This window comes from Neoarius graeffei, chromosome 1 (genome assembly GCF_027579695.1).
Source record: "Neoarius graeffei isolate fNeoGra1 chromosome 1, fNeoGra1.pri, whole genome shotgun sequence".
NCBI lineage: Eukaryota > Metazoa > Chordata > Actinopteri > Siluriformes > Ariidae > Neoarius > Neoarius graeffei.
Window position 1 is genome coordinate 14,605,519 of NC_083569.1, and position 144,179 is coordinate 14,749,697.

The 144,179-nt window shown below is 44.5% G+C and overlaps 3 protein-coding genes across 5 annotated transcripts; 2 read left to right on the top strand and 1 right to left on the bottom strand.

The window, feature by feature from the left end:
- The first annotated feature begins 15,691 nt into the window (after positions 1 to 15,691).
- copb2 (COPI coat complex subunit beta 2) lies at positions 15,692 to 89,004 on the top strand. Of its 2 annotated transcripts, none has more exons than XM_060929840.1 (22): positions 15,692 to 15,807; positions 24,837 to 24,974; positions 25,126 to 25,212; positions 25,326 to 25,452; positions 25,540 to 25,688; positions 25,892 to 26,038; positions 26,142 to 26,241; positions 26,361 to 26,503; positions 26,606 to 26,805; positions 27,002 to 27,112; positions 29,825 to 29,913; positions 30,089 to 30,195; positions 30,322 to 30,465; positions 30,849 to 30,979; positions 31,120 to 31,327; positions 31,427 to 31,537; positions 35,586 to 35,800; positions 79,741 to 79,833; positions 80,135 to 80,318; positions 80,826 to 80,900; positions 87,352 to 87,480; positions 88,585 to 89,004. In XM_060929840.1, exons 1-22 carry the CDS (start codon positions 15,805 to 15,807, stop codon positions 88,678 to 88,680), a joined length of 2,787 nt encoding a protein of 928 aa, XP_060785823.1. In that variant the 5' UTR covers positions 15,692 to 15,804; the 3' UTR covers positions 88,681 to 89,004. The 2 variants fall into 2 exon arrangements, with proteins under 2 accessions (XP_060785823.1, XP_060785814.1); XM_060929831.1 differs by having other exon boundaries at positions 15,693 to 15,807; positions 87,349 to 87,480.
- Positions 89,005 to 89,084: 80 nt separating this feature from the next.
- On the top strand, positions 89,085 to 96,657 carry si:ch211-119o8.6 (uncharacterized protein LOC556659 homolog). 2 transcript variants are annotated; one of them, XM_060929853.1, is made up of 3 exons: positions 89,085 to 92,071; positions 94,641 to 94,660; positions 94,767 to 96,657. In XM_060929853.1, exons 1-3 carry the CDS (start codon positions 91,808 to 91,810, stop codon positions 96,286 to 96,288), a joined length of 1,806 nt encoding a protein of 601 aa, XP_060785836.1. In that variant the 5' UTR covers positions 89,085 to 91,807; the 3' UTR covers positions 96,289 to 96,657. The 2 variants fall into 2 exon arrangements, with proteins under 2 accessions (XP_060785836.1, XP_060785846.1); XM_060929863.1 differs by having other exon boundaries at positions 91,981 to 94,493.
- Positions 96,658 to 102,446: 5,789 nt separating this feature from the next.
- rem2 (RAS (RAD and GEM)-like GTP binding 2) lies at positions 102,447 to 119,913 on the bottom strand (the record flags this gene model as incomplete). The annotated part of the gene is made up of 4 exons (XM_060917809.1): positions 102,447 to 102,752; positions 110,576 to 110,753; positions 115,407 to 115,480; positions 119,733 to 119,913. Coding segments are annotated over 4 exons (717 nt in total), but the record flags the coding sequence as incomplete, so codon positions are not given.
- Between the last annotated feature and the right edge of the window lie 24,266 nt (positions 119,914 to 144,179).

The following is a 144,179-nucleotide window of genomic DNA, read 5'->3' on the forward strand; positions in this document are numbered from 1 at the left end:
TTAACGAGATTGATCACTTAATATCAATAATTAACTGATTGCACCCACACACCCAGCTAGCAAGAGAACCATGAGTGAAGTGATTTACTGCTTGCGTTAGTCTACAACTCAAATCAGAGAGACAGGTTACACAGTGACGGTAGGCTTGACTCAATGCTATCCCAGAAATCCTTCCTGTAATATGCAAATTTGGCTGTCCAATCAGAGGCGGCCAAATTTGCATATTACAGGAAGGATTTCTGGGATAGCATTGAGTCAAGCCTACCGTCACTGTGTAACCTGTCTCTCTGATTAGAGTTGTAGACTAACTCAAGCAGTAAATCAATTCACTTCTCTTACTAGCTCTGCTTTGCAATAAAAAAAAAAAACACCATTGGTACAAAGCAAGCCCATTCACTTTTTTATGCTGATCAGAGAATTACAATGGTTTCACATGTGATAAAAATGTGCGATTCGCGATTAAATATTTTAATCGCTTGACAGCACTAATTATTATTATTATTACTAGAGACACTACATGCTGAATTCAGAAACAAGGTAAATAATAACAAACGTGAACGTGAGCTGTAGATATTTATGCTCAAATCCACTCAAAGTAGGGGGCAGGGCACCATCACACTGTGTCAAGACAAGAACTTTCCTGAGAAATAACGCAAACATCTGCATCATGCGGGATTTGCGGGCGGGAGCAGGACAAAATATGGCAGGTGCGGGCGGGAGCGGGACTGAAAATCATAATTTTTTGTGGGTGCGGGCGGGAGCGGGACTGAAAATCATAATTCTTTGCGGGAGCGGGACTGCACAATGCAGGCGCGGGCGCGAATGGGACTGAAAAATCCGACCCGCGCAGACCTCTAATGTATGCTTCTCTGTCACATCCAAGAACAATAATCGCAATATTCGAGCATTATTCCAGGCAGATATCACCACTATCCCCCTCTGTGGTTCAGTACTCAACTGGTCTTGTTGGTGACCTGAACTGGAGCAGTGTGTGAAACCTCCCATACAGATACTTCCTTACAAACAAAGTAAGGGAGGTGTCTTTCAAACTGATTCATAGATACTATCCTGCTAAGCATTATCTGCTTAAGTTTAAGAGAGACATGTGTGTGGACTGTTCATTGTGTGAGATGGACCCGGAAACAATAATGTACCTGTTCTGGCAATGTCCCTTTACCATCATATTCTGGACAGAAATAACCAGAATTACAGCCAAGCTTGACTCTGATTTTTCTCTGTGTTGGAAATATGTACTGTTTGGTTTCCATAACAACAAAAGCAAAAAACAGTTATATATAATAAATTTACTGATCATTTTAGGAAAATACCATGTTCATAAAGCCAAGTTTAGTCATTCAAAACCTTCATTTATCGCATTTGAAAAGGAAACTGAACAGTATATCAAAATCATCTCTGACTCTAAAAACAAGAAAGCTGCTAAAACTTTTCATTTGTGCCCATTATTCAATGTTTTTATTTGAAAACATTATTTGTGCATATTCATTTGTGCAGGAAAATGGGAGCTTCGAGAGTGAGGTGAGAAAGAGAGTGCAGGCAGGGTGGAGCAGTTGGAGAAGGATTTCGGGAGTCATTTGTGATAGGAAAGTCCCAGCAAAAGTGAAAGGTAAGATGTATAAGACAGTAGTGAGACCAGCTATGATGTATGGATTGGAGACCATACCCTTAACGAAGAGACAGGAGGCAAAGTTGGAGGTGGTGGAGTTTAGGATGTTAAGGTTTGCGATGGGAGTGTCAAGGTTGGACAGGAAAAGGAACGAGCACATCAGAGGGACAGCACATGTGGAGAGCTTGGGAATTAAGTTTAAGTTTATTAGCATTTATATAGCGCACATAATTGTACAATATATATACACACTATGGCACTTAACAAAATGTAAAAAGTAACAGAATAAAACTAGATATAATTTTAAATCATAAAATAATGATAAATATAAAATTTAAAGTAAAATTAAAATGTAGACTAGAAATAAATTTAACAAATTAAGAATAATAAAATGAAAATAAATAAAAATAAATAGAAATTAAGGGGTAATTTAACAACTTAAGATCTTAAAAAATCCACTGGCCAGTGCTTAATTTGTGAAAAGGGAGGTCCCGGAATGCCAAATATTTTCAAATACATTTTCGTGAGAGCCATATATAAAAAGTGACGCTGAATACAACTAAAATGCATTTTTACGTATGACCAACAATTTGAGTGTAATATATTCTTTTTCATAATGAAGAGGCTCTTGACATGCCGTCTTCCTCCTGCCCCCCGCTGAATATTTTGACGCAAACGTAGCTTGGCGTGTTTCAAAGTGCTGCTTTATTTCATTGTTTATTTCAAGTGCCACTTTATTTCATCAGAGGGACCCTCTGATGAAGACGGAAGTTACACCGTCGAAACATGTCAGGTAAAGGAAAAAAACTTTTACATGTCTGAAAAAAGAAAACTAATGATTTGATTTAATAAGAAGACATAATGAATGTAGCAAATCCTCTGTCCATTCCTGTTGAAATGTACAGTAGCCTACCAGTCACCTTTTTTCTCTTTTCACCATGTTCTTTGTCAAAAGGCTTTGCTTTGCGGACAGCTAACTGACTTTTTCATTAAATGGAGGTGTACTTCTTGATCTCAATGTGAGCTGATTAATCTGCGAGCCAGATGCAGTCACCAAAAGAGCCACATCTGGCTCCCGAGCCATTGCAGACCCCTGCGTTAAGGCAACAACTGGATCAACAATTAACAAATCAAACACAGGTTACAATATATTGATGGCCATAATAAAACACAGCAGAGTAAAGACTTAATCTTGCTTGTGTATCTGACTGAGATTATAAAGAAAGTAAATAAATAAAACTGTCCTGGCACTTGCACCCACAACACAGCCCCATAGACCGTAGAACGCATTTGAACAATAGACCTACTACGTGTCGACCGACCCGGCAGTGGCCCCGCTTGGCAAAAAAAAAAAAATAATAATAATATCAGACATTATGATCTTAGAAAATGCTTTAGTGACGAACAGTTACAGACAGTAATATGTCGTGATATGTTATAAAATATGATTTTTTATTAGGCTATATATTAAATTATATATTAAATTTATCTTCTAAAATAACAGACTGTACTCATATCACAACCGGTTTGTTTCACCATTGGAGATCAGATCACACAAGACATGAGTTAAATGACTCATTTTAAGGATTTAAGTAGGGTATTTGAAAGCATAGCCTAGGATTTCAAGCATATTTCAAGTTTAAAAGCAGTGCCAGCAAACATAAGTGCCAGCAAACATAAGTGCAATCAATTCAAGTAATAGTTAAGAAATAAAGGGTTTACAAAACAAGTTGGAGAATTCATTTTAAGGATTCAAGTTTTACTATATTCCAAGGATTCAAGTAGCAGCCATAAGTGCAATCAATTCAAGTAATGGGTAAGTAATAACGGGTTTTTAAAAAGTGACGCGAACCATTTTTTCTTTTTCAAGTAACACGGTTAATTCTTTTCTTAAGTAATAACGAGTTGACATGTAACGTTTTTTTTTCAGGGCAGCGACACCCTTCACATAGTCAAGGATTTGTTATGTAACTGGGATTGTTCGCAGGTGGTCTCAGGATGCACCGGTGCTTTGCCAGCCCATTGTAGCTCTCTCGGGTTGCTCCATCACGGGTGGGATCCTGTGCTGCCTGTGTAAAATGTCTGTAGAGGGCAGGGTAACGTTTAGGATCCAGCTGTCCTGGGACTTTGAAAAATTTTAGTAAGCTTTCTTGTTTTTTTTGCCATTTTTTCCACTGCGCAAGCTAACGGCTACAAAAAACCCAGTGTTCTATTGAGCGGAAGTATACACCCCATGTCCTCCCCCTCCCCTTTCGCATAGATTTTGTGGATGTCATAGGAGAGAAATCAACAACAGATATCAAAATCAAAACCGAACACTAAACAAATTTTTATTTACTTACTTATTTAATTTATTGTTTGATTTTTTTTCCCTTTGTGATGGTCACGGAGGTGATCTGATCCATTTAAATAGCTGCCGGAACACCGAATGAAATGAAAATAGCTGCCGGATCCGACGACGGAGGTTCCGGATCTTGTTCCGTTATGTTCTGGCTCAAATTAAGCCCTGCCACTGGCCACATTTGTATGAACATGACCGGGACTGTTTATGATTTGAATTTTAACTCAACATATTATGGAAAGCCCTGGAGAAAAGATGAATTTTCAATTTGCTGCGAAACTCCTCATAAGAGTCAATTGATTTTAAGGATACTGGGAGGTTATTCCATAGTCTAGGACCACAAGCACTAAAGGACCTGTCAGCAAAGGTCTTCCGTGTAGTTTTAGGAATGGTAAGAAGAAGACCTTGACCTGATACTCAAATTGATCTCGTAAATTCCCTGACACTAAGTAAGTCACTAAGGTACTTCGGGGTGAGGTTATGGAGGCACTTGAAAACTAAGAGAGTGATCTTGAACTCAATCCTGAAGGCAATTGGTAACCAGTGTAGGTCATATAGTGCACGAGTGGCACTGTCAGACCGTTTCCTTCTGAGGACAAGTTTGGCAGCACGGTTCTGGATAAGCTGAAGTTTTCGTAAAAGACCAGTTGAAATTCCAGACAGCAGGGAGTTACAGTAGTCTAAGTATTGGAGAACTAAAGTAGTAGCAGGTTGTTTAGCATTTTCCAAAGACAGATACTGCCTTATTGAAGATAACCTATGGAGATTGAGAGATGCTATTTTACATTTGGCTAGGACTAGTTCTTTAAATTTTAGTTGCTCATCGAGGACTACACCCAAGTATTTGATGCATTTAGAATGAAACACTAATGCTTGGTTTATTCGTATGCTCTCCAAACTGCACTTTTGTAATTGGGTGAAGCTGCCGAAGTAGATGAATTCAGTTTTGACATCATTCATCTTAAGCTTATTATGGTTCATCCATTCCTTTATGTCCGTAAGGATGAGTTGTGTTTTTTGTGAATTTTCTGTTTCCTTATCAGATGTTGGCGAAAAGGAAGTATATATATGCAGTGATCATCAGCGTAGCCCATGATTTGTGTATTTCTAGGAATGACAGATGCTAATGTGCTTGCATAGGCTGTGTACAGAACTGGTCCCGCAACACTACCCTGAGGGACAGAGCACGGAAGATCTCGAGGGTTGGAGTAGGTGTTGTTAATTTTCACCCTCATTTGGCACCTGTTAAGATATGACCTGAACCATTTAAGTGCTTGACCCAAGACACCAAAATTTGTTTGAAGGACATCCAATAGGATATCATGATCCACAGTGTCAAATGCTGCAGACAGGTGTTAGGGTTTTGCTGGGATTCGAACCTGGTTCGTTGGTGTGATGATCCAGCAAACCCCCACTAGGCCACCAGGGGAATGACTCAAATGCAGAGGCGTGAGGCGGAAGTAGAAAAAGTAACAAAAGGTTTATTTATACTATGTACACTATATACAATCCAGGGCAAAACAAAAAAACAAAAACAAAGAGTATAATTCAAAAAGAAAAAGGCAAAAATGCAAAAGCTCAGAAGATCCACAAAACACAGTACAAAGGAAACTGGAGATAAACATAACAGCACAAAGACTCCGTGACAAGAGGACTGAACTCAGGGGTATAAATACACAAACTAATTAAGGACACAGGTGAAGATAATTAGGACTAACAGGCAATTAACAAAAAAAAAACACAAAACACAGGAACAGTGGCGGCCTCTAGAGGCCAAAATAAATATGACACGAAAAGGAAATAACAGCGGCCTCTAGAGGCCAAAACAGTCCAAGTCCTAACAGGACCCCCCCCTCTAGGAGCGTCTCCTGACGTTCCCAGGGCGATCCGGATGGGCCGAATGGAAGTCCCGACACAGTTCTTTATCCAGGACATCCCGAGCAGGAACCCAGCAGCGCTCCTCAGGACCATAGCCCTCCCAGTCCACCAGATATTGCAACCCGCCGTGGACCCGGCGGGAGTCAAGCAGGCGATGCACAGTGAACACAGTCTGCCCCTGGAAGATGCGGGGGGTGGGGGGTTCCTAGGGGCAGGGGCATACGTAGACGTCAGTACAGGCCGCAACAGGGAAACATGGAAAGTGGGGTTGATCCTCAGAGTCTGGGGCAACTGGAGCCAGTAGGAGACAGGGTTCACCCTGCGCACCACCTTGAAGGGGCCAATGTAGCGAGGAGCAAGCTTGCGGTTCTCCACCCGCAGCGGAAGGTCCTTAGTGGACAGCCAAACCCGCTGCCCAGGGCGGAAAGTGTGTGCAGGTCTTCTGTGGCGGTTGGCCTGAGTCTGGTTGGTTCTGGAGGTCTGTATGAGGGTCTTCCTGACCTTGCTCCAGGTCTTGCGACACCGTCTCACATATTGGTTGACCGAGGGCACCCCCGCGTCCTCCTCCTGGTCCGGGAACAGAGGTGGCTGGAACCCGAATTGGCACTGGAATGGCGACAGCTTGGTGGCCGATGACTGCAGGGTGTTGTGGGCGTACTCTGCCCATGGCAGCCAGGTGCTCCACGATGTCGGGTTATCCATAGCCAGGCCACGCAGGGTGGTTTCCAGGTCCTGGTTGAGCCTCTCCGTCTGACCATTGGACTGTGGGTGAAATCCAGAGGAGAGGCTGGCAGTGGCTCCGATGACCTTGCAGAACCCGTGCCACACTTGGGAGGAGAACTGGGGCCCTCGGTCTGAGACGATGTCCTGTGGAAGACCAAAGACTCGGAAGACATGATTAAATATAAGTTTCGCTGTTTCAAGAGCAGAGGGGAGTTTGCACAGAGGTATGAAGCGGCAGGCCTTGGAGAATCTGTCAACAATGACCAAAATGACCATGTTACCTTGTGACTCAGGGAGACCCATGATGAAGTCGACTGCCACGTGGGACCAGGGACGCCGGGGAATGGTCAGAGGATGCAGGAGACCCTGGGGACGCTGTCGTGGGTTCTTGGTTCTGGTGCAAACCTCACAGGACAGGACAAATGACCTTACTTCCTGCTCCATGTTAGGCCACCAGAAGCGTCTTTTCAGGAAGTCCAGGGTCCTCCGAGCTCCCGGGTGGGCGGTGAGAGGGGAAGAGTGACCCCACTGGAGAACCTTGGCCCGGGCTTGATGTGGGACGTACAAGAGGCCCGGTGGCCCCGTCCCAGGACCGGGGTCCTGGCGTTGGGCTCGTCGAACAGCCTCCTCAATACCCCAGCGGACAGGGGCCACAATCCGAGACACCGGGATAATAGGCCCGACTTCATTCTCCCTGTTAGTGGCAGAGAACAGCCTGGACAGTGCGTCAGGTTTGGTGTTCTTGGAACCGGGACGGTACGAGAGGGTGAAGTCAAACCGACTGAAAAACAGGGCCCACCTAGCCTGTCAAGGGTTCAGTCTCTTGGCTTGCTGGAGGTACTCCAGGTTCTTGTGGTCAGTCCAAACCAGGAATGGATGTTGCGCTCCCTCCAGCCAGTGCCTCCACTCCTCAAGGGCCAGTTTGACCGCTAGCAGTTCTTGATCCCCCACATCGTACCGGGACTCCGCAGGACTCAGGCGGTGGGAGAAGTAAGCGCAGGGGTGCAGCTTTCCTTCCGAACGTTGAGAGAGTACCGCGCCGACACCACTGTCCGAGGCGTCCACCTCCACGATGAATGGTTGGGAGGTGTCCGGGAGGACCAGAATGGGTGCCGTGCAGAAGCGGGCCTTGAGGTCTTTGAACGCCTTTTCTGCCTGAGGAGACCAGCCATAAGATCCACCTGTCCCTTTGGTGAGGTCTGACATGGGTGCTGCCACAGAACTGAAGTTCCTGATGAACTTGCGGTAGAAGTTAGCAAATCCTAAGAACCGCTGAACCTCCTTAACGGACTTGGGAGTAGGCCAGTCCCAGACGGCCAGGGTCTTGGCAGGGTCCATTTGGAGTTGGCCTGTCCGTACAATAAATCCCAGAAAGGAGACCTCGGGAACATGAAATTCGCATTTCTGGGCCTTGGCGAACAGATTGTTCTGCAGCAGCCTCTGGAGAACCTGGCGGACATGGTGGCGGTGCTCCTGCACGGTCTTGGAAAAGATAAGGATGTCATCGAGGTAGACAAAGACGTACAGGTTAATCATGTCCCTTAAGACGTCGTTGATTAGGGCCTGAAAAACAGCTGGTGCGTTGGTGAGTCCGAAGGGCATCACCTGGTATTCGTAGTGCCCAGACGGGGTGTTAAAGGCAGTCTTCCACTCGTCTCCCTGTCGGATACGGATGAGGTGGTATGCGTTCCGTAGGTCCAACTTGGTGAAGACGGTGGCGCCTTGGAGCAGATCGAAAGCAGTGGACATCAGCGGAAGGGGATATCGGTTGCGCACAGTGATCTTGTTCAGGCCCCTGTAGTCAATACATGGTCGAAGCCCCCCATCCTTCTTGCCGACAAAGAAGAAGCCGGCACCAGCAGGTGAGGTGGAGGGTCGAATGAACCCAGAGACCAGGGCGTCTTTGAGGTATTCCTCCATGGCCTTGCGTTCTGGCTGAGAGAGGGAAAACAGTCTGCCACGAGGAGGGGTAGTCCCAGGGAGCAAGTCGATGGCACAGTCGTAGGCCCGGTGCGGAGGAAGAATGGCGGCCCTGCTCTTGCTGAATACCTCCTTGAGATCCCAGTACTCTGTGGGAACTTGAGATAACTCGGTGAGATCAGGGGGCTCGGCAGGAGACACAGGAGAGCTAGAGAGCAGACAAGAGGCATGGCATGCAGGGCCCCATTCCACAACCTGGCTTGTTACCCAATCTATGCGAGGGTTGTGGCGAGTAAGCCAAGGAAGGCCTAGAATAACTGGGAACTCAGGTGAAGGAATTAGGTGCAGGGATATTTCTTCCTTGTGACCTTGAGACTGGAGGAAGACTGGAGAAGTAACTTGAGTGACTCTACCATCACCTAACGCTTGGCCATCGAGGGCAGACACAGACAGAGGGACTTCAAGAGGTGCAGTAGGTATATTGATGCTTTGGGAGAAGTGAATATCCATAAAGTTCCCAGCCGCCCCTGAGTCTATCAAAGCTTGACAAGAGTGGACAGACTCACCCCAGGAGATGGAGACCGGGATGTAGATTCCTTGGCCAGGGAGTCCGGGAGAGAGGGTAGGCCCCGTCACAACCCTCCCTCGGCTGGACGGGGCGGTCCTTTTCCCAAGAGTTCGGGACATGATGCTCGGAAGTGACCAGGCTTGCCACAGTAGATGCAGCACTTGTCCCTCCTTCTGCGCTCCCTCTCAGATGCGGAGAGGCGAGTACGACCCACTTGCATGGGTTCTGGACAGTCACTGAAGGAGGTAGACGGTCTCCAGGTAGAGGTAGGGAGGCTGGGGGGGCTCAAGGCTTGGTGGCGTTCTCTCATCCTGTTGTCCAGACGAATAGCATGTGAGATGAGGGTTTCGAGGTCACTTGGGCATCCAATAGAGGCCAGACCGTCCTTGATGGGGTCAGACAGACCATGGTGGAAGGCTGACACCAGGGCAGTCTCGTTCCATCCACTTACTGCTGCGAGTGTTCGGAACGAGATGGCGTAATCTGCGACGCTTCCTCCTTGCCGGATGGACATGAGCTTTCGGGCTGCGTCGGTACTGATGTCTGCCTGATCGAAGACCCGAAGCATCTCTTCAGAAAACAGCTGGAAATCAAAGCACTCAGGTCCCTGTCTTTGCCAGATAGCAGTAGCCCAGGCTCGCGCCTTACCAGCTAATAAGGTGATCACAAAGGCAATCTTGCGGCGATCCGTAGTGTAGGTGGTAGGCTGAAGCTCAAAGGTGAGTTGACACTGGGTAAGGAACTCTCGGCACTCACTGTGCTTGCAGTCATACCTCTGTGGTGCAGGAAGGCTGGGTTCGCGAGGTGAAGAAGGCAGCATGGCAGAAGGCACTGGAGCAGGAGTGGGAGCTGGATCAGGAGCAGGAACTGGATCAGGAGCAGGAGATGCAGGCAGAGATGTCAGCTGTGCCAGGGTTTTCCCAATTTGCTGAAGCAGTTCCTCGTGGCGAGCAAGGGCCTCACGTTGGCTGGTGAGCGTACGTCCATGAGCGTCCATGGTCGCTCCGAAGCGTGTCAAAGCTGCCATAATTCCCTGAAGGTTGGCCGGGTAGACAGTTGAAGCAGCCTCTGCTGAGTCGGTCATGACGGAGTCTTTCTGTTAGGGTTTTGCTGGGATTCGAACCTGGTTCGTTGGTGTGATGATCCAGCAAACCCCCACTAGGCCACCAGGGGAATGACTCAAATGCAGAGGCGTGAGGCGGAAGTAGAAAAAGTAACAAAAGGTTTATTTATACTATGTACACTATATACAATCCAGGGCAAAACAAAAAAACAAAAACAAAGAGTATAATTCAAAAAGAAAAAGGCAAAAATGCAAAAGCTCAGAAGATCCACAAAACACAGTACAAAGGAAACTGGAGATAAACATAACAGCACAAAGACTCCGTGACAAGAGGACTGAACTCAGGGGTATAAATACACAAACTAATTAAGGACACAGGTGAAGATAATTAGGACTAACAGGCAATTAACAAAAAAAAACGCAAAACACAGGAACAGTGGCGGCCTCTAGAGGCCAAAATAAATATGACACGAAAAGGAAATAACAGCGGCCTCTAGAGGCCAAAACAGTCCAAGTCCTAACAACAGGTCAAGACTGATAAGTGTCGTGACCTGCTGCTGTTCCATAGCCCACAGAAAGTCATTGGTAACCTTGACTAGGGCCGTTTCCATACTAAAATGTTTTCTGTAAGCACTTTGATAGTCAGGTATGAGTTTATTGTCATTGGCATATGGTACAAATTGACCTAGAGCACACTTTTCAGCTATCTTTGAAACAAAGGATAGGTTGCTGACTGGTCTGTAACTGCTTTTAACTAATGCCATGCCCAACTTCTTGAGAAGAGGTTTCACAATAGCAACTTTCCATTCCTCATAAATTCCACAGACAAAGGAACTGTTAATGATTTTTGTTATAGCGAGTGTAAAAATGTGATATTGTTTAAGAATAGCAGTTGGAATAGGATCTGATGAGCAAGTGCTAGGTTTTGAAGACTTAATAAGGTTGGTGACAGTTACTTCATCAACCTGTGTAAATGCAGAGAATTGTACTCGGTGGGATGCTCCGGCTGATAGTTGGAATGCTCAGCTAAATCACTACGAATTTTATCAATTTTGTTGATGAAAAAATTAGCAAAATCCTCCGCAAGGCCTAGATCTGTGGTTGACTCTGGCAGAGGATTTTCACATTGAAGGTCGAGTATTTGTGAGATCTCTCTGTAGAGTTTAGCAGAGTCTCTTCTGAAGCTGCTGATTTTCTCATTAATATAAGATGCCCTTTTTCTAGTACTAGACTTTCTAAAAGCAACTTTACTTCTTTTGAAATTAATATAGTCTTCTAGATCTTTTGAAGACCTCCATTTTCTTTCTAATTTTCTCAGTTCACGCTTTAATTTCTTAAGATCTACATCAAACCAGGGAGTATGATCCCTGGCAGATATGCGTTTAGTGATGACAGGAGCATGACGCTCGAGTACAGCAGTGAGTTGTGTGTTGTAATTTTCCATGAAACTATCACCTATTGTTAACTCCATAAGCTTCTGACAAGTTTCAGTAAGATCAGCTAAGAAGGCCTGATGGTCAATATTTTTGATCTTGCGATAATTGATGGTCTTGCGGATAACTTTAGGTCTCTGCACCGACAGCTGCACTTCGACAAAGGCATGATCACTGATGAAGTGAGTGTAGGAAGGTTTGCTGAGGATATGACCTGACCCTGATGCAGATATGATGAGGTCGAGAATATTGCCAGACTCATGTGTGGGTTGGGTGACATGTTGTATGAGGTTATTCGCTGATAGGATGTCATTGAAGCGCTTAGTGTCATTATCTTCCTCATCATTTACATGGATGTTGAAGTCACCCAAAATGATTGCATTGGGATAGTCGGTGATAACATTATTGATGAACTCAGCAAATTCTGTAGTGAAAGTTGAACAAGGAACCAGATGACTGGGTGAGAATGGAGGTCTATATATACTAATAAAATACAGAGCATCATTGCCTACCATGACTCTGAACTCGCCACTCTCAAAAGAACCAAACTTTTGACTTCATCAGTTTGACTCTGTATTGTTTTAAAAACCACAGTCCCAGACCTCCTCCAGGTCTGTCCATCCTAGGAATAGAAATGAAGTCATAAGTCGATCCTCTAAGCTGGGAGAGAATATGACCATCATTTTCCCTGAGCCATGTTTCACTAACAAAACACATGTCACATTGACTACGAGTAACATGATCAATAAATTCAAGACACTTGTTTCTGATGGAGCAAGTGTTGACTACTGCAAGCTTTATGTTCGATGTCTGTGAGAGTATGGTGTCACTTCTCTCTAATTGTCGAAGATTTTTGTTGCATGTAACATACTGAACTTTAGTCAAGCTTCATCGTTGTGTAACCAGTACTGGAATTGAAGATTCACAGTCTTCATTAACAGACCGATGTTGATGAGATACAGTAGTTGGAGCCTCAGACTCTTCATTCTCTATTAGCGATAAATGTCGAGGAAACCAGAGATTGTTTTTAAAGAGACCCTTTCTCACAGTACGCACAAGATGATGATTACCTAAGCGTCCTATATTTCTTAAGGTCTCTGATGTGTACTTGAGATATGGAGCAGTAATATTGCCATTTACAGTAGTATTTCCATTAAGAGAGAATTCAATTTGTGAATTCCTTACCCAGGGAGCTTCCATTTTGGATAGTCTCATCCAACAAAACCATGGCAGTAGTGGCGGATGAGGTAGCCTGTGTATGGCTTGTAACAGCAGAGTCCTCATGTACTCCTGATTTAAGATTAGACAAGAAGCTTTTTCACACTGGAGACTGTTGATAGTTTTCATGATCAAAATAATGTTGATAATCCTGTGGTGGATGTGTATTTGATGGCATCACCCGCTGGTGATAATGATGATGATGATGAAGGCGAGTGCTGCTGACGCCGCCGCTGTTCAAAGGGGAAGAAGGGGGATCCCCACTAGTGGGGCCACTGTTTGAAGCTGGTGATGCTCCGACAGACCTCTGCTGCGCTTCCAGCATCAGCATGGAGGCATTGCCGGTAAGCACAGCTTTAACAAATGGCTCAGCCAGGTCCAGCGCCGATTTGCCGTCGATGTTGCGGATGTTGGCGTTGGCGCCGTGCTGGAGCAGAAATATACACACGTCGAGCTATTCCAGTTCCACAGTGCTCTCCCTGAAGCTGATTATTTTCTCAAGCTTCTAAAATCTAAAATCTCCGATGCTCCTCTGTGAATTAAGCTAAGAGAGATGAGACTGAGACGGTATGGGCACATCCTGAGAAGAGATGCAGAGCATGTTAGAAGGAGAATGTTGAGGATGGAGCTGCCAGGCACACGAAAACGAGGAAAGCCAAAGAGGAGATACATGGATGTGGTGAGAGAGGACATGAAAGTGACAGCTGTAGTAGAGATAGGGTGACCAGATTTCCCTAGTCTGAAACCGGGACACTTTTGCGTGCGACCATGCTCGCGCACGCACACCTTTTTTTTTACGTAAACGTGACACTCAGAGAGGTGCTCTTATCATTTTGTTGAAGCTCACATTTATCAACTTCTCACATAAAATAAAACAAACAGGAATTTTGTTATCTAGTAGCATAGTGGTATACAGATCAGTTAAATTATGGTCAGACAACAGATTTTGTAATGGCTGAGAATAGGCCAGGCTATGTTCATAGGCCAAATTTAAACTGATTTATTTCACCTATTTGTGAGAACACCAAGAAGAATGCATATGCACATGTAGGCTATATCTCTAAAATTGTATGCACTATAGCATGAACTTAAGTAGATATGTGACCTCAACATAGCCTAGGTCAGAATCAACCTTACTAACCATTCCCCACAACTGAATGAATAAAGCAAGATGTGTACAAAAGTGGACACTTTAATGGAAGGTGCAACAAGCTGTTCAACACAGCAATATGGCCAAACTGTCAGAATGGTATGTTAAACAGAAACAAAGAAGAGACAAGTGATTTGAGAATATATACTACGGAAGCCGAGAGAGGCCCTTCATATACGGTAATCCTTTTTTTATTCACCTTGTTATCCCGAGATAATGACATAATTAATTTGAGATCTCGAGAAAACAAAACCGTTATTCCGAGATCTCCAGAAAACAAAACCGTTATTCCGAGATCTCGAGTAAACAGCTAAGAAATGGTTCATTCAGGTGCACCAAGAGACTTGTGATATGCTGACTTTGGGGCTATTTCTCATTCTGTATAGACGCAACTTTGGTCATTAGAATTTCTGGAATTATTGATCACCTAATAAGGCAATATTTTGATCAGGGGTTGACACAGGGAGAGATTGCATTAAGTCTTTTAATAAGGGATAATTTCAAAATTAGTCCGCGGCACCTCCGCAGAAGACTGGCCCGGCTTCGTCTCTACCGACGGAGATACAGTGATCCAGCTGAGATCATGAAATAATTGTTTTGTTTTCTCAAGATCTCGGAATAACGGTTTTGTTTTCTCGAGATCTCGAATTAGTTGTGTTGTTTTCTCGAGATCCTGAATTAATTATGTCGTTATCTCGGGATAACAAGGTGAATAAAAAAAGATTATATGAAGGGTCTCTCGCAGCTTCCGTAAATATACACTCAAACAAAACAGCACTAAAGGAGGAGAGGGGCAACAGCCCGAGGAAAGCCCCCACAGGAGCGCACAGCATTTGCAACATAGGCTACCCAACTCAGTACAAGAACAAAGCACTTACAGTGTGTGCAGTAGGCTTCGTGCGCATTGTTCTGCACCTCTCGGAGGAAGGGGTAGGTGCCCTGTAAATCTTTGGAAAAGGTACATTTTCTTTTCGGCATAATTGCTGCGGCACTACTGCTGTTAGACAAAGAACATTCATGCCAGTTAATGTTTATTGTTGCATGGCAACACGTTCTGTTGTCTGGAATAATGTGGCTAAATAAACACCCATGCCACAGGGCCAGGGGGCAGTAACCAGGAAAGTTTGCGATTCCTGTCAATTCATCAAAATAGTAAATGCAGACATTTCTCCGCTAATGATTCCCACGCTGCTCAGTTGCAAACGTCGCGAGTGGCGAAAACCAGGACATATCCGTGTCCCGACAGACTTTTGTCGGGACTCGGGACACACAACCCCAAATCGGGACTGTCCCAGTAAAACCGGGACGTCTGGTCACCCTAAGTAGAGAAGGATGCGGAGGACAGGGAGCAATGGAGACAAAAGATCTGCTATGGTGACCCCTAAACAGGAGCAGCCAAAAGAAGATGATTCAGTGTTTTTATTTGAAAACTCCCCCTGGCTTTTGGTTTGTTGTTTGTGTTTGTATTAATAACTGTATTTATATTTTGTTGCTGTTATTTTCAATAAAGATTTTTTTAAAAAATGTGTTTTTGCTTCATCCAATGGTCAACCAAACCAAGTCATGTATTAAGGCCTGTTGTGCTTTTTTTACATTAAAAAAACGTAAAATTACATTAACTGAATCACATCATGTGTTTTTCATGTAAAGCCGTCACACGTTTGGTCAGGTGACTCGTTTCAAATAAACTTCTGTCAAAAAACAGCGACACGCTGCTCCAAAACACAAATACGCACTACCCACAATGCTTTGCGTGGCTACGTCATATCACTTCCGACAACACGTTTCAGGAAGTTCCACGTCAGATTTGCCGTGTAGAAGAGACTTTCAGCGGCGGTGTCAGTATTGCAAATTTATTATAAGGGAAAAGCGCAGCAAGAGCAGACATGGTGAGTGTAATAGCGCTGGTGGTGTTTCAACAAAATTAAATATGTATTAGTGGAGTTAGCAGGATAGCACAACACAGCACAGCTACCTAGAAACATTTCATCCGTGCTAAACTGGAGGCCTTACTGCCACATAGACGAAATGCTAATGCTAACGCTAATGTTGTGGCTTAGGGCTTTTTCGCCAAATTGTGTGGCTCTTGCGTTTTTAAAAAAGTGACATATTACACATCCACAGATTGTTAGGTATAAATCATTATGAACGGTTTGCAGTCTGTAAATAAATCTTGCTTGTTAGCTAGCTCGCTGTCTAATATAACTGATCTCCAGTATCCATGTAATTAAATGTTAAGGTGTAACAGAAAAGTGCGTTATTTCTTTAACACCTATACTGTTACTGTTAGTTCGGTGGTGGTGTTCTTTTTGTTCACAAGCTCTGTTTATTTATGTTATTATACATGGCTCACTAGTCAGCGTATTAACACTTAATAACGACCATTCAAAGCATTGATTTGGGTTGGAATTAGGAATGAAACATCTGTAGGATGTGCTGTTCTAGGAAAATAATCAACGACGCAGTAAGGGTGGGAGACCATATGACACTTTACGCTTTTTCTACTATGTAGCAAGGTGTGTGTGTGTGTGTTTGCTCACCAGCTGTCAGCAAAATATTAAATATTTTAAGCTGCAAAAGGCAAAAAAATTTCAAAGAATTGTTAGAGAATTCTTTCAGAAAAAAAATTCAGTGCAGAAGATTGAGCTTTCAAATCTGCTGCTTCTAATTAATTGATGGTTTTTTTTTCAATGTTAGAAAATATCAATCTCCCTGTGAGATCCCAGTGACATGATTTCCGATGTTGGTAGTATCATTGTATTGTATCGGCCAGCTGTATGATGGGATGCAGAAACAACACTGAAGTTTTTCTTTAGGAGAAAGGGGGGCATTCGTCAGGATGCTTTTATTTATTTATTTATTTATGTGGTTTAAATAATCTAACTTTTATTAACAGTAATAGAACAAACACGCACTATTACAAATTAACTGGCATCAAATCCAATAATAAAAGTGCAACAGTTTCCAGCAAGTCAACAAGTAGAACCAATTCCCTTCAGATTTGGGGCAATAAGCCCCCAGCAGAAGAGTCCACCTTTCTGTTTACTTTTACTGGGTACGGTTATCACGGATTCCATGCATTTTCAGTGTTGTGGGGCCTAATTGTACACCCTTTGCCCTAAGTGTACATCTCTTAATGTTTTATTCCTTTTCAGAAATTTGTCAACAATTACAATGTTTTTTTTTTCTTTTAAATTAATTAAATAATGATATATATTTTTAAATAGTTCACACACAAGTATATCTTATACTACATTACAGGTATTTAGCAGACACTCTTATCTAGAGCAACATACCCAGAGCAGCCTGGGGACCAGTTGGGGGTTTGGTGCCTTGCTCAAGGGCACTTCAGCCATTCCTGTTGGTCCAGGGAATCAAACCAGTGACCTTTTGGTCCCAAAGCTGCATCTCTAACCATTCAACAACCGCTGGTGTAACCCGGGACATATATCCGTAAAGACAGTTTTATGTTGCCCGGACTTGGAGCTTCTAGCCATTAGCCTGCGGCCATATTATCTGCCGAGGGAGTTCAGTCACGTGATCACCATCTGTGTTTACATCTCTCCGAAGGCAGATGCAGCCGCTGCATGTGAGAGGATTCACTCTGTCACAGCAAGGCTGCAGACACAGCACCCTAAGGCATTTATCATCAGTTCTGGGGACTTTAATCGTGCTACTTTGCAGGGCTCTACATTAACTTTTGAAACCACTTGTCCTGTCAGGCAAGTTGAAAGGAAATTTACTTGTCCGAATGTGAAGTTGACTTGTCCAAAGAAAAATTTGAGAAAAAAAAAACACAAATAAACAAACTATTTGTAATAAACTAATTTCACCAGAATTACTTTAACACAAAAATCTATTCACTGCAGAAAAAAATTGGACTCCATCAATCATTAATTTATTTATGAGAAATTGAAAACCAGAAAATTAAAATTATATATATTTTCAATTGTATATATTTTCAAGAAAAAAACTATTAATACTAGTACTGTGTGCAGGCAGTCTCTCCTGAAGACTAAATTAAACAATAATTATAAACTAATAAAATAAATGGCTCAGGCTTCATAGAAGAAAAAAACAATTTGAACAGAATCTCACAGTATGATGCTGAAGCTGCCTAAACAATGAAAAATAAAATACCATTTTGGCAAAAATGTTGGCATCCATTAATTTCTTGTATTAAGTAAAAAATAATGTAAAGTGCACACAGTCCTTCGCTGTAAACATAACACCCTTTCAGTAACAGAATTTAAGCCTATATAAACACTGACTCGCACATGCTGCTTCTCTTGAGCGTATACACAGAAGTAAGGCGGAAGGTAGTTTGTCGACGTCACCTCAAGACGACGCCAATGATTGGTCAAATTTGTGGGAAAGTTGCAGTGATTGGATACAATTGCAACACTGCCCTGAATTCACAGGGATTGGTTGAATTTGCATTGATGTTGCAAATTGCAAAATCCTGGATGGTCTGGTAAACGACCGTTTACTTTTCAGCTCAAATACATGAAGCGGTATTGGCCGGTTTCGCAAGCGGAATATTGCGCATGCGCACATTGCTCTTTCCGAAGAGGAAATATCCGGCGATTCATCAAAACAATATGTCGAGTGAGATGCTTTGGGAATCATGTGAATAAACTGATAAATTTGATATGTAACCCGAATATCGGCGTATTTTAGCACTCGTCCGATCGGACAAGTAACTGAGATGAACTTGTCCGACAAAAAGAATCACTTGTCCCAGACAAGCGGACAACCGTTAATGTTGAGCCCTGCTTTGGACTCTACTTTGGCTGCTTTTTACCAGGCTGTGGATTGTCCAACAAGGAACAACAGGACAGTTGACTTGCTGTATGCTAATGTGAAGGATGCATACAGAGTCACACCTCTCCCCCCACTAGGGAAGTCTGACCATAACCTGGTTCTTCTACAGCTGAAGTACACCCCCCTGGTCCAAAGGCAGCTTGCAACAACTAGCTCCATCAGGAGGTGGTCCCCTGAAATGGAAGATGCCCTCAGAGACTGCTATGACATCATGGACTGGGATGTGTTGCTTAGCCCATACTGTGAGGACATAGAGGGGCTGACACACTGTCTGACAGATTACCTCAACTTCTGTGCAGACGTGGTCTCCCCCGCTAAGAGTGTACGGTGTTACCCTAATAACAAGCCATGGGTAACACAGGAAGTCAAAGCTGTCCTCAACAGGAAGAAGGCTGCCTTCAGGAGTAGGGATAGGGAGGTGATGAAAGCAGCACAGCAGGAGGTGAAACGCTGCATGAGGGAAGCTAAGGACAGCTACAGGAGAAAGGTGGAGCAGAAGCTGAAGGAGAACAGCATGAGGGAGGTCTGGGAAGGTGTGAAAACCATCACAGGCCACAATACAAAGACCAGAGTCGTTGAGGGGACAGTGGAGAGGGCGAACGAGTTGAATCAGTGCGTTTACATGCACATAGAGAGAATCGAATTTCTGCCGTTGCTCAACTGAAATCGAAGTTCAAAATGCCATGTATACACCTTAATTCGGCTGAAATTGAACCGAACTTGATTTCTCGGAATCGAGCTACACGACCTAGATTATGCGATTTCTGCCGAGCTACTTAGTGCATGTATACCCTATTGAGCTACGTATTCGAGCTACTTACTTCAGCACTGCCCCTTCCGGAAGTGACGAGTGACGAGACCACAAGCGGGAAACACAACAGCCTCGGTCGGCATGACAACGAATCATGACAACGGCATGAATCTTTTCTTTTTGTGGCATTGTTTGCACTGTTAAAATTTAGCTCACTTACTGTATCACCAAATACATCTGTACAGCTGTTGCATAGCTGTGAATTATGTACATAAACAAGTCATTGTATTTGTGTGTGTGTGTGTGTGTGTGTGTGTGTCCAACATCTGAAGAATGTCAATAAAAACAAAACAATTGAACTTTTTGTGTGTTTATTAAGACACAAGTTAAATTGTAAGCAAAAAAAAAATATATTTTTGTAAGCAAAAAATGGACTTTAGAAAAATATTATTGTGCCAAATAAGTTGTCTTACAAAACAGTGGTCTGCGCCGGACAGTTTGTAGCCATACAGTCTGTTAGAGCAAGCCGAACAGCTTGAACACGGAACTTCCAGTGTTGCCAGATTGGGGGGTTTTAAGTGCATTTTAGCAGATTTGAACATGTTTTGGGCTGGAATACGTTAGCAGTATCTGGCAACACTATAGCTCTTCTTCATGACGACAACCGGAAGTGTACCAACACAATGGGGCGTGTAGCGCCACGTGTGGCTCGGGTGCACAATGCACCTTGCACAATAGCCCGATTTCACTTGTGCATGTAGGATTGGATTTCTCTGGCACCCCTGCTGGGACCCTTTGCTCGATTACCGACAGTAGCTCGATTTGGACGTGCATGTAAACGTACTGAAAGACTTCTTCAATCGGTTCAACCAGCCCACGTCCCCCCCCCCCTCCCTCACTGCAGCCATCTCTCCTCCTTCCCTCAACACACCTCCCCCCAGTCATCACAGCAGCCCCCTCCTCCCCCACCTCAACACAGACTCCTCTGTGCATTACTGCAGACCAGGTCAGAGGTCAACTGAGGAAGCTTCACCCCAGGAAAGCAGCAAGCCCGGACAAGGTGTGTCCACGACTACTGAAGACCTGCGCTGCTGAATTCCAACCCTCTGGAAGACATCATGTATCGTTCCAGTTCCCAAAAAGAATCGGCCCAGCGAGCTGCACGACTTCCGACCGGTGGTGCTCACTTCACATCTGATGAAGACATTGGAGCGGCTCTTCCTCAGCCTCCTCAGACCCCAGGTACAACATACCCAGGACTGTCTGCAGTTTGCATACCGGGCAGGTGTTGGTGTGGAAGACGCCATGCTCTACCTGCTACACCGAGCTTACTCGCATCTGGATAAGGGAAATGGCACAGTGAGTATTCTCTTCTTGGACTTCTTGAGTGCCTTCAACACCATCCAGCCCCTACTGCTTCAGGACAAACTGAACAGGATGCGAGTGGACCCTTGCCTGGTCACCTGAATCTCCAGCTACCTCACTGACAGGCCGCAGTATGTCAGGCTGAAGGGCATCACGTCTGACACTGTAATTAGCAGCACTGGAGCACCCCAGGGCACGGTGCTGGCCCCTCTTCTCTTCACCCTGTACACCGCGGACTTCTGCTACAACTTGGAGCTGTGTCACATTCAGAAGTTTGCCGATGACACGGCCATCGTTGGGTGTATCAGTGACAACAGAGAGGAGGAGTATAGGAGCCTGGTGAGGGACTTTGCTGTGTGGTGCAACAGGAACCATCTGCAGCTCAACACCTCGAAGACCAAGGAGCTGGTCATTGACTTTGGTTAGGTCCAGACCAAGGTCATGACCAGTTCTGATTGAGGGAGTCGAGGTGGAGGCTGTGGATTCCTACAAATACCTTGGGCTGTGGCTGGACAGCAAGCTGGATTGGATTTGTAACACCAATCACTTATACAGGAAGGGACAGAGCAGGCTATACTTCCTTAGGAGGCTGCGATCCTTTAACATCTGCAGGAAACTCCTGTGGATGTTCTATCAGTCTGTGGTCGCCAGTGTCCTGTTTTACACTGTGGTGTGCTGGGGGGGCAGCACATCCAAGAAGGACATATCCAGGCTGGACAAATTGATCAGGCAGGCCAGCTCTGTGGTCGGCATGAAGCTGGACTCTGGTGACGGTGGCAGAGAATAGGTCTATGGACAAACTATTGAACATCATGGACGATGCCAGTCACCCTCTGCACACTGTCATCAGCAACCAAAGGAGCCTGTTCAGTGACGGAATGCTCCTTCCCAAGTGCAGGACGAACAGACTCAAAAACTCCTTTGTCCCTCATGCCATCAGACTGTACAACTCCTCTCTGGGGGGGAGGAGGGGTAACAGGAGGACGGGAAGGAGCAGTAGCCTAGCCTAGCCTAACAATAAGCAATACCGCACAATGTGCACACACACACTTACCCTAACCCCACTTCTCCCCCTCCCCCTTCCTCTCTTCCCCATATCTTTTATATTTGTATATGTAAATACTTAATTTATTTTAATTTATCTAGAAGTTTTTCTCTATTTCTTGTCTCTGTTTATCTGTAATGATGCTGCTGGAATCTTAATTTCCCTGAGGGAACCCTCCCAAAGGGATCAATAAAGTTTTATCCAATCTAATCTAATTAGGCCATGGCTTCCCCATTTATAAATAAGCCTAGTAGTGGTAACAAAAATATAGTTTTATACTTATTTATAGTTAAAGGGGAACTGAAGTAATTTTTAAACTTGCTTTATTTCTTAACGTTTATTCAATTATGTTTTCTGTTTTAGTAACCTTATATCATGACTCGTATTGGCAACTAATTACAATTAAATATTATACTTATCAGCCTATTCGGTTTTTAGCCATTTGAATTTAGTTCATTTGGTCCATGGCAGGCGTCACTTATCCACGCGATCTTCACGAGACTTGTGCGAGACTTTGAAACGTGAAGTGTCAGCCAGGTGTCAGTGCCGCCATTTTGAAAACTACTTTCCAAAACAAAATATTGCACAAAACGATTTTAAATGAAGATTACTGCCTGCTTTTTTTTTTTTTCAAACTTTCCTGATTGCTATTGAAACAAACAAAACTTCCGGCTTGATTACATCAGCATTCGAAAAAGGGCACGCGTGTCTTTTGACACCGTTGGCAGATGTTGGTCACTTTGATTTCCGCTGTATGTTTTACTTCCGTCCTAGGATGTCTTGACGAATCTCGTTTACGGCCACTGCTTTGACATATGGACTGAGATATCTCATCTCATTATCTCTAGCCGCTTTATCCTTCTACAGGGTCGCAGGCAAGCTGGAGCCTATCCCAGCTGACTACGGGCGAAAGGCGGGGTACACCCTGGACAAGTCGCCAGGTCATCACAGGGCTGACACATAGACACAGACAACCATTCACACTCACATTCACACCTACGGTCAATTTAGAGTCACCAGTTAACCTAACCTGCATGTCTTTGGACTGTAGGGGAAACCGGAGCACCCGGAGGAAACCTCCCCGTGTCCGCGTGGAACATGCAAACTCCACACAGAAAGGTCCTCGCCGGCCCCAGGACTCGAACCCAGGACCTTCTTGCTGTGAGGCGACAGCGCTAACCACTACACCACCGTGCCGCCCGGACTGAGATATTACATAGCATATTTCACTAATAACTTGCTATAGCAGTGACAAAGTAGCTATCAAAAATGCATTCCTATATTTAATAAAACGAGAGAAGTAGAATTTTGATAATAAATTTGGCTTCAGTTCTCCTTTAATACATGGTGTCTGTGAAACAAGTGCCTGTTATCGCTTACTTTACAGTGGATCTAAAGTCACTCCCTCATCAGCCTCACTTTATTTCTCTCTGTTGAAGTTAACAAGACAAACAGTGCTCCTTAGAATAGATGTTACTGAGAACCTGAAAAGTGTGGTGAAAGACTTAACGTTACAGCTTGACCTTTGATTGGTACAAAGCCGACACTGGAGGCTCTTGTTAATAATCCTTTTATGTGGAGCATATGTTCTACAAGTCTCTGTGGAAGCTGTTGCTATAAGCAGAGAGAGCATATTACAGAGCATACTAACTACTGTTACAGTAAATTAATCAGCACCTTGAAGCATTCAGCAGTGCTGGAATAAATGTACTGAATGGTTATGACCCTTCAAATAAACTAATGTGTCAGTAGGCGTACATGTTTTACATGACCAAACGGTAAACATAAATGTAATGCAACTACACTGTTACAAATATTTGGCTTGTCGCTTTAGCATCAGTTTTAAAAGTGAGATGGCTCAGCATTGTTGAGCTCTCGATTCTGTTTGGTCAGAAGGTGTCGCTTAATTTTCTATAACAGCAGCTCTGACAGTAGTTCTGAGTCGAAGGCTGATCACAGGTTTATATTAATGTGCTTGTTCTAATACCATCCACAGGGTTTTGTATAACTGAAGCTGATCATGGAATTAAAAATACTTTTTTTTTCTTTAAACAAAGGAAAATGTGTGTGTAGAAATGGTTTAAGGTGGGTGGAGCACAGAAGCATGGCAGGCCAGAACTGAGTTCTCACAAAACTCTTTATTTGCACTTTTCAGTGTCTTATTTCGCTCGCCCCCCCACACACACACGCGCGCGCACAAAAAAAACAAAACAAGTGTCCAGGTTGGGGAGAGCTCCCTTCCTCTGCTGTCCCTCTCCTCTTATAGGGCGCGGTCACTGGGGAAGACACAAACACAGATTAATTCCCGTCAGGTGCAGTGATTCTTCCACTTACCTTCCCTGACTCCGCTCTCCATTCACAGACTGACGCTTGACCATGCCCCCGCTGCCACAGTGTGTAATTGATGATATAGAGAAGATTTCTGTAAGGAAATGTTTAACATTTATGGAAGGAGTCTGCAGTGTCAGCACTGTGAATGTCAGGAAGCTTTCTGCCTTTTTTTATTTTTTTGTGTGTCTTATTAACTTCGAGACAAGAAAAAGAGAGGCTGGTGAGGGAATCACTGCATGCTGCTGTTTATATGCTGCATGAGGCAAGCTGCTATAATCAACACTAATCAACTTCACAGTGATAACAGAAACACTGCTTAGCATTGGCCTGCATCACATCACTCCAATGTTGATTATTTTCCTCCAGCAGCACACCACCTGAGTGTTTCATTCCTCACTTCATCAACCAGGTTTTTAGCCAACTCCGATTTAACCTTGAGTGCAATTATATCTTAAATAGAAGTCGGGTCTTGAGTCCACACACCTAGTTATCGTGATATAAATATTTTCAGTCGCAGTCACACAGCATATTATATCCAGAAAAGCACATCTATGGGGTCATTTACAATGATACAGTGGTCATTTCTGTTTTATTTCCTGTAGCCTCTCAGGCTGGACATCAAGCGCAAGCTCACAGCTCGGTCAGACCGTGTCAAAAGCGTAGATCTCCATCCCACTGAGCCGTGGATGCTGGCCAGTCTCTACAATGGCAGTGTGTGCGTCTGGAACCACGAAACGCAAGTGAGTGGGGGGGCTGGCTGCCTCATGAATTCAGCTGCTCAACATTGTAGTATTTCCATTGTTTTCTTCTTGTTACTCAATTCCAGAATAGAGTAGATCAGCCAGTTAGATGCTCTTGCTCATCGAATATTATTCATTTCTATGATTGTAGACGTTGGTGAAGACGTTTGAAGTGTGTGACCTGCCAGTGCGAGCTGCAAAGTTTGTCGCGAGGAAGAACTGGGTCATAACTGGAGCAGTAAGTATATTATTTAAAATATTTAGGATTTTTTTTTTTCAGGCTAAGTGCTTTTCCATCCAGTTTGGTTCAGCCTTGAGCTGTGTAAATGTTTTCCATCTGCTCTCTTCTAGGATGATATGCAGATTCGTGTTTTCAACTACAACACATTAGAGCGAGTGCACATGTTTGAGGCCCATTCGGATTACATCCGCTGCATCGCTGTGCATCCTACTCAGCCCTACATCCTTACTAGCAGTGGTATGTATTTATGAATGTAGCAACAACCTTTCTGTAAACCTTAGTGTATGGATATGATGTAACTGTTCAGTGTGTGTATGTGTTCAGATGATATGCTCATTAAGCTGTGGGACTGGGAGAAGAAGTGGTCGTGCAGTCAGGTGTTTGAAGGTCACACCCACTATGTCATGCAGATTGTCATCAACCCCAAAGACAACAACCAGTTTGCAAGTGCATCACTGGACAGAACCATCAAGGTGATTTTTATTTTTTATTTATTATTTTTTTTTTTTTTGTACTTAAGAACTGCTGCTGTATATTTTTATTATGATGTTATTTTTTGCAACCCCGAGCCAAAACCTCTTCAGTAAATCAGGTGATGCAACCATTAGTTTGGGAACCCCTGGTGTATCAAAACATTAAGAAGAAAAATAAAGCTTGTTCATTCGTAATGTTTCAGGTGTGGCAGCTGGGTTCCTCATCCCCCAACTTCACTCTGGAGGGCCATGAGAAAGGCGTGAACTGCATCGATTATTACAGCGGCGGAGATAAACCATATCTCATTTCAGGAGCTGATGACAGGCTGGTGAAGATCTGGGACTACCAGGTGAGAACACGTCTCATTTTTCAGAAAGACTTTGTTCACATGTGCTTCCTTAGCTCTGTAGATAAGCTTACACCTCTCCTGGTTACGGAATTATTCCCCTCAGAACAAGACATGCGTGCAGACCCTGGAGGGACATGCCCAGAATGTATCCTGCGTTAGCTTCCACCCCGAGCTGCCAATCATCGTTACAGGTTCAGAGGATGGTAAGGTCCCAGAGGAGCCACAGTACATAGTCACGCGACACTAAACAAATCATCAATAAGATCCAACAAGAATTACTTTTATTTATGTATATATGTTGCTCCTGTTTACTCATATTTAGGCACAGTGCGCATCTGGCATTCCAGCACGTACAGACTGGAAAGTACACTGAACTATGGCATGGAGCGGGTGTGGTGTGTGTGTGGCTTGCGTGGTTCCAACAATGTCGCACTTGGTTATGATGAGGGCAGCATTATTATTAAGGTAATACACACAATATATGCATGTACTTGTAATAACATCTTATGTTGTTATTATTGTTGTTGATTTTTTTAAATTTATTTTTACCTTTCCTTTTTTCATTAGCTTGGTCGTGAGGAGCCTGCCATGTCCATGGACACAAATGGTAAGATTATTTGGGCCAAGCATTCAGAGGTACAGCAGGCTAACCTGAAGGCCATGGGAGACACGGAGATTAAAGACGGCGAAAGGCTGCCACTGGCTGTCAAAGACATGGGCAGCTGTGAGATCTACCCCCAGACTATCCAGCACAACCCTAATGGAAGGTCAGTTTGCACAAAATCATGTTGCAAATACTAATGTTAAGTCATATTGATTCTTTAAGCAGCATCAAGTTTTATTTATTTTTTAAAGACCTATTCAATGATGTTAATGCTAAGTAAATATCAACTTTATATTAAATATTCACTTCTGATATCTGTTTATGATCAATTGGCTTTCATTCTTGCATGCTATTACCAGGTTCGTGGTGGTTTGCGGAGATGGAGAGTACATCATCTACACAGCCATGGCTCTGAGGAACAAGAGCTTTGGCTCTGCTCAGGAGTTTGTTTGGGCCCATGATTCTTCTGAGTAAGTGTTCTTACTTCCATCATGTACAGATTAGCACTGATACAATAATTAGGAAGTATAACTGAATGCCTACAGGCAGATTATAATGGCTACTCCATGGAGTTAGTCCAAGTAATTATGTTTCTGATTGGCCGTCGAATGACATAACAATCATCGGGTTTACAATTTATTTACCATCTTTGGTCTCATTAATGAGAGGAAAAATGTAGTCAGGCTCACTTCAACACACCTTACGGGCTCTGGAACCAAACTCCTGGAGAGGGGTTGGGTTCTACTCTCTTCTGGAGTTGCCCTCTGTGAGAGGTGGCGAGCAGGTGTGGGTTTTCTCATAGCCCCCCCAGTTCGGTGCCAGTATGTTGGAGTTCACTCTGGTGGATGAGAGTTGTCTCCTTGAGGCTTCAGGTTGGGGCATGAGTACTAACTGTTGTCTGTGTTTATGCACTGAACACCAGTTCAGAGTATTCAGCCTTCTTGGAGGCCTTGGGTGGGGTGCTGAAAGGTACCCCTTTGGGTGACTGTCATTCTGCTTGGGGACTTTTAACACTCACATGGGCACTGACAGTGAAACATGGGAAGGTGTGATTGGGAGGAGCAGCCCACCTGATCTGAACCTGAGTGGTGCTCTGTTATTGGACTCCTGTGCTATGCATAGTCTATCCATAACAAACAACATGTTCGAGCATAAGGGTGTTTGTAAGTACACTTGGTACCAGAACACTCTCGGTCTTGGGTTGGTGATAGGATTTAAAAAAAAAAAAAATCCGTCATCAGACCTGAGGTCTTGGACACTCGGGTGAAGAGAGGAGCTGAGCTGTCAACTGATCACCACCTGGTAGTGAGTTGAATTAGATGGCAGATGAAGACACCGGATAAATCTGGCAAACTCAAGTGTATAGTGCGGGTGTGCTGGGAACGTTTAGCAATCAGATCACCTCCAGCAAAGCTTTTCCTGCGTTCCAAGAGAGGCTGGGGACGTTGAGTCCGAATGGACTCTGTGCCTCCATTCCTTGAAGCAACTGTATGGAGCTGTGGTCGCAAGGTTGTTGGTGCCAGTCATGACGGTTACCCCTGAACCCGGTGGTGGACTCCAGAGTTTAAGGGAGTCGTCAAGCTGAAGGAGGCTGCCTTTCAAACCTGGTTGGCTTGTAGAACTCCTGAAGCAGCTGACTGGTACCGATGGGCCAAGCGGAGCACAGCTGCGGATAGTTGTGGAACAAAAACCTGGATGTGGGAGGAGTTTGGTGAGGCAATGGAAAAAGACTTTGGTTCGGCCTCTAAGAGATTCTGGTAAACTGTCAGGCGACTCTGGGTAGAAGGAAAGCATTGCTTTGCTCGTGTTATTTACAGCAGGGATGGAGTGCTGTTGATCTCAAATGGGGATATAGTCAGGCGATGGAAGGAATACTTTGAGAATCTCCTGATCCCAACTGACACACCTTCCATAGAGGAGGCAGAGTTGGAGGACTCTGGGGAGGACTCACCCATAACTGGAGCTGAGGTGGCTGAGGTAGTTTAAAAAAAAAAAACTCCTCAGTGGCAGGGCTCTGGAAGTGGATGAGATTTGTCCTGAGTTCCTGAAGGCTTTGGATGTTGTTGGGCTGTCTTGGTTGACATGCTTCTTCAACATTTGTGTGAAGGTAAGGGACAGTGTATCTGGACTGGTAGACTGGGGTGGTGGTTCCCATCTTTTAAAAGGGGGACTGGAGAGTGCCCTCCAATTTTAGGGGGGGGATCATACTCTTCAGCCCTCCTGGGAAGGTTTGTGCCAGGGTACTGGAAAGGAGGATTTGCACATTAGTTGAGTTGTACATTGTTCAGGAGGGACAATGTAGTTTTCATCCTGGCCAGAGAACAAGGCTTGTGGGCATCAGGATTGTGTCGTTGCTTTTTGCAGATGATGTGATCCTTTTGGCTTCTTCAAGCTGTGAATTCCATTATGCCTTGGAACGGTTTGTAGCTGAGCATGAAGCGGCTGGGATGAGAATCGGCACCTCCAAATTAGAGGCTATAGTCCTCAGCCAGAAAAGGTTGGAATGCCCTCTCTAGGTTGCTGCTTCAAGTGAAGGAATAAGTATCTTGGGGTCTTGTTCACGAGTGAAGGGGGGGAACGGGAGATTGACAGGCATATTGGTGCAGCGTCAACAGTCATGTGGATGCTCTCCCAATCTGTCGTGGTGAAGAGAGCTGAACCATCAGGCGAAGCTGTTGATTTACGGGTCAGTCTACATCCCTGCCCTCGCCTATGGTCACAAGCTCTGGGTAATGACCGAAAGAACGAGATCATGGATACATGCGGCAGAAATGAGTTTCCTCCACAGGATGTCTGGGCTCAGCCTTAGAAATTAGGTGAGAAGCTCAGGCTTTCAGGAGGGGCTCAAAGTATAGCCACTGCTCCTTCACATTGAAGGGAACCATTTGAGGTAGTTCAGGCATTTGTCTAGAATGCCTCCTAGGGAGGTATTTCAGGCATGTCAAACTGGGAAGAGATTCCAGGGCAGACCAGGACATGCTGGAGGGATTATATTTCTTGGTTGTCCAGGGAATGCTTTGGTATTCCTCCAGAGGAGCTGGAAGAGGTGGTTGGGGAGAGGGAGGTTTGAGCATTACTGCTGAGATTGCTGCACCCACGACCTGGAAGCGGATAAGCAGTAGAAAATTGGTGGATGAGGTGGATGGATGGCGGATGGTGACGAATTTTGTTCTTTTACACAGGTATGCAATCAGAGAAAGCAACAGTGTGGTGAAAATCTTCAAGAATTTTAAAGAGAAGAAGTCCTTCAAGCCTGACTTTGGAGCAGAGGGTGATTTTATTTATTTATTTTTTTTACATTTACAAAATAAGTTTGTACTCGAATTAAGCAGTTGTGGGTTAAGGGCCTAGCTCAGGACCATGACAGTGGTTCTTTGAAAGCTCTCTGATTGATTTTATTTTATTTATTTATTTATTTATTTATTTATTTATTAATTACCATTCAGGTATCTATGGTGGCTTTCTGCTGGGTGTCAGGTCCGTAAACGGCTTGGCTTTCTATGACTGGGAGAACACGGAGCTGATTCGGCGCATTGAAATTCAACCCAAACATGTAACTCTTATTGCTTTGGTTTCCCAAATATTTTCCAGCTAGTGATGTATTGTTATATGTAGCTCATCATTCCAATGTCTGTGTCCAAACCTGACATGACCTTACTTTTCTCTTGCGTGTGTTCAGATCTTCTGGTCAGACTCTGGAGAGCTGGTGTGCATTGCCACGGAGGAGTCGTTCTTCATCTTGCGCTACCTGGCAGACAAAGTGGCCGCATCACAAGAGTCCAACGAAGGGGTTACGGAGGATGGCATTGAGGATGCTTTTGAGGTTAGTATTCAGTCAATCATATATAGTGGCATATTGTTTTCTGAATTATTCATCATTTACTTCATCGTTTACTTACTTAATTTACTTACACACTAATTGGTTACCAATCTTTCTACACTCAGACCCAAGCAGGTTAGGTTCAAAACATGTATAGCTAATGAAAATATTTGTCTTGTAACAATCTACTTGTCCGCTACAATAAAAAAAAAAAAAAGGAAAAGCCCAGACATTAAGTCTGCTTGCGCTGTGCACGAGCGCAAAGATCCATCAAGTGTATCTTCAGTGATCATATGTCAGGGTCCACTGTTATATCAGAACTGCTAACAGTGACAAATTTTGTTAGCACACTAACTTTGCTGACGTGTGTACGTGCGTGCGTACAGGTCCAGGGTGAGATACAGGAGATTGTGAAGACGGGTCTGTGGGTGGGTGACTGCTTCATCTACACCAGCTCTGTCAACAGATTAAACTACTTTGTTGGAGGAGAGATCGTCACCATTGCTCACCTGGATAGGTGCGTTTCACTAGACATTTTAATTTACTCCATCTCTTGAATGTTGGGCTTATAGCTGAATGCAAGTTGCACTTTATCAATAAAAAGTTGCACAGTTCTTTTTGTTTGCGTTTTATAAACAAAGCCTCTGATCTCCTCAGGACCATGTACCTGCTGGGCTACATCCCTAAAGATGACCGCCTGTATCTGGGAGACAAGGAGCTGAACATCGTCAGTTACTCACTGCTGGTGTCAGTGTTGGAGTACCAGACAGCTGTCATGCGGCGTGACTTCTCCATGGCTGACAAAGTACTCCCCACCATTCCAAAAGAGCAGAGGACCAGGGTGGCCCACTTCCTAGAGAAACAGGTCTCCGATGTGACTCTGATGTGATGAACTGATTCTTTACATATAAAATGTTTTGCATGTAAAAAGGTCTTATTTTTAATCAGATATTTATATTTATAGGGTTTCAAGCAGCAAGCACTGGCTGTGTCCACTGACCCAGAGCACAGGTTTGAGCTTGCACTGCAATTAGGGGAACTAAAGATTGGCTACCAGCTAGCAGTAGAAGCAGAGGTAAGATTGTGTAGCTTGAGAAATGGTTCTTCCTTAAATGTGTTCCGCTTTTCAGCAAGGCATCTTAACCCCCAACTTAGGTCAGGGTAGATGAATTAAAAAATGTTTCTGGCTATAGCATACCTGCCAACCTGTACGCATCTTGCGTAGCCGCTACGAATTTTTACCTCATTGTACGACTGTACGTTTTCACATTAAAATGTACGCATATCGTCCGAACTCGCATTTCAGTCAAGTTCTCGCTGAAGTTGATACCGCTGATCTGTGAGAGAACTCAAAGCCAGAATGGAACGCTTTGCCCAATCCCCCCGCCCCTCTTCCAGAGCGTGTGCCTCTGCCCTCTTCACCCCCTCCCCTTCCTCCTTCGTGTCTCTGACTTGAGTGCAGCGGTGCAGCCAGGTGGCTAGAGCGAGTCGGAGATTGAAACGTCGGTTAGAGACGTCGTTTTTATATTTGTAACAGAAACTGTTGTGTTTCACGTGTACTTGAGCTTCCTAGCCGTTATTTTGTGCATTTACAACACCAACAGTACAGGCTAGTTCTTCATTTAACTTCGAAGCCGTCACTCGAGGTTGCATATTCGATGCGGTAACCAACGAAACCTGATTACAATTCCTCTCACGCTCTCATTGAATCACTATGATAAGTGCCACTTTATTGATGTGCTCAACAAAACGTAGCATGTTGTATATCTTAAAGGCAGTCAGTAACTTCTGTCAGTGGTAGCCTAGAATGTTTGCAGATGATGTGAAGTCAAAAATTGGTCATCCCTCTTATGAAAAAAAGCCTGCGTGGTACTGCAGTATCAAATGCTTTTTTTTATACAGTATTACTGCAGTAAATGCAATATTTTGAATGCAGATGCAATAGTTTGCACATGAAAAAGGCATACTACAAAATACTGCAGTGTACTGTATAATGCAATATTTTTACTGTATAATGCAATATACTTCCAACATGTTAAAAAATGCAAAAGTCTAAACCTATTGCATGGGAAATTTGTGCATACCATGTTTTGTGTTGAAAGTGCCTTTTTTACATACTGTACAGTGTTTCCCATAGACCAGGTAGCAATTTGTGGTGCTCCACTGTGCCGATGAGGGAATCGTGCGCGGTGGTGTCGGGGCAGTCGGTGGAGTCGGTCATTGGGATGTATGCAAAGTGTTTACAGCGGGCGGTGTTCAAACACACAGTATTTTTCTTCAGAGTCACCTGCTGGGACTATTTTAAAGCTACAAGAAGCATTTGAGATTATTCAGTTCAATCTAAATTCTTTTAAGTTCTTTAAGAGAAGACAGCTAAAACAATTTTTACCAGAACCCTGCCTGGTTTTATTCCTTGACCCAACTTTACATTACAGGGCAGGCCATTAGTTTGCTGGGCTTGATGTTGGTGGAAAACCTCTCTCTTAAATTTATGAAAATTACTCACCAAAATTGAAGTTAAAGTTTAGTTTTTACTAGAGATGCACCGATTGCAATTTTTTGGGCCGATTCCGATTTCCCATGGAGTGTGACCTGCCGATACCAATTTTGGCCGATTCCGATTTCATTTTTTCAAACCACTACACAGCACACACACAGACTTTTTTCTTTTTATCGTTTCTTTAATAGAACATTCTGCCAGATTTTCAGTAATAAATTTTCAACACCTCGAAGGTTGAAAACAAACAAAAAGACATTGTTCTTTGTAAAATCTTTCTTCATGTTTGGTATTAACATATTAATTCCTGAAATAGGAAATTCACACACACATTTTGTCTTTTCCCATCCAATATCTGGCACAAAACAACGTCCCCCTCATATATTATTTGACTACTGCTATGGAACACACTTTCATAAGCCTATTTAGATCTGAAAACTTATGCCTTATAGAATAACCCATTTCTTCATTCAGTATCAAAATACAAAAATAATTTCCAGTTATACTTATACCATAGCCGTTCTATCATCTTTGTCAAATGTGTATTTGTAGAGTAATTTCCAATGGAATCAAGTGCAACCAAGGTTGTAAAACAAAGACATTTTTTTTTCTCTCTCTCTTTGTACAAATCTAACTAGATGTTTGGTAATAGGCTAACGTATTAATTCCTGTAATGGGAAATTCACACAACCACAAACATTTTCTTCTTTTCACATCCAATATCTGGTACAAAAAATTCACTATATTTGGATATCCAAATATAGTGAATTTTTTTTATTTTTATTTTTTTGTTAACTGTGCGTGCGCTGGAGCTCGTTAGGCGCGCAGGACTGACACTGTTCTGCGCAAGCGCAACACAATCGCACTAGAAAGCATGTTCAAGCTGCCAGTGTAGCTGCAGTCTTTTTAGTTGCGAATTACGAGTATTTCCACTTTTATCTCTGTGATACACAAGTTTTGATCGGCAGAAAATCGGCATATTTTAATTTTGACCGACCGGTCGCCGGTCATGGCTGATCACGTGAAAATCGGCCGATTCCGATCGGCAGCCGGTCAATCGGTGCATCTCTGGTTTTTACCTTAGTTTTTTGCCTTTTTGGTGGCAATCTTTCAATCATTCTTTAGTTGACATTCAAGGAATAGCAAAAAACAAGCTGGAGGTTTTTATTTTAAATATTGAACTCAACACTTACCTCTACCAATACTAAAATGAAATAAATAGTATAATGTAACAAAATAATAATAAAATACCATAATTAGATGTAAGAAACCACTTAAGGTAACACCAAGGCAACTAACAATAATGAAAAAGCATTACCCTAATTGCTGCAAAGCCTGCATGCCCTATCAGAACATTTAATTTTGCGTGGCTTCCTGAAAAAAAAAAAAACTCAAGTGCCCTATCGTAAGGGAAGTGATTGCTGAAGCGGGATAAATGGGATAATGCAATAAGGCCGGTTCCTTGCGTCAAGCTGCTACTGTATGCATCAAAATTGGTTTATAGCCTGACTCAGGGATGTCCGTTTCCTGTAAGCCAAGAAGGCTCAGATAAAGCTAATCACGAGCACGATGTAGGCTACCTTTTAAAATGAGGGGTCGGAAGGCGAATCGGGAAGGCTGCATTGTTTTTAATTAGCCTAACAGGCCGACTTGCAGGCCTGTGTACACGCCTCTCTCTCTCTCTCTCTCTCTCTCTCTCTCTGTGTGCGCACGTGAACGAGAAGAAAGAGCACTATGAATGAACGGAATGATCTCATCTCATTATCTCTAGCCACTTTATCCTTCTACAGGGTCGCAGGCAAGCTGGAGCCTATCCCAGCTGACTATGGGCGAAAGGCGGGGTACACCCTGGACAAGTCGCCAGGTCATCACAGGGCTGACACACAGACAACCATTCACACACACATTCACACCTACGGTCAATTTAGAGTCACCATTTAACCTAACCTGCATGTCTTTGGACTGTGGGGGAAACCGGAGCACCCGGAGGAAACCCACGCGGACACGGGGAGAACATGCAAACTCCGCACAGAAAGGCCCTCGCCGGCCCTGGGGCTCGAACCCAGGACCTTCTTGCTGTGAGGGTACGGCGCTAACCACTACACCACCGTGCCGCCCCTGAACGGAATGATACGCAACGGAAATTTTTTTCCCCCAAAATCGCGAGTCTGATTGTGTGGCGATAGGAATCCATTGTGTGGCGCTGTGCCACACAATGGTCTATGTATGGGAAACCCTGCTGTATTAATTTAATGTGTTATTTATTTTGAAAGAGTGGCTCTGGTTTAATTTCATTTCATTTGCACATGTATTTAATGTTTGTTGTGCTTTTCAAAGCGGAAGGAAGTTCCCAAGAGCCATCAGTAACAGTTTCCCAAAGTCTATCAATAGGAATGTTTTACAAAACTGGACTATGTTCCCAAGGTCAATCAATAAAACTGGATTGAAAGTGTGTTTTTGGTCTGCTGGTTGTGGTCTGTGGGGGCGCATGCGCGCCGGGTTGGGGTGAGGTTGACGCGGGGGGGTACTCATGAAATTGTAAAATTGTACTCATAAAATTTTTTTCAAGATTGGCAGGTATGCTATAGTCAAAAGTGGATTTTTTTTTTTTTTTTTTTAAATCTAGTCTGAACAAAAGTGGAAGCAGCTGGCAGAGCTGGCTATCAGTAAGTGCCAGTTTGGCTTGGCACAGGAGTGCCTTCATCATGCCCAGGATTATGGAGGCCTGCTGCTGTTGGCTACAGCCTCTGGCAATGCTGCGATGGTGAGCAAACTGGCTGAGGGTGCTGAACGGGACGGCAAGAACAATGTTGCCTTCATGACCTACTTCTTGCAGGGGAAGTGAGTACATTTTTCATTTCTTGAATAACTATATTGAATGGAAAATCCACTCTTCAAGTTAATCTTTCTAAACGATATTACAAATACAGCATCAGCCAATCACTGTGAAAATTAAGTGCTTCCCATGGTTATTGTAGCTTTTTCTCAACATAATTAAATAAGAAAACATTTCACCCTTTTGATACAGTGCCTAAGGTTATATACTTGAACAAAACGACAAGGAAAATTAGCTCATTTCATGTTGAATAATCATTTATTCAACAAAAATATCAGTCGAGGTAATATTCTTCTGTGGAGAAAGTAAGTACACCTTTGGCTTCAGAAGCTACTTATAGTATTGCCCCCTTTAAACAGAACTAACTTCTTGAAGGCGTTTTGCATAATTGTCCACCAGTCTCTGACATCGGCTTGCTGTAATTTTTGACCACTTTTCCTTCAGTTGCAAGATGTTTGAGGGTTTTCTTGTGTGTACTGCGTTTTTCAAATCTTCTCACAACATTTCAGTGGGATTCGAATCTGGGCTTTGACTAGGCCATTCCATAATCGTCCATTTCTTCTTTTTGAGCCATTCCTTGGTGGATTTGCTCGTGTGCCTAGGATCATTATCTTATTAAAAAGTCTACCTCTAATTCAACTTCAAATTTTGAACACATGGTCTCATATTATCTTCGAGCACTTTTTGATGTGATTCAGAATTCATAGCTGAATCAATGAATGCAAGATTCCCAGTCTCTGAGGCAACGAAGCAACTGGGATGAAATGAAGTGAGCAGACCATAGGGTTTTTGACCTATGACCTACTTGGTGGTTCAACACCGAGTCCTGCCGAATATTTTTTCCCTTCTACATTTAGAAATTTCTCCATCCCCCCCCAGAAGAATTTACTTTTGGCATATTTAAAAAATCTGATGTGTTTTGTTCAAAACAATTTGCATATCCAAAATGCACCACAACCTTCCCATACAGATCAATAACTAATAACTAACTTATTTGAATGAAGCACTACAAGCGTGCCCCCTGTCATGGTGGCATAGTTACTGTTGCTGTGGGGTCAGGTGATGGTGCAAAGCCTCTAGTAATAAGTCAATAAAGTGTCTGTCTGGCCGGCCAGCCCGCCCCTTGTCAGATTCAGTGTTGAATAAAAACGAGCCATTCCTGACTGACTGAGCAGTTCATCAACATGAGGCATTGGATATGCATCGAATTTAGACACACTATTGACCTTGCAATAGTCCACACAAAACCGGACCAACCTGTCAGTTTTGGAAACCAGAACTACTGCGCTGCTCCAGTCACTATGTGACTCCTCGATTAGTCCCACCACCACCCCTGGAGGTGTCTCGATGTGGTGTTCTAAGAGGTGAGAACGCGTCAGAAAACTCTGATTGCAATCTGGCAATCTTCATGAGTTCAACCGGTGAGAGGTGCTCTCCACAGGGGAGTGGGGTGGATCATACGGCGGATATTGGTTTTTACCTCTGGCTCCAGCTTCTCCCTCTCCGGAACTACTGTTGCCAACGCCACAAGGACTCCCTTGTTCCATAGTTTGAGTAGATAGAGGTGGTATATTTGCTGTGCCCCACCTCTCCGTTCGTCACCTTATAGTCAATGTCCCCAACCCGCTGAGTTGTCACTTGGAGAGTAATTTAGAGTTTGACGTGGGCAATAATACGAGAACTTTATCTCCCGATGTGAATTCTCTAAGGCGCACCCCCCTATTGTACAGTTGGGACTGATGATCTTGCGCTTGCTGCGAATTCTCCTTGGTTAGGTGACGGAGTTTTACACACCGTTCGAAAATGTATTGAATGTCAGAAGGCCCTTCCTCCCAATTTTCCAAGATGACGTCTAGGACACTCCAAGGCTTGCACCCATATAGTAATTCGAATGGGGAAAACCCCATGGAGGCTTGCGGGACCTCTCGTACTGCAAACGGGGGTTCAAGCCCTTTAATCCCAATTATGAGCGTGTTCATGCACAAACTTACAAGTTAAGTTCTTTAGGGTTTGGTTAAATTGCTTGACCATTCACAAACCAGTGCTCGACCACGCCCCCGCTGTCACAATAATCTAATTTATATACTTACTGTAGCTGAAGTTATGCCAGTCATTTCATCCGTCAGTCTGGCTTTGTTGTTCTCACTGACCCTGTTCATTTTGAACCTTGGATCGAGAGTTGTGGCATTGTCTAGCAGCTCCTGTGTGTTTGGGTCACTGTACTTTTCCTGAACGTATCTCAGGGTCCTTGACTTCAATGATCTTGTGAGATCTGTGTTGTCTTCCTGTACTGCCACAACTGATGTTTCAAAAAGGTGGAGAACCGGCTTCACAGAGGAGATACTCACTGATGCCCCCTCAGGAGAGCTATATGTGAAGTCTGTCAGTGGGCTAAGGGTACTGTTGATTACCTCAAGAACATCAGTATTCTGCCATGTGGGAATTGGGTGTCTAGTCTTCCAGTCAGAGGTGAACACGTGTGAAATAGCAGATAGCTGTTCAAGTACCCTCTGGACCATAGCTTGTCTTGATCCCCATCTTGTTGGGCACTCAGTTTTATGCTTGTGTTCAGGTAGTTTGAGCTCATTTTGAGCCTTACCAAGGCTCAAAAAAAAAAGGCAGTCTGTAGTAGAGCTGTGCAATATATCGTATTTTTATCACGATATCGATATTGGTGTCAAACGATATCAAAATTCATAATATCGATATGAAACGATTTTTTGTCATTTGTAAGGTAAAACAACCCTTCTGTCCCCTAAGGCACACCGTAGCCTTGTATACGTCATCCATTCTACTCCCGCGATATCTCCGCAACAGTAAAAAATCAGTTCTTCTGTTTTCATACGTGTCGCGTGATTTGATATATTGATTTCTTAATATGTTGTTTGATTTGCTTGCTAATAGTTATAATAATACAATTAACATATATTTACGTCATATTTTTGGATGTGGGACTGGGTAATGTAAAAATGGCATCTACGGAAGAAAACAAGCACAACAATATTAGCACATATCCAGCTTGCTAGCTGTGTTAGATGTGTTAAACCGTGTGGATTTAAGTGGAATAATTGCGAGTCGTCCTGTGGTCAAGGCAGCGTTTTAAGGTAAGGCAATTTGGTTATTAATGTTGCCCGCCGCGGCATGTTTACTTGGGTTCATTTGATTTTGACTTGTGCATCTGCAGCTAGCATCATGCTTTGAAGTAGGTTCTGCTAAGGACGGGTTTATTGCGCGATGTAGACGGACTCAGATGTAATTACATTGTTTTTAAAATTCCGTGCGCTTAAAACGGTGTCCCCCTGCTAATCATGTAGCCCTAATCATGTGTTGCTTTTACTTTTCCTAATGGCGAGTGAAATATCTCAGCAAATGGTATTTCAATGCTGACATGCCAAAAAGATAGCGGAGTCCACATTTGGAAGATGAAGGAAGAGAAGCCTGATGCTTGAAAATAGATCGCTTAATCCACAACGCATATCTGTATTTGAGACATAACCTGCAACTAGTGGGGATGTTTTGGAATGACTGTGCATAGGGTGTTTTTGGCCACAGAACACTAACCCACAGTAGTAGGAGGACTACTGGGTTCGTGGATTTTGTCTGTTGACTGAGCGAAGCATGGTGTTTGCCTTGTGCCATTTCACGTAGCATCTAGCCGCAGTGCCACCTACACTTTCAGGGAATGTTTACATGCCGCTGAGCTATTTTCATGTATGTTAATTCTTAAGGACTTGTCTCTATATTGTGCGTGTTCACACACGGACTGGCCATCGGGAGTAGCGGGAGTTTTCCCGGTGGTTCAGTGTGGGCCGGCGGAGAAAAAAACAAAACAGTTGCGCGCTGGCCTTTAATATGATAAGCAATGTTAACAGTTTCTTAAAGAAACAGTTAACATTGCTTATTACAGTTGCGCGCTGGCCTTTAATATGATAAGCAATGTTAACAGTTTCTTTAAGAAACAGTTAACATTGCTTATTACAGTTGCGCGCTGGCCTTTAATATGATAAGCAATGTTAACTGTTTCTTAAAGAAACTGTTAACATTGCTTATCATATTAAAGGCCAGCGCGCAACTGTTTTTTTTTTTTTTCTCCGCCGGCCCACGCTGAACCACCGGGAAAACTCCCGCTACTCCCAATGGCCAGTCCGTGTGTGTGCGTGTTTAATGTTGGTGTCTTAACAACACACAAGCTTACGTTGTAGTGTGTGAGAGAGAGATTTTATCCTTGGCTGGCTACGAGCCAGTGTGGACGTTACGCAGTAATCACTGGTAATACCAGCGCTGGCTCCATCCTCTGTGATCGGAAATGTTGAGTGAGGAGAACGTGAGCCTTGTGCAGGCGATAGGACCTATGCAAAGTACGCGCTTGCACAGTAAATAGTTTAAGTAAAAGGCGTTTCAGGGTACAACGGGAAGGGTTGACAGGTAGCCTATGAGGCCTGTACTATAAAAATGTGGCCCGGTGCCTCGGGTGTTGATGATCGGGGCTTTTAAAAAAAAGGTGTATAAATATCGTTTTAAAAATCGCGATATTGATATTTACTGAAAAAATCGTGATATTGATTTTTTCCAATATCGAGCAGCCCTAGTCTGTAGGTACTGGCTTTCATGGTGTAGTCACTTCTGTGCTCACTCTAGGACCCAAATTGTTTTAGTGAAAAGTGCTAAAGACTCACATTTTTCTTTAGCAATTTGCAATTTTGCTTAGCAAGAAATGCTAAAAGAACAATTTTCTTTTTAGCAAAGTAATTTTTTTAGCAAGATATGTTATACTTCTAAATGTTTCTTGCACTGACATAATATTGAAAAATGAATTATTGTAGTTTGTTGGTGAATCCTCTTATTTTGATCATTTCATGAACTGTATATATGTAATGAAAGTGTGTTTAATTTAACCCGCTTAATCTGGTTTACGGAGTCCATATTTTTCATTATAATTATATCGAACATCTGGTGTGATGTGCTTTGCATTCTTTGCTATCTATGCACCTTTTAGCCCTTAGTCACCCTCTGTAGTATGCTGACTGGTGTAGGTGCATTTGGTTAATTATTAAGTGATCTCATTAAATCAGTCTCATTAAATTTGAAGGTTAATAATTAAAAAGAATCAGTCTCATTTAAATCGTTTGAAGTGAATCGTTCAAATGAATCGACTCAGTGAATCATTGAATCATACCATTAATCTTAGCGCTCAATAATAATTACCAAACAGCTAAATTATGGTATATCATTAAATTATTACAATCACTTACCATTTGCATAACTGATATGCACCTTTTTGAATTCTTTGCGATTGGGGACTTCAGAAATATCCTTGCACAACAAATGAAATACACACACAGGTTGTTTAATAAATGAATTTATTATAACAAAGATAAAAATAATAATCAGTTGGAAAACTGTGAGGTAGTGTATGTGTATGTAAGAGGGTGTGTGTGGGTGTGTGTAGAGGGAGAGAGCAAGGGTGTGTGTGTATGAGGGGCTATAAAATTTGGAATGTTCTTATCTGATTGTGTTGGTATGTGTGAGTGTGGAGGAGGGCTTGATCATGTGTTTAGACAAAAGGCTAGTTCTGTATAGCTAACCAAAATGTGTTGAGCACGAGGTAAGCCCAGATTAGCTTCGTGTTGCTAAGCTAAGACAAAAGGGAAGCTCTAAAGTGTATCAGGCCTGGTCAGGCCTGTTGAGCACGTGTTTTCTCAGTAACAAAAGGATTCCACACTCATAATATTACCCAACCCCTGAACTCTTAAGATCAAAATGTGTGTTAAGAGAATTATGTTAGTAAGAGATAAAAGAAAAACATGCACAGCCTATCAACTGAAAACAAATGATAGTAAAACAAAATAAACAATTCAACACGCTGAGTGTTTTCAGTGTGACAGATAAACAGTTCATGAGTTAAAGTTCACACTACTTCATAAAACTAATTCCTAGACTAGTTTAATTATGATTATGATTAAGCTGATTATTATGACTAAGCCCAAAAATGCCAGTCTTACTCAAACATTCTTCAGGAAGATGTGGAGAGATATTCGCTGTGGGGAAGTTTCTGTAGAAGGTGGAGAGAGAGAGAACTTTCTGGTCCGACGGAGCACTCGGGTCCGACGTGATGAAAAGAGGATTCTTGGTCCGAACTTCAGCGTTCGTGAGGAAAAGTCTCTGATCAGAATTAATCTGCACAGTGCTTTTTAGAAGGAATCTGATCGCTGGATTAAAAACTGCGTTTAAACGGCAGTTGTGACGTCACTTTAATACGAATGCCGGTTGTAACTCAGGTTGAGTTTTTAAAGATCGCGCTATTCTGGATTTTTACTTTGGCCAGAGGTGAACACAGAACGCGCTGGATGATAAATCTTTGCGAAGTGAGATGTTCCCGGGTTTGCCTGCAAATGCGAGCGGTCTCTTTATTGTCTGTTGGAGTTGAAGTCCACAGAGCCAGAGATGAGGAGTTGAGCGTTTGTTCCATTATTTATCTCTTCATGGCGGACGTGGTGATAATCCCGCCCCTGGCGTGACGTATGTCAACGCAAGATAAACACTGGGAGTTGTAGTTCTTAGACCCAAAATGGCGGCGTGATACCTACACTGGCGTGCGTGTGTGTGTGTGTGTGTGTATAATTGGGATCCGTGTGTTTAGGGGGAGGGGGGTGTCTTTTATGGGTAGGATGAAGGGAGCTCAGGGAGTTAAAATCAATGGTTGTTTCTTATGAATCTCATAACCCAAATATAATGATATTCACCATTAATTTCTCAAATGAAACACTTGCAGTCAAAACTTTGAACCATGTGCGTCAAAACGCTCTGAAAACAAGGTACACTTGGTCGATATATCCTGGTTCATCTGTGAGTTCTTCCAAAGTTCTGTCAGGGTTGATATTATGTAGAAAATACGTCTTTAGAATGGTTATATCGTGTTTTTATCCCTAACTGAGAAAGCTAACAGAATATTCTAATATGTTCTCACTTTTTAGATAAGTTTTTGTCATACGTAAAGTCGGATAATTTATTTTAAACAAACCTCGCTATAATCTTGTTCACTAATGAGCGAGAATTGCCGACATTATCAGCGCAACTCGGAAATTGATCATTTTATATGTAAGGTCCGATGCTATTGGAAAACGTAATTTGCGGTCAACCAATAAGAAGCTTCGAAACTCGCGGGCGTTGGTTATAAATCAAAACATCGAAGATGGACATGAAAGGCAGGGCCTGAATTTCATTTTTCAGAATGGGGGGGAATTCCCCCCTCAGTGACTCAAATGGGGGGGATTTACACAGTTTGGGGGGGGGATTTATACAGTTTGTGGGGAACACTACTTGTGGGCTTAAATAGCTTAGGTCTTACCTTCTGCCACTACTCAGATTGAAGATCTCTACAGTATGTAACCTTTTGTCACCATCTGAGGTATCCTTTTTAGTAGACTTTTCATTTTGATATCTCCAAATTTGGATAGCATTGTCAGACAAAGGCCGGGTGGATAAATGCAAGTATTATTCCCACCAGCCGTCTAAGATATGGACTGTTCAGTTTCGGGTGGAGGGTAGAAAACCACCACAAAATGAAAGCGATCCTTTACAGCATGACATTGCTGACTGACTGTATTATGCCATCAAACACCAATAGCCTTTTTCTAGCAGTGTGAGTAAGGCTCTAGGAAGAGTTTAGAAGGTTGTGTGCCTTTTAGTTAAGCTAATTTTACAACCTCCTTAGTGTTGCTTTACACAGCTGCTTCTTCCTCATCTTCATGCACTATTCTTTAAGTGTCACTGCTTTGTTTAATTATAAAAAAAGAAAAAAAATCAGTCTGTTCTTAATAGCACTCAATGAATTTATTGACACAACAAGTCTAACTTAAAATCTTACTTAAACCAGTCTGCTGACTTTTCAGGATTCTCTTAACTATGTTTGTGTTATTTGTCTCTTCTTTTAGTGACCATCTCTTTAATCAGTGACCTTTGCTTTTTCCTTTTATAACATTTTTATATCATCTTTTTTTATCAGCTTTTATATTATTTTCTATTCTCATGTTTGATCTGATCATCCCTGTCCTCTGTTTAATGTCTACAATTAAAATAAGAAAACACTATCAAACTGTTCTTAACACTGAATGAATTTACAAACTTTGTTTCAGTCCACATATAGAACGTTAACATGACAACAGTCTTTGTTGACTTTTCAGGATTCTCTTATACCATTATAGCCCTGTCTCCTGTGTCGTATGCCATCTTTAATTTAAAAAAAATCAAATTGTTCTCAACACTGAACAATTAATCTTTGCTGAGTGCAGCATTCTTGTACATATGTAGTCTTTCCTACTCTTTCTCCTAGTGGTCATCCCTTTTGTCAGCATCAGTGTCCTTTGCTTTTCTTTGTAAATACTTTTTTCTTATAGCCATGCTCTGATCTAATCCCCTTCGCAACGTCGACGTTAACGTTAGCTGTCTCGTCCTGTGTATTCTCAACAATATCACTTACACTGCTATTACCACCATCGGATTCAGGAGTTTTCCTCTTAGCAGGGGAAACTTCTGCCACTGCACTTGTACGTTTTAGCCAGCTGTCCAGGTTTGTTTTACAGCTAAAGTCCGAGAGAGGAAGAGTGCGTGTGTGTGTGTGAACTGTGTCTGCTGTTTTTTTTTTTTTTTTCCTGAGTAGGCTACGGGGGGAGAGGGGGGTCAGTCAGTAAAAGGACGGTTCAATTCAAGTAACCTTGAGAACAGAAGGTAGTCGCGCATTCACACTGATCCATTATTAGATTGACGTTGTCAGGCAATGCAGTAATGTGTGCGGGAATCTCTCGCATTGGAATCGTTAAAGGTGTGGGAATTAAAAAATATATATATGCGCGATACCTGCAATCCCGCGCCCAAATTCAGGCCCTGAAAGGTACTGTTTATCTTGAGAAATCGCAATTGTTTGATGGATTTTGCTTAAACTTTAAATGACTTTCGCATAAAATGCGAATACAGATGATTTTCTTTTCACAAATTGGAATAAAACTTCGCAATTTGCGGACATGCGAGCGGCTAGCGTGAGCCCAGCACTTGCTATGAAATGGACAGTTAGGCTCTTATATGGTTCGGCTGGACCATAAACCTGTCATTGTTGAAAAATGATGGACTCTTCTGCCTCCAACTGTAACTGAAGCAACCCACAAGCTTTTTGCGTAGACTTCTACAGCGCATTCAATTCATGTATCTTTCATTACATTCTCTAGAAGGAAAAAAAATTTGAACCAATACATCTGTCTGTCTAAATTTTTATTTATTTTATTTTTTTTTTAGTAGTAGTAGGCTTAGTAACTAAGTACTGATGTAAGCTTACATAAGTATTAGGATTATTTTCTGTTGCTGTTACTGTGGTCGTTATTGCTGATTTTAACATTATCACATTAATTAGCTAAATAGCATAACTAAAAAAAAAAAAAGTAGCAGCTTACAGATGTAACCTGTGCCCAAAACGCTTCAAGCCTTGCCCAGTTGTTAATGGAGGCTGCTTTTACACTGTTGGGACCCATTGTCTGTGGTTATGCACATCATTCTTTCCTCTTCCAAACTCCAAGAAGAGAATCCTTTAGTCCCTAAATGTCACACTGGTCTCGCTTGTGTGATCCTCAGGGGGGAAAACAAGCAGTCTGTAGGTACTGGCTTTAATGGTGTAGTCACTTGCTATGAAATGGACAGTTAGACACTCCTATGGTTCGGCTGGACTATAGATAGTTTTCACTGACATCACGGCATTCCGGGGAACGCCCCCCAGCCGCCATCTTGCGGGGCAAACAAAACGGACCATCGCCACTCCCGGCTATGTTATCTTGGACGAATTTATGAAGTTATGTAGTCAGTTTTCTAAAATAAAGATCAATGTCGGCAAAATCAAGCAAACAGAAGTATATAGATACATTAGACGACATCTCACGACAACGGTATGCAGCCAAACTGGCCTTGATTGGGGGAATTGACCCCTACGAAGTGGACAAAGATGCATTTTCAAGTGACTATGCAGGGCTGCCAAAGCCTGAAACTGCCAAAGCCTGCTTCAAAGCCTGAAACTGACTTCATCAAACTTGAAAGGCTGTCTGATATATACAACTTTTATATATTCACAGCACGCCTTTTGGCGGATGCCGCCTGAATCGCGCAGATCCGATTTTTTTTTTTAGGGGGGGCATTGGAGTGTCTGATTATAATTTCAAAGTAAATTCTGTATTAAAATTACTAAATAAGCAAATCCGTTACAGTCCATGAAACAGGAAGTATAAGGATGAGAAAAAAAAACAGTTTAAATCGGAAAGCTGCGCACATTTGCGCAGTCCTGCACACCGCTCAGGCTGCGCAAATGTGCGCAGCTTTCCGATTTAAACTGTTTTTTTTTTCTCATCCTTATACTTCCTGTTTCATGGACTGTAACGGATTTGCTTATTTAGTAATTTTAATACAGAATTTACTTTGAAATTATAATCAGACACTCCAACGCGGCCCCCCCCCCCAAAAAAAAAAATCGGATCTGCGCGATTCAGGCGGCATCCGCCAAAAGGCGCGCTGTTTGCATCCCAAACACAAAACAAATCATACAGAATAGACCTAGAATGTTTTTCAAAAATGACCCTTGCGTGAGTGAAGTGACAAGTTTCAAATAGAAACGTGACAAACGAGCGATATTAAGTGTACATTACAATGTAAATGTACACTCAGCGGTTCCAGTTAGGCATTCTCCAGAGATTGTTCACATGATGTTTTGGTTTCCAAAAACAAACAAACACAATTGATTGTTTATTTAAACAACTTACCACTTATAAAATGATCGGCGCAGACTTTGCTGTGTTTGGGAGGCTGATAATCCTTGCAGTTGATTCTCGCAAGCCATAGATTTCTCCTTTGTATGCTGAGTTTGTTTTCTCGCCTTCGTGCTCCCGTACAGTGGGAATTCCATAAAAGCTCTGCTTGACTTCATCATTTGACCTATTACAACAGCCGTGAATACAACAGGTGTGCACCATTGCTAGCTTTAAATAGCCTGCTTGGGTTCTTTTGAAGACTTTGTACTCGCGCGTTACAATGTGTGCTCAGTCACCCGTACGGTAAGCTTGACCCGCAAGATGGCCGCCACTAGGGAATCCCCGACTATGTGACGTCATGTGAAAACTATCTATAAATCTGTCATTGTTGAAAAATGATGGACTTGCTGCAATCCTGTCTCTACTTTTGCTTGAGTGTACAGAGCAAGTAGTGCAACGTGTGAAAAATAGTTGTGGGAGGGCATTAAGTAGCACTTGTCCAAGGTGTTGATAATTTTTCTAAATCCCTCGTTTTGTACGGTGTTAATGGGGGCTATATCTTTGGTTAAGTGATCGCTTTTCTTCTCTTCTTATGTTTATGGGAGCTTGATGGGTATGGTGATGCATTGTGCAAGGGTTCCATTATTGATGTCTGTGCTGTCAGGAAACAGGCATTTTCAGTTGATGTTTTCTTGCCCTTTACACCATCATATTGCTCTTTGTGGTGACATTTAAGGTGATTGCATAAATCTGTGGTGTTACCATGCGGTGTTGCTGATATGGCAAAACTCTGCTTGCAGTGTACTTGAGATTGACCATCTTACTGGTTTACCTCTATCCATCTGTCCAAAACACCCTTTTTCTCAGCAACCACAAATCATAGCTACTTGGTAGAGGTGGACAGTAACAAAGTACATTTACTTGAGTACTGTACAACCCCGATTCCAAAAAAGTTGGGACAAAGTACAAATTGTAAATAAAAATGGAATGCAATCATGTGGAAGTTTCAAAATTCCATATTTTATTCAGAATAGAACATAGATGACACACATCAAATGTTTAAACTGAGAAAATGTATCGGACTTCCGGTTTGGACATGGCATGGTAGGCTGCGTGGCATCAGAGCTCTGATAGTCAAGTGTAAAAAAAAAAAAACCCGATAACTCGAATAACCACAGCTAGAAATCATACCGACTGTAATGTGACTGGTAAGTTGTGATGGGTAGGAAAACTCGACTTGCTCAGGCTAAAAACACGACGACAGAAGAAATGGATGATCTGCTAGCTAAACATGTAATGGAAGACGACGGCGGTCATGAAACAACACTGGAAGCGAGGCAGAAATGGGCTCGGATCTAGAAAGGAGATGAGGGATTTAAAAACAGAAATAAAAGATGCCCTTTGCTCATTTGGTGAAACGTTGAGGAGTGCTGTGAAAAAAGACTTGGATGATTTCAGACAGGATATAAACTGACAACTCGCTAAAGTCGCCACTGAACAGCAGCTACAGAGCGGCAGAATTAATGAGGCTGAGTCGCGGATTGAAAAGCTGGAACATTGGGCACAGGAGGCTAACAATGCTCTTCTCATCTCACTGAGAGAACAAAAAGCTCTTCAGGATAAGTTAACCGATTTGGAATCCAGATCAAGGAGAAATAATCTCCGTATATACGGAGTAAAAGAGGGAGAAGAGGGTGAGCCCGCAGCCAAGTTTGTTCAAGATCTGCTCGGACGTGAGCTCCACCTGCCGGAAGATTTTAAAATTCAAAGAGCGCATCGATCGCTTGCACAGAAACCTGCAGACGGAGCCCAGCCGAGACCCATTATTGTGAACTTTCTGGAATTCTCTACCAAAGAGAGAGTTCTGAGAGAGGCATGGAAAAAGAAAATACAGCTGGGAAACAAAGTCCTGTCATTCGACCACGACTACGCGACACAGGTTGTGCAAAAGAGAAAGGAGTACAACGCTGCGAAAAGAATCTTGAAGGAGAAGGGCATCCGGTTCCAGACACCATTCACCAGGATGAGGATCCACTGGGAGACGGGACCCCGAACCTACAACAGTGCGGAGGAGGTGAAGCAGAGAAGACACCGACGACCACGGCGGCGGCCGGGCTGGAGTCACAGCTCCGCACAGCAATGGAGTGGCAGTCCAATGAGGGATCCCCCTGGAAGAGCTACACAACAGCAGCTGCACGAGCCAAGGAAAAGCTGCAAGAGTTTCAAAGATTCTTTGACTAAGATAAGCGATTATACAATGAAGCAATAACCGGTAGGAATGTTCTGATAGCCTGTGTTTTTAGTTGTCAGAATAATGGTTACCCTGTTATTCATATACTAAAAGAAAAGCGACTATTGGAGGCCTGGATTACTTAAGTTTTTCTTCGTAGTTCTAACGTTGGACTCATTTAGAATGACTATTACCCTCTCTGTAGGACCTGTCATTACTAAGTTAGGCCCCTCTTTACTTGAGAGGGTTTTCCCTAGATCCACCAACGGGATCAGACTGTGTGAGGACGGAGAGATCCTCAATTGTTTGGAAGTTCATCTGTTATATTTGCTCTGTTTGTTTCATGCCAATGTTTTGGCATTGTTAGTGGGGCTATCAATGTTTTCCTTTGTCTTTATTCTTAAGTGATGCAGTGTAACAACATGAGAATAGCGTCCTTAAATGTGAATGGCTTAAACAATACAATTAAAAGAGGAAAAGTAATGGCAAAACTGAGGAAAGAAAAATTCCAGGTGATATATTTACAAGAAACGCATCTAACTCAAGAACACGAAAAATTGAGGAAATTTGGATTTAAAAATGTTTTTTTTTTTAAGCTCATTTAAGAAAGTTCCAAAGAGAGGAGTCACCACATTAATTTCCAACTCTGTCAGTTTTGAAGTCATCAAAGAAATAAACGACAAAGAGGGGAGATATGTAATAGTAAAAAGGAAACTGGATAATAATCTAGTTACTTTGGTCAATGTCTATGTGACACCTAAGTCTGATCAAACATTTTTTAAATTATTGTTTGAGATTATAGCCCAGGAAAATGAAGGAATTCTAATATGTGCAGGGGATTTCAACATGATTTTGAATGCTAAACTGGACACAACAAATAACGAGATCTAAGACTCGTCTATCGAAACTTGTCAACACCTCTCTAGCTGAATTGGGGATGTTTGATGTCTGGAGAGAACACCATCTATTAGAGAGGGATTACACACATTACTCTGCCCCACACTCAATGTACTCCAGAATAGACTATTTTTTTATGAACACAATAGACAGACATAGAGTACAGGAATATAAAATGGGGATAAGTGACTTGTCCGATCACAGTATTATCTACCTCAATATCCAAATATCTAGGATAAATAAAAATACATTATGGAGATTAAATGTGGGTATGCTGAATAACCAAAAAACACAGGAGGAGGTGAAGAAAGAAATTAAACACTGCATGGAGGACAACTTGAACAGCCCAGTGGATTCTACCATACTATGGGACACGGTTAAAGCTGTAATGAGAGGGAGGTTTATAGCAAGGGCAGCTTACCAAAAAAAGACTAGAGAGGAAGACTATAAGAAGTTGGTTAATCGACTAATATCGCTGGAACAACAACATAAAAATAATAAAGATAAACCAGCTTTACAACAAATAATCAATGTGAGATGGCAGATAGATGACAATTTAAGTCAAGAGGTTGAGAAAAAACCAAGATTCATTAAACAGACCTATTACGAATCTGGCTCTAAAGCAACTAAATATTTGGCAAGAAGACTTAAGGTCCAGCAAGCTTCTCACACAATACACAAGATTAGAGACCCCATAATGAAAAAACTACTATTCGAACCTGAAGAAATAGAAAGAGTTTTTAAAGATTACTATGAAAACTTATACACCCAACCCACAGCAAAGGGAGAGTGTGAAATGAAAGATTTCCTTGACTCTTTGGACTTGCCTGCTATTGGAGAAGAGCAAAATAGAAAATTAATTTCCAGCATCACAAAAAAAGAACTAGATGCTGCAATTAGCAGATTAAAACCAAACAAAACACTAGGTAGTGATGGATTCCCCGGCGAGTGGTATAGAGCGTGCACGTGACGTCACAAGGTCACGTGATATTTGTTTATCCGCCATTTTGGACGGCAAGGTCGCGCATAGAACTTAGACGAACCCGTTCTAATTATCAAGTGTGTGGGAGTAGATCTTTCGAGAATGGTTATATCTTGTTCAGCATTTGGTTGTACCAATAGACAGGGCCAAAAGGAGGGCCTGTCATTTTATAGATTCCCCGCAGATGTGGAGAGACGTGCAAAATGGGTGTCCGCTGTGTGAAGAGAAAACTGGAACCCCAGTTATACCAGCCGAATTTGTAGTGAACACTTCATATCAGGTAGGCGTAATCTTCTAATTCAATACTCCTAGTACATCTGTTAAGTTGATTTTCGGATTGAATGATAACTGCATACTTAGAAACTAGACAGTCTCTAATGTTTAAAATGGCTATGCCTAGCCCTACTACCCTGGCCTAGTCTATGACAATGTTTTATCTTTTTGGCTCATATATGCCTTTGAAAGGCCAATCCATAGTAGGGATGGCGAAAACTAAAAAAAAATCTTGACCGACCACCGAGCCTCATTAGCCGGTTAAAGTCGGTTAACCCATGAGTTTAAACAGGGATGCAAACGGCGGATGCGCCTTTTTCACGGCTGAATCGTGCAGATCCGATTTTTTTTTTTTTTAGGGGGGCGTTGGAGTGTCTGAATAATTTCATCAGAGTAAATTCTGTATTAAAATTACTAAATGAGCAAATGCCGTTACAGTCCATGAAAAATAGGAAGTATTAGTATGAGAAGAAGGCAGTTAATCAGAGAGCTGCACACATTTGCGCAGCTTCCGCGCAAACGTGCGCAGCTTTCTGAGATACTGTTTTTCAGACAAAAACATACATATTTACAACCCTGTCATTATCTGGAACTGAGTTTAGATTACGAACATTCTTAAGATAAAATGTCCTGCATAGTCTCTTTATGATAAACGTCTTAATGCCACTTACCCGTGAGGTTATCAAGTAGACATTCTTCTTCGGAACCTTCCAGAGGTATAGTTGAGATGGGCATCCTGCAACAAAATATTTATAAGCTTCCAGGCTCTTGTAAGCTTTGAGGGCTTTGCCAGTGTAACATGATTAACGAGAAAATTGTAAATGTCGTGGTAGGCCAGATTGGGCAAATCGCCGGCACCGCAGCTCCGAATTTCCCTGAACAAGGATTGTGGCAAGTTGTACGGATCTGCAGTCCCCAACCTGGAACACTTTTCCACGTAACGCTGCCTCACGTTACCTTCAAGATGCTGAACAAACTTAGACAAGTAATCGCGCGATGTAGATGGGGTATTTTCCGAATTTTCTTGGGGATTACTGCCTGGATCCATTACGCTCGCGCAAGGTAAACTATCCTGATGCCGTCCAATATGGCAGAGTGGGCGGAGTACACACGTGCAGGTCACGTGACTGCACATCCTCTATAGAACATTTAGGGAGGAATTAACCCCACTACTTCGGAGTTCTTTCAGTCTGACTCTGACAGAAGGCAAACTGCCCCCCTCTTGGAGAGAGGCCATAATTTCAGTTATTCCAAAGCAAGGCAAAAATAAAGAACTTTGTGAATCCTATGGACCCTTTTCACGTGACGTCACGACAAACGCAGCCGCCATTTTGGACATGTACTACCAGTAGTTTACCACAGCCAGCATTAAGGAACGGCAGCAAAAGAAGTGTTTATTTTCAGCAAGACTTCCATCATGCCACTATATTGTTGTGCACCTGGATGTAGTAACGATCAACAAACAAGGCAAGGGTTATCATTTTATCGGATCCCGACGGAGAAGATGGATAGCGGCCATTAAAAAAAATTAACAGATTGTCAGCCCTCGGCATACCAGCGCTTGTGTAGTGACCACTTTGTTGGAGGTAAGACGAATAAAATTAGCCAGAAAAGGCATTACATTGCTGTTAACATTCTGTGGCGGCGAGTGTGTAACCAAATAGGCTAAAATAACCCATTGTAACCTCTTTTTTGTTCTGTAGTAGCTATTAGCTAACGACATTAGCTAGCGTTGTGTTCCTTTGCTGTTGGTAGACTGTAGGACAGATCAGAGGCAGTGTCCTACAAACAGCGCTTAATTTGAGGGGGAGCAAGCCGGAGCGCGCTCCGGAACCTCGGGCGTTGGCTCCGGCAGCTATTTACACTGGATCCGGTGATCCGACACCTCTTTTGACTATGTAACAAAAAAAACCCCAAAATAATTAAATTTAAAAAATGCAAGTTTATTTAGTGTTAATGTCTGATTTTGATATCTGCTTTGTTGGTGATTTCTCTCATGAAACGACATCCACAAAATATCTGCAGATGAACTTAATTTGCAGTGTTATTACAAAACATGCCCAGAAGCGCAGCGCCCCGCCCCCTTTTTTCCCGCACCGGAGCCGCTCATCCTCTGCGCTCCGGGACCTCCCACTTTACAAATTAAAGCACTGCCTACAAATAAGTGTTCAAAACAATAGGAGCATGTATTTGTCTCTTAAATCCAGGCCGTTCCCTGTAATCTGTAACACTGGGTTGGAGAAAGTAATGGCAAATAGCGAGTGCACAAACCATAGAAGGTAAACTGTACACAGCGCCAGGGCAGTGTGATGGTATGTCTACTTTTAGATTGTGTTAGCTTATCAATGAGCACACTCGTCACTCGACGAGTTTCACGTCTTTACGACGGATACTTAAATGTGTGTTAGGTATTATTGTTGCAGTCTAAGCAGTCATTGTAGCAGCTAGATGAGCGAGAACCGAAAGGGTCTGTGCCATAAACCGTTATTTCTGTACGGCGTTGCTAATGTGTCGTTACTGTTATTTCTCCCTCTGCTCGCCCTGTAAATGCCCTACGTCGCTGGATAGCGAAGGTGTTTTCTGCATCTCGCTCCTTTTTCTTGTATGTTCTCCGTTTGTCGCCTTCCTCGCATTCAAACCAATTCGAGCCGAAGTCCGCTACATGTCCAAAATGGTGGTCGCGTTTACGAAGGTCACGTGACTGAAAAGGGTCTATAGACCTATTTCAATTCTAAATGTGGATTATAAGATCTTTACTTCAGTAATTTCCAAAAGATTTGAAAATTTTATGTCCGACTTGATTAGACAAGGATCAGTCAGGTTTTATTACAGGTAGGCAGACTCAGGATAACATTAGACGTATCCTCCACATAATAGATCAGATTCAAAAACAGGGCCTGAGAGCAGTACTAGTGAGCCTTGATGCAGAAAAGGCCTTTGACTGCGTCAATTGGAGGTTTCTGTATCAGGTTTTGGGAAAACTAGGGATTCATAAACAGATAATACAATGTATCCAAGGCCTCTACAATGAACCAACAGCAAGGATAAAAATTAATGGACACCTAACTGACAGATTTATTTTACAGCGAGGAACTCACCAAGGATGCTGTTTAAGCCCTACCTTGTTTGCTATATTTATTGAACCGCTGGCACAAATGATAAGGCAGAACGACAACTTAGAAGGAATCCATATAGGAAAGCAAGAGCATCGGATAGGGCTCTTCGCTGATGTTATTGTGGCCCTCCAAGACCCGGACAGGACATTTCCTAATCTTATGTCGATATTAGAAGACTATGGTAAATACTCAGGCTATAAATTAAACATAGCTAAAACACAAATTCTTACACTGAATTATTCCCCAGGTCGAGAAATTGGAGAAAAATACAAAATCAAATGGAATTCCAAAGTTATTAAATACCTGGGTGTGGTATTGGCAAAAGACCACATGAAAACATTTGAAATAAATTATAATAGCATTAACAATAATATCAAGACCGATATCGGGTGGTGGTCAGCCTTTAACATGGACTTTGAGACAAGAATTGAGGTAATAAAAATGAATGTGGTACCGAGACTGTTATACCTTTTTCCAATCCATCCCACAGTTGATTCCAGAAACACAATTCAGATACTGGGACAAACTTGTATCTAGATTTATCTGGGCCGGAAAGAGACCGAGGGTCAAGTATAAGACGCTTCAATTGCCAAAAGAGGAGGGGGGACTGTCCTTGCCTAATCTGAAGCAATATTTTTACGCAGCTCAAGTAGGGTTCCTGGTCTGTACACTGGAAAGACATAGAGGCCAAGATGGAAAGTTGCCGGATTCAGCCAATATGAGGGGACGTAGGAAACAAATTGGCTCAGCAAAGCAAGAATGAAATTATCAAACAAACACTGGTTATCTGGAACAAGATGGTAAAAGAATACAATATGGAGGGTGACATTAAATTATTAATTTGGCTTGCTCTAGATCCCAGATTCAAACCAGGAATCAGAGATACTGAATTCAGACGATGGTGGGACAGGGGCATTACAGCAATATGCACATTAGTCCACAGAGGGCTCTTTAAATGTTTTAGAGAGTTACAAAAAGAATTTGGACTAGAAAACAAAGATTTTTTTCCGATACCTGCAAATAAGAGATTATTACGATAAAAGAATCAGACCAACATTGTCCACAGAGGGCAATACAGTGATAGATATTCTGACTGAAGCCTCTAAAAAGAGGAATAGAAAAATAATTTCAAAAATTTATCAAGGTCTTCAGAAACAAAATGGGATCAACACAGGATACATTAAAGCAAAATGGGAGAAAGAACTAAACATAGAAATATCAGAAGAGGAGTGGCGCTTTATGTGGTGTGCACAGCATTCACCTACAAGTTCAAAGAAGTGGAGAATATTTGGCTGGAAAAATTTGATTCGTTTTTTCATTACACCCCTTATAAAGAGCAAATTCTCTCAATCACAAGAACAGTGCTAGAGGCAGTGCGGAAACATGCGCGCAGACCACTCCCATATATTTTGGCTATGCCCCAAAATTCAAACTTTCTGGGGTAATGTATGTATTACGGTGGGAAAAATCTTGGGATACACAATTCCTAACAATGTGAAGATACTCTATTTTTGTGTCTTTTAATGAAAATGTGGTGATTAAAAGAGACTGGTATCTATGTAAAATACTGCTGATTGCTTGTAAAAAAGCTATAACAAAATGCTGGTATAAAGCTGAATCTCTAAGCATTAAGCAATGGATGGACAAAGTAGAGGAAATGTGTTTAATGGAAAAGATGACTTTCTCAGATCTAGAGGAGCAACCTTTCATAGGAAATGGGAGAAATGGACTGCTTTTATCAAAACAATTGAGGATGCTTCACATTAACTAGTAAAGACACTGGACATTTAATATAGATTTATGGATCGAGGAGCCCCCATGTTTGTGTTTTTTTTTTTTTTTTCCCTTGACAGCCTGTCGTCAACTTGTTTTTCCACGATGGCGGCGCGTCAGGACGCAGCGGCTTACAGCTCTCCTTTCAAGTGCACATTTTTGTATTTTTTGTGTGTTATAACTGTTTGTTTCGCATCACCTACGGACTTCAACACAAGATACACCCATATGGATCTGATAGACATCGGCATTCGGCAAGAAATGATCATTAGTTTTTTTTTTTTTCTTTTTTATCAGACATCTAATTTTTGGGTTTGTTTACCTGACATGTTTCGACGTACAACTTCCGTCTTCCTCAGAGTGTCACCGGATGTTAATTGGTGACGCATCTTTTATCAGCTGCTGTTTCTAAAGGCGTGGCCTTCCTGTCTGGTTTGACAGGTCGGTCACGCCTTATACTGTCTGTTCGTCCCCTGCAAGATGTGACTCCAGGTATGGGAGAGCATGTATGCTCCCTCATCCCGGTTGATGGTCCTCGGGCTTCGCTTACGGATCTCTATGGCCTCCCTGATCCAGCGCTGATGTTTGTTATCTTCTGTGCGGATGACTCTGGCATTCCCCCAGTCCATAATGTGGTTTTCCCTTTTACAGTGATCTGTTATAGCTGACTTATAATTTTCCTGTTGTGCCTTTTCTTTTATTGTTCGGGTTTGTCTTGTAGCTGTCTCCTTTTCGCACTCTTTCTTATGTTCATGTTTTCTTGTGTTGAAACTCCTTCCTGTCTCCCCAATATAAGTTTTATTGCATAATTTACATGGAATCTCATATATGGTGTTGCATCTGTTGTCCGGATGTATTCTGTCTTTGGGATGAACCAGGATCTGACGGAGTGTTGTGTGTGGTTTGACAGGTGTGTTAACATTGTGTTTCCTCATTACTCTTTGAATGCGTTCAGTTATTCCCCTGATGTATGGTAATGTAACTACTCCCCTGTGTTCTTGTTTGTTAGTTTGTTTTTTCTCTTTCTTCTGTGTTTTGTTGTTCTTAACCTGTTCCGCCCCTTTGGATATTGCCCATTGTGGATATTGACATGCCTTCAGTGCGTGTTGTATATGTTGTTCCTCCTGTTCTTTGTCCTGTGGATCTGTAATTATTGCTGTGCGTTCATGTAATGTTCTAACTACGGATATTTTGTGCATTATGGGGTGTTCGGAAGTCCAGTTTAAATATTGGTCGGTATGTGTGGGTTTTCTGTGTACTTTTATTTTGATGTCCCCATCTTCTGTGTGTTGTATTTTTAAATCCAAAAATGCTATTGACTGCTCCGTTTCTTCTTCATGTGTGAATTTTATATTGCCGGTATTGTCTATGGTGTTGAGATGGTCGGTGAGTTGTTGAGTGTGTCCCCTCTTTACTTTTTCCAATATGTCGTCCACATACCGTTTCCAGAGTGTTGGTCTGTATTCCGCTGGTATTGTAGTGAGTGCTTTCTGCTCCAGATCCTCCATGAAAAAGCCGCACATGATGGCTGATAGTGGGTCTCCCATGGCAAAACCTTCCTTCTGTCTGTAGATTGTATTCCTGAACTGAAAGTATGTGGATGTGGCGATGAATTGAAGGAGCTGAGTGATGTCTTGTACGGTGAGGTTTGTGCGTTTCCTGAGCGTCCTGTCTGTTTTTAATTTGTCTTGTACTATCTGTATGGTGGCTTCCGTGGGTGTTCTGGTGAAAAGAGATATGACATCATGTGAAATGAAAACTTCATCTTGCTGCATTTTGATGTTTTTTAGTTCTTCTGCCAGATGTTTTGAGTTTTTGCAGTGTTGGTCTGTGAGTCCTAGTAATGGTTTAATTATTTCGGTGAGTGCTTTTGATAAGTTGTATGTGACTGAACCAATGCTATCTACTATGGGGCGTAATGGTGTTCCTGGTTTGTGTATTTTTGGTGTACCGTAAATCCTGGGGATGACATTGGCTGTGGGTACTAAATGATTGTAATCCTGCTTATCTATTTTATTTTCATCGAGTAGTGGTTTTAGTAGTGCTTTAAGTTTCTTTTTCTTGTCTTCTGTTGGGTCTTTTTTTAATATTTCAAATGCGTTGTCGCTGAGTAATTCATTCATTTTTCGTTCATATTCATCAGTGTCCATAATCACTGTTGTTCTGCCTTTATCTGCTGGGAGGATTGTGATGTCTTTATTTTTAGCTAATGTTCTCATGGCTTTGGCTTCCTGTTTTGTGATGTTACTGGGTGGTGGTTTGGCCGTTTTCAAAATACCAGCTATTGCGTTTCTTAGTGCTGCTTTTTGTCTGTGATCCTGTATTTTCTCACATGCTAATTCAGTTGCCAGAATGAATTCGTCGTGTGGTATGTTGTTCGGTGTGACAGCGTAGTTGAGTCCTTTTGCTAGTATACTGCGTTCTGCTTGTGAGAGTTTGTACCTTGATATGTTATGAATCCATTTGTCGTTGATGTGTGCGTGCTCCGGTTCTGCCTTCTTTTTCTGTGCGATGAGTTTGTCCAGTTTTCGTATTTGTCGGGTTTTTGTCTCTGTGAATTCCTGTTCGTGTATGTCTGCCAAGTGTCCGTGTATTGCCATTTCCATTTCCTTGTTTTGGGGAAACCGGCGTTTGAAAGTTTCCGTCTCTCTGTGTAGTTCGCTGTTGATATTATTTAGTTTATCCGTTGTGCACCGTATCCGTTCTTTTACCAGAGTCATCCGCACTTTCCTGATCATCTTTTCCGCGTTTCTGGTTGGAATCGGGTTCTTGATGTTCAGGCTGGCCGGTACGACTTCCTCATCCCGGCAGCGCAGATTGAATCTCAGGTGATTCCTGTAGCGTGCCCGTTTCCGTGTTAATCGCTCTAGGCGGCGAAACTCCTTGATGCTTTCGTCTCCATAACTAATTCTTAATCTTTCGATTACGTTCATTATGTCTTATATTAAATATAGTTAGTTTTTTTTTTTCTTTTTTATCAGACATCTAATTTTTGGGTTTGTTTACCTGACATGTTAACATGTCAGGTAAACAAACCCAAAAATTAGATGTCTGATAAAAAAGAAAAAAAAAATAACTATATTTAATATAAGACATAATGAACGTAATCGAAAGAAGAAATGATCATTTCAAACGACTTTCATCGCGCTTACAACATTCCGGAGGAGATAGCGAGGGCACCGGGGTCTCCGTGGATTGTTATCGGGTCTGGCAGACGAAGGAGGTGGAGACGCGAGAGGAAGCAAAAACGGGGCTGCAGAGTGGGCCTGCTGAACAAGCTCAGGAAACAGCCACTCAAACCTCCGCTACCAAGCCTCTATCTTTCCAATGCTAGATCCCTGGTACACAAAACGGACGACTTGGAATTACAGCTTGCTGGTAACCGCTACATTCGTGAATGCTGTGCAGTCATCATAACGGAGACATGGCTACAACCGCTAATCCCCGACGCTTCGGTGCAGCTAGCAGGCCGCACGCTACACAGATGGGACAGGAATAGCGACTCCGGGAAAAACAGAGGAGGGGGGCTCTGCGTTTACGTGAATGAAGGTTGGTGCAACAACAGTACAGTCTTAGACAAGCATTGTTCTCCTGACCTAGAGTTCATGTCTGTAAGATGCAGACCCTTCTTTCTGCCGAGGGAGCTAGCAGCTGTTATCATCGCTGCAGTCTACATACCACCGGACGCTAACGTCAAAACCGCTCTCTCTCTGCTCGCAAACAACATTAACAACCACCAGCGCGCACATCATTGCAGGAGACTTCAATAAGGCAAACCTCAAAATGATGTTGCCTAAATTTTACCAACATGTGAAGTGTGCAACGAGGGGAGTAAATACTCTGGACCATGTTTATTCCAACCTTAAACATGCCTACAGAGCTATTCCCCTCCCCCACCTCGGACAGTCTGACCATCTCTCCCTGTTCCTACCCCCCGCATACACCCCCCTCAGCCGGCAATCAAAGCCACAAAGATGGACAATTACCACCTGGCCTGACGACGCCCTCCCCCGACTCCAGGACTGCTTTGAACGAACACAGTGGGAAGTTTTCCATCACAAGGACCTGGCCACATACACGGATGCAGTGCTAGCTTACATCAAGCACTGCATTGACACGGTCACCGTGGTAAAGACCATTTGGGTGTTCCCGAATGAGAAACCAGGTATGACCGGCCAGGTCCGTGCACTCCTACGTGCCCGGGATGCAGCCTTCAGATCCGGCGACCGAGCGCTATACAGTAGGACTCGGGCCGACCTGAAGAAAGGCATCAGCGCAGCCAAAGCGGACCACAGGAGAAGGATTGAGGAGCAGCTGACAAGCCCCAGGCAGCTGTGGCAGGGCATTCAGGCAATAACAAACTACAGGGGCTGTGCTGTGTCAGCCGGGGACTCGGATGCGGCACTTGCGGAGGAGCTGAACAGCTTCTTCGCCCGCTTTGAAGCTCAGGCGCAGCACACAGCCAAACCACCCCCCGGACCATCTCCCCAGCTCCCACTACAGCTCACACCTCCCCCCAGCACTCCACCCCAACCCCCACTTCAACCGACAGCAATCACTGGCACTCCCCCGCTCACTCTGAAGGTCGAGCCTGAGGATGTGAGACAGGTGCTCCGGGCCGTAAACCCCAGGAAGGCAACTGGCCCGGATGACGTACCAGGGAAGGTGCTCAAGGCCTGTGCTGACCAACTTGCACAGGTCTTCACGGACATCTTCAACAGGTCACTGGAACAAGCCATCATCCCGACCTGTTTGAAGTCTGCCACCATCATCCCGGTCCCCAAAAAGTCACCCACAGCCAGCCTCAACGACTACTGCCCCGTAGCACTCACCCCCGTCATAATGAAGTGCTTTGAGAAACTGGTCCTGCACCACATAAAAACCTGTCTCCCCCCCACCCTGGACCCCCACCAGTTTGCATATAGGCCTAACAGATCGACTGAGGATGCAATAGCCACTGCTCTCCACTCTGTGCTGAGCCATCTGGAGAGACAAGGGAGCTATGTCAGAATGCTCTTCATCGACTGCAGCTCAGCTTTCAACACCATAATACCGGACATCCTGATCCCCAAGCTAACCAGCCTGGGGCTCCCATCATCCACCTGCTCCTGGATCAAAGACTTTCTAATCAACCGATCCCAACAGGTGAAACTGGGCCGCCACCTTTCATCTGCCCGCACCCTCAGCACTGGCTCACCGCAGGGCTGCGTGCTGAGTCCACTCCTGTACTCGCTCTACACATACGACTGCAGCGCAACCGACCCAGAGAACATCATCGTCAAATTCGCTGACGACACAACAGTGGTGGGGATGATAACAGGGGGGAACGAGGAGGCCTACAGCGATGAGGTCCTGAACCTGGAGAGGTGGTGTGCAACCAACAACTTAGCACTGAACATCTCTAAGACAAAGGAACTCATCCTGGACTTCCGGCGGAACAGCGCTACCCCTGCCCCCCTGTATATCAACGGCGAGTGTGTTGAGCGAGTGCAGACCTTCAAATTCCTGGGTGTCCACATCTCTGCTGACCTCTCCTGGTCAACCAACACGTCAGCCCTGGTCAAGAAGGCCCAGCAGTGGCTACACTACCTCAGAGTGCTCAAGAGGGAGCAACTGAGCACAAGCCTGCTGGTGACCTTCTACCGCTCCACCATAGAGAGTCTGCTGACCTACGCAGTGTCAGTGTGGCACTCTAGCTGCACAGTGGCTGACAGGAAGAGGCTGCAGAGGGTGACCAACACTGCACAAAGGATCATCGGCAGCCCTCTGCCTTCCTTAACTGACATCTACAACTCTAGATGTCTGAACAGAGCAAAAAACATCATCAAACAACATCACGTTGGCATCTTTCATGCGGTGGAGCCACTGGAGGGGCGCGTGGTCCGAACAGAGGGTGAACAGGCGCCCCAGCAGGTAGTAACGGAGGGCGAGGACCGCCCACTTGATTGCCAGACACTCCTTTTCAATGGTGCTGTAGCGCCCCTCACGCACTGATAGCTTCCTACTGATGTAGAGGACGGGGCGGTCCTCCCCCTCCTGGGACAAAACTGCCCCCAGCCCTCTGTCCGACGCATCAGTCTGCAACACAAAGGGGAGAGAAAAGTCAGGGGAGTGTAGAAGTGGCCCCCCACACAGTGCAGCCTTTACCTCTGAAAAAGCCCGCTGGCATTGCTCCGTCCACTGGACCGGATCTGGGGCCCCCTTTTTAGTGAGATCAGTCAGCGGGCTGGTGACGTCCGAATAATTAGGTATAAACCTACGGTAATAGCCAGCCAGCCCCAGGAATTGTCTCACCCCCTTTTTGGTCTTGGGCCTCGGGCAGGCCGCAATCGCTGCCGTCTTATTAATTTGGGGACGCACCTGCCCGCTGCCCAAGTGGAAGCCCAGATACCGTACTTCCACCCGCCCAATCGCACACTTCTTTGGGTTGGCTGTGAGCCCCGCTCGCCTCAGTGACCTAAGGACGGCCCTCAGATGTTCAAGGTGCCGCGGCCAGTCATTACTATAGATGATGATACCATCTAGATACGCGGCCGCATACATGGCGTGGGGACAGAGGACTCTATCCATCAGCCGCTGAAACGTAGCGGGTGCCCCAAACAGCCCAAATGGAAGGGTGACAAATTGGTGTAAACCAAACGGTGTGGAAAAGGCCGTTTTTTCTCGGGATAGGGGAGTCAAGGGGATCTGCCAATATTCCTTCGTCAAATCCAGTGTTGAATAAAAGCGAGCAGTGCCAAGTCGATCGAGCAACTCATCAATACGAGGCATTGGGTACGCATCGAATTTAGACACCGTGTTGACTTTTCTGTAGTCCACACAGAACCGGACCGACCCGTCGGCCTTGGGTACCAAGACCACCGGGCTGCTCCAGTCACTGTGGGACTCCTCGACGATGCCCATTTCGAGCATGGTCTCAAGTTCTTCCTGAACCACCTTTTTTTTGTGTTCGGGTAGTCTGTAAGGGCGGCTATGCACTACTACCCCCGGGGGCGTCTCTATGTGGTGCTCTATGAGGTTAGTGCGACTGGGCAGGGGCGAGAACACATCGGAAAACTCGGTCTGCAACTGGGCGACCTCCATGAGTTGGGTCGGGGAGAGGTGGTCTCCACAGGGGACTGGAGAGGTACGTGATGTCAATGCCCCTTTTTGAACCTCCGGCCCCAGCTCCGCCTTCTCCGGGACCACCGACACCAACGCCACGGGGACCTCCTCATTCCAGAGTTTAAGCAGATTGAGGTGGTAAATCTGTAGAGCCCCACCCCTGTCCGTTCGCCTTACCTCATAGTCAACGTCCCCGACTCGCCGTGTGACCTCAAAGGGTCCTTGCCACTTGGCGATCAATTTGGAGCTCGACGTGGGCAACAGTACGAGTACTTTATCTCCCGGAGTGAACTCCCTAAGGCGCGTACCCTTGTTGTACAGGCGGGCTTGCCGTTCTTGGGCCTGCCGCAAATTCTCCTGGGTTAGGTGGGTGAGCGTGTGGAGTTTTGCGCGCAGGTCCATAACATATTGAATTTCGTTCTTACTTTGTGAAGGTCCCTCCTCCCAATTTTCCCGCAGCATGTCTAGAATGCTGCGCGGCTTACGCCCATATAATAATTCGAACGGGGAGAACCCCGTGGAGGCTTGGGGAACCTCTCGCACTGAAAACAACAAGGGCTTGAGCCACTTATCCCAATTACGTGCGTCCTCACTTACAAATTTTTTAATGATATTTTTGAGGGTGCGGTTGAACCGTTCTACTAAACCATCCGTTTGTGGGTGATACACGCTGGTGTGGATCGGCTTAATCCCCAATAACCCATACAGTTCGCGCAGTGTTCGTGACATAAATGTGGTGCCTTGATCAGTTAGAATCTCTTTCGGGATTCCAACTCGGGAGATAACGCGGAAGAGCGCCTCCGCAATACTGCATGCTGAGATATTGCGCAGAGGCACTGCTTCAGGGTATCGCATTGCATAGTCCACCAGAACTAATATAAAGCAGTACCCTCATGCTGACCGATCTAATGGCCCGACAAGATCCATTCCAATCCTTTCGAACGGGGTCTCGATTAATGGTAGAGGGCGCAAAGGCGCTTTTGGAATGGCCGCTGGATTTACTAACTGGCATTTGCGGCACGCCGTACACCACCTACGAACATCGCTGCGAATCCCTGGCCAATAGAATCGGGCCATTATTCGGGCTCGTGTCTTATCCTGCCCTAAGTGTCCAGCCATGGGATTAAAGTGAGCCGCCTGGAAAACCAATTCCCGGCGGCTCTTTGGAATTAAAAGTTGTGTGACTCGCTCTTTAGTTTGAGTGTCCTGCGTCACTCGGTATAACCTATCCTTCATAATCGCAAAGTGGGGGAAGGACGGGGTGGCGTTCGGCTGGAGCGTTTGACCATCGATTACTCTCACTTGGTCAAACGCATGTCGCAGAGTCTCGTCTCGCGATTGTTCTAATGGGAAATCCGCGAGGGATTCCCCAATAGAGAGAGGAGGAGCCGGCGGCTCCTCACTCTGACGCAGAGATGACGTGGACGACTCTGTGACAGCTGCTCCCGCCAGAGCGACACCGGGACCTCCCCCTGTCAAATGGCAGGACCCACTCTTTACTAAGCGTCCCATTAAATCCCGAAATCCCGGCCAATCAGTCCCCAAAATTACAGAGTGGGTAAGGCGAGGATTAACCGCCGCCTTCACTATAAATTTTTCCCCTCGGAAAAAAATGTGGACCGACACCAAAGGGTAGCTGTGAACGTCCCCGTGCGCACACAACACCTTCACCCCCTGTGCTCCCCCCAATGCCTCGTTTTGAACCAGGCTTTGGTGAATTGAGGTCTGGTTACAAGCTCCGGCCCGATCGAGGGCGGCCTCTGGCGCGTCGGGGATCCGAACCACCGTGCCCACTTGCATCGCCGTGCACTGCTGTTGAAGGTGGCCCGGCTCCCCGCAGCGCCAGCAGACCGGCCTGGGCTTTCCCTCTCCACCGGTGTTCTGGGGCTCACTCACCTGAGGTGGGGGAGAGACAGACACAGAAGGGAGAAACGGGAGGGCACCGCGGGTGCGGCAGGCCGGCTGGGGAGGTGCCGGCCGCCGTGGTGGGGGAATGGGGCGAGGACGGGACACAGGAGGAGGGGGAGAGAGAGAAGAGAAGATGCCGTCTGCTGTCCTGCCGCTGGGACAGCCGCCAAATGGTACTCTGCCAGCTCGACTGCCTGATCCAGCGACGCCGGGCGGTGGTACTGGACCCACTCCGCGGTTCCTGCTGGCAAGCGAGCGATGAACTGTTCCAGCACCACCTGGTCGACGATTCCCTCGGCGTCGCGTATTGTCGGCCCTCAACCACCGCCACCAGGCGTCCCGCAGCTGCTGGCCAAACGCGAACGGCCGGCCCACTTCCTCCAAACGCAACGCGCGGAAGCGCTGGCGCTGCTGTTCTGGGGTGCGCCCCATGCGCTGGAGGATGGCCCGGCGGAGGTCGGCGGGGAGCTGTAGCGCGGCCAGCTGTGCCTCTCCCGTTAGCAGGGGGAGGAGGCGTGCCGCGTGCTGCTCCATTGGCCACCTCGAGGCTTCAGCGACTTGCTCAAAGAGCGTGATGAACGCCTCGGGGTCGTCCTGTGGGCCTATCTTGGTGAGGGGAGATGGGCCTGCAGTAGGCGCGCTGGTGGAGCCCGCCGACGCGAGGAGGAGCCGGAACGCCTCTCGATCTTCTTGTTGGGCCAGCACCAGGGCCTCGAAGCGTCGCTCTTGCTCCTTCCGGAGGGTGACGAGCGCCTGGTGCTGGCTTTGCTGAGCCGTGGCGAGGGCGTGGACCAGGTCGGCAAACGGGGAGGACTCCATGGGGCTGCTCGGCTGGTGCTCCACTTTCCCGGGTTTCGGCACCACTGTAATGGTTCTGACGTAGGGCGGAGCACAGAGGATGGCAGGACAGAGATCAGGTTCGTACACGGGGTTTTACTGCCACACTTTTCAGTCTAACAATATTTTACTCTCAAACAATAGAGACACACACTAGCGGCGTCTGGTTCGGGGATGAGCTCCTCTGCTCTCGCTCTCCCTCCTTAAATAGGGCGTGGTCACTGGGAAGATACAGAGAAACACAGGTTAATTACCGTCAGGTGTAGTGATTCTGCCACTTACCTTCCCTGACTCCGCCCTCCTGTCACAGACCGGCACTTGACCACGCCCCCGCTGCCACAGCCATGTTTACCACTGTGAGACATCCTCTTTTCTCTTTACAACAGTCTGTAAACGTCTGGGGACTGAGGAGACAAGTTGCTCAAGTTTAGGGATAGGAATGTTAACCCATTCTTGTCTAATGTAGGATTCTAGTTGCTCAACTGTCTTAGGTCTTTTTTGTCGTATCTTCCGTTTTATGATGCGCCAAATGTTTTCTATGGGTGAAAGATCTGGACTGCAGTCTGGCCAGTTCAGTACCCGGACCCTTCTTCTACGCAGCCATGATGCTGTAATTGATGCAGTATGTGGTTTGGCATTGTCATGTTGGAAAATGCAAGATCTTCCCTGAAAGAGACGTTGTCTGGATGGGAGCATATGTTGCTCTAGAACCTGGATATACCTTTCAGCATTGATGGCGTCTTTCCAGATGTGTAAGCTGCCCATGCCACACGCACTAATGCAACCCCATACCATCAGAGAATCAGGCTTCTGAACTGAGCGCTGATAACAACTCGGGTCGTCCTTCTCCTCTTTAGTCCGAATGGCACGGCGTCCCTGATTTCCGTAAAGAACTTCAAATTTTTATTCGTCTGACCACAGAACAGTTTTCCACTTTGCCACAGTCCATTTTAAATGAGCCTTGGCCCAGAGAAGACGTCTGCGCTTCTGGATCATGTTTAGATACGGCTTCTTCTTTGAACTATAGAGTTTGAGCTGGCGACGGCGGATGGCACGGTGAATTGTGTTCACAGATAATGTTCTCTGGAAATATTCCTGAGCCCATTTTGTGATTTCCAATACAGAAGCATGCCTGTATGTGATGCAGTGCCGTCTAAGGGCCCGAAGATCACGGGCACCCAGTATGGTTTTCCGGCCTTGACCCTTACGCACAGAGATTCTTGCAGATTCTCTGAATCTTTTGATGATATTATGCACTGTAGATGATGATATGTTCAAACTCTTTGCAATTTTACACTGTCGAACTCCTTTCTGATATTGCTCCACTATTTGTCGGCACAGAATTAGGGGTATTGATGATCCTCTTCCCATCTTTACTTCTGAGAGCCGCTGCCACTCCAAGATGCTCTTTTTATACCCAGTCATGTTAATGACCTATTGCCAATTGACCTAATGAGTTGCAATTTGGTCCTCCAGCTGTTCCTTTTTTGTACCTTTAACTTTTCCAGCCTCTTATTGCCCCGTCCCAAATTTTTTGAGATGTGTTGCTGTCATGAAATTTCAAATGAGCCAATATTTGGCATGAAATTTCAAAATGTCTTACTTTCGACATTTGATATGTTGACTATGTTCTATTGTGAATACAATATCAGTTTTTGAGATTTGTAAATTATTGCATTCCGTTTTTATTTATAATTTGTACTTTGTCCCAACTTTTTTGGAATCGGGGTTGTACTTAAGTACCCTTTTTTTTTTTTTTTTTTTGAGTATCTGTACTTTTACTTGAGTTATTTTTTATTTTTTTTGGAAACTTATGACTTCACTACATTTGAAAGGCAAATCATACTTTTTACTCCACTACATTTCTGTCAAGGTCCTTGTTACTATGAAGCAGCTTTGAAAGTGGATGTTTTTTTTCTTTTTCTTTTCTAAAACGTTATTGGGGTTTTTCCGCAGGTGACACTGAGACAGCCTATCAGTAATCACTAGGGTCACATCCATAGACTGTATAAAATCAAGTTCAGTGATTTTTCTCAGCAGTATTTGAACACGATCAGTTGATGGCGGACTGGAAGGAGGCGGTTCTTCTGGAAAATGCACACACCCATGCATATACCTAGAACCAATGTTTCAATTTTCTGAAAGGATTAAAGATTTGTTTCATTTTAAATGTTTGCCAAAAATGAACCACATCACGGCCTACAAAAACTCACCTTCCAACCTGTGGAAGCATATTGAGGTATATAAACGTTTTATTCCAAGACAAAGCTTGCAATGAAGTTGTTTTGCTTTTAGAGCTAGTGATAACATTGCAAACGTAGCTATACAGTCTGGTTAGTCAAATGACTTTCTATGGATTTGCCCACCAAGCTGCCATAGACTTGTCCACGGCTAATGTTTACACATAGCTAGTTAACTTGGACACTGTTAGTTAGCATGTAAAAATGGACTTGCGCTAACATGAATAACGTAAACATATCTGAAGTCCTTTCAGAAATGTTTTTGCATAATCTTGCCAAATAAACAGAATGTAGACTGTACCCAATATGATTTTGAGTTTGAAAAGCGTTTGCTAGCATGTCAGGTGGAGTTGCACTGGTTTAACATTGGCACATGATAATGGCACAGCATGCGTTCATTTTGTGAATTCACATTTCTGTCTTTGGTAACAGCATTAGGTTTTGTAAGCGTTGTGGCAGTAATACAACAATGCTTTGACAGAAAATGTACTTGTAATACATAAGTATTTTTAAAAGCAAGTACTTTAACTTAAGTAAAAATTTGACTGTACAAATTTCACCTGTATCGGAGTAACATTTGACCAGTGGGATCTGTACTTTGACTTGCGTAATGAAGTTGGAGACTTTGTCCACCTCTGCTACTTGGTACTAAACTTCAGCTTTATACTGTTTTCAGGTCTGTCACACATCGACTTCCTGTTTACCGACTGAATGTATTTATGAAACGCACAGGGTGGATTTTGACACTGTTTCAAGAAGCAAAATGCTATTTCAAAATGACAGTTTACCAGGATGCCATTTGAAATACCTGGGGAGAACACTGCTCTTTACTTGTTTCAGGGTTAATTGTTTGTTGAAGTCATCATTCATAATAAATGTCCTATTCCTTTGATTGCTTGCTGTGGTATGTTCCCTATGTGTGGGTGGAGCACAGAGGACGGCAGGACAGAGATCAGGTTTACAACTAGGCTTTATTGCCACACTTTTCAGTCTAACAATATCCAGTGACTAACACAGACACACACAACCGGCATCTGGTTTAGGGATGAGCTCCTTCCGCTCTCGCTCTCCCTCCTGATATAGGGCGTGGTCACTGGGAAGACACACAAACACAGGTTAATTGCTCTCAGGTGTAGTGATTCTGCCACTTACCTTCCCTGACTCCGCCCTCCTGTCACAGACCGGCGCTTGACCACGCCCCCGCTGCCACATACCCCCACCGCCCGACTCAGGCCAGGCAGCCGTCCGGCCTGCAGCCAACTCCCCCCCCCCCCCCCCCCCCCCCCCCTTTACGGGAGAGCAAGTCCGCCACGACCATCTGCGCCCCCGGCCTGTGGACCACCTTGAAATTAAAGGGTTGGAGCGCCAGATACCAACAGGTGATCCGCGCGTTGGCATCTTTCATGCGGTGGAGCCACAGGAGGGGCGCGCGGTCTGAACAGAGGGTGAAAGGGCGCCCCAGCAGGTAGTACCGGAGGGCGAGAACCGCCCACTTGATGGCCAAACACTCTTTCTCTATGGTGCTGTAGCGCCCCTCATGCACCGACAGCTTCCTGCTGATATACAGGACAGGGCGGTCCTCCCCCTCCACCTCCTGGGACAAAACCGCCCCAGCCCTCTGTCTGACGCATCGGTCTGCAACATAAAGGGGAGAGAAAAGTCAGGGGAGTGTAGAAGTGGCCCCCCACACAGTGCAGCCTTTACCTCTGAGAAAGCCCGCTGGCATTGCTTCATCCACTGGACCGGATCTGGTGCCCCCTTTTTAATGAGATCAGTCAGCGGGCTGGTGACGTCCGAATAATTAGGTATAAACCTACGATAATAGCCAGCCAGCCCCAGGAACTGTCTCACCCGCTTTTTGGTCTTGGGCCTCGGGCAGGATGCAATTGCTGCCATCTTATTAATTTGGGGACGCACCTGCCCGTTGCCCAAGTGGAAGCCCACTTTCACCCGCCCAATCGCACACTTCTTTGGGTTGGCTGTGAGCCCCGCTCGCCTCAGTGACCTAAGGACAGCCCTCAGATGTTCGAGGTGCCGCTGCCAGTCATTACTATAGACCCTTTTCAGTCACTTGACCTTCGTAAACGCGACCACCATTTTGGACATGTAGCGGACTTCAGCTCGAATTGGTTTGAATGCGAGGAAGGCGACAAACGGAGAACATAAGGTAAGGTAAGGTAACTTTATTTGTACTCAAAGGTAGATTTGGTTGCAGGCAAAAGTAGCAAAAACTTACACAGACAACAAAATACTGACCCACAGCAAACTTATACCAACAGCCCAGTACTGGACAGTGACAGCGGACAATAACAAAACAAAACAAGAACAACAAAAGCACAAACGTGACAAACAGACAAGTGCTCCAAGCAAAGATATGAAGAAGGACAAATAAACAATAAATATATAAATATGTGTAAAAATCTCAGGTGGAAAACCTTAAAATATTGGACTCATGTGCTATTCAATGTGTTAATAGCAGAGGGGATAAAACTGCATCTATACCTCTTAGTTTTGCAGGCTGGCATTAGGAACCTACGACCTGAGGGGAGAGGCTGAAATTCACCATATAGTGGGTGGGATGTATCGTTTAAGATAGACCCCGCTAGTCTCTGCAACTGCCTACTGTAGAGAGACTCCATGTTGAGCTGTGGTTCTCCAATTAACTTACCAGCCCACTTCACAATCAGATTCAGGGAATTTCTGTTTTTGAGGGGTAGGTTACTGAACCATGACACAAGGCTAAAAGACAGAATTGACTCAATAAAACATCTGTAAAACATGGATAGCAGCTTTTTATCTATGTTAAAGGATGACAACTTTCTTAGGCAATGTAGGCGCTGGTTCGCCTTTTTATAACCAGATTCACAATGTGCCACAAAGGTGAATTTACTATCAATTGTGGTCCCAAGATATTTATAATTGTCTACACATTCCACTACCTGACCTTTTATGGTAATTGGTTCTTTATCAGTGGTGTGTCTCCTAAAGTCCACATACATGTTTTTTGTTTTAGAGATGTTCAGTTGTAGAAAAGACTGATCGCACCAATCTACAAACTCCTGAACAATTGGACCATGACCCGTGTCCTTGTCCTTTAACAGACTGACAATAACTGAGTCGTCTGCATATTTCAGAATATATCGGTCCTCCCGACTACTGCGACACATATTGGTGTACAGGATAAACAATAGGGGGGACAGAACACAGCCTTGAGGCGAGCCCGTGGAGGTAGAAATCTGGTCAGATAGCACTCCATTGACCCGCACTCTTTGTGTCCTGTTAATTAAAAAGTGCAGCACCCAGCCCAAAAGGTTCCTGCTCAGTTGGAATTGCTCCAGAAGTCTTTCGATTAAAACATGGGGCTGAATAGTATTGAAGGCAGAGGAGAAATCAATAAATAATAGTTGGGCGTGTGCTCCCTTGCCTTCTAAATGCTTTAAAATCAAATTCATCAGGGATACAGTTGCATCCTCAACGCCTCTGTAGGGCCTATATGCAAACTGAAATGGGTCAAGATCGGACTGGATATTCATTAAAATAACATTTCTTACCAATTTTTCAAACGCTTTCATTACCAGTGAGGTCAAAGCAATTGGCCTAAAATCGTTTTGGGCTTTGGGACACCTAATCTTGGGAACAGGAACAATTATTGCATCTTTCCAACATTTAGGGACATGTCGATTTTTTAAGGACTTATTAAAAATGTAATTAAAAACTGTACACAATTCGTTAGAACATAGCCTAAGCACCCTACCACAGATATTGTCAGGACCACAGCTTTTGTTTGGGTTGGTAAAACGTAGGGCCTTTTCAACTGAGCCCTTATTTATTTCATAATGATGATCCTGATCTGATAAATTATGGAAAAGTTCCTGTTGTTCTTTACTAAAATCATAAGTATCAAAACGACAAAAAAATGTATTAAGGCCATTGGCAAGATCAGCTTCAGAGTCAAAATCTTCTAGAATAACAGTGTTTACATTCTTTGGGTTGCTAATACCTGCAATGGATTTCATGCTTGACCAGGCTGAACCCAAATTGTTAGCAACCATTTTATTTTCCACCATTGTTTTGTAATTGCTTTTAGCTCTCAAGATTTCAATTTTCAAGTCCTTGGTGGCTGTGTGCAGTTCCAAAGCAGTCCCATATTTGAAAGCATATTTTTTAGCCTGTATACGGGCTTTCACTGATTTTGTCACCCATGGCTTATTATTTGAATATATTTTCACTTTTTTACAGGGAATAATCATGTCTCTGCAAAAAGATATATAAGAGCACGTTACATCCGCAAGTTCATCCAGATCTTCACATGCTTCAATAAACATATCCCAATCAGTACAGTCATAGCACGCTTTTAGGCGCTGCACCGACTGTTCATTCCAGTCTTTAATTTCCTTTGTGTGGACCTTTTCCCTCTTAAGGACAGTTCTATACGTCGGCATGAGATACACAAGCTTGTGGTCTCCGCGACCCAGAGAGGCAAGTGGGACGGACTTGTATGCCTCCTTCACTGACCCGTAGCATTGGTCAAGAGTCTTTTCCCTTCTGGTGGGACAGGTTACATATTGATGAAAGTTCGGAATAGTCTTCTTAAGAGAGACATGGTTAAAATCGCCCAATATAAAGGACGGGGATTCGGGGGATATTGATTGAAGCCTTTGAACAACGTCATACACAGTTTTACAAGCGGAGGGGGCGTGTGCTGCAGGGTGAATATACAAAACAGTAATAAAAATCTGGGTGAATTCACGGGGCAGATAAAACGGGCGCAATGACACTGATAAAAGTTCCACGTCGGGTAAGCAAATCCGCTCTCTCACGGTTACAGCTGTACAGTACCTTTGGTTGAAGTAGAGACACACCCCTCCACCTTGAGTTTTGTTTGTCACCGCACTGTTCCTATCTAAGCGATGCGGTGCTCCAAATCCGGTAATCATCAAGTCCGCGTCCTGGTCACGCTCGGTTAACCACGTCTCCGTAAACGCCAGAACGCAGCAATCTTTATAATCCTTTAGGAAGCGAGCATTTCCCTGTAGTTCATCCAGTTTATTCCTTATAGATTGGACGTTCCCCATGATGATTGAGGGTAGAGGGAGCCGATTGGACTGCACCTTCCTCAGGCGCAGCCGAACTCCACCGCGCTTCCCCCTTTTTCTTCTCCCGTTCCCCCTTGATTTTTCATAAACATTTTCTGGAGTTCTTCGTATGAGATCAGGAATCTGGAGCGTGATGTCCAACACGCCAGCTGGTCTCACCAAGTTCAGTTGCAGCAGCTCACACCTGCTGTATTGCCACCTGGTCGGGAAGGCAGAGTTGAACTCCAGGTATAACAGGAGGGATAACAAAATAAGCGACGTGACGCGTAAAAGATCCATATCGCTTGAGTGGGGAGCGCTAAAACAGTTACTATCACTTAGGCTGTTGTTATCCCGACACAGACAAACAATAAAACACGATAAAAAACATCACAAAGCTTTCAGCCAAACTTTCCCTGCCGGTCGCAGCGTGCGCATGCGCCCAGACTAACTAATGTGCATACAACATACAAGAAAAAGGAGCGAGATGCAGAAAACACCTTCGCTATCCAGCGACGTAGGGCATTTACAGGGCGAGCAGAGGGAGAAATAACAACAGTAACGACACATTAGCAATGCCGTACAGAAATAACGGTTTATGGCACAGACCCTTTCGGTTCTCGCTCATCTAGCTGCTACAATGACTGCTTAGACTGCAACAATAATACCTAACACACATTTAAGTATCCGTCATAAAGACGTGAAACTCGTCGAATGACGAGTGTGTTCATTGATAAGCTAACACAATCTAAAAGTAGACATACCATCACACTGCCCTGGCGCTGTGTACAGTTTACCTTCTATGGCTTGTGCACTCGCTATTTGCCATTACTTTCTCCAACCCAGTGTTACAGATTACAGGGAACGGCCTGGATTTAAGAGACAAATACATGCTCCTATTGTTTTGAACACTTATTTGTAGGCAGTGCTTTAATTTGTAAAGTGGGAGGTCCCGGAGCGCAGAGGATGAGCGGCTCCGGTGCGGGAAAAAAGGGGGCGGGGCGCTGCGCTGCGCTTCTGGGCATGTTTTGTAATAACACTGCAAATTAAGTTCATCTGCAGATATTTTGTGGATGTCGTTTCATGAGAGAAATCACCAACAAGGCAGATATCAGAATCAGACATTAACACTAAATAAACTTGCATTTTTTAATGTAATTATTTGTTTTTTTTTTTTTTTTTGTTACATAGTCAAAAGAGGTGTCGGATCACCGGATCCAGTGTAAATAGCTGCCGGAGCCAACGCCCGAGGTTCCGGAGCGCGCTCCGGCTTGCTCCCCCTCAAATTAAGCGCTGTTTGTAGGACACTGCCTCTGATCTGTCCTACAGTCTACCAATAGCAAAGGAACACAACGCTAGCTAATGTCGTTAGCTAATAGCTACTACAGAAGAACAGAGAGGTTACAATGGGTTATTTTAGCCTATTTGGTTACACACTCGCCGCCACAGAATGTTAACAGCAATGTAATGCCTTTTCTGGCTAATTTTATTCGTCTTACCTCCAACAAAGTGGTCACTACACAAGCGCTGGTATGCCGAGGGCTGACAATCTGTTAAATTTTTTTTTAATGGCCGCTATCCATCTTCTCCGTCGGGATCCGATAAAATGATAACCCTTGCCTTGTGTGTTGATGGTTACTACAGCCAGGTGCACAACAATATAGTGGCATGATGGAAGTCTTGCTGAAAATAAACACTTCTTTTGCTGCCGTTCCTCAATGCTGGCTGTGGTAAACTACTGGTAGTACATGTCCAAAATGGCGGCTGCGTTTGTCGTGACGTCACGTGAAAAGGGTCCATAGATGATGTCATCTAAATACGCGGCCGCATAAGTGGCGTGAGGGCGGAGGACTCTGTCCATCAGCCGCTGAAACGTAGCGGGCGCCCCAAACAGCCCAAACGGAAGGGTGACGAATTGGTGTAAACTAAACGGTGTGGAAAAGGCCGTTTTTTCTCGGGATAGTGGAGTCAAGGGGATCTGCCAATATCCCGTCATCAAATCCAGCGTCGAATAAAAGCGAGCAGTGCCAAGTCGATCGAGCAACTCATCAATACGAGGCATTGGGTACGCGTTGAATTTAGACACCGCGTTGACTTTTCTATAGTCCACACAGAACCGGACTGACCCGTTGGCCTTGGGTACCAAGACCACCGGGCTGCTCCAGTCACTGTGGGACTCCTCGACGATGCCCATTTCGAGCATGGTCTGAAGTTCTTCCCGAACCACCTTTTTTTTGTGTTCGGGTAGCCTGTAAGTGCGGCTACGCACTACCACCCCCGGGGGCATCTCTATGTGGTGCTCTATGAGGTTAGTGCGACCGGGCAGGGGCGAGAACACATCCGAAAACTCGGCCTGCCACTGGGCGACCTCCGTGAGTTGGGTCGGGGAGAGGTGGTCTCCACAGGGGACCGGAGAGGTACGTGATGCCAATGTCCCTTTTTGAACCTCCGGCCCCAGCTCTGCCTTCTCCGGAACAACCGACACCAACGCCACAGGGACCTCCTCGTTCCAGAGTTTAAGCAGATTGAGGTGGTAAATCTGTAGTGCCTCACCTCTGTCCGTTCGCCTCACCTCATAGTCGACATCCCCGACTCGCCGTGTGACCTCAAAGGGTCCTTGCCACTTGGCGATCAATTTGGAGCTCGACGTGGGCAACAGTACGAGTATCTTATCTCCCGGTGTGAACTCTCTAAGGCGCGTACCCTTGTTGTACAGGCGGGCTTGCCGTTCCTGGGCCTGCCGCAAATTCTCCTGAGTTAGGTGGGTGATCGTGTGGAGTTTTGCGCGCAGGTCCATAATGTACTGAATTTCGTTCTTACTTTGTGAAGGTCCCTCCTCCCAATTTTCCCGCAGCACGTCCATGATGCTGCGCGGTTTACGCCCATATAATAATTCGAACGGGGAGAACCCCGTGGAGGCTTGGGGGACCTCTCGCATTGAGAACAGCAAGGGTTCGAGCCACTTATCCCAATTACGTGCGTCCTCACTTACGAATTTCTTAATATTTTTGAGGGTGCGGTTGAACCGTTCCACTAAACCGTCCGTTTGTGGGTGATACACGCTGGTGCGGATCGGCTTAATCCCCAATAACCCATACAGTTCGCGCAGTGTTCGTGACATAAACGTAGTGCCTTGATCAGTCAGAATCTCTTTCGGGATTCCAACTCGGGAGATGACGCGGAAGAGTGCCTCTGCAATACTGCGTGCTGAGATATTGCGCACAGGCACTGCTTCCGGGTATCGCGTTGCATAGTCCACCAGAACTAATATAAAGCGGTACCCTCGTGCTGACCGATCTAATGGCCCGACGAGATCCATCCCAATTCTCTCAAACGGGGTCTCGATTAACGGTAGAGGGCGCAAAGGCGCTTTTGGAATGGCCGCTGGGTTTACTAACTGGCATTCGCGGCATGCCGTACACCACCTACGGGCATCGCCGCGAGTCCCCGGCCAATAGAATCGGGCCATTATTCGGGCTAGTGTTTTATCCTGCCCCAAGTGTCCAGCCATGGGATTAAAGTGAGCCGCCTGGAATACCAATTCCCGGCGGCTCTTCGGAATTAAAAGCTGCGTGACTCGCTCTTTAGTTTGAGTGTCCTGCGTCACTCGGTATAATCTATCCTTCATAATCGCGAAGTAGGGGAAGGACGGGGTGGCGTTCGGCTGGAGCGTTTGACCATCGATTACTCTCACTTGGTCAAACGCATGCCGCAGAGTCTCATCTCGCGACTGCTCTAATGGGAAATCCGCGAGGGATTCCCCAATAGAGAGAGGAGGAGCCGGCGGCTCCTCACTCTGACGCGGAGATGACGTAGACGGCTCTGTGACAGCTGCTCCCGCCAAAGCGACACCAGGACCTCCCCCTGTCAAATGGCAGGACTCACTCTCTACTAGGCGCGTCATTAAACCCCGAAATCCCGGCCAATCAGTCCCCAAAATTAAAGAGTGGGTAAGGCGAGGATTAATCGCCGCCTTCATTATAAATTTTTCCCCTCTGAAAATAATGTGGACCGACACCAAAGGGTAGCGGTGAACATCCCCGTGCACACACAACACCTTCACCCCTTGTGCTCCCCCCAATGCCTCGTTTTGAACCAGGCTTTGGCGAATTGAGGTGTGATTACAACCAGAATTCACCAACGCCTGATATGTAGCTCCTTGGATACTCACTGGTATGTGATATGCTCCGGCCCGATCGAGGGTGGCCTCTGGCGCGTCGGGGATCTGAACCACCGCGCCCACTTCCATTGCTGTGCACTGCTGTTGAAGGTGGCCCAGCTCCCCGCAGCGCCAGCAAACCGGCCCGGGCTTTCCCTCTGCACCGGTGATCTGGGGCTCACTCACCTGAGGTGGGGGAGAGACAGACACAGAAGGGAGAAACGGGAGGGCACCGCGGGTGTGGCGGGCCGGCTGGGGTGGTGCCAGCCCCCGCCTCCGCGGTGGGGGAATGGGGCGAGGACAGGACACAGGAGGAGGGGGAGAGAGAGAAGATGCCATCTGCTGTCCTGCTGCCAGGACAGCCGCCAGATGATCCTCCGCAAGCTCGACTGCCTGCTCCAGCGACGCTGGGCGGTGGCACTGGACCCACTCCGCGGTTCCTGCTGGTAAGCGGGCGATGAACTGTTCCAGTACCACCTGCTCGACGATTCCCTCGGCGTCGCGATCGTTGGCCCTCAACCACCGCCAGCAGGCGTCCCGGAGCTGCTGGCCGAACGCGAACGGCCGGCCGACTTCCTCCAATCGCAGCGCGCGGAAGAGCTGGCGCTGTTGTTCCTGTGTGCGCCCCACGCGCTGGAGGATGGCCCGGCGGAAGTCCGCGTAGGCCAGCCGGCGGTCGGCGGGGAGCTGTAGCGCGGCCAGCTGTGCCTCTCCCGTTAGCAGGGGGAGGAGGCGCGCCGCGCGCTGCTCCATCGGCCACCCCGAGGCTTCGGCGACCTGTTCAAACAACGTGAGGAACGCCTCGGGGTCATCCTGCAGGCCCATCTTGGTGACAGTGAGGGGAGACGGGCCCGCGGCCGGAGCGCTGGTGGACCCCGCCGACGCGAGGAGATGCCGGAACGCCTCGCGATCTTCCTGCTGGGCCAGCACCAGGGCTTCGAAGCGCCGCTCTTGTTCCTTTCGGAGTGTGACGAGTGCCTGGTGCTGGCTTTGCTGAGCCGTGGCGAGGGCGTGGACCAGGTCGGCGAACGGGGAGGATTCCATGGGGCTGCTGGGTTGGTGCTCCACTTTCCCGGGTTTCAGCACCACTGTGGTATGTTCCCTATGTGTGGGTGGAGCACAGAGGACGGCAGGACAGAGATCAGGTTTACAACTAGGCTTTATTGCCACACTTTTCAGTCTAACAATATCCAGTGACTAACACAGACACACACACAACCGGCGTCTGGTTTAGGGATGAGCTCCTTCCGCTCTCGCTCTCCCTCCTGATATAGGGCGCTGTCACTGGGAAGACACACAAACACAGGTTAATTGCGCTCAGGTGTAGTGATTCTGCCACTTACCTTCCCTGACTCCGCTCTCCTGTCACAGACCGGCGCTTGACCACGCCCCCGCTGCCACACTTGCATTCTGATATAAGCAAGAGTGGGGGGGATACGTAAATGAGCAGTAGCTCACAGTTGATCTTGTTGTGCAGCCCGAGTTGGCATGAGGTGGTTCTCCTGAAAAGCTGTCTTTGGTCTGCGCCACACGTGTACTCTTATTAATGTAGAGATCTTTTTAAATCCCTTGCTGGATTCATAGGCATCCACAACCTTTTTTTTTTTTTTTTGTCCTGAGGTCCTCAGAGAGCTCTTTAGATCTTGGCATGAGGACACGACATACTTCAATAGCAAAGTGAACACCCTAGATGTCAGGTAAGACAGATTCCGCCTGGTCCTTCACCTGCAGGAGGTTTTAATCTGACAACTGAGTGAGAGGATGTGTGTAATATAGTTTGAATGAGACAGACCACAGTGTTTGGTTTGTTCTCAGAAGAGAGAAGTCGACTGGAATTAACCTAGCAGGCGTGTACGCATGCGTCTGTTTGATAATCTGCACTGCTGCTGCTCTTGGATATTGGATTTGTGATCATAGCAGGACGTTTGCAAAGACATTCTAGTGCGAGGACACGTTTCTCCTTTGACTTATGCAGGATGTTGAAGACTGCTGCTTTGATTTCATTGTTCTGTGGGCATAGGATCCTTTATAACTAAAGTATAACTTTTGCTTTTATATAATCTGGAATACCGGATTCTTATTTTATGGACTTGAAAGTGTGATAAACGTAAGGGTGTACTTGTCTTTTCCAGGGTGTCCCTTTTTTTTTTTTTTAAACTTATTTAAATTATGAATGTCTGCAAAATGTCAATTTTGTGTCATTTGTTAGAGTATATTACCTTTTATCTGTAGGCATTGTATCAATGAGAGTGAAATGTTTGCTTGATTAAATATGTTGAGAAGTCTACAATTTCATGGGATGTACATATTATTTTCACATGACTGTAAGTCATTTTTATAGACACTTTATGAGCCACCATAGATCCTGTGGGCAGAGGTTTCTGAAAATGGGAGAGAACTGGGGGTGGACTTAAGGACTTAGAAAACATTCAAATGTCTAACTGACCTACTTGGCTGTTAGAAACCTAATTTGGGGGGCAAAAAGGACTCGTCTTACCTTTAAAACATGGATTCAGAAATTAGCTAATGTATTTACATGCGCATGTTGATGTTGCTGTTTCTACCTAAAGGTTGGACCAGTGTCTAGAACTTCTGATTAGGACCAATCGCCTGCCTGAGGCTGCCTTCCTCGCTCGCACCTACCTGCCCAGCCAAGTGTCCAGGTGCCTCCATTCACACACTCAACACCTCACTCAGTGTTAACTTAATATTTGTTTTGGACTAACTCATTATGAAAATGGGAGGCTCCAGGATTTATTAGCACTACCGTGTATGTGCTTTGTGCATGTACTTGACTGCCAAATACTCTGGCATCCTTCTATCCCTTTTTCCAACGTACTGTTGCCACCTAGTGGCTAATCTAGGCAGGGGCATCGATTCAATAATAGTGATCATATGTTGATTGTAAAATGAAGCTTTGAAGTGGATTGTTTGAATATGTGGCCTGTTGTGTCATGCTGACAGAGTGGTAAAGCTGTGGAGAGAGAGCCTGTCAAAAGTCAATCAGAAAGCGGCAGAGTCACTGGCCGACCCTACTGAATACGAGAACTTGTTCCCTGGGTTGAAGGAGGCTTTCCTGGCTGAACAGTACCTTAAAGAGACCTGCCTAGGCAAAAGCAGACCTGCTACTGACTACCCACTGGTCACGGTGAGGGATTTTAACACTCTGCTTTCATCCTCAGCATCTTTAACCTCCAGGTCTTCACGCATGCTACTCTTAGAGCTGCTGTTAAAATTAATGAGCTCCTTCTGACCAATCAGAACTGAGCATTCAGCACATTGTGTGAAGCAAGCAGGGGTGATAGCGTTCCGGCGCCGCGCCGGATTTCCGGCGTACCGTGGCTGGGGGAAAAAAAAAAATCTAGTTCGCCCATTGTCCTGTGTCATTCTGAGATGCGCAGATAGACAGTAAAGGGAATTCGCATGATATGGAACTAGTGGGAAAAAAGTGCCGTCACGGCACGTCTAATTCGTGCCGTGACGGCACGAATTAGCCGGAACGCTATCACCCCTGAGCAAGTGGTGTGCAAATAATTAACTTTTAAATGTTTAATATCTTGAGAGAACTCATTCATTATTGAGTGCTACTGTAAAGCAGATTTGTACAGTTCTCCCACCGTTTTATCACTCACTCTGTGGATCCCTGTCTGTTTAGCCCAATGAGGAGCGGAATGTGCTAGAAGAAGCCAGCAATTATGAACCCAAAGATGCGCTTCCCACCCATACACAGGTACATTTACACAATTGTACAGTTATTTCAAGGACCTTTTTGCTTGTCTGTGCCCACTTATGAAACCGTCATGAGCCTTACGGCAAATATAACACACTCTCTTCATATGCATGTACTAATATAAAAAAAGCTATCTCTTTGTTGTTGCATAATGTAAAAGTGTTACTGAAGCCTGCGGTCACTATCTGACCAAAGAAATTGGAAATCATTTTTCTGATGCTAAATCAGATCATGTTTATTGTTTGGTTAATGAAGCAGAACTATACCAATTTATGAATATCAGGATATTTGCATCTTGTGAATTGTATTTCAGGCGTGCAAACGGCGCGCTTTTCGGCGCATTCCGCTTTTTCCCCGGCATTTTGGGCGACTTGTGTAATTCGTGCAGATCCGAAGAGGGTTTTTTTTTTGGGGGGGTGTTGCTCTCCGGTAATCCACTCTGGTAGTAATGATAGACCCGAGTACTGTGCAGACCATACAACGTTTGGTTCCCCCTGGTGGATATATGGAACCATTGACAGCAGAGATAGTAAGATTGACAGTGTAGCTCAGAGGTGGGCAAACTACGACCCGCGGGCCACATCCGGCCCGTTGGCATTTTTAATCCGGCCCGCGGAAGACAATCATATAAACACAATTGAGCAGATCTATAAACTATAAGCGTCAGTGTTATCACATAGACAGGTGTTCTAGAGATCCATCTTTCCAGTCAGTCGTATTCACGCGAGATTACATTTGCAGAGTGGTGCAGCGCGTGCCATGGAAGTCATTCTAGCGCCCGTGCCACTGATGATCTCGAGAACACAGGATAAAACTTTACAATGAGTAGTCCTAAAAAAAAGAAAAGTGGACAGTGAGTGCAGGGTGTTCAATAAAGAATGGACAACTAAATATTTTTTTTGCTGAAGTCCGATCAAAGGCTGTATGCCTTATTTGCAAAGAAACCGTTGCAGTTTTAAAGGAATATAACATCAAACGGCACCTTTCCTCCAAGCATGCTAATTATGCTAACAACCAGTCAGCGCAAGCACGGACGAATACAGCTCAGCGGTTGCTGAGTGAATGTGAGTATTAACACTTTCTCTTTTTAAAACTATGTTGGAGGAACTATGTTGTTCTCTTTTTAAAACTTGTTAAAACTATGTTTGTTTTTAAGTACCGTGTGCTTTTGGGTGTCTGCCCCGCCCCTCATTTATGTCCCGGTCTGCTATTATAGAAGATTTCAACGTGACGTCACAGGTCCGCCATTTTGAAGGTCAAGCTAGCTAATGTCAACAACATAGTAGCTGGTATGTTACTGTAGCAATGTTTACGTTCAGTCATTTGGATGACTGTTAAAACCTTTCAGTCTCAAGTTTTTCCTTTACTGTATTTACTAGTTTACTGAGCGAGCGCGCTAGCTCGGGCAGGCTGGGAGCGAGCGCGCTAGCTCGGGCAGGCTGGGAGCGAGCGCGCTAGCTCAGTAAACTAGTAAATACAGTAAAGGAAAGACTTGAGACTGAAAGGTTTTAACAGTCATCCAAATGACTGAACGTAAACATTGCTACAGTAACATACCAGCTACTATGTTGTTGACATTAGCTAGTGCTAAAAGCTAGCTGCTAGTGCACTGCTACAACTACACCAACCCTAATAATACAGTTCTTGGTCATTGCCTGGTAACAGCAAATTTATAACGGGCCATGTCTCAACAGACTAAGAAGTTATTTCAATGACATTTAATAACATTTTGTTTATCCTGAGGACCGAAAGTAAATGAAAATGTGAACAAACCTTAGCTTGTAATAAGATGGCGACCACCGGCTCCAGGGACGACCCGCTGATGTAGGCATGTTACCCAGCCTGGTTTTTAACGACATAGGTATACAGATCATGTGGGCCGAAGTCAGGTAAAGACGAGGGCTTCGTGTACTTCCGTACGTCAGTGAACAATCCTGGTGGAAGCAGGTAAACATCGTTCTCTAAGCCTGCTAACCTCAATTTTTGCAAATACCTCTCCCTCTGCTCGCCCTGTAAATGCCCTACGTCGCTGGATAGTGAAGGTGTTTTCTGCATCTCGCTCCTTTTTCTTTTATGTTTTTTCCCTGGTATTTTCCACACGCCTGACTGCAGGTCAGGAAGATCACCCGCGCTGCAAAGCCAGAAAAAGATAGCCTGGTAACGTGATTTTCTGGTGATATCGATTCTTACTCGCGTCATCTAGGCCGGATAAAATACTCGACAATGAGACTTCGTCATGATCAACAGTGTATCGCTACCGGTAGTCGCCATATTTGTGACCGTCAAAATGGCGCCGTCTACTTGTTGACATGGCAATGGTCACGTGGGTCGAAAACCTCTATAGGTATATTATGAGCAGCTGACCTTGCTTCTGCTTATATCTGTTCCTGGACTTTTGCCTGTGGAGGTTATTCTGATCTATGAGTGGCCTTTTGGAATATGAAAACCTGTTTGGAACCTGTGTTTTGATTTTTTGAGGACTGGAAATATTTCAGTGAGTGACTTTGAACCTGAAAACCAGTTTGGAGTTTTTTTGCTTTCTTGAGCTGTTTTGTTTGATTTTGTGGGCTGGATGGATCCAGTGCCAAACCACTGAACTGCAAACATGTTGGCATGGTGTGGTACCCAAACTGTTGAACTGCAAACATTTTGGAATGGTGTGGTGCCTCTCCTACCACATTTTGGAATGGTGTGGTTGGTTGTACTGGCAGGCTGGAAGTGGATGGTTAAAAAAAAAAAAACACTCAGGTGTAAATCTACGAGTTCAGTGAAATGTACAAAAATGATATGTACTGATATGTAATTTAGTTCAATTTAATGATAAGCAATTTAGTTGTATGTATAAAATGATACAAATATACAAATACACTGGCATCCTACTCATCCTGGCAGCTCAAAGATGTAATTTAAGAATTAAGTGTGCTACTTTTCTTACTGTCACGTGTGTGTGTGTGTGTGTGTTACTTTTCTGGATGGATCCAGTGCCAATCTATTGAACTGCAAGCATTTTTCTGCTCTGCCTTTGTTGACTGAGAACTAAAATGTCAATCTGATCTGCATTTGGGTCTCTGTCAGTGAAGGCCTTACAATAACACTAAAGCTTTTCCGGTTTATGTTCGATATGTATGAATTTGGTGTTGGCCCGGCCCGCCTGGCAAATTTCAAAAGTCAATGTGGCCCCTGGGCCAAAAAGTTTGCCCACCCCTGGTGTAGCTGCTGGCTGCTATTATAATATTCAACAGCGTTCCGTTACAAACTGCTAGCTGCTACACTGTTAGTGGATGGAACCGATGGCTGGGCAATCTGGTTGCTAAGGAATGTGACTCCCGGGCTTTTCCTCAGATAGGTGTGTTCATTTATCAACTTGCTGAATTTCATCTACTAGTGTGTATTTCTTTGGAGCCTCGGTGACTGGGAGTAAACGATCAGCATTGAAGTGGAAGTCATTTACTCATCTACAATCAAAGCCTAAGTGTTAAAATAATTGTGCATATATATATATATATATATATATATATATATATATATATATATATATATATATATATACCCGAGCTTGAGGATGACATGGATACCACCCCCCTGCCGGGGGTGAGAAGGAGATTTTATATATATATATATAATATTAGTGGGCCTGTTAAGCATAACAATTGTGCACAAAATGAAAAAAGCATGAAACTTTCAGGGTTAGTTCTTGAAGGCATAAGCTTTAATTTGAGACGTGGAGGCATTCTCAGTTTGACCTCTGGGGTCAGCTAGAGGTCACTGACCTCCAGCATAATGCATTTCTATGCATAAAATTAGAAACGGGTGTACCTCAGGTTCTAAATGTGATAGAAATGTAAACTAAATTTGTATTTCTATGATTCTGTACATGAGAAACCCATTTTTGATACTGATATCATTCTGAGAGGTCAACATCATGGAGAACAGGCAAGGTTGGGAAACATCCCACATTTTGATAAATCTATATAAAAATCTCATGTGTTTTGGATTGTAAGAAACAATTCCATATGAATATGAACATGACAGAAATATACTTCAACTTGTCAGAAATTATAAACTTTAACTAATCAAAAACTTGAACTACAATCAAAACTCTAAATGCAGTGTAAACAGTTGAACAGGTTCCATAAAGAACATTTTAAAATCACTTATAGTATCTACATTTATTCTAAGGGCCTTGACCTTTGGGGATTACAATGTTGGCCTACAAATTGTAACTACAGAACACTGATTTAGTCGCTGCAGTCACCAGAGCATGTGCACAGTGCTGTGCACTTTAAGGCTGCCTTTTTACATCTACAGTGCCCAGTACAACCCTTTTTGCAACCACAGTGTACAAGTTCATAGCAAGCCTGTGAAGCTTCAGGGAGTGTTGTCCAAAGTGGCTGCCATCCAGCATTGGTGTCAATCCATCCCCGGTCTGATGGACTGGGCAAACATGGTTGAGAAACCAAAGCAAGGTTCCATATATTAGCCTGGTACATTGCTCTTTTTATGTGTTGCCTCAAAGCATCTTGTGTAGGGGGGATGTTTTCCAGTGATCTTGCCCCACTCTGAACCGCGGGAAAATAATGGGCTACACACAAAACATGAACATGAAAATTCCGTTGAATCTCTACCTCTGCTAGACTGACATAGTTATTCCTGTGAATTTAGAATTGCCCTATCAATGTCCAACATTAAAATGACTGAAAATTAAACTACAATATACTGTATTCTTCAACTCTAGTGCAAATGAGAGCAAATGCTCCAAAACATTACTCACTTTGAAATTATCAATGGAAATGGGGCAACTGTGTTCAGCTTCTGACATAGTTTGTGACCACTGGAGATGTTTTACTTATCAGAAATGAGTTGTGTCATGTCCAGAAACATGGAATCATATATTTACTTTAGATTTACAGTATTTCACATTTTAATCCAAAGATAGATTGTTTCTAATTTCATGCTTAGAAATGCATTATCGTGGAGGTCAGTGACCTCTAGCTGACCTCAGAGGTGACTTATAAAAATGATATCAGTATTAGAAATTAGTTTATCATGGCCAGAAACATGGAAATACACATTTAGTTTACATTTCTATCACATTTAGAACCTAAGATACACCCGTTTCTAATTTCGTGCATAGATATGCATTATGCTGGAGGTCAGTGACCTCTAGCTGACCCCAGAGATGACCTGTAAGAGTAATACCAGTATTAAAAATGGGTTTCTTATGGTCAGAAACAAGGAAATACACATTAATTTCACATTTCTATCACATTTAGATCCTAAGATACACCCGTCTAGAATGTCATGCATAGAAACTTCAAATTTAAAAGGTCAGTGACCTCTACCTGACCCCTGAAGTTACCCCTAAGAGGAATATCAGTATTATATATGATTTTTTTCATGCCCAGTAACATGGAAAAACACATTTATTTTATATTTACATCACATTTAGGTGTTAAAATACAGCCTTTTCTAATTTCATGCATAGAAATGTGCCATCATGGAGGTCAATGACCTCTAGCTGACCCCAGAGGTCAAACTGAGAATGCCTCCACGTTTCAAATTAAAGCTTATGCCTTCAAGAACAAACTCTGAAAGTTTCATGCTTTTTTCATTTTGAGCACAATTCTTCTGATAATAAGAGCTTAACAGCCCCCTATATATATATATATATATATATATATATATATATATATATATATATATATATATATATATATATATATATATAAAATAACTTTGTCTCTCGTAACCTAGCCTCCTTCATCTAACCATATTAGCCATGACCTATCCTTGGAGTAAAAAATGCCTGAAAAACGTAATGTTATTTGAGGAGTTGCATGATGACTGTATATGTTCTCAACGTAGTGTCTACATGGGTTAATGACTATTGTTTTTTGTTCCTAGATAATATTTAAGTGCCGTAATACCGTTCTATACATGCAAGAATTGGTCTTATTAAAGCTTGTGGCTGTCTGGCTTAGTTAAAATGCTAACCATTAGCACCCGACTAGCTGCTATTTTAGAACATCGAGTGATCAAATGGTAATGTGTAACCCGTGTGTGTTATATGAGTTCGTGGTGCATACATCCAAAGCACTACACAAACTTCAGGAAGTGGCAAAGAAAAGGAAGAAAAAGGAGTAAAGATGGACTGACTTTGGGGTGGGGAACTGAAGATGGATTGGGAACTGAATTAATAAATAATAGTAATTAAGAAATGTTCTGTGTTGTTGAAACTGTTGTCTGACTGATATTGTGTGTGTGGTGGGGGGGGGTCCGCGTCGCTGCGCTACCTCACTCTTTTTTGACCATGGTTGTGTTTGCATCCCTGGTATTTATTGCACGTTTTCTCACGACTTTTTTTTTTTCCCAGTGCTCCCTGATGATTATTGCACCTTAGATTTGTGAGGTGGAAATAAACTTTGTGTGTGTTTGCGTGTGTTCACAGCAGACTGCTGAACCTGAGGAGACAGCAGAAGTATCAGCGGTTGTGGCTGCTCCTGTAGCTGCTCCAGTAGCTCCTCCACAGCCTGAACCTGCTAAAAAACAGGAGGAAGACATTATAAACTTTAGGGAAAAGGTCTGCACCAATTAAAACATCAGACATAAACCTCAGACAGTTTACAATGTCAGTCTAGAGATTAGTACAGTTTAATCACTATTATCACAAAGGGAAATTATACAGAATAGCAGTTAACAGGGTAAGCTAAATTATTTTGGAATTGTTCACATTCGGACCCAAATGTGACTCTAAATAAGGGCTTTATTGAAGGCAGACACACTTGAAGCATAAAGAAGTTAAGCCTATAGAGGACTTTCACTGATGTCACAGATTTTTGTTTTTCACACAGCATCTGCCATATTGCTGGGCAAACAAACAGCTGTGACAGTTAATAATAAAAATAGACATGACTGCAGTCAGTACAATCTCTCTGAAACGATTAAAAATTTAGATTTTTAATCAACAGATTGCGTTACATCCAAAAGCTGAAACATGCAGGCATCACAGATCCATATAATTTACCCACAAACGAATTTGTCTTCTGCACACTTCTCTCCCTCTGTGCACGTGTGTGTTCACTACTTCAGATTGATTAAATACAGTGGATGCATTTCGCTATGCTTGAGTGTACATGTGACAAAAATAAAGGCTGCTGCTCCTTAATTTACCCATACACAGAATGGCACTTTTAAGTGCCATTCCCTTGAAAAGTGTATGGCAGATCGGCTATCAGGATACTACGACATCCTGAACTATTTAGCATTTGGGACTTCTAAATACACCAGGGATGCTAAAGGCATACGAAAGTACAGGTGCCTACTAACATTTCGAGGCAGGTTTCATGCCAGAATGTTATCGAAAATTCCTGATAAAGAAAAATACCTTATTATGACAAAGGTAAGCTTCTAATAGTAATAATCGCATACACTTGTGCCGGTTGCTGGCAAACACAAAGCTTGCCCAGCAGTCTGGCGGTGTAAACAATTCCGCAGTTTCGATGATGTCATGTGAAAGTCCCTCATAGAAGACAATGTTAGTCTTAACTGTAACTTGTTAAAATGTCTAATTCGAGTGAAAGATTTTGTTTCTGATTAGGTTAGATCTTTTTCTTAATTCACTTACTCCTTTGTGTATTTTAGAGTATTTTAAGTTTTAATAATTGTGTTTTGACTTTGCTCATAGACTCTGGAGGAACTGGAGGATGACCTGGACAACCTGGAGCTGGACGACATCGACACTACAGACGTCAATCTGGATGATGACTTCTTAGACGACTGATCACGTACCAAGATGTTGAGTTTTATTTAAAAGACCAAGCCTTTTTGTAGTTGTCCTGTCGTTAATCACAAAGCGTCCCAGAAGTGAAGATATGGAGGGGTGATGTGGACTGAGCAGGATATCCTTTGGGGACATGTTGTATCTGGGGGGGGAAAATATGGAGAAATCCTTGAATTAGAATTTTGTACTACATGCAGGATCGTCTTGTTTATTCCTCCTTCTCTCTTTTTTTGCCATTACATCAAACTGTACATTTTGAGTCATGTCTGTTCATGTGAATCCACTTGATTCATGTGCTAAATAAATATATACATTAATTAAAAATTTGTGCATATAGAAAATGTACATGGGACCTGTTAAAAATTATTTAATATACATATTATTGGACCTTAACCTCTGATGAATCATTGATGGTGGTACATCATGATGTTACCATCAAGGTTAAGGAGAAGTAGAGTGAAAAGTACCTTTATTTCTGTGTTGCAAGTAAACCAGATAAACCAGTGACGAAATCAAAGCATGAACAAACAACGTTTGGTCTGGTCTTGCTCGATTTGTTTATTTTTCTACCAGTTTATAAAAATGAAGCAGTGACATTTTGGACAAGCTGCAGATGAGATGAAGGAATGGCTGACTCCCTGGGACTGCAGCAATCAGCAAATGTGTTGTGATAAATGTGCAACTCTTCAGGTCCTCTTGAACTTCTTCCTCAACAGTATTTCTCTGTCACATTTAAGATATGAGACAAAAATAACATCAAGATTTGGAGAGGCTGTCCAAGGAACTGAATTAATACCGTTCATCTGGTCTTTATTTAGGTGGTGAATCTTTGTGCCAGTGTCAAAATGGCATGAGGAAAAAGTGGAGTAACTCGTACCACCCAGAAGTTTATTTTCTACTAACACCATATGCTGATGTGGTTTATTCCTCTTATACCATAGCAAACATTTCATTTACTAAAGAGTGACACTATCACTTATCACATATGTTATACCAGCTACAAACTGTCGCTCCCTCACCAGCCCCCTCTTTCTTCTCTCTTGTTAATGAGAGAGTTTGTTAAAACTAAAAAGTACAATTTACTCTGTCCTGACAGCTTTCCCTTGTTGGGAAAACTGACTGTACAGTGTGCTGACATTGGAGACTCCTTCCATAAATGTTAAACATCTACTTTCAAGAACAACAACAACTAATCACATGTACACTTAAGTACAGTGAACTTCCTCTCTGCATTTAACCCATCTCAAGCAGTGAAAACACACGTGAGCAATGAGCACACACCCAAAGCAGTGGACAGCCATGCTACAGTGCCTGGGGAGCAGTTGAGGGTTAGGTGCCTTGCTCAAGGGTACTTCAGCCCAAGGCTGCCCCATGTTAACCTAACCGCATGTCTGGACTGTGGGGGAAACTAGAGCATCCAGAGGAAACCCACACAGATACACAGAGAACATGCAAACTCCACACAGAAAGCCCCCTCACAGCCACTCACCCTATCATAATTTATGTGCTTTTGTTTGTAAAATAACAATACATTTAAGTATCTTAGAGTCCAACCCATCTCCTTAGGCTGTAGATCAATGATCGATTTTGTTGTCGTGTCCTCAGATCTGCGATTGTATGTCTTGGACACTCGGTTGAAGATAGGAGCTGAGCTCTAAACTGATCACCACCTGGTGATGAGTTGGAGCATGGTGGGCAGACCCAGTACCCCCAAACTTCATGCATAACCAGAGCAAGCACTTGGTTTGTGTTGCATGCAATAAGTCTTTCCTGGTGGGTGTTGGTCTCCGCCAGGGCTGCCCTTTGTCACCGATTCTGTATGCAAGTTTTATGGACAGAATTTCTAGGTGTTGCCAAGGGGTGGAGAATGTCCTGATCAGAGGGCTCAGGATTGCATCATTGCTTTTTGCAGATGATGTGGCCCTGTTGGTTTCATCAAATCGTGACCTCCAGCTTGAACTGGGACAGTTTGCAGCCAAGTGCGAAGCGGCTGGGATGAGAATCAGTGCATCCAAATCTGAAGCCATGGTTCTAAGATAAAAAGGGTGAATTCCCCACTCCGGGTTAAGGATGAGTCCTTACTTCATGTGCAGCTTCCGCAATGATGCGGAAGCTGTACTGGTCTGTCGTGGTGAAGAGAGAGCTGAGCTAAAAGGCAAAGCTATTGGTTGAAACACTTTCCTACCTTCACCTATGGCCATGAGCTGCAAGTAGTGGCCGAAAGAACAAGATCGTGGATACAAGCCACAGAAGTGAGCTTTCTCTGAAGGGTGTCTGGGCTCACCCTTAGAGACAGGGTGAGGATCTCAGACATTTGGGAGGGGTTCAGAATAGAGCGGCTTGAAAGGAGCCAGCTGAGGTGGTTCAGGCATCTGTCTTGGATGCCTCCTAGGTGAGGTGTTCTGGACATGCCCAAATGGTAGGAGACACCAGGGCAGACTTGGGAAATGCTGGAAAGATTATATCTCTGAATTGGCTTGTGAAAGCCTTGGTGTCCCTCTGGTTTGTACTGTCAACTCACAGAAAGCAGGTTCTAGGTTTGAACCTGTTGGTTGACTGGGGGCTTTCTGCGTGGAGTTTGCACCTTTTCCTCGTGCCTGCATGGGTTTCTTGCGGGTGCTCTGTTTTTTCCCCACAATTTAAAGACATGCAGATTAGGTCAACTGGCTCCTCTAAATTGCCCAGAGGTGTGTGTGTTAATGGCTGTTTGTCTCTGTGTTAGCCCCATTAAAACCTGTCCAGGGTGTTTCCTGTTTGTCACCCAATGTCAGCTAGGATTGACTCCAGCTTCCCCCATGATCGGCAAATGATAAGTGGCATAGAAAATGAATTAATGATGAACCTTAATGTATTTTTGTCAGGAACAGAAGGGGTTTAAAAAAAAAAGAGGTAGAAAAAGTTTGAGAGCAAAACTTGCCATCCTCTCCAGAAGGTGGTGCTGAGACTACTAATCAGCATTAGAGTCAGCTGTTATGAAGTGCCAGAGGAAGAAAACTCCCTGCACATGCAATGATAATTGGGCAGTAAGTCAAACCTGTCAGTAATTAACTACGAGTTTACACTTAGTATAGCAGGGAGAGTATTGCACTATCCTTTTAAAACATCCTTTTCTCCATTATGTAGGAGCATGACTAGTGTGCGAAGAATAATTCCCTCTGGGGACAACATATGTTTATTTTGTTTAGGTTGTTTAAACAATCCTGTGGTTTTAAGGTGTTACCACAGGTTGTGTAAAAGCTGTGTACAAAGTTACTGGGAGATAACGCAGTCTCTGAAATGTCCTGTTTGTTTAAGAGAGACATTGTGTAAGGTGTCTTTACAAAATGTGAGTTCTGAGATATCAGGATCGAACAGTGGAAATCTCATTTTGGGAAACACAGAAAGTAAAATGGTGAGTCTATGTTTGAGCAGGTTAAGTTTTAATAGTCTTCAAAGAATCTTGAAAGATAAACATAAGACCTGTTTACTATTGAGATGTTTGGTAAATGTAATGTAGATAATAGGTTTGTGTATTTCCTGCATAATGTTTGCTTTTACTCAAATATTGCAATTTTTTTCATTATAGTTAATGAACATATTACAGGTGAAAGGGATCTTAACAATAGGGAACTTTTTGGTTTTATAATTCCTTTTATAATATGCTTCTAATTAGGGCTAAGAATGAATGTGTAAAAGTTGATAGATGCAGGTCTTCTAGAAATCTAGAAGATATAAAATAAATACAATGTGGCTTAATTTTTCACTCTAGTTAGTGCTTTTTTTTTTTTTTTAAATATGACATTGATATGTATATCATGCAGTGACGCTGATTGACGCATATATTGTGTGCTTTTCTGGGATAAACTGTCTGTGATCTGAAATGATTGTGCCAAGAGGTCGGAGCTTAAAGCTTTCTTAAAAGTTATGTCTCAGCTAATCTGCTGGGTGCCAGTGACAAGCTGTCATCTCTACTTCTAGTGTCTTGCCTTAACAACAGTTTGGGTGAAATTGTGACCGTGGAAAATCTGGATTAAGTTTTAGCTATCTCTTTTTGATAACGAGTGTCCTAAAGATGAATGCTAGTTTTAGAAAACCTTTTCAGTCTAAATGTATTGACGTTCTGCATGACACTCAGCTTGTTACTCCAACCTCCCATTAGGGTGGGCAATTAGCTAGCCCAGCAGGCAGATGAAGGCTCCAATATGCTTGCCTAGTCCAATTGACTGGATGTCCAATTAACCTCTGCTAAAAAAAAAAAAAAAGTCAGTTAACATTTTCCTTAGCTGTATGACTAGCTAACCGTATGTGTTAATACAGACTATGGAAAATAAGCAAGTACTTGAACTCCTCAGCAGGGTGACTTTGTCCATGTTTACATTAGACCGTATCAGCGGATCATCAGATTAACGTTTTTAAAACGATTAGTGTGCACACAGCAACACCAATACACGATTTGCGTGCACACAGCAATACCAATACACGGATACGCTCGGCTCCGCAGGCATCCTGCGCTCCAAATCACTCCGCCCTGAACAGCGAGTGCCCTCTGGAGGGTGCGCACTCCAGCCTTGCGCAGCTCACAGAGCACGCGAGTGAAGTGAACGAGCTGTGATTCGGGACTGAGCCGCTGTGTGTGATCCCAGCGCACATCACTTACCACTTACAAGTGGAAGGATGGCAAGCCTAAAGACAATCATAACTACACAATGGGCAGTATTTGCATCAGTATTTGCAGTATTTTCATACTTTTATACTCTTTAATGAAAGGTGATACAAGGCGGAAGTCCGCGCCGTTTTTCAGCAGTCGCGTCACATGACCAACGCCAGCGAATCAGGAAGGTGGATGTCACAGTGACGTTGTCCAATGAGACGCCAGCTAGAGCTCAGCACAGCATATCCGCGTATTCTGAATGTTTACACAGCACCGGAGCTGACACGATCTGGATTGAATACGTGGACGCTGGCGGATTCCCGTTTCCAGGCGGTTTAATGTAAACGGACAGTGCATCCGCGAAGAAAACGAGACAGATACGGTCTAATGTAAACGTAGCCTTTATGTAGCTGTAGTCTTTCACCTTTCCTCGTAATGTCTCTAGTAATTCAGTATCTTACACATTACACAGTATTTCAGTCTGACTAGCATCTTTTTTTTTTTTTTTCCCCCCTCATTTGAGTGTTTTTAAAGGTGGGGCAACCATGTTGTGGTAGCATTTGGCATTTATAGTTTTGGGCTGTTATGTATTGTTTGGCTCAGTTTCCACATTCCTTTGTATTCCTGATTATGGAAAGATTGCCTAGCATTTGTTCAAACTAATTAATATTCTTAGTAAAAGCAGTTCCTACCAACAGTCAGACCATGTCACTGGTTTCTTTGGGTGGTGGAATTTACAAGAGTAGTGTGCCAGCACATGAAGGTGCTTTGATTGACCAAGAAATATATGAACCAATTGTTCTGATTAAATCAATGCATCAAATGAAAGGCTGTCTTCTCTGAAAATCAATATGAACTATAGTCCTTATCTATTGGACACCCTTTTAATGTAACATAAGGATTTTATCAGTGGATTGGCTGACTGCCATGTGAGCCACTATATGCTCATGAAAGTAGCAACAAGATAAAGTAACATGGGAATGAAAGTAGAATGCATTTAATCAAGAAAAGCATTAGCAGCCATGTACATCAAACTGTTCTATCATGTGCTTGGTTCACAGTCTTGTCAGATACAACCAAAGATGTGACTTCGGAGGAAAGTGTAAAACAATGTATTGCGAAGGAAGTGAGGTTTAAATATGACCCAATAGAGCTGAAGATATTAGCTTATTTTAATGTTCAGGTGGGTTTAAAGTGAAGGATGTCACTCATTTAATGGTAAAGTTCATCAGAGGTTTTTGTTGTGTGCGTGGGTTTTTGTTTTGTTTTTTTAAATCATGACATGATTTGACCTTGTCACGAAATAAACAGTTGTGTTCTATATTTTTAGAAGCAGCCCAGAAGATGCAGGTATGTATGGTGTTTATTTTGCTCATACCTACCTAGCAAGGACTAGCTGTGACTCTAGAATTACTTGGTGTGTCTTTGAACCCTAATACAATTGGCATCTTTTCAGATTAAAGGATGAACAGCTTTCAAAAATTGAGAAGAAAATGCTTTCTTCTCATTTGAGATCCAGTGCAAAAAAAGCTTCCAATGACTTATCAAACACAAGTATGGATGCGAAACCCCAAACTCCAAGTGCCCCATCTTCTTTAATAGCCTTGAGAGTCAATCTGTGCTCTGTGTGTGGCAAAAGTTTTGAAAGCAAATCAGCCCTTAAAACCCATCAGACATCCCACTCCATAGAGCGGCCATATGAGTGTTCCACCTGTGGAAAGCAATATACTCAGAAGAAGGAACTTAGTTTGCATCAGCGGCTACATACAAATGAGGGGTTACTCCATTGTGCCTATTGCCAAAAGAAGTTCACAAGGAAAAGAGACCTGATGAGCCACGAAAGAAGCCACACCGGAGAGAAGCCTTTCACCTGTTTTTTGTGTGGGACTAGCTTTGGGAGAAAAGGCACGCTAAAACTGCACATACAGCGACACAAGGGAATCAAAGTGTACCAGTGTGACCAATGTGGCATGTCTTTCCATACATCGGCAGATTTGAGGGTACACAAGGTAAGACACACAGGAGAAAAGCCCTTCGCTTGCCATCAGTGTGATAAGAGATTTGTTCTGAAGGGTCATCTAGATGCTCATTTGCGCAAACATGCAGGAGACGCACCCTATAGTTGCTCAGTATGTGGGAAGGCTTTTAAGTGGAAGCAGAGCCTTACCATCCACCAACTAACGCATCAGGATGAACGGCCATTTAAATGCCCAGAGTGTGACAGTAGCTTCAGAAGAGCCCACCATCTCAAGTCGCACCAGATGATCCACTCAAGTGACATGCCATACAAATGCAGTCATTGTGGCAAAGCTTTCAAGTATCGGAATTCGCTTAAGACTCATGAACGCATTCATACAGGTGAAAAGCCCTACAGCTGTGATCAGTGTGGGAAGAATTTTGTATCATCAGGTGAGCTCAGTGTCCATCGACGAGTCCACTCAGAACAAAGAAACTACAAGTGCTCCGAGTGTGAGAAGGCTTTTCGATACAGGCCATCCTTGAAGGTCCACCAAAGAACGCATACTAAGGAGAGACCGTACCATTGCCGTGAATGCGGCAAAAGCTTTTTTGCTTCCTCCCATCTCCGAGTTCATGAAGAAACGCACAAAAATGAGCGGCGCCACCGTTGCACAGTGTGTGGTCAGGGTTTTAACTGCTCCAGCACTCTGAGGTCCCACCAGTTGACCCATTTGACCAGGATGGAGTTCCATTGTGATGATTGTGGGAAGACTTTCATCCGTAAAGATACCTTTAAAACTCACCAACAGCTCCATACAGGGGCCAGAGTCTACAACTGCTCAGAGTGCGGAAACAGCTTTAGCAGCTCCAGCAATTTACATCGACATATGCAAAACCACAAAGCAAAGATAATGTATCACTGCAGTGATTGTGAGAAGAGTTTCAGTAGTGCAGCATACCTGAGGAAGCACCAGCTAGCTGTGCATGCAGCAGAGAGTCCGTACGTCTGTGCAGAGTAAGGGGAAAGCTTTGATAGTGCTGGGACATTCTAGCTGAAATACTGAAGAGGTCCATGCAACATGGGAATGACCTGAATTTTTATTCAAAAAAGGACAAACCTATCTATTGCAGAATGCCAACAAGTAGGGGAAGAGACTTATCAGGAATAAGCTTTTCATCTAATGTCCCCCCCCCCCCTTGTCAATGTAAGATTTGGCTAATGATTGTTATTCCTCTCAAGTAGTTACAATCTGTTTTGCCTAGACATTTTTTCTTTCCCATTTCAATGTCATTCCCCTCCCCTTCAGGTTTGTACTTGGTGTGCAGTGATGATTTTTTTTTTTCATGTCAAATGGTGAATTCATAAAATAAATTTAATTTCCACATACTGTCTGGTTCTCATTTTCAACCAGGCTGTCTTGGATATCTCTTCATTGCACTCAACTTGAAGAGATTAACCATTACATTAGAGAACATGGGGAAAATATTGGAGTAGAACCTCTGGTAGATGTAACATTTATACACCAAGAATGTTATTACTCAGTTGTTTAAGGCAAAGATAACTTTTATATTTAGTGATATATGACCTTGGCTTATGGACATGTGAGGCTTTAGAGCACTGTAGTGTAAATCACCATTAAAATGATCATATTTTTTACTTATTTTATAGTGTCTTGCAAAAGTATTCATCCCCCTTGGTGTTTGTCCTGTTTTGTCGTTTTGCAAGCTGGAATTAAAATGGATTTTTGGGGGGTGACACATGCCTACCACTTTAAAGGTGCAAATTGTGTGTGGGGGGTTGGGTGACCCAAGATGATAAACCAGAAATCTGGAGTAGGCATAGGTATTCTCCAAAATCAGTACTTTGTAGTGCTACCTTTTAGACCAATTAGAGCTGCAAATCTCTTAGGATGTGTCTCTATTAGCTTAGTATATCTTAGTATATTTTTGCCCATTCCTCAAGGCAAAACTCTTCCAACGCCTTCAAGTTAGATGGGATGTGTTGGTGGACACCAAGTGATGCCACAGATTCTCAATTGGGTTGAGGCCTGGGCTCTGACGAGCCCATTCCAGCACATTTAAATGTTTCCCTTTAAACCACTCCAGTGTGGCTTTAGCAGTATGCTGAGGGTCATTGTCCTGTTGGAATGTGAACCTTCATGCCAATCTCAAACCTTTGGCTGACTCAAATAGGTTTTCCGCCGGAATTGCCCTGTATTGTGTGCCATCCAGCTTTCCTTCAATCCTGACCAGCTTTCTTGTCCCTGCAGATGGAAGGGAAAAAAAATCCCCATAGCATGATGGCTACCACATGTGCTGCCACCACGATGCTTCACTGTAGGAATGGTGCTCTGAGGGTGTTGGGGAAGTGTTTGGGTTTGCACTACACATGGTGTTTCCCATGATGGCTAAAAAGTTCAGTTTTAGTCTCATCTGACCAGAGAATATTCCATGTCTTTGGGGAGTCTGCTACATGCTGTTGGACAAACTCCAAATATGGTTGGTTTATATACAGGGTGTTTAAAAAAAAAAGTGTGATATTTCACATTCGAGTAACTTCGCCAATTCTCGTTCAATTGACCTCAAATGTTAGCATGTGTGGAAACGGGTCTTTTTTTTTTTTTTTAAGTCTTTTGAGGTATAGAAATGCCATTCACTGGAAAAGAAAATGTTAGAGTACGCTCACGCACAGTTGTGCATTTATGAGAGAATTCTCTAAAAATGCATATTTGGACATGGCACAAAAAGTTCAAAGAGGAAGGCTGTCTGTGCAGGGCAAAAGGATCTGGATGACCACCAGCATTGGAAGAGATGGTTTAGCAGGTTCATCTGTATTGAAAATTTGTGAAATCAGTCATGGAATCCACATCTTTGAATTTCTCATTCAAATTTTGAAGAATAAATCTTCTATTGTTCAACATTTACAGTTTCATTTGCTTAGACTGTGTAGTTACTGGGATATTTACATCTCAAATATAAATTTTTTAAACACCCTGTGTGTATAAAATAGCAATAACTTTTTTTTTTCTGGCCACTCTTTCAAAAAGCCCTGCTCTGTGGAGCGTATGTCGTAGTCCTATGGACAGAGACTCCCATCTACCCTGTGGATCTTTGCAGCTCCTTCAGTGTTATCTTTGTTTCATCTCTGATTAATGCCCTCCTTGCCCAGTCTGAGTTTTGATGGGTGGCCTTCTCTCGTCAGGTTTGTGGTGGTGCCATATTCTTTCCATTTTGCTATAATGGGCTTCATCGTACTCTGTGGGATATGTAAAGTTTAGGATTTTTTTTGAAATATATAACTCAACCCTGATCCATAAGTCTCCACAACTTTGTCTCTGCCCTGTTTGGAGTGCTGCTTATGTTGCTTGCTTAGTAGTGGTGCAGAATCAGGGTCTTTCCAGAACAGGTTGATTTTATACAGACATCATGTGACAGATCATGTGACACTTTGTACACACAGGTGGCTCTTAATCAACTAATTGACTTATGAAGTGAATTGGCTAGACCAGCTCTTATTTAGAGGTCTCATACGAGGGGGGGGGCATACCCCAGATTTGTTTTTTTCATCTGTTTGTGTCAAGAAAAGAATTTGCAACTTCAAAGTGGTAGGCATGTGTAAATCAAACTGTGCTAGCCCCCCAAAAATCCATTTTAATTCCAGCTTGTAATGCAACAAAACAGGACAAACACCAAGGGGGATGAATACTTTTACAAGACACTATCTTATGTGAAGGTTTACATTCTTTTGGTAGACAATGCAACCATACAGATTACAATCCAGTTTCTCTAACAATGCCTATAATTATAAAATAAAATAGATGAGAAATAAAATGCTTAATAAAGATTTGCCTAAATTGCTCAAATGTAATCATAGGAAAATCTTTATATAGTGGTGATTGAAAGTTGGTGAACCCTTTAGAATTTTCTATATTTCTACATTAATGAAACATAAAACATCAGATTTTCACACAAGTCCAAAAAGTAGATAAAGAGAACCCAGTTAAATGAGACAAAAATATTATACTTGGTCATTTATTTATTGAGGAAAATGATCAATATTACATCTCTGTGAGTGGCAAAAGTATGTAAATTTCTACTTTCAGTATCTGGTTCTTATGCTGGAATGCAGTATTTTCCTTTCTCCAAACATAACACTTCTCATTTAAACCAAAAAGTTCTATTGTGGTCTCATCGAGCCACAAAACATTTTTCCAATAGCCTTCTGGCTTGTCAACATGATCTTTAGCAAACTGCAGATAAGCAGCAATGTTCTTTTTAGAGAGCAGTGGCTTTCTCCTTGCAACTCTGCTATGCACACCATTGTTGTTCAGTGTTCTCCTGATGATGGACTCATGAACATTAGCCAATGTGAGAGAGACCTTCAGTTGCTTAGAAGTTACCCTGGGGTCCTTTGTGACCTCACCGCCTATTACATGTCTTGCTCTTGGAATGATCTTTGTTGGTCTACCACTCCTGGGGAGGGTAACAGTGGTCTTGAATTTCCTCCATTTGTACACAATCTGTCTGACTGCGGATTGGTGGAGTCTCAACTCGGAGATGGTTTTGTGACCTTTTCCAGCCTGATGAGCAACAATACTTTTTCCGAAGTCCTCATAAATCTTTGTTTGCGCCATGATACACTTCCACAACCGTGTTGTGAAGATCAGACTTTGATAGATCCTTGTTCTTTAAAACAAAACAGGGTACCCACTCACCTGATTGTCATCCCATTGATTGAAAACACCTGACTAATTTCACCTTCAAATTAACTGCTAATCCTAGAGGTTCATATACTTTTGCCACTCACAGATATGTAGTATTGGATCATTTTCCTCAGTAATTAAATGACCAAGTATAATTTTGTCTCATTTGTTTAACTGGGTTCTCTTTATCTACTTTTAGGATTTGTGAAAATCTGTTTTAGGTCATATTTATGCAGAAATATAGAAGATTCTAAAGGGTTCACAAACTTTCAAGCACCACTGTAATGAACAAGATCCAAGATTTAGTTCAAACTTCATTACCATGAAAATATTTCACTACTTTACATGAATTTATAGTACTAGGTCAATCAGAGACAGTAACTGGTTGAATCTAACATTGAGCATGCCGTTTGCGGTTTTGAGAAAGTAAAGACATGATCACTACTCAGAACTGGTGTGGCTCATTGGGAAAACTGGTAGAATTCCTGGTGGGCTACAGCTTGATGGAAAAAAAAAATTAACATTAGCTTTATAATTTAGCCTACCCTGCAGCACATTTTATCTAATCACACCAATGCCTCCTCATACAGGAGACATTAAAGCAATGAGAGTGGCCCTCTGAGTTCCCCAATTGGTGGATTGGCTCCAGGCTGGTCACATGATAACCATGCAGGTTTACAGTTGGACCAGAGGACCCTCTGCCTTCAGTCAGCAAAAAGGGTAACAAAAGGCCAGAAGTGTGCCAGATTTACAGACTCGTTTGCAATCATGCCAGTACAAATGTAAGTTACAAGCGAGACTGGCTTTAAAGCATGAGAAGCTTAGACAAGCTGTAATTTATTGGTAGTTCAGCTTTCCTTAATCTTCACACTGAAGGTAGCTTAGCATTCTCATTTTAGCACCCAATAAATTTTCAAAGAGTCATGGGGATTTTATGAATGTGAGGATCAACTGTTGTAGGAAAGCCTAATCCTATTAAAATATCCTGCATTTTTATGCCTGCTCACCCTTTATACATTCCTGTATGTCCAGTTTCATATATGATATGAATCAGAGGCTTGACTAAATGTACATGCTTGACCCCCAAAAGGTCAGTTTTAATCCATTTATGTGAAGAGGTCTAAAGATGAGTATCTGGATTATGATTAGTAATACTAAAAATAGGTTATAACAGTACCATAAGTTAGTTTTACAGAATGCTTTAGCTGTCTACAGTCATTCCACTGGTTTGACCATACATAGTAAGGATTCCAAGTCAACCTTAGGAGAAAAATCAGTCTCCCTGACAACTGTTATCAGGCAACCATCCTCCTTCACTTCATGTCCTAACCACCTGCCCTTTGGGCTGCATGGGCCAGTGTTCACTTATGTTTTGCCATTTGAGCAACTATTGCATTCAGGTGCATAGAGTTTGACAGAAGACAAGCTTTTTAGAAAAAAAGAAGGGTACAAATAATCTTTATTTTTCCTTCATCCCCAAAACAGTGAGCAAAATGTTAAGTGAAACACAAGCCAACAATGAAAATTGTCACAATGAAGTGAAAGTTACTTCCACAACCTCAAGAGCAGTACAGTTTGCCACACAGCCATCCATTGCCAGGTCTTTAAAATGAAAGAAATTGTGTCATGAGTGAAATGTTCACTTAAGAATAAGTTACTTCAGGGGTGCATCATATTTAGGGGCTCATTTCCTACAGCTGTACATTTTATAGATGTATACAAAAAAAGTGCACATTTATGATGCCCCACATGCTTAAGGCACAAATTTTAGTCCAACTACTCTGAAAAGCCTTCCGTCCATGCACCTAGTTCAAGCTCTGTTGCAGCATACACTTTCAAGCTACACAACGGTGTAAAGTTTCCCCCTCTCAATACCTGTGTATTGACTGAACAGCAAAAAGGCTTTAGTAATCTTCCCCCTGTGCAACTAGGACTGTCAAACTCATGTGGCAGGGGGGGATTAACAGCCAATTTTTCCATTTACAGGCTTTCCTAAACCATTTCATTTGCACCTCAAAACAAGAGTATAGCACTTTAAAGCCTGCCAAAATTGAAAGGCAAGAAACCCATTTAAAGCCTTCATTCTGATTCCACTGAAAGACCACCACATTGACACTCCCATTTATAGCCTAATCTACTGATTAGAAAAAACTGGTAAATTTTAAAGAACATTTACAGTCAAACAAGTTCATGCCAGCAACATCCATATCACCTGAGGCAAATTACATCATGTTAGTTCTGTCAGCTAAAACCAGACACTGCTATTAATGCCCTTCAGTTGGCCCAGTTAAGCATTAACTTTTGATTGGTGGTATGGTAAAGTAGTCAAAAAGTCACTGGCAGAAAATCAGCATTGTTGGTTTTCCAGAATTCAGCCATAATGGCCAGAGAGTTTTCCCCCCAGACTGCCACATGTATGATTTGTATATTATGCAAGAACACTTACAGCTTTTTCTGAATTGATTTATGGTTGTGTGTGCAGCTACTCAATCATGTCTATAATGGGGCACCGAGGTCAAAAGAGGAGCGAGACCTCTGCCGTGTCAATCTACCTCTCTGCTCACGGCCACGCCCACGGTGTGAGCGTGGCACCAGGCCTGTCAGGAAGCGCTTGGCCCTGCTGGTAAGGCTTTCAGGTTTGCTACCAGTCCAACCAGGCCCTGGACTCTGGCCACGGGCAACCCTCACTGCAGTCTCCAGGAGCTCCTTAGTGCCGTGATCCAGTGTAATGGAGAGCTCTAGGTACACACAGTCGAACGTCATGGCATTGGAGTGGGCTTCTGAGTGAGAGAAAGCAAGAATGCTGTAAGAGTCTAGCTTTTAAGCAATTTAAAAAAAAAAAAAAAAAACCATCCATTGACAAAACCCCTCAGCTTTTTTTGCACAACCATCATTCTCTATCTCATTGCAGAATCAAGCTCACAGGTTGATTGGGTACATCACAGACTCCACTTGAAGTCACTAAGCCAGCCACCTGCAAGTTAATGCAACTGTCCAAAGTCGCCAATCATGTGGCAGCAACACAATACAGCTACAGAGCTTAGTGTTCACATAAAAACGGGGGGGGGAGAGGCAGTGCATGTTGACCCTTTAGGTCCTGTCAGCCAAGAACAGGAATCTTGGGCTTTTTTTTGGGGGGGGGAGAACAGGTTTACAGATAAGACTTTTTAAAAAAAAAAAAAAAGTCACCTGCTCTGATTAATCAATTTCTGATACAAACACAAGATCAGTGTTACATCAGCTGCATAAACCCAGCCTGCCTTGTGGGTCAATAGTTCAGACAGTGTATAAAATGGTATGGGAAATGTTTTCTTGGCACACAACCCTTTAATACCAAGCACTGTTTGAATGCCACAACCCATCCAAGTTTTGCTGCTGATAACTGGTAGATGTGCTTCCCTTCATGGGAACAATCTGATCATGGCAAGGTCACAAAGCACTCCGACCAACATGTTCATGACTAACTTCAGTGCATTTCAAGACTGTCACTAGATGTGACCTGCCTGAAAGAGTGCAAATGCAAGCTATTCAGTATGGTTGATCATGTAATTCACTCATGCCAACATGGACCTGAATCTCAAAGGAATGGTTGACACCTTGTGGTCTTCACATCATAAGGAAAGAGTTGCATCAAATCAATGCCATGGTGTTCTGAATAAAGCAAAAGTAACAGTTTCATTAACTAAACATGCAAGAAATGTTTACTTCTCTTTAGTGTGCACACTGCAAAGGCCATTATGCCTTATTTTGCTTAAGAAAGGCAAGTTTATTTCTCCAAATATTACATCTGCAAATCTTGCATCAATAGACATGAGACCCCCTTTGCTTAAGGCTATTGTCCCTAGTCATTAGTACCTTACCAAACAGGTTGCAATTCTCATTTCAATTATTTGTATAGCACTTAATTATACATGGTCAAAGTCAGCTTGGCAGAAATCCAGAGGTGACCATCAAAACTGACACTATAGGGAAATAATCTTGATTGGAACCAGGCTCAGTTGAAGCCATCCCTTTAACATGTACTGTTAAGAAAATACCAGAACAAGGATGTGAGCCTTTGACAAGTAGTTCTACAGGTGAATCAGCTTTGCTTTTCAGATCCCAATCTGAATCCTGCAGATCTAGAAAACCTGGATGCTGCATTAGCTTATGTTGTAAGCCATGTCACTTGGGAGGAGAATCAAATGCAAGTTTCTGGTCTACTCTGATAAGATGGGCTATAATTCAAAGTGAACTTGAGAATCAATTTCTGCAGGAGAACAAATGTCAAAATACCAGCCATTTTATTGTGACCATTTTTCTTGTGCCCATCAAACAAAGCCGTCAATCATAAGATTGATCTCAAAAAAGGTACAAAAGACTCCATGTTAAGCTTCAATAACCTGTTATGGGAGCTCTAGGTTTACATAAGACACCATCCAGTGGATTTTCACAGGTGCTCCCACCCCTCAACACCAGTGAGCATCCAAGGGAAGGACATTGAGCTGGTGACATCTTAAGTACCTGGGTGTTCACCTGAACACCATACAGGAAGGGTCAGAGCAGGCTATATCTGCTGTAGAGACTCTGGTCTTTGAGTGCAAGGAGCACTCAAAGACCTTGACACTGGTGGCATCAGCCATCTTAATGACGGTTTGCTGAGTGAGCAGCATCTCCACAGCTGACTGGAAGAGACTGGACAAACCAATCAGGAGGGCCAGCTCTGTGCTAGGATGCTCCCTGGAGCCAATGGGTGGAAGGAGGATGGCTAAGCTGTCATCTATGATGCAGAACTCCCACCCCCTACAGGACTTACTCAATGGACTGTAGAGCTCCTTTAACAGGAGGTTGCACCACCCCAAGTGTGAAGGAGTATTACTGTAGACCATTCCTGCAGCTGTTACTGTACAACCAGCACTGCTCACAGTAAACTCATCTGTATGAGTGTCAGTTGTTGCTTACCCCGTTTCTCTTTTGCAATTACAGCCACCTAATGTGCAACAAGTGTTGCATCTACTTTATAATTCCTCCAATTTAGTATTCATCTTCAGTATTTACTTGTGGCTCAATGTCCTCTTCTGCCATCCACTGTGCTGCTGCAAACAGGAAATTTCCCCATTGTGGGATAAAGATCTTCTCAAATTACAAAAATAGTTTTAAAGCCTGGTTTATATTGTCGAACAGCTTCCAAGAAGCATCCAGAAGGGAAAGCTCACTGGGGAGAAGAGATCCAGAAACCTTCATTCATCTCAACCACTTTGTCCTAGTCAGGTCCAGTGCATGAGCCTATACACCAAGTGTAACACTAAACATCACTAGCCAACAGTTAAGATATTTACATCACACTTTACTTCTTGAATATGATTGGTCAGAATGTGTTAGTTTCCATAAGACAGCCTGGATAGTAGTTCTGGCTGGAATAAACTATAGGTTGGTGTTAATGCACCGTTATAATATTGGTTCTATAGTATCAGCTCATACACTGAAACATGCAGTAGACATACCACATAAGCCAAGATCCTTTTTTTTAATTAAATCTTACAATGGTTGTACTTTAGCTGTAAAAGTCTCCCAGCTCAGGGAAGTCTTAAGGACCATTTACATCTTCTGGTTTCCTAGACTGGTGGGGGAGGAGATGGACAGAATAGACCCCTTTCACATGACGTCACCGCGCTGCAAGATTTTGTTAGGTGCCATATTGGAAGACCAAGTACATGCACTCACAATATAAAACAAAGTACAAGCGAGAGTAAAGTGACACGATGGCTGATAATTCTGGTTATGCGAGTACATTACCAGCTGCAGAAAGGGCATGGTATGTGGAGAAACTGGCTGAGATTGATGGGTTTGACCCATATGATAAGACTTGCGGCAAGGGAGAATGGAAACATGAGGACCTGACACCAATTCTGCCATCTGTTTGCTACCCACACATTGTAAACTATGTTGTTTACACCCAGTGCCTACACTCAGTGTTTGAACTATGCTGATTTTTTGGGGGTCCCTTTTTTCCCCTTGGGGCGCTTGCCTCGGAGCACGGATCTCCAAACACATAAGCCCATCTTACGCACATCACGTGGACTCCACACATCATGTCTGAAGTCATAACCCATCAGGGGAAATCATGTCCACATTGGCATGTTCAAAAAAACCTCACAATGATACCACACGCAAGGGGGGGGAAAAAAAAAAAAAAAGTCAGGCTACTCAACCAACCTGGCAGCAGCGAGCAAGCCCCAAACCATCCTAAATTATTATTAAATTGTAGAAGTCTGGGAGGCTTGCTCCTCATACAGTTATCAACTTGGGGCCAATTTAGCATGTTTTAAATCTGAATTTCTTGCGTTTGCTTACCTCAGTGTCCACAAATCATGCAGACTTATCCATTATATCCACAGTTTTTTGCCAAGTCTTACACAGGTTTCTTTCAAGTCTACTGTTGGGCCAATAAATCATAAATAAAACAGCTCAGATTTGTTTTAGTCGTTTGCCACTCTACTTTATTCTCGTGGGTTCACATAGCGCTGCCATCATTTCCCCCTAATCACTAGTTTGTTGGTCTTCCAATATGGCACAGGGTCTGTTTACTTCTGGTTTTGGGTGACAGTGAAAGGGGTCTATAGGGCCATTTAAAAATACTTATGTAACTGCACTTTGAGCTCATACTCCTCAACTGGAGGGAAGGAGAGATTTATGGGGCAATAACTGAAATGAAGGCACCATGTGGCACTGTGTAAAAAGCTCATTGCTAAACAGCATCTTCCTCCAGTAGCTGAGAGAGAATGAATGCGTTATAATACATGTGTAGCACAGTCTGGAGCCAGATATCCAGCCAAACTCTGAAGAGGTCTGGGAACATGAAGATGGATTCAAGACACCCCACATGAAGAGACTATTTAGCTGAGCAATATGAAAATACTGGTCCTCCCTGTCACCAAGTACTTTGAAATTACACAAAGGAGCAAGAGAGAAATTTGAGTTTGATACTGTTATAACACCACTGTTGTGCTGCTCCAAGACAAAACCTTCAACTGATGACAGTCCTGTCCTTGTGTTCATTCAGTTCTATTGTACACATCCTGCCCCTCTGGGGTGGGTCTTGCTCAACATCAGCAACAACCCTGGTGAGTTTTAGCCTGCATGTCAGTGTCCATAACCATTTGGACACTAACAGTTAGCTTGAACAGATGGAAGTTCAAATGCCAGCCTTTATAGCCAAATCAGGTAAACATTAGGAATTAGAGCACAGAGCCTGGAATACAATTTCTCCAGGTGAAGAACCCCTTCATCACAGCTCACCAGATCAGGAACACTAGGAAGGAAGGTACATGTCAAGATGAGACTTCACCAGAAAAGGCAGTGGGTTTACCACAAGATAAGCCAAAATGGTAAAACAAAGACTGAATTAGCCCCCACATGAACCCACCACTCCATTCCTCCCCCAAGTTGAATTGGTTGCCATGGAAAAAGTCAGAAATCCCAAAGGGCACAACTCTAGTCACTTAACTCATGTTTTGCTTAAAAACCTTACTTGAGTTATGCTCTGGAAATGAATTCCCCCATTATATGGCAGGGGGATAATTAAGCAAGCCAACAACCCCATAATATAAAATGGGAATGTCTTGACAGCCATAAGCTAGAAACATGTACCTGAGCTGATGGAAGATCAAGCCATTATTGCAAGTTGACATTTACTTCCACTCTTCAGTTTTATTTATACTACAAAATATTAAATGGCCATTGGGTGCCTAGATCTTAAGACTTCAATCACAGAAGCAAACCAGTTTTGTTGTTATGCTCCTAAGACAAGGAGCAAGAGCTCAATTTTCAGTAGTGAAAAGTTTTTGCACCACTGTCTTTACAACTTCTAAAGTTATGCCATAACTTAGCTCTGTGAGCCAGCCAACAAGATGCCCAGTATAACCTTGATTGTTAAAACTTAGCTTCAAAGTGTACAGATGAGGATTGAGCCCACACTAAAATAGTGCTGCTACATCACCATGCAAAGGAGAGCCAAATCCTACACCATCAGCAGTAGTGCCACAAGACTGGAGTAAACATGGTCTGTCCCACCACACTGGTTGATCAAAAGGTGCAGGCTCCTTGTTGGTAGCTTAGACAGTGAAGGTTACAGTAGGGCATGGCCGGCCCAAGGCATAAGCAGATTAAGCGCCCGTTAGGGCCCCCCACACACCACCGGGGGGGGGGCCCCCCACACACCACCGGGGGGGGGGCCCCCCACACACCACCGGGGGGGGGCCCCCCACACACCACCGGGGGGGGGGCCCCCCACACACCACCGGGGGGGGGGCCCCCCACACACCACCGGGGGGGGGGCCCCCCACACACCACCGGGGGGGGGGCCCCCCACACACCACCGGGGGGGGGGCCCCCCACACACCACCGGGGGGGGGGCCCCCCACACACCACCGGGGGGGGGGCCCCCCACACACCACCGGGGGGGGGGCCCCCCACACACCACCGGGGGGGGGGCCCCCCACACACCACCGGGGGGGGGGCCCCCCACACACCACCGGGGGGGGGGCCCCCCACACACCACCGGGGGGGGGGCCCCCCACACACCACCGGGGGGGGGGCCCCCCACACACCACCGGGGGGGGGGCCCCCCACACACCACCGGGGGGGGGGCCCCCCACACACCACCGGGGGGGGGGCCCCCCACACACCACCGGGGGGGGGGCCCCCCACACACCACCGGGGGGGGGCCCCCCACACACCACCGGGGGGGGGGCCCCCCACACACCACCGGGGGGGGGGCCCCCCCACACACCACCGGGGGGGGGGCCCCCCCACACACCACCGGGGGGGGGGCCCCCCACACACCACCGGGGGGGCCCCCCACACACCACCGGGGGGGGGGCCCCCCACACACCACCGGGGGGGGCCCCCCACACACCACCGGGGGGGCCCCCCACACACCACCGGGGGGGGCCCCCCACACACCACCGGGGGGCCCCCCCCCCCCCCAAGAGCAGTTGGAATGCCCACCTGCGAAAATATTTTTAATTAAAAAAAAAAAAAAATCAATGACATGATATAGCAGAAACAAGACAACATTTTTTGTATCATTTTCATAGTTGCTACATTAGGTTAACTAATCCTTGCTGCTGGTTGCTGCCACTGCTCTTGCACAACCAGACGCACGTGACATGACAGGAGTTTTCACTTCGGAAGATAGGTGGACTAGATGGCCAAGCCATGTCTCAAAAAAGAAATTATCCATCTGGGGCAAAGAGGGAGACAAGAGGAAGAAAAAGCAGCAAGAAAAAGGTAAATTTGAATGTCCAATGTTACCATTTGTGTCATTAAAATGGTCTATGTTTTGGCTAGGTTGGCTGGATTAGCTAACAGAATGTCTGTCATAGTAGCTAACTAGCTTATTAGTGCAAAATAAACTGGTTAACTTGTTTACAGTGTCTTATCTACTGATTTGTTGTTTTACTTACAAATATGCCACACATCACTGAATATTTTATATTGCAATAGCCACAAGTTGCAGTATAATGTAAACCAACTAAAAACAGATTATGGTGGGTGGCTAGACTGTTTAGCCTAAGAAATAAGGCAGCTAGCAGTGTAGTTTTGGTGGTGTGGGGGACCCCAAATCAAATTCTGCTTAGGGCCCCTTAAAGGCTTGGGCTGGCCCTGCAGCAGGGCCAGAATATTCTTAAAGCCCCAGTTATGAACAGCCTTCCAAGTAGTGTTCAGGACTTGGACACAGCCTCAGTGTTCAAGTCCAGGCTGAAAACATTAGTCGAGCCTTCAATAGCTTATGTAAAAGAGCAGATCTGGAGGGTTCTGACTATTGATAAACTAGGACGCACCCCCCCCAAAAAACAAACATTTGTCATCTGGCTTTCCCTTTTAAGTTACAGTATGTCATGTTAGTCAGTCCTGCCAGTCCCTGCTTACACATGACCATGCCTGTTCTTAGAGATTACATCCCTCTTCCCCTCCCAATAATAGTCATCCCTTCTGCTCTCCAGACCCACCTGATGCAGCTTCATGCCTTACTTCTGGTTGGAGTACTCCTCATCTCTCTCCTGATGAAAATGACCCAATACAGACAGCCTAAAGATGCATTTCAAAGCCATGCTTTAGACTGCAATTGCCAGTTTTGCACTCATGTAAAAATCATGTAACCAGGAAATTCTCACTAATAACTGCACACCACTAGAAGCAAGTAATTTATAAACACCTTCGGTGTCACCCAGACAAGGATGGGTTCCCTTCCAATCCTGGTTCTGCTCAAGGAACCTTCACATTGTCAGAGTCCCCCCCTTGCCACCATCACCTTCTGGCTCACTTATTAGGGATAAACTTTAAATTAGCTTAAAAGTCATATCCAGAATTTATGCAATTCTATAAAGCTGCTTTGAAAGTTAATTGTTAAAAGCACTAAAATTTAATTGCTTTGAGCTATAGAATCCAAAGCATATTATAGTGTGCATTAAAAATTGCAGCTGGCACTCAGGTTTTATTGTAAAAAGTGATCACCTTCTGACCAATCAGATTCAAGAATTCAACACCATTCTGTTCTACACCATTACTAATTAAATGGGTGCCTCTTGAGCTGTTCAATAAATTGTTCCTTGGCCTTTACCCTCTGTGTTGACCTCACGGGAGCGCACCAGGTCACTCTTGCTGCCCACAAGGACAACAGGAGTATAGGGATGGGTGTCTGTCAGTGAGAAGCGCAGCTGAAACACACGGTAGAAAGTATGGCGGTCCGTCAGTGAGAACACCAGTATGCACACCTCACACTGTAGCGTGTTGATATCCTGTCAATCACACACAGAGGCTAGAGTTAGTCAAGAATACAATTCTGACTCAATATTTAGTAGAAACTGTACACTTTTGGTTCCCAGTCTATGGATTAAAACAAATGTTTTTTCCTGGACCAAAATGCATTTTGCTTTTCTGCATAAAGTCCTAGAACTTGCTCTTGTAAAGTCTGGCTACTAATTTACTGACCCTTATTGTGGGCCTTTTCCTTTCCAACCTAGAGCACAAGCCAATAATCTTATTTAAGACTAGTGTGGATAAGCTAAGGAACTTCCTCCTCCTGGCCAAATAGGTTTGTGGGTCTGTCAGAGTGAGCTGGACAAAGCAAGTGGGAGAATATGGTTCATAACAGCTTGCTGTGCAAGTTGCCTTGGAAAATATTCATGTAATCTAAACCCACCCTTTCTAGTTTTCAATAGGAACATGGACATCTTTATGCAAACCGACTAGATGACCTTTTCAGGAACATGGCCTAGGCAAGATTAAAAGCAACACTGAAGTGACTTAACCTTGAGAAACTGTTCCGTTTTATTCAAAGTATGGTATGGACAGAAAATCCTTTGTTTGCAAGAATTTGGCAGACAGGGTTTTCCCCCAGACTGATACATTTGTACATTAAATGTAAAAGCATTTATGTATGTAGTACAAAACTGAATAGTCAGGCTGGCCAGTGGATGTGATGAAATAATGATTAGAATATGGTTTTTCTAATATTCGCTTATTTTTACTATAACACCTCAGACTAGAAGCAGCTGCACTGACCATTATACTGCTTTTTTGGGGGGGCTTTTTTCACCTTTATTGGATAGGACAGTGTAGAGACAGGAAGTGAGCAGGAGAGATTGGGAAATGACCTCAGGTCAGAATCAAACCCAGATCCCTGGATTTATGGTATGGCGCCTTATTCACCTGAGCCATGACCCCCCCCCCCATTATACTGCTTTAAAAGCCATTTTGCATGTGGTTTGTTAGCGCACACACTTCACATGCTCTGATTATAATGGCTTGGGTAGCCGTTTATCCTTCAAACACTTCAGTAAAGATAATTAACAAGGTGCCAATGCCCAACAGTCTCACTGATGGAAACCTGTTAACATGTCAGAGTGTAAACCTGATTTAACATCTTCTCCCCCACCCAAAAAAAAAAGTCTGTAAGGGACATTAAATCTTGATAAAGTGTCAGTTGTCAGTACATGTGGCACCAAATCAGTCAAATCCATAAGTGTAGGCCCTTGCTATGGTCAAGTGATTTATGACGACTACCATCTCATGTAGATCTGAAAACTAGAAGTTTCCTTGACAAACTTCCCTTTTCCAAGAGCCACTGCATCTACCTCTACAATAATCTACTTATGGAAAACACTACCAAATTTTAAGTTGGGAAAAGAGTTCTGACTGATTAGCCATATTGGTTTCCATCTCTAAAGCAACTTGCAATATTTAAGTCTCATGTCATCTCTCAGACCTGATTGGTTTCCCCCAGACTGAGTCACAAATCAAAACTAACAATCTAATGACCTAATGTTCATTGTACCAACTAACCTTGCATTTTCAAGCCACAATAATGGATAACTGAATACTCACTTTCTATGGCTAGCTGTCTCAAACCGCAGTCTAAGTGCATAACCAGAGATAAGATGCAATTTACTGACTAAAAACAGCCAGTGCAACTTACCAAAGTGACTCATGAAACAGTGCCCCAAAACAGAAACACTTAAAAAGCCACACCCATCCTGAATCTCATTCAAGTACTTAAGACAACTGAAAGCAAAGGCAATATTACAGACCTGCTGAAACACCACAGACTTGTTAGGTGGTTCATGCTAGAGGTCTGCGCAGGACAGAATTCAGTCCCGCTCCCACAAAGAATTATGATTCAGTCCCACTCCTGCCTGCCACATTTTGTCCCGCTCGCAAATCCTGCATGAGGCAGACATTTGCATTATTTCTCATGGAAGTTCGTGTCATTGGCTCAGGGAATTTAACATGCTGAGCTTAGCTCTCCACTGACTGATCTTTCACCTAGCGCATGGAGCAAGGGTGCACGATGCCAAGCAGCATGCACAGCTGAGGCTTTACAGAGATACCCATTGTGAGCTTCACTAGAGGAACTCTGCTCTTCTGCCATGATCGGAGATCTCAAACACGGAAGAGCGGAAAGGAATCGGAAACATATGCAAGATTAGACCACTGTGGCAGCAGGGGCATGGCCAAGCAGCAGTCTGTGAATGGAGGGCAGGGTCAGGGAAGGTAAGTGTCATTACACCTGATGTCAATTTGTGTGTGTTGCAGGCATGGAGTATAAAGGGAGGGGGAGAGGAGAGAAGAGGGATTTGCTCCCCGACCACAATGTGCATACACACAAGTGAAAGCTGAAAAGCTCAATAAAGTCAGTGGGTGTGAACACAAACTCTTGCCTGCTGCACTTCTGTGCTCCACTCACATCAGGGATTACTACAGTGGTGCTGAAACCCAGGACACACCACTCACTTTGAGCTTTTCAGCTTTTTCGGTCACACGTGTTGTGGTTGGGGAGCAAATCCCTCTTCTCTCCTCTCCCCCTCCCTTTATACTCCATCCCTGCAACAAACAAAATTGACCTCAGGTGTAATGACCTAGCCACTTACCTTCCCTGACCCCACCCTCCATTCACAGACAGCTGCTTGGCCACACCCCTGCTGCCACAACCACATCTGCAAATTTAGGCATCTTAATGTTTTTATTAATGCCAAATAAGATATCCAGCACAAATTATATATGTTAGACAAATTTATAAATTTTATTTTAAACATGTTTAGTTGCAGGACTGCAGCTTATCACCTCTCCTGCCCGCATTGTGCACTCCCCCTCCTGCCCACACCCACAATGAGCTTTCAAAATTTGTCCTGTGCCGCACTGCTTTGTAGTGGGTCCTGCAGGAATGCAGGGCTCTAGTTCATGCTTTGGAAAAGTTGCCAATTGACCATTTTGCATCCAAATTTAAGTGAATGCAAATGTTCCCATGAGGGATTACATACTGAAAAGCTAGGAGCCATGAAGACCTCCTGCTAGGCCACTTGCATCTCTTGAATTTAATTCCCAAACATTCCCTCAAGTAGATGGAAAGACACCAGCATGGACAGGAAGTTCAGTCACTGCTCACTCAGTCCTGAAGTATATCCAAAGAGATAATCCACATAATGGGTCTTAGAAGACAAAACCCAAAGGCCACCACATTGGATTTAGGGGACCCATCAGCAGAATTGTATTTATAAGCACACTTTCATTAGTGTACAATTATCTGCAACCATGAATGTTTTTGCAAGCCTACAATAAGCCCTTTATACATAGGCTGTGGGTCCACTTCCACAAAGCCACCATGCTCAGAATGGACAAATTTAGACTGCACATATGACAGCATGAATTGGGGCAAACACCAGAAGGAAGGTGGAGTGCTTACCAGTACTAGCTAAGCAGTTTGAGTCACCATTTAGTATTAATGTGCTGTTCTAGCCATTTATTTCTGTAGTAACAGCTCATTTAGCACAGTGGTGCAAGTGGTTAGCATGGTCACCTCACAGTAAGAAGGCTCTGGGTTCAAGCCCAGCAGGGCCTTTAGAGTTTGCATTTTCTCCCTGTATCTGCATGGATTTCCTCTGGATGCTCCAGTCCCCCCCACAGTTCAAAGACATGTGATTAGGTTAATATGAGACAGCCTTGGGGCTGAGATACCCAACTCCCAACTGCTCCCCAGGTGCTGTTAGCATGGCTGCCCACTGCTCTGGGTACATGTTCACTGCTTCAGATGGGTTAATGCAGAGAGGAATTTCACAAGTGTGACAAGTTCATTCACTGTGGCATGTATGCCATATAATCTTGCTGTTTCATCCAAGTAAAATACTTGGAAAATGTAAAGCCTCATTACACAGTACCAAATTGTACTACAATTGCAAGAACAGTCATGACACTTGACCAAAGACTTTCAACTGCTCAAATGCCAAGTTACACCCCAATAAACCTTTTCCTACAACAGCATGCCCTATTGAGTTTTATTCCTGATTCAGTAAGGGATAATTGAAGTCCTCATGAGTGGTACAAATGCAAGGGAAAAAACCCAACTGTTAGTGTTCTATGACTGCATGTGTTAACTATCAATTTTGCATTGCAACCAGACTAATTCTGAAGGCAGGAAGTTTGCTTTATAGTCTGCCAGGACTGTTGCATTTGTCTCAAGTACAAATCTTCCTAATTTCATAGAAGAAGTCTCCTGGCTTTCTCTGTACATAAGTGGAACAAGTTACACAATTTCTTCTAAAACAAGCCTCTATGCAGCACTGAGGCTGCAGCAAACAGATTCTCCCTCAGTTTTGCAAAGACTCCTTTAAAATCTCAACTGCAGTTTAAAATATAAAACCCACACAGCAAGCCCAGGCCCATTGTTTTGACAAACCACGACAGGTTTTAACATCAGTGTGTTGCTCAAAGCAGTATTATACAATCTGAGATACTATGATGTCTGCAGGCACTCCCATTTCATTGCACATGTGAACAGCATTAACAGCTTCTGTCTGGTCCACATGAATAATGGAGTAACTGTTAAACAGGTCAAGGAATGAGTCAGCAAAATTCACAAAGCTGCATGATTACTTTGTGTACCAGAGGACAGTCACCTGTTTCCAGTCATCATATACCAAGATTGTGCTCTCCTCATCATCTACGGTCACCCTTCGCTGGTATGGTTCATCTGCAAAAGACAGAGGCTTCATTTAATCTAAATGAAATCAGGGGCTTTGGGGGTCTTGACCCAAGCCAAAGTTGATTGTCCAAGAACAGCACATCCTGAGGTGTCCCTTCACTAACCATTTTTGATGTTAAAATCACAACTGCAGTAATGCCAACAGTTACACAATTTGAAGCCAATCAAGGTTTGTGAATTTACTCTTGTAGGACACTTTACAAATTAAAACACTTGTCTGCATTTTCAATTCAGCTACTAGGTACTTCAAGGTGACCAAGAATTTAAGTAATATTTACAGAATTCAGTGCTCATTGTTCTAGATGTACAAGTCAAGGCATTGTGCTCAGTAACACATTTAGCTTCAGCATTACATGACTACATTTAAGGCTCCCTTCATATTTTAGGACAAGTTAGCTTAATTGCCTCAAAAATCAAAAAGAGTATTACCACAAGTTAAGCTTCCAGTAGCTTTTGTTTGTTGCATGATCTTTACCAACTTCCAATATTAAACAGCAAAATGAAAACTGCTTGTGCCAGAGCCCTGAATATAAAAAAATGGGAGTTTATACATAGGTTTTACTGGGAAACATGCCACTTTTCACATAAGCTATAGCCAGAACATGAAGAACCAAAGCCACTCATGAGGATGTACCAGCAAGAGTTGCTTTGATAAGTTTGGATACCTTATAGAAAGAACATGCAGACCAAGTTTGTGTTGAACTCCCATTTTTCTATACAAACATGAATTGCAGAGCCAAGTGACATCCGACATTTCACTCCAGTGAAGTCACTCCCAGAGTTTCCCTGCTGACTAGGTCATAGTCAATGAGAAACTGGTTTAAAGTTAATATTCTCTTAACTTACATGGGCCCATAAACAATGGCTATGCAGATTAGTTTGTTTTTTTAAAAACAAACCTTACATAAAGTTCTCATGTTGAAGTCACTCATTCATATAGTCACCACTCACTCCTTGCACAACCATGTAATTTTTTTTACTAAGAGGAACCCCCCCCAGTTAAAACACCCAAGATGGGTGACTGATTGCCTTCATGCTCAGAGCTTCTCACTGTTCATTCTACTTTCCTGATTGCATGTAGATCACATCAGGACCAGCATACATACAACACAGAACAGCTGTGGGTTAGGGTCAAGAAACACCCTTAACCTCCTAGGGCTTAGCGGTCACATGCGTGGACAGCACTTTATGGAAATTTGGAACAAGAATCCACATGTGGACATACTTTCTCTAAAAGTACATCTTATCAAAAGATGCTTAGTTTTTAATTCTAATCAGGTTCTAATAAGCCCAAATAGCAAAGAGAAATAAAAAATGCATGTAAAAAAAAACAGCTTGGGCCTTAGGAGGTTAAGAATTAACCCATTTGAAACAATGGAACAGAATGCAAGTGATCACACACCTAGACTAATTTCATGCGTCTTCAAAGCACAGATCAAGAGACAAACTGTACAACAGTTTTGTACTCCAGCATTGAGGCTTGTGCCTAAACTTAACCCCATACATCTCAAAATTGACAGTTATTTTAAGGGCTAGAGGGCTCAAGCACCATCTATGTGGTGACACCCAGTAATGCACTCAGTGTGGCCAATCTGTCAAGATGAAGTAAATGAGATGTCAAGTTCCAAGACCTGCATCTTCCAGCTCAATGTGGAAGGTCTTACAAGAGTCAAGAGAGCTCACCCACCACCTCACAGATGAAGACAATGCAAATGTGCTCCTCCAACTCACTGACGAAAGACCTCCTAGACCCTAGAGGATTTCCCTGAGACCTACAGTGCCTTTACCAACATGCTCTCATCAGCCAAGGCCTTCCTCCCTAGAGATCACTGGAAGTAGTATACACCCTGCTGGGATGAAGGAGAGTCAGCAATGAGAGTACAATGTGGCCAGCCCTGACAAGAAACCTGTAAAATGTGACCTAATGCAGATTCTTGGTGAGAGGAGCTGCACCAGATGGGAGGAAACCGTGAGCGCCATTGACTTCACCCACTCAAGCCACCAAGCTTGGACTTTGATAAACTGATCTCCACTGGCCATAGCAGCAAGCCAAAATTGCCTGGTTACTGCCAATTCCATCATATCAGTTCTTGTCAATAACATCAAATCAAAGTCTAAAAACAAAGAAACTAAGGCTCACACTCAAGGTTAACATGAATCAGAATCCACTTTCCACCTCCCTGCCTTGAGTGAGCTCAGGCCCCATTACATTGGAACAACTAATGGATGCTATACTATGCCTGAGGAGCAGAAAAGCTCCTGGTATTGACCTAGTACATGCCAAGTTCCTCTTTCATTTGGGAATTTATGCTCCCTGTTGACTATGCAGATTCCTTACCAACTGTCTGGAGACAGTCAGTCCAAAGTGGTTACCATCCTGAAATCCAGGAAGCCTGCAGAAGACCCCTGGAGTTACCAGCCAATCTCCCTCCTCTGCATAATATAAGCTGATGGAGAGGGTTATCCTTGCCTGCATTAGTGACTGTCAAGGCTCACCTGCCCCATGAGCAGGCTGGCTTTTGCAGAGGGAGGTCCACTACAGACCAAGTAGTTCACCTGGTCCACAGCATCAAGGCCACATTCCAACAAAAGGAGAATTTCAGCATCATGTACATTGACTTAACAGCCATATACAATACTGTTTGGCATCGCAGCCTGTACTTGAAGCTGCTCCAACTCATCCCCAACATGAAGCTTGCAAGGTTAATCGTGTTTTGAAGCATAATCCACACCATTACAACCTCAAGCATCAAATGTAGTAGGAAACAGAAGCTCTGCAATGGCCTACCTCAGGAGTCTGTTCTGGCCCTTATACAGCAGATTATCCATCTATTATATCAAGCAAGTACCTGTATGCAGAGGACTGTGCTACTGACTACTCAGCCCAAACCTATGAAGAGATACAATCTACCCTGGAAGCTGATCTTACCTCACTTTGTAGATACCTTGCTCTCCAGCACCTCAAATTAAGAAACACCAAACAGTATGCTCCACATACCATTTGGCCAATCAACTGGCAAAAGACAGAACACTTTGCTACTAGAGCTGCAAAGCTTCAAGAACATCTACCACTGTCAGCATCCTGAATGGAGAACAGATGGCAAGCAGAGTGGAGTACTCTTGACAAAACTCTACATGTTAATCAAAACTCCCACCACCAAGCCCAGTGGCCATCAGCTGGATCATAAGGCCTGGGTACAACTGAACCATATATGCACTGGCTGTTGCAGGACTCCTGCATTCCTTAAATCCATTGGTGCATGCGATAATACCTGCAAATGTAGTTTGCCACAGACATTGCAGCACCTAATCCAAACCTGCCCAACCTTGTGACCCCCAAGCAGCCTGGAAGGCCTAATAGAACTCAACACCAATACAGCCGAATGGCTCAAGAACATCCATTTGTTTAACCTCTTGTCAAACAATGACAAAGGGCTAAAGAAAAGGAAATTGAATGTGTACACTCAGGGGAACACATGGTGCATTCCACATGTTCCCCTCTGAGTGTACACATTCAATTCAAAGAAGGATTGTCCACATTAGCACATGCAGCAGATCTGCCACTCAAACAGGCTGGGAACACTAACCAACATGAACAAGCATGACTAAAGAATACAGGTTTGTCTGCAATAGCAAAAACTGGGCTGAAAGTCAGAGGAAACGGGGCTTAAGACACCATTACATATGTACAGAAATTCCAGATAGTGCAACATACTGCAACAAGAAATGAAAATCTGTTGCATTTCAGCACTTCAGATTCCTTACCAACTGACCAACTCATAGTACTGGTACAGCCTTAAAGACATTCTTCCAGGTCACTAATTGAAAGTCAAGGAGTAGAGAAGGCCTCAATAACAGCACTTTGAAGCACCCTCTAACAGTTCAACATCACTACAGGTAGGTGTGAGAACAAGTTTGATTTATATAGGACATGGCATGCTGTTACAGGAAACCTAGCCCCTCCCATGGAAGTGTTTTATGCCACATTACATAACACTTATGCTAACTAACCATTAAAATACCACACTATCTGGCTGTTTTACTTCAGCAAGTTAAGGCCTGTTAGCATTACAGACAGCTATAAAACAGTTGCTCCCTCATTAAGTGAGGAGTGCATTTGATAACTCCGATGAAAAAAGTCTTCAATTGAGTGAAGATGTAGGGTAATGTGATGGACCTGGAAGACCAAGCCATAGGAGGTAACAAAACAAGCTACATAAAAAAGGGAAGAGAAGCTTACCGCTTGATAGTCTTTCAGGGTCTACTGAATCCTCAGACAGACCAGCAAGATAAAGGGCCAGTGATGTTTTGCCCACTCCACCCTGCCCTAACAAGACAAGCCGCAGTGGCCCACGATACTTCTCCTCTGGAGCCTTAAGGAGTGGTGCATCTTGAGCATCGCCACTGCTGGCAGAACCAGAAGCGGAAGCAGAGTCAGGTCCTCGGGTTGTCTCACGATCCTCAGAGCCTGCTTCTGCTCGTGCAAACAGGTGCCTGCCCGATACTGGTGTGCCTTCACTACCTGATGCACCCTCAGCTTGCAAAGCCAAGCTCTTGGGGGAGGAAAAAAAAAAAAAAAAAGTCACCATCAACCGAGACTGGTTAAGGCAGAATATTTGTTCAAAACAGGAATCTGTACTGAGCAATAAGACAGTCAAATAGCTGTAGCCCTGGAATGGAAGAACTAGGCATTAAGGAGATTGAGATTTTTCTTGCATACAGTTGCCAGAAAAAGCTAGAGGCTACTTCTGATTAAAAAAATAATAATCTTACAGGAAAGTTGCAAGCACAAGAATCTAGGTCAGACAGCCACTCTAGGATTTCATGAACTGTGTACATTACATGGAAGTAGGTCAAACATGTCTATCTTCAGGCACACATACCCCACCCAAGCCACCTACAAGTATAAAGTGGTAGGTCACTTGGTAGCTGACCCTTTAACTTTAAACAATGATCAAGTCCCAAGAAGCACTGTGTGCAGACTGGGTCACACCTGCCATTAATATTAATTCAGCAGCTATTACAGCCACAAAGCTGTGCATGTGCCAGGAACCAAGTTCAAATATATAAATCTACCAACACCAGTTGTAAAAGACTAACTAGTGTATTTAACAGTGCAGAGATGAAGTTGTGTATAGCATTACAAGACAGTTAATGAAGCAAAATAGCCATATTAGGAATTCTATCCATATTGACTGAATAGAAGCAAGCCACTGGCTATTCTGCTGCTAGGCTATTGCTCATACTGCAAGTAGAGCAAGAGAAAAAAAACCCACATCCCCAACAAGATATGGAATGAAAGCATTTGAGTGCAAAAATATCCTTATTTTACTACACATGTACACAATTTTTCCACATGTCCACTAAGCAGACATGATTCAGGCATTGAATAAAATTACAGTTTCTCAATCCAGCAAGTGTGCATATAAAATGAGTGGAATGTCATACATAGCTTATAGCCCACTTAGCACTGCACCTCATGAGCAACTCAATTTTGTTGAGTGATTAAGTGTACATCCATGCAAGTCAGTCAGTCTATATACATATGGCCCCAAGAGACCAATTTGATCACAAGTATAGTGGTGTACATGTATACTTTACTTACATACAGATCAGGGTTAAAAGGGGCATTAGGAGAGATTAAGTAGGTTTGACATTTGAGTGTCTTACTCCTTGAACCGCCACCTCCAGGATCTTAATGGCCCTTGGAGTACATGGTCTCTAGCATAACTGACAAGAAGCACATCCAAACAAGCAGAAGTATCTGCAGTAATTTAATATACTTTTCTCAGGACCATGGCTTAATCCATTGGTCCTTCCCCCAATCATACTACACATCTTGCAGGTTCACACAAGTCAGGAAGAACCAACCAACTGTTGCACCCTTAACACTGACACCGAATATTAGTGACAATGTGATTTCAGTGACTTGGACTGTGTTTATCATCACCAGAGTGTACACAAACACCGTACACTCCATGACATATTGTGATGTGTGCTTACGTGCTCTGACGTTTGTTCTTCACTCATGGATGCGTCCTTGTCCAACAGCCCGCGCCTCCTCCGGTGTGAGAAACTCTTTCCTTTCTTTGTGCAACTATGTGACCTCATATTGGCATGTGATTTGCCCTTTTATGTGGCGCCGCGTGAGCATTCCGACCGCCCTCGCGCACGCCCCAACCATCAGCTTACAAGCTGCACCTGGACGCTTCTAGTGGCTTCCTAAACCACGCCTATTTCTCCGTTTAGCGCGAACGAGTACCTGCCTGCTCTCAATCTGGGGCGGAGCAAATGAATCATAGCCACGCCCCCTTATTGTTTAGGCGTCTGAAGCGTTCATCTCACCTTCTTTGTGCTCATTTGCACTGCGATATTGATACACACCGGCGGCACGGTGGTGTAGTGGTTAGCGCTGTCGCCTCACAGCAAGAAGGTCCTGGGTTCGAGCCCCGGGGCCGGCGAGGGCCTTTCTGTGTGGAGTTTGCATGTTCTCCCCGTGTCCGCGTGGGTTTCCTCCGGGTGCTCCGGTTTCCCCCACAGTCCAAAGACATGCAGGTTAGGTTAACTGGTGACTCTAAATTGACCGTAGGTGTGAATGTGAGTGTGAATGGTTGTCTGTGTCTATGTGTCAGCCCTGTGATGACCTGGCAACTTGTCCAGGGTGTACCCCGCCTTTCGCCCGTAGTCAGCTGGGATAGGCTCCAGCTTGCCTGCGACCCTGTAGAAGGATAAAGCGGCTAGAGATAATGAGATGAGATGAGATATTGATACACACGGGCATTTCATCAAGGTGCCAGCATTGTTTCATCATCCTGGTGACTTAAAGCAAATTTTTTTTCCCCAGAATTTTATTGTGTTATACAGGATAGTGGGCATTTATGGTGAAAAGTTTGTGGACACTTGACTATCACACCAGTATAATACGGGAAGGAAGAATAACAGTCTATAATGGACAGTAGGGACTTGAATGATGGATTCTCCACATACTTTTAGACAAATATAAGCCAGATTATTCGCAACCATTGCTATGCCAATGACGTTCAAATCTACATCACTATCACCCCTTCCATAGCCTCTGTTCAGCTGCTAAGGGCTTGCATTACTGACCTCAAGCAATGGCTGCATAAGAACCGCCTTAAACTTAATGCTAGCAAAATGGAAGTTCTATTAGCAGGTACCAAAACACAGGTTTTGAACTTCTCCAATTTCACTATTGACGTTGATATGCCATCAACGTCAATAGTGAAATTGGAGAAGTTCAAAACCTGTGTTTATAACTTTCCCCAAGTTATAAAAAACCTTGGCGTTCTCTTTGACTCCACCCTTACGCTTGAACCCCATTTTAACTCATTACTAAGAATGCATTCTTTCACCTCCGCAATATTGCATATCTCCGCCCTCTTCTCTTTGAAACTTATGCCAAAATGTTGATCAATGCATTTATCTTTTCTCGTCTTCTCTACTGCAATTCACTCTTTTATGGTCTCCCTGCCACATTGCTCAATGGCCTGCAGTATATCCAAAACTCAGCAGCTAGAGTCCTCACACTCACCAAGTGCGTTGCTCACATTACTCCTGTTCTACAGCAACTGCATTGGCTGCCAGTTATCTGTCAGATTAAATACAAAATCCTGCTAGTAACTTGTAATGCTCTTCATGGTTTCGCCCCTTCCTATCTCTGTGAGCTAATTCATTTGTGCTGTCCCTCCCGCTCCCTCAGATCTTCTGTCTCTGGACTTTTGACTGTCCCACATTTTAAACTGGCATCAATGGGTGGCAGGTCATTCAGTGTTGCTGCCCCTAAACTCTGGAATTCACTACCTCAATCACTTCGTGACAGTTCCACTCTCTCTTCCTTCAAAGCTAACCTGAAAACTTTCCTCTTTACCTTACACTATTCTTCCTAGTGTGTGGTTTGTTTGTTTTTTGAATGTTTGTGGATTTTTTTGTGTAACTTCTGTGTCCTTGGGTTTATGAAAGGTGCTATAAAAATTTAACTTATTATCCACCCATCCATTATCTGTAGCCACTTATCCTGTTCCACAGGGTCGCAGGCAAGCTTGAGCCTATCCCAGCTGACTATGGGCGAGAGGCGGGGTACACCCTGGAGAAGTCACCAGGTTATCACAGGGCTGACACAGAGACAAACAACCATTCACACCTACGGTCAATTTAGAGCCACAAATTCACCTAACCTGCATGTCTTTGGAGTGTGGGGGAAACCGGAACACCCAGAGGAAACTCACGCAGACATGGGGAGAACATGCAAACTCCACACAGAAAGGCCCTTGCCAGCTGCTGGGCTTGAACCCAGGACCTTCTTGCTGTGAGGCGACAGTGCTAACCACTACACCACCGTGCCGCCCCTGAACTTATTATTATTAAATAATCATCTTATTCACAGCTAATCAGTATTACTATACAACCCTGATTCCAAAAAAGTTGGGACAAAGTACAAATTGTAAATAAAAATGGAATGCAATGATGTGGAAGTTTCAAAATTCCATATTTCATTCAGAATAGAACATAGATGACATATCAAATGTTTAAACTGAGAAAATGTATCATTTAAAGAGAAAAATTAGGTGATTTTAAATTTCATGACAACAACACATCTCAAAAAAGTTGGGACAAGGCCATGTTTACCACTGTGAGACATCCCCTTTTCTCTTTACAACAGTCTGTAAATGTCTGGGGACTGAGGAGACAAGTTGCTCAAGTTTAGGGATAGGAATGTTAACCCATTCTTGTCTAATGTAGGATTCTAGTTGCTCAACTGTCTTAGGTCTTTTTTGTCATACCTTCTGTTTTATGATGCGCCAAATGTTTTCTATGGGTGAAAGATCTGGACTGCAGGCTGGCCAGTTCAGTACCTGGACCCTTATTCTACGCAGCCATGATGCTGTAATTGATGCAGTATGCGGTTTGGCATTGTCATGTTGGAAAATGCAAGGTCTTCCCTGAAAGAGACGTTGTCTGGATGGGAGCATATGTTGCTCTAGAACCTGGATATACCTTTCAGCATTGATGGTGTCTTTCCAGATGTGTAAGTTGCCCATGCCACACACACTAATGCAACCCCATACCATCAGAGATGCAGGCTTCTGAACTGAGTACTGATAACAACTTGGGTCGTCCTTCTCCTCTTTAGTCGGAACGACATGGCGTCCCTGATTTCCATAAAGAACTTCAAATTTTGATTCTTCTGACCACAGAACAGTTTTCCACTTTGCCACAGTCCATTTTAAATGAGCCCAGAGAAGACGTCTGCGCTTCTGGATCATGTTTAGATACGGCTTCTTCTTTGAACTATAGAGTTTTGGCAATGGTGAATTGTGTTCAGCTGGCAACGGTGGATGGCACGGTGAATTGTGTTCACAAATAATGTTCTCTGGAAATATTCCTGAGCCCATTTTGTGATTTCCAATACAGAAGCATGCCTGTATGTGATGCGGTGCCGTCTAAGGGCCCGAAGATCACGGGCACCCAGTATGGTTTTCCGGCCTTGACCCTTATGCACAGAGATTCTTCCAGATTCTCTGAATCTTTTGATGATATTATGCACTGTAGATGATGATATGTTCAAACCCTTTGCAATTTTACACTGTCGAACTCCTTTCTGATATTGCTCCACTATTTGTCGGCGCAGAATTAGGGGGATTGGTGATCCTCTTCCCATCTTTACTTCTGAGAGCCGCTGCCACTCCAAGATGCTCTTTTTATACCCAGTCATGTTAATGACCTATTGCCAATTGACCTAATGAGTTGCAATTTGGTCCTCCAGCTGTTCCTTTTTTGTACCTTTAACTTTTCCAGCCTCTTATTACCCCGTCCCAACTTTTTTGAGATGTGTTGCTGTCATGAAATTTCAAATGAGCCAATATTTGGCATGAAATTTCAAAATGTCTCACTTTCGACATTTGATATGTTGTCTATGTTCTATTGTGAATACAATATCAGTTTTTGAGATTTGTAAATTATTGCATTTCGTTTTTATTTACAATTTGTACTTTGTCCCAACTTTTTTGGAATCGGGGTTGTACTACGACAGCTAATGGACCCGACCCCCCGACTTTTGAATTAAAATCCTAGGTGTTTGTCTGCCCTCATGTTTAATTTTCAGCCTCTCATCTGATAATTATCACGAGCATCAAAAGACTGTTCCGAAATCTGATCAACATTAGCAGTGTCTACCATTTTATGCCAAAATGCAGCTAAGCTGCAGAATGAAGCAACAGCTATCTACCTATCTCAGCTTGTAAAAACCACATTTCAGAAATGAATGCACACAATCAAACATATATTTATATTTACTGTTTATTTACAAATCACACCTATCATAGGCTCCACACAATTCTCACTGCTGCACATATGTTTAAGTTTGAGATGTTACATTACAGGTATTTAACAGACACTCTTATCTAGAGTGACATACAATATGCCCAGAGCAGCCTGGGGAGCAGTTGGAGGTTAGGTGCCTTGCCATCCTTGCTGGTTCAGGAAATCAAACTGGCAACCTTTTGGTCTCAAAGCTACTTCTCTAACCATTAGGCCATGACTTCCCCATGTTCATTCATGATTTGATGATTTGCAGCTGGTTACAAGGTTCATGCCCTTCAAGAGGCATAAAGAGTGTGTTATTTGGGTCAGTAAAACATTTAATTCCACCAGGACTGATTAATAATATCAACACTTTGGTTAACATTTCATTGCCACAGTGCTGAAGCACAGAATTGTATGTTGCATATATTCTGTGACTCTCGAAAAGCAACTCCTATTTCTTGATTTTATTTGATTCAGTTTATCATATAACTAAGAAAATCTAAAATAATAAATATCATCAATCACTTTATCAAAGATTATAAAGATCCAGTGGAAAATGAGTAATCACTTTATACAGTGTCTTGTAAAAGTATTCCTCCCCCTTGGTGTTTGTCCTGTTTTGTTGCATTACAAGCTGGAATTAAAATGGATTTTTGGGGGGTTAGCACCACAACATGCCTACCACTTTAAAGGTGCACACTTTTTTTTTATTGTGACACAAACAATAATTAAGATGGAAAAAAAAAAACAGAAATCTGGAGTGTGCATAGGTATTCCCCCCCAAGTCAATACTTTGTAGAGCCAGATTTTGCTACAATTACAACTGCAAGTCTCTTGGCGTATGTGTCTATTAGCTTAGCGTATCTAGTCACTGGGATTTTTGCCCATTCCTCAAGGCAAAACTGCTCCAACTCCTTCAAGTTAGATGGGTTGCATTGGTGTACAGCTATCTTCGAGTTATATCACAGATTCTCAATTGGATTAAGGTCTGGGCTTTGATTAGGCCATTCCAAGACATTTAAATGTTTCCCTTTAAACCACTCCAGTGTAGCTTTAGCAGTATGTTTTGGGTCATTGTCCTGCTAGACCGTGAACCTTCATCTCAGTCTCAAACCTCTGGCTGACTCAAACAGGTTTTCCTCCAAGTCAAGTCAAATCAAGTCAAGTCAACTTTATTGTCAAATATGCTATACATGCTTGACATACAGCACAGATGAAATTTCAGTCCTCTCTGACCCACGGTGCAAACAGGCAATGCAATAAATAAAAATAAAAATAGAATAATTGAAAAAACAAACAAACAATATAAACAGTATAAACACTCTAGATAAGAACTAGACATAGACTAAAAACAGACAAACAATATAAACAGTACAAATATAAACAGTATAAACACTAGATAAGAACTAGGCATAGACTAAACACTCATAAACAGACAATATAAACAGTATAGGGCGGCACGGTGGTGTAGTGGTTAGCGCTGTCGCTTCACAGCAAGAAGGTCCGGGTTCGAGCCCCGTGGCCGGCGAGGGCCTTTCTGTGTGGAGTTTGCATGTTCTCCCCGTGTCGCGTGGGTTTCCTCCGGGTGCTCCGGTTTCCCCCACAGTCCAAAGACATGCAGGTTAGGTTAACTGGTGACTCTAAATTGACCGTAGGTGTGAATGTGAGTGTGAATGGTTGTCTGTGTCTATGTGTCAGCCCTGTGATGACCTGGTGACTTGTCCAGGGTGTACCCCGCCTTTCGCCCATAGTCAGCTGGGATAGGCTCCAGCTTGCCTGCGACCCTGTAGAAGGATAAAGCGGCTAGAGATAATGAGATGAGGGGATGGGATAAACAGTATAAACACTCTAGATAAGAACTAGACAAAGACTAAACACTCATAAACAGACAATATAAACAGTATAAACACTCTAGATAAGAACTAGATGTAGACTAAACACTCATATATACATACACACACACATATATATATGTAGCTTTTTTGTGTACTTATACTTTTTCAAGTAATTTTTAAAGAGTGTACTTTTACTTTTACTTAAGTATGTTTTCTTTTAAGTAGTGTACTTCAGTACATTTTACATCACAACTGTTACTGAGTAAAAAAATTAAATAAATAAAAATTTCAAAAAGGCTAAAACGGAGAAGGGGAAATGCGTTCTGGAAATGAATCACGGGAAGGACAGTTGTCGCGCGCCCGAGTCTCACACAGACGATGGCGGACATGCACCGGCGCTTTAAGGGGGGGGGGCTTCGGGGGGCTCAAGCCCCTGGGCCACAGCCAATCAGGGGCCTTGTAATATTAATAAAATAATAAACTTTCGGAATCGTGGGCCTACATTAATGTACAGATAGAAATAAGGTTAGAAATAAATGAGCACACAGTAGCCTGCTGTAAGAGACATGGTGGATGTGGTTCGTGAAACGAACACCCACAACTGTACCAGAATAAAATGTAACAAAATGTAACGTCACACACGAAAGCGCGCCAAAGACTGCAGACTACTGAGACACAAATTTAGAGGCTTGGAAAGATGAAGCGTTCACATGTTAGCGGGGCGCATAAAAGGAAAAAAAGAGAGAGATGCAGGTAATGATAGAATCGTTGCCTAAAGTCAGACTTTTTTAAGGTAAGGATCACCAATCTGTTCAGAATATCAGCTACTTATCAGGTATCAGCCTACCAGCAGCTAGGCTATGTGCAGCTAGGCTAGATATGCTATGATCTCTCCAACAGTAAAATAAATCAGTTGTGATTTGAATACGTGTCGTGTGATTTGAGTTATAATCCTGTTAGTATAATAGCATATTTTGATGGGAATAATAAAATGTCTAAAACGGCATCTACTGAAGAAATTGATGAAAAGATTGTAGGCTATAATGTTCACAGTTCGGGCAGCAGACAGAGTAAGCACACTGAGGGGAATAGCAATACAAAGCTAGCGCAGATCCACATTTCTCACTAGCTGTGTTGGGTGTGTTGTTAACCCGTGTGGATTTAAGTGAAATACTTGAGAAGTTCTGTGGTCAAGACAACGTTTTAAGGTAAGGACACTTGATTATTAATGTTTGCCTGCCGTGGCTTGTTGTTGACGAAAGGCCCACATAATTTTGCCTTATGCAGCTACTGCTAGCGTCATGCTTTGAACTAGGTTAAGCTCATTTGCGCTAAAGGATGGGTTTATTGAAAGACTTTGATGTAGCTAGTTTCTTTTTAAAAAATCGTATGCTCAAAACAGTATGCCCGTGTTCATCATGTTCAACTTTTTTCTTGATGGAGTGCGTGAAATATTGTTGCAGGTGGTATTTCGATGCAGTCATGTCAAAAAGGCAGTTGAATGCACGGTCTTATTCAAGGAGAAGGAAGACTTGCATGATGCTTGAACATAGATCGGTAAAATAGACCCTAATAGGACTTGGTTTCGTGTATTTCGGTCTGTAGAGTTATGAGTTTGGCCGCTGTCCATGGTGTTTACGTTTCATGTGGCCGCCGAGCCAAGTACCTTCATCATCATCATCATGTTCCCCTGTCAAAAGTTAAACTCTCTAGAGGTGCTTCTGCTGTAGCAGTTGCAGCAGTTGCTCAAAGTTTGATTTGTCCATCATCATACGTCTTATCTGTTGGGTGTCTATGCCCAGCAGATTTTCCCATTTCGTCCATTTGTAACCATTTTTGTCAAACAGGAGCTGCTTTTGCACTTGGTTATTGCCCATCCGGCAAACGTGAGCAATATATTTTAGTTGTTGTACGTAGCAGGATAGTTTTATATCCTGGGTTCCTGTCAGTTTCCGGAGGTCAGCATTGGACATCTTGTAGCTCCAGTCTGTATCTTCATTTGTAGTGTTCTTTTGGTCAGGGGCAATTTCGTTTATATCCACTTTTAATCATTTTCCTTAGGAAGCCATGCCACACTACCTCAATTTTGTGAATTTCACTGGATGATAGTTGCCATGCCTGTGTGCTGTACAGGAGGCGAGATCGAACGCATGCCACTAGGAACTTTATACGGGTTTTTAGTAGTATTCGGTGGTCGGTTAGAACGTGTTTCAGTTCATTCCATTTCATGAATGCAGCACTTATCCTAGCATGCAGGAAGTGTGAGGATTCATCACAGTTGCTGACATTATAACCAAGATATTTAAAGGTGCGGACGTTTTTAATATTAGTGCCGCCAAGGGAAATGATACTTGGTTTACATTTGATATCCTCATTGACGTTAAAAGCCATTGTTTCTGTTTTGACATATGATATTTGTAAACCAAAGCGGGTGTAGGGCTTATCATACAACTGAAGAATATTCTGAAGCTCCTCGATGGATCCAGTGAGTATGGACTGATCATCTGCGTATAGAATCTCTGTTATGCAACCCTCTCCTGATGCTCGTGCTTTCGTACGCATTTCTCTTGTGGATACCTCATTTGGAATGCAATATCTGAACTTGAAGTCTGTATCTGGGTACAGTTTTGATATCTCATGCTGCGCAATCCTGACAACAAAGTCCATATAGATACTAAAAACTGATGGCGATTCTAGGGCACCTTGTCTTGCAGTGAATGTTTGTTTTCATGCCGCCGAGCTATTTTTATGTATTTTATTTTTTAAAAGGACTTGTCTGTAGGTGTGTGTGTTTTATGTTTACAACACATAGGTCTACATTAGCGCACGCGCGCTTGTGTGGTTATCTCTGGCCATGCCCCTGCGTGAAAGTTACGCAGTATCACTGTCCTGTCCGTGGTAATAATCAGAACCGGCTCTGTAATGATAATGCACGCGTTCTTCTCTCCCTCTGTGGTCGGATGTGTTGAGCGATATGAGCGTGGGCCTTGCGCAGCTACGCTGAGCCAAATGTAACCTATCGTAGGCTTCTAGGCTAATTACGCGCTTACACTGTAAATGCTTGACACGTATTGCAAATAAAATAAGAGTGTTTGTTTTCCTGGCCAACGGTAAGGGTAGGGTTGACAGGTAGCCTATGAGGGGCCTAGCCCCTGGGCCACGGGTGTTGATAAAGCGCCCCTGCGGACATGGAGGAGACCGAGGAACCTGTGGTGGACGACCCTGCAGAAAACGCAATTTCTTCCAGTAGTGAAGTGCACCCCTGGCCCTACATACGTGATCACTTCAGCTTCGTAGAGAAAAGGGGTGACAGTTTCATTATGCAATGCAGATTATGTGTGCCCAAGAAGACAACCATTGCGGCATACAAAAATTCGACGTCTAATCTGCGCAAGCATGTTGAGGTAAGTATTGTCATTAATCACGGGCGCAGATAGAGGGTGGGACGGGTGGGATTCGTCCCACCCAGATTTAAATTCACCTCGTTCGGTCCCCCCCACTTATAGGGAGGAAAAAACGTCTATGCTGTCTTTCTTTGCATAAGGCAAACCTCACGGAAAAATCAAAAGACTAATTACCATTCGGTTTATTGAGGTGCACAGCAGTGTATACATAGTTGCAACAACCCACATAAAACAAAACAAAGACTGATATTTGGTTGGTTGAGCTGCGCAGACTGCACAGGTTGCGAGCTCGAGCTTGGTTGCTATGGTTACCCACAACAAGTTTGACAGGCATATCGGGGTTGGGGTTGGTTTGCTGGCAGCTTTGTCCCCCCCAGTTTTTTGTCACCCCAGTTTTTTGTCCCTCCCAGTTCAAAAAACGTATCTGCGCCCCTGATCATAATGTTTCCTTTCCATAGTAAAACTGACAATAGGCTGGTTATATTCCAAAAATAGTGGATGGCATTGCTAATGTTGAAGTAGCAACCTGTTGGTACTGTAACATAATGGTAACTAGTCTGTTATTCGGTTGGCTAATCATGCAAGCAAGTTAGCTCGCCAACCTGACATGATCAGTCCTCCTACCATTCTACATCCAACAGGCCAGAAAGGAATACTAAGCAAAACAAATAATGTTTGAATTGAATTGTTCAATAACACAGTGCACACAGGCAAGCTACGAGATTTCGGTGCAACATTTCACTTTCATATTTCGTGTACAATGCTTTGTGTGTGGTCAGGGCGATGTAAACGACATGACTGTGTGTATTGACCTTTTTTGTTTGTCTCAGTTTTAATGCAGCATTGTCCTAAGCGTTCAATTTGATACACTTCCTTTAAATAAAACATCTGGGTTGAGATGTACATATATCCTTGTTTCCTCGTCTTTTTCATTTTTGCACAACACAATGGAGGCAGAAAACACCCATTGTTAAAAGTAACGTTTTACTTTTACTCAAAGTACATTTTAAATGATCTACTTTTTACTTTTACTTGAGTAGATTTTTTGTCTGGTAACTTTACTTGTACTTAAGTAAAATTTCATCAGAGTAACAGTACTTGTACTTGAGTATAATATTTTAGTACTCTTTCCACCTCTGATATATATATATATATATATATACACACACACACACACACACACACACACACGTGTAAATTGGTGCAAATAAACAAACAGTCAAGAGCACTTGAGGTATAGCAGGTAAACATGAAATAAGCAGTATAAACAAACTAGCAGCTGTTAAGGTGAGGTAGTGCGGAATAGTGCAAATGAGCGAGGTAAAGTGAGATGTGCGGTCCTTGAGTTCAGTGTGTTAATGAACGATGAGATGTGTGTGTGTGTGTGTGTGTGTGTGTGTGTTTGGGGGGGGGAACTGTGAGGATGACATGTCAGATGCTGAAGGGGGGGCAGGGGTGTGTGCGAGCAGAATCTGTGGCAGGGGGCAGAGGGGGGAGGAGGGGCAGAACAGGGAGGGAGTTGAGCCTCCTGACCACCTGGTGAAAGAAACTGTTCTTGAGCCTGCTGGTTTTGGCCCGGAGACTCTGCAGTCTCCTCCCCGACGGCAGCAGACTGAAGAGGCTGTGAGATGGGTAGGCGGGGTCACCTGCAATCCTGATGGCTTTGCAGATGAGGCAGGAGTTATAAATATCCATTAGAGAAGGGAGAGAGACACCAATGATCCTCTCAGCTGCTCTCACGATGTGCTGCAGAGACTTGCAGCAGGACACGATGCAGGCGCCATACCACACAGTGATGCAGCTGGTCAGGATGTTCTCAATGGTGCCTCTGTAGAAAGTGTGCATGATGGGGGCTGGGGCTCTTGCTCTCCTCAGTTTGAGGAGGAAGTACAGACACTGTTGGGCTTTTTTGGCCAGTGATGCGGTGTTGTTGCTCCAGGACAGGTCTTCAGAGATGTGCACACCCAGAAACTTGGTGCTGCTCACCCTCTCCACTGCAGCACCATCGATAGATAGTGGAGCATGCTGGGTGTGCTCTCTCCTGAAGACCACAACAATCTCCTTCGTCTTCTCCACGTTCAGACGGAGATTGTTGTCCTTGCACCACATGGACAAGCGGCTCACCTCACTCCTGTAGATTGTCTCATCGCCATTGTTGATGAGACCCACCACAGTCGTGTCATCCGCAAACTTAATGAAGAGATTTGAGCTGGATGTTGGTGTGCAGTCGTGGGTCAGCAGAGTGAAGAGGAGGGGGCTTAGCACACATCCTTGGGGGGCCCCTGTGTTCAATGTGATGGTGCTGGAGGAGTTGCTGCCGACCCGTACAGTCTGTGGTCTCCCCGTCAGGAAGTCCAGCAGCCAGTTGCACAGGGAGGTGTTGAGTCCCAGCTGGTCCAGTTTATGAATGAGCTGCTGAGGAATGATTGTGTTGAATGCTGAGCTAAAGTCTATAAACAGCATTCTGACATACGAGTCTTTTCTCTCCAGGTGGGTGAGGGCTGAGTGGAGGGCAGTGGAGATGGCATCATCGGTCAAACGGTTGGACCGATATGCAAACTGGAAAGGGTCCAGGGCGGGGGGAAGGGCAGACTTGATATGCCGCATGACTAGCCGCTCGAAGCACTTCATGAGGATGGGAGTGAGTGCGACAGGGCGGTAGTCATTGAAGCAGGAGGGAGACGGCTTCTTCGGGACCGGGATGATGGTGGTGGTTTTGAGGCACATGGGGACAACAGCCTGGCTCAACGAGATGTTGAAGATGTCTGTAAAGACATCTGTGAGCTCCTCGGCACAGTCTCTCAGGACACGACCAGGAAAGTTATCAGGACCCGGGGCTTTTCATGCATTTGTCATCCTGAGAGCTCTCCTCACGCTGTCTGGGGACAGCGTCAACACCTGGTTGCCGGGAGGTGGTGGGCTCTTCTGTGCCGCGGTGCTGTTGTCTGCCTCAAAGTGAGCGAAAAAGTCGTTCAACTGATTCAGCAGAGATGTGGAGTTGTCACAGGTCTGCGGTGAGGGCTTGTAGTCTGTGATGGTCTGAATCCCCCACCACAGGTTCTTGGTGTCTCTGCTGTCATTGAAATGGTCAGCAATGTGCCTGGAATACTCCAGAATAGTATTTAGTGCCATCCATCTTTCCTTCAGTCTTGACCAGCTTTCCTGTCCTTGCAGATGAAAAACATCCCCACAGCATGATGCTGCCACCACCATGCTTCACTGTAGGAATGGTGTTCTCAGAGTGTTGGGTTTGTGCCACACATGGTGTTTCCCATGATGGCCAAAAAGTTAAATTTTTGTCTCATTTGACCAGAGAATCTTCTTCCATGTGTTTGGGGAGTCTGCCACATGCTGTTGGGCAAACTCCAAACATGACTTTTTAAGCAGTGACTTTTTTCTGGCCACTTTACCATAAAGCCCCACTCTGTGGAGTGTATGGCTTAAAGTGGTCCTGTGGACAGATACTCCCATCTCCACTGTGGATCTTTGTAGCTCCCTCAGCATTATCATTGGTGTCTTTGTTGCATCTCTGATTAATGCCTTCCTTGCCTGGTCTGTGAGTTTTGGTGGGCAGCCTTCTCTTGTCAGGTTTGTAGTGGTGCCATATTCTTTCTATTTTGCTATGATGGATTTAATGGTGCTCCCTGGGATATTCAAAGTTTGGGATGGATTTTATGACCCAACCCTGATATATACTTCTCCACAACTTTATCTCTGACCTTTCTGGAGTGCTACTTGGTTTTCATGTTGCTTGCTTAGTAGTTGTGGCGGTTCAGTGTTCGTGGATGGAGCACAGAGGACGGCAGGACAGAGATCAGGTTTGACAGGTCGTTTTATTACCACAATTTTCAGCTTAATAATTATGTGCACTTTTCAGACACACACACACATTCAGCATCTGGTTCAGCAAGAGCTCCTCTGCTCTCGCTCTCCCTCCTTAAGTAGGGCGCAGTCACTGGGAAGACAAACACAGGTTAATTGCTCTCAGGTGTAGTGAATCTGCAACTCACCTTCCCTGACTCTGCCCTCCTGTCACAGACCGGTGCTTGACCACGCCCCCGCTGCCACATACCCCCACCGCCTGACTCAGGCCGGGCGGCTGTCCGGCCTGCAACCGATTCCCCCCCCCCCTTGGCGGGAGAGGAAGTCCGCCATGACCATCTGCGCCCCCGGCCTGTGGACCACCTTGAAATTAAAGGGTTGGAGTGCCAGATACCAACGGGTGATCCGCGTGTTGGCATCTTTCATGCGGTGGAGCCACTGGAGGGGCGCGTGGGCCGAACAGAGGGTGAAAGGGTGCCCCAGCAGGTAGTACCGGAGGGCGAGGACCGCCCACTTGATGGCCAGACACTCTTTCTCTATGGTGCTGTAGCGCCCCTCATGCACCGACAGCTTCCTGCTTATATACAGGACAGGGCGGTCCTCCCCCTCCACCTCCTGGGACAAAACCGCCCCCAGCCCTCTGTCCGACGCATCGGTCTGCAACATAAAGGGGAGAGAAAAGTCAGGGGAGTGTAGAAGTGGCCCCCCACACAGTGCAGCCTTTATCTCTGAAAAAGCCCGCTGGCATTGCTCCGTCCACTGGACCGGATCTGGTGCCCCCTTTTTAGTGAGATCAGTCAGTGGGCTGGTGACGTCCGAATAATTAGGTATAAACCTACGATAATAGCCAGCCAGCCCTAGGAACTGTCTCACCCCCTTTTTGGTCTTGGGCCTCGGGCAGGCCGCAATTGCTGCGGTCTTGTTAATTTGGGGACGCACCTGCCCGTTGTCCAAGTGGAAGCCCAGATACCGTACTTCCACCTGCCCAATCGCACACTTCTTTGGGTTGGCTGTGAGACCTGCTCGCCTCAGCGACCTAAGGACAGCCCTTAGATGTTCCAAGTGCCTCAGCCTGTCATTACTATATATAATGTCATCAAGATAGGCGGCCGCATAGGTGGCGTGGGGGCAGAGGACCCGATCCATCAGCCTCTGAAACGTAGCGGGCGCCCCAAACAGCCCAAATGGAAGTGTGACGAATTGGTGTAACCCAAACGGCGTGGAAAAGGCCATTTTTTCTCGGGATAGTGGAGTCAAGGGGATCTGCTAATATCCCTTCGTCAAATCCAGTGTCGAATAAAAGCGAGCCGTGCCTAGTCGATCGAGCAGCTCGTCAATACGAGGCATTGGGTACGCATCAAATTTAGACACCGCGTTGACTTTCCTATAGTCCACACAGAGCCGGACCAACCCGTCGGCCTTGGGTACCAAGACCACCGGGCTGCTCCAGTCACTGTGGGACTCCTCGACGATGTCCATTTCGAGCATGGTCTGAAGTTCTTCCCAAACCACCTTTTTTTTGTTTTTGGGTAGCCTGTAAGGGCGGCTACGCACTACCACCCCTGGGGGCGTCTCGATGTGGTGCTCTATGAGGTTAGTGCGACCGGGCAGGGGCGAGAACACATCCGAAAACTTGGTCTGCAACTGGGCGACCTCCGTGAGTTGGGTCGGGGAGAGGTGGTCTCCACAGGGGACCAGAGAGGTACGTGATGCCAATCTCCCTTTTTGAACCTCCGTCCCCAGCTCTGCCTTCTCCGGAACCACCAACACCAACGCCACGGGGACCTCCTCGTTCCAGAGTTTAAGCAGATTGAGGTGGTAAATCTGTAGCGCCCCACCCCTGTCCGTTCGCCTCACCTCATAGTCAATGTCCCCGACTCGCTGTGTGACCTCAAAGGGTCCTTGCCACTTGGCGATCAATTTGGAGCTCAATGTGGGCAGCAGTACGAGTACTTTATCTCCCGGAGTGAACTCTCTAAGGCGCGTACCCTTGTTGTACAGGTGGGCTTGCCGTTCCTGGGCCTGCCGCAAATTCTCCTGGGTTAGATGGGTGAGCGTGTGGAGTTTTTCGCGCAGGTCCATAACGTACTGAATTTCGTTTTTGCTTTGTGAAGGTCCCTCCTCCCAATTTTCCCGCAGCACATCTAGGATGTCACGTGGCTTATGCCCATATAATAATTAGAACGGGGAGAACCCCATGGAGGCTTGGGGAACCTCTCGCACTGAGAACAGCAAGGGTTCGAGCCACTTATCCCAATTACGTGCGTCCTCACTTACAAATTTTTTAATAATATTTTTGAGGGTGCGGTTGAACCGTTCTACTAAACCGTCCGTTTGTGGGTGATACACGTTGGTGCGGATCGGCTTAATCCCCAATAACCCATACAGTTCGCGCAGTGTCCATGACATAAACGTAGTGCCTTGATCAGTCAGAATCTCTTTCGGGATTCCAACTCGGGAGATGATGCGGAAGAGCGCCTCTGCAATACTGCGTGCTGAGATATTGTGCAGAGGCACTGCTTCCGGGTATCGCGTTGCATAGTCAACCAGAACTAATATAAAGCGGTACCCTCGTGCTGACCGATCTAATGGCCCAACGAGATCCATCCCAATTCTTTCAAACGGGGTCTCGATTAATGGAAGAGGGCGCAAAGACGCTTTTGGAATGGCTGCTGGATTTACTAACTGGCATTCGCAGCATGCCATACACCACCTACGGACATCGCCGCGAATCCCCGGCCAATAGAATCGGGCCATTATTCGGGCTAGTGTTTTATCCTGCCCTAAGTGTCCAGCCATGGGATTAAAGTGAGCCGCCTGGAATACCAATTCCTGGTGGCTCTTCGGAATTAAAAGCTGTGTGACACGCTCTTTAGTTTGAGTGTCCTGCGTCACTCGGTATAACCTATCCTTCATAATTGCGAAGTAGGGGAAGGACGGGGTGGCGTTCGGCTGGAGCGTTTGACCATCGATTACTCTCACTTGGTCAAAAGCATGTCGCAGAGTCTCGTCTCGCGATTGTTCTAATGGGAAATCCATGAGGGATTCCCCAATAGAGAGAGGAGGAACCGGCGGCTCCTCACTCTGACGCGGAGATGACGTAGACGGCTCTGCGAGAGCTGCTCCCGCCAAAGCGGCACCGGGACCTCCCCCTGTAAAATGGCAGGACCCACTCTTTATTAGGCGTGACATTAAACCCCGAAATCCCGGCCAATCAGTCCCCAAAATTAGAGAGTGGGTAAGGCGGGGATTAACCGCCGCCTTCACTATAAATTTTTCCCCTCTGAAAATAATGTGGACCGACACCAAAGGGTAGCTGTGAACATCCCCGTGCACACACAACACCTTCACCCCTTGTGCTCCCCCCAATGCCTCGTTTTGAACCAGGCTTTGGCGAATTGAGGTCTGATTACAACCCGAATCCACCAACGCCTGATATGTAGCCCCTTGGATACTCACCGGTATGCGATATGCTCTGGCCCGATCGAGGGCGGCCTCTGGTGCGTCGGGGATCCGAACCACCGCGCCCACTTCCATTGCCGTGCACTGCTGTTGAAGGTGGCCCGGCTCCCCGCAGCGCCAGCAAACCGGCCCGGGCTTTCCCTCTGCACCGGTGATCTGGGGCTCACTCACCTGAGGTGGGGGAGAGACAGACATAGAAGGGAGAAACGGGAGGGCACCGCGGGTGCAGCGGGCCGGCTGGGGTGGTGCCGGCCCCCGCCTCCGCGGAGGGGGAATGGGGCGAGGACGGGACACAGGAGGAGGGGGAGAGAGAAAGAGAGAGAGAAGAGGAGAGAAGAGATGCCGCCATCTGCTGTCCTGCCGCCGGGACAGCCGCCACATGGTCCTCCGCCAGCTCGACTGCTTGATCCAGTGACGCCGGTCGGTGGCACCGGACCCACTCCGCAGTTCCTGTTGGCAAGCACGCGACGAACTGTTCCAGCGCCACCTGGTCGAGGATTCCTTCGGCGTCGCGGTTGTTGGCCCTCAGCCACCGCCAGCAGGCGTCCCGGAGCTGCTGGCCAAACGCGAACGGCCAGCCGACTTCCTCCAAGCACAGTGCGCGGAAGCGCTGGCGCTGCTGGTCTGGAGTGCGCCCCACGTGCTGGAGGACTGCCCGGCGGAGGTCCGCGTAGGCCAGCCGGCGGTCGGCAGGGAGCTGTAGCGCGGCCAGCTGTGCTTCTCCCGTGAGCAGGGGAGGAGGCGCGCCGCGCGCTGCTCCATCGTCCACCCCGAGGCTTCGGCGACTTGCTCAAAGAGCGTGATGAACCCCTCGGGGTCGTCCTGTGGGCCCATTTTGGTGACGGTGAGGGGAGACGGGCCCGCGGTAGGAGCGCTGGTGGGCCCCGCCGACGCGAGGAGGTGCCGGAACGCCTGGCGATCTTCTTGTTGGGCCAACACCAGGGCCTCGAACCGCTCTTCTTGCTCCTTTTGGAGGGTGAGTAGCGCCTGGTGCTGGCTTTGCTGGGCCGTGGCAAGGGCGTGGATCAGTTCCGCGAACGGGGAGGACTCCATGGGGCTGTGAGGCTGCTGTGCTCCGGTCCCGGGTTTCGGCACCACTGTGGCGGTTCAGTGTTCGTGGGTGGAGCACAGAGGACGACAGGGCAGAGATCAGGTTTGACAGGTTATTTTATTACCACACTTTTCAGCTTAATAATTATGTGCACTTTTCAGACACACACACACATTCAGCGTCTGGTTCAGCAAGAGCTCCTCTGCTCTCGCTCTCCCTCCTTAAGTAGGGCGCAGTCACTGGGAAGACACAAACACAGGTTAATTGCTCTCAGGTGTAGTGAATCTGCCACTCACCTTCCCTGACTCCACCCTCTTGTCACAGACCGGCGCTTGACCACGCCCCCGCTGCCACAGTAGTGTTGCAGAGTCAGGGTCCTTCCAGAACAGTTTGATTTGAAATAATAAGAGAAGGTCATCAGCATACGGTATAAAGAGAGTTTGTGAACTAAACCAAAACGAGAAATGCCTTCAAACTCATTCTGGTTTCTAAGCCAGATAGCTAGCGGCTCGATGGCTATATTGAACAGCAAAGGAGAAAGTGGACAGCCCTGTCGGGTCCCACGTTTGAGAGGGAAGTATGCTGAATGAATGCCGTTAGTATTTACAGAAGCACAGGGGGTGGCATATAGAAGTTTAACACAAGAAATAAAGTTAGAATCAAAGCCAAATTTCTCTAAGATGAAAAATAGAAATCCCCACTCCACCCGATCGAAAGCTTTCTCTGCGTCAAGCGCCACTACGATTTCAGGAGTGTTTGACGCGGGTGAGAATATGATGTTCAACAGCCTTCTGGTGTTAAAGAATGGATGTCTCCCCAACGTGAAGCCTGTCTAGTCTAATGAGATTATTGATGACATTACACTCTGGAGGCAGAGGGCAAGAACCTTTGCGAGAATCTTATAATCTATGTTTAAAAGTGAGACAGGTCTATAGTTTCCACAAGAGGTAGAATCCCTGTCTTTCAAATCTTACATCCTCCCTTCCCTCAATTTTGTCAACTCTGGATCAGTTTGGGCACCTATCAGGGTATAAATTGAACATTCAGAAAAGTGAGCTATTTTTTGTTAACAATTTGGCAAGATCCCTCCCACATTCTCTATTTCCTTTCAAAATAGCTGAAGAAGGATTCAAGTATTTGGGGGTGTTTATTACCAGCCCCTTCAGGGAACTCTTTCAGAAGAATTTTCAGCTCCTATTAGATAAATGCAAGTCGGACTTGTCCAGATGGGCTGCCCTCCCCCTGTCCTTTGGAGGCTGAGTTAATCTCATTAAGATAGTCATTCTTCCAAAATTTCTGTATCTTTTTCAACACATCCCAATTTGTCTTAGTAAATCTTTTTTTGCTAACCTCGACCAACAACTCAATGCTTTCATTTGGCATAATAAACCAGCCTGTATTAAAAAAAAAACATTCTTCAACTTTCTGAACCTGAAGGGGGACTAGCATTGCCAAATTTTTGCTGCTATTTTTGGGCCTGCAACATTAATAAACTTATATATTGGCTCCACGGGGAGGGTGTAGACACCTATCCACCTTGGGCTCACACTGAGATATCATCCTCTTCTTGCTCCTTACACTCTACGATCTGTTCCCAGCTCCCCATAAGTGCCCATAATGTCTCACCCAATTCGGTCGTCACAAATACAATTAAAATTTGGATCCAGTTCAGGAAACAGCACGGCTTACATAGAGCTTCGACTTGTGCCCCAGTTGTGAATAATCATGCATTTCTCCCTTCTTGCTCTGACCCTACATTTCGTCTATGGTCAGATAAGGGCCTCAGAACACTTAATGATCTGTATGAAGGTGTTTTCGCATCCTTTGCATCTCTGTCAGATAAATACAACCTACCCAATAGCCATTTTTTTCGGTATCTTCAAGTGAGACACTTTATCCAAAAGCAGGTCCCACATTTCCCAAACCGCCCCCCTGAAGCCGAAATTGACCAATTACTGTCTCTCAACTTGCGACAAAAGCGACTGATATCTGGCATTTATAATAAGATTGCACTTCTGAACTCAGTCCCCATTGTATCACCTAAAAATGCGTGGGAGAAGGATTTGGGAGTAGATATTACCGATGTCCAGTGGAGAGACAACTTAAAACTGATTCATTCTTCGTCAATTTGTGCTAGGCATGGTCTATTACAGTGGAAGGTGCTTCATAGCCACTGAAAGTCAAATGAGAGTTAATGATGGTAATTGACAGCAGGTGAGCCTGATGGGGAAGGAGCATGCAGGCGTGGCAGGTAATACTGAGTGGAGAGGAGTGGAATGTAAACTGATGAGAGGAAACCACAGGTAGGACCATGACAGAACCCCCCCTCAAGGGACGGCTCCAGAAGTCCCTAGACACAGATCCACCAAGATGGGCGGGAGGAGGGGGAATACCGGTGGAGGGTCAGAATTCCTCTGACCGGTCAGTGTCCATAGCCTCCGCACCATCTTCACTGTCGGAAGACTCGTTATCCAAGGGCCCCCGCCCAGGATTCGGTTCAGTGTCAGACTCAGACACTGGAGCAGGGGCAGGGTCCGGAAGTGGATCCGCCCAGTGAGAACCCCTACGTTGACCCCGTCGGATGGAGGGCTGGTCAGGGTGTAGGTGATGGAAGTTGGCGATGAGGGCCGGATCCAAAATCCTTCCAGCGGGGACCCATACCCTCTCCTCAGGACCATAACCCTCCCAGTCTACCAAGTATTGGATGCCCCTACCCCTCTGTCGAGAGCGGAGCAGTCGCCGGACTGTGTAGACAGGTCCACCATCAATGAAGTGTGGGGGAGGGGGCGGCAGTGTTACCGGGACCAGGGGGCTCTCGTGCACTGGTTTGGGTTTGGAGACATGGAAGGTGGGATGTATCTTCATGGTCTTGGGCAGCAGCAGCCGAACTGCCGTTGGACTGATGACCTTCTGTATGGGAAAGGGTCCGATGTAGCGAGGCGCCACTTTGCGTGACTCCACCCACAGTGGTAGGTCTCGAGCAGACAACCATACCTTCTGGCCGACATGGTAAACAGGTGCAGGGGTCCTCTGCCGGTTAGCTCCAGCAGCATTGGAGCTAACCGGGCTGGTACTGGACTTCAGGAGTGTGGTGCGGGCCTGGGCCCACGTGCGGTGGCAGCGGCGGACGTAGGCGAGAGCAGATGGGCAGGTGGCATCTCCCTCCTGGCTGGCAAACAGAGGTGGTTGATAACCATACACACACTGGAAGGGGGAGAGTCTGGTGGCAGAACTGGTGAGGGAGTTGTGGGCATATTCCACCCAGAGCAGATGTTGAGCCCAGGCGTGGGGGTTGCGTGAAGCCACACACCTAAGTGCCTTCTCCAGTTCTTGGTTCATGCACTCTGTTTGGCCATTAGACTGTGGGTGAAACCCAGATGACAGACTGGCAGTGGCCCCGAGGAGGTGGCAGAATTATTTCCAGAAACTGGTGGAGAACTGCGGTCCCCAGTCAGACACGATATCCCTGGGCAGGCCGTGGACTCGAAAGACGTGTTCTAAGACGACCCGGGCAGTCTCCTTCGCAGTTGGTAGTTTTGGGAGAGGCACGAAGTGGGTCATCTTACTGAAGCGGTCCACAATGGTGAGGATGACCATATTACCTTCCGACGGAGGAAGACCAGTAACAAAATCCAGGGAGACATGGGACCAGGGACGCATGGGTACTGGCAGGGGCTGGAGTAACCCGGCTGGGGGCTGACTGGGGGATTTGTGCTGGTTGCAAGTGGGGCAGGCTCTCACAAAATCCTGGATGTCCTTCCTCATCAACGGCCACCAGAACTGCTGAGACAGCAGATGGAAGGTGTGTGTGACCCCGGGGTGACAGGCCAGGCGAGAGTCATGTCCCCATTGAATGACCTGAGACCTCAGACTGGCTGGGACATAGAGACGGTTGGAGGGGCAAGCGCTGGGGCTTGGCTGGTCCCTGATGTCTCCCTCTGTGCATTCCAGTCGCTGCAGGGCGGTCATTTCGAGCTCAATCCCCATGCTGGTCGGGAAGGGCACTGGGTCCATGATCATTCTGTCGGGACAAACAGACAAGGACCCAAGAGCGCAAGTTAAATGTTGAATTTATTGATAGCAGGGGAAAGGGAGTTGGGAGGATGTGCGTGTGAAGTTCAGTGGCAGGAAGACTAAGAGGCAGGGATGGCTGGTGGGAACGTCTGAGGTCTCCCATTCAAGTACTAACCAGGCCTGGCCCTGCTTAGCTTCTAAGATCAGACGGGATCAGGCGTTGTCAGAGTAGTTTGGCTGCAAGCTGACAGCCCTTGGTGTTCAGGCGGTCTCCCAGCGAGCAGGCTCTCAGCAGACAGACAGGACAGCACAACAGACAGGAGTTTGGGAACAGGCTGAAACACAGAGTCACAGGTCAGGTAGCAAGAATGGAGACAGAAATGCAGGGTCAGGTTACCAGGGCTGAAGAGTTGATGGAGTCGATGCCTTGAAAGACGATCTGACACTGAAGCTTGGGAGGACTGCAGTTTAAATACACACAGGGAAGGGAGCAGGTGATAGGCAACAGCCAATGACAGCCACTGAAAGTCAAATGAGAGTTAATGATGGTAATTGACAGCAGGTGAGCCTGATGGGGAAGGAGCATGCGGGCGTGGCAGGTAATACTGAGTGGAGAGGAGTGGAATGTAAACTGATGAGAGGAAACCACAGGTAGGACCATGACAACAGCGTGTCCTGGCCTTCACCACCCTGCTTGCCAGGCGTGCCATTCTCTTCAAATGGAAACAAGTTTCTCCACCAACTCACAACAGTTGGATAAGGGAAATTTTACAATG

Bases quoted from the DNA above. Each gene is read 5' to 3' on its own strand.
- copb2 (XM_060929831.1), top strand. The intron at 25,689-25,891 runs GTGATTTTTATT...GTAATGTTTCAG, and splicing joins CACTGGACAGAACCATCAAG to GTGTGGCAGCTGGGTTCCTC. The intron at 26,242-26,360 runs GTAAGGTCCCAG...ACTCATATTTAG, and splicing joins CGTTACAGGTTCAGAGGATG to GCACAGTGCGCATCTGGCAT.
- si:ch211-119o8.6 (XM_060929853.1), top strand. From the start codon at position 91,808: ATGACTAGTGTGCGAAGAATAATTCCCTCTGGGGACAACATATGTTTA. The intron at 92,072-94,640 runs GTGAGTCTATGT...CTATATTTTTAG, and splicing joins GAAACACAGAAAGTAAAATG to AAGCAGCCCAGAAGATGCAG. The intron at 94,661-94,766 runs GTATGTATGGTG...GCATCTTTTCAG, and splicing joins AAGCAGCCCAGAAGATGCAG to ATTAAAGGATGAACAGCTTT.